The sequence below is a fragment of the Labeo rohita genome, chromosome 9 (assembly GCF_022985175.1).
Source record: "Labeo rohita strain BAU-BD-2019 chromosome 9, IGBB_LRoh.1.0, whole genome shotgun sequence".
In the NCBI taxonomy this organism is placed as follows: Eukaryota; Metazoa; Chordata; class Actinopteri; order Cypriniformes; family Cyprinidae; genus Labeo; species Labeo rohita.
Window position 1 is genome coordinate 36,902,638 of NC_066877.1, and position 134,918 is coordinate 37,037,555.

The 134,918-nt window shown below is 32.1% G+C and overlaps 1 protein-coding gene across 1 annotated transcript; it reads left to right on the top strand.

Moving 5' to 3' along the window:
- The first annotated feature begins 16,956 nt into the window (after nt 1-16,956).
- nlgn4xb (neuroligin 4 X-linked b) lies at nt 16,957-55,775 on the top strand. Its single transcript, XM_051119782.1, has 6 exons — nt 16,957-17,420; nt 29,841-30,491; nt 37,526-37,678; nt 48,706-48,891; nt 49,151-49,940; nt 51,333-55,775. Exons 2-6 carry the CDS (start codon nt 30,074-30,076, stop codon nt 52,186-52,188), a joined length of 2,403 nt encoding a protein of 800 aa, XP_050975739.1. The 5' UTR covers nt 16,957-17,420; nt 29,841-30,073; the 3' UTR covers nt 52,189-55,775.
- Nucleotides 55,776-134,918: the final 79,143 nt, after the last annotated feature.

Genomic DNA, 134,918 nt, shown 5'->3' on the forward strand with positions numbered 1-134,918 from the left:
AGAATAATAATAATTATTATTTTTGTTATTACTAAAGCTATAAATTCATAATAAAAATACTATTGTAATATGTAATTGTTAAATAAAGGAATATTTAGAAAAAATGCATAAAAATATAAACATTTCTAAATAAAAATAAGAAATATTACTAACATTTCACTGTAATATTATTATTTAATAGAGTATTTAATAGAGTAAGAAAAAATAGTATTTTAAATTACAACTCGAAAATTAAAATGCTAATATTTATCACACTTTAAACCATTAAACTTTTTGACAAACAGCTGCATATTTTTCCTTCCAGAAAGGACTGTTGCGCTGATGGAGACCGTGAGGTGTTTAAGATCGGTTTTTCTCTCTCTCTGCTGGGATCATTTGTGGTTTTACATCAGATTTGATGTAGAAAGTGTACACTTGGTGGACTACAGTTTGTCTGCAGAGGTTCAGCTGTAGATGTGATGTAAATCTTTATTTGTGGTTTTCCTATCAGTGTCCTTTCAGTGGTAATAACAGAGGTTTCTGTTGAAGTGTCGGTGGCGACAGCATGTGGGCGGCCGCTGTATTACCATCAGATTCTTCTGCTCACCAAGTCACATCAAACACGTCCCGTCCTGGTCGTTCTGATGAGGATGAACGCGGCGTCAATCATCGGCTCTGTGCGGGTTATTTAGAGGAAAAACAGCCTGTCGGTGTGTTTTACGCTGTGTGTTTTACTCTTGGTGTGTTGGTGTAGTGTTTTGTTGGGGTCTGTGCTGAAGGTGACATTGAGGTGACTATGAATGATTCATATGGCAGAGGATGCTTTATGAATGTCAAACACGTTTTCCTCAGGCTTTACAAGGCCAGAGCGGGCCGACGTCTAATTGATACACACAGTGTGTCCCACAGAGGCAGCAGAGCATGAACACACACACACACACACACACACAGTAACATAAACAGTAGGAAGAGGAATATTTATGTTTCCTGTAGTGACACACACACACACACACACACACACACACACATATATATATATATATATATATATATGAAGAGTTCAGATGCAAAACCAGCTAAAAGCCATCTCGGTCAAAAATGAGATAATGATAGTGAGTGAATGCTCCTGACACATATTATACATCCATAAAATACTTTTACTTCAAACTCACTAAATTCCAGCCTCAGCCCAGTCGGAAGTACCGTTACTTACATAGAAACCTATACAAAGTAGCCAGAAAGAAATGCTCATTTTAAAGAAAAACGTCAGATGGATTTAGCTGGTTTTGCATCTGAACTCTTCATATATATATATATATATATATATATATATATGTATGTTTGTGTGTACATATGTGTGTTGGTCAAGCTGGTTGATTAATTGCAATATTTGGATGGTTTGCGATCATCAGGATCAGCAGATCTACACTTTTGTCAATGGTTAATGACAGATTTTGCGTTTTCAAATATTTTTTTGTGAAAAAACTGTTTTCAGTCAGAAATTGCTAGTAAATTTCACAATTTATTCCAAAGAAATGGCAAACACATTTAATTAAACATGTATTTTTGAAGTAGAAAAGGCTGAAACAGTGTTTTCTAGTAAAACGAGCTCCAATATTTTTTGTTTTATTTGCAAATAAAAAAAAAAAAAAACATGTACACAGTGTGTGTGTGTATGTATATATATATATATATGCAGTGTAAATATTATGTGAAGAAAATGTTAATTTAAATTCAGAAAATTAAGTTACATTTAAAAATGTCTTGTTTGGTGTTATCTTGGTATTGTGTAGAATCAGAAAGAAATTTAGAAAAATTGAATATTTCAATACATGAAATGAAGCTAAAATAAAATCTAAATGTTAGATGAAAAAATGTAAAACTTCATCACAAATTAATACTAAAATTACTATAAAACTGAAATAAAAAATTATTAAAGCTATAGAAATTAATATAATTTAGATCTTTTTTTTTTTTTTTAATTAATTAAATTTTTTATTTTTTTTGCAATGTATTTTGTGGTGTTTAGATTAGTCTACCAGTCACATTTGATTTATTTTCTTCTTTTAAATGTATTTTTACTTATTTTTCTTTACTTAATGACTTGGCTACAATGGAACAATAAAATAAAATAAAATAAAATAAAATAAAAATATTCACTAAAAACTAGCAATTTTCAGTCAGAAGTTGCTAGTACATTTTATAATTCATTCGAAAAAACTGACAAGTAACACATTGAATTAAACATGAAAAGGCTGAAATAGTGTTTTCTTAGAAAACAAGCTCCAATAATCTTGTTTTATTTGCAAATAAAAAAAAAAAAAAATAAGTGTAATAATAAAAAAAAAGTGTAATACTGCTTTAAATTGTTGTTGTTTTTCAAAAAAAAAAAAAAAGTTTTCTGTTTAATTTAATTACATTTTTGTTTTTGTTTTTCTGAGCAAAAAATAAATACCATACATTCATAATAAAAAAATACCCTGATTTACAGAAGACACCCACTAAAATATAATTTAGTGTAACAATCTTGTCAGGCATATTTTACAACAAAAAACAATTTGTGACACATTAAAAGGCGAATTACTTTCACCCCAAATACTAATTAGTTGTAAAGAATGTAACATTATTTCAACCAAATTTTGACATTTTATTCTCCAAAAACTTTTTTGAAACCTTAAAAGTAGACACTTACATTTAACAGGCTTTCTATGGACGTAAAATCACTTTATTTTGTAAATTTATATTTATTTATTTACGTATTTCCACTGTGGCCAAATCATTATTTTTAGTCACACAAGAACATGGTATTTGTGTACATATGCCTTTGATCCTGAAAACAGCATTTTTTATTTTTCCCAATGTTTTGTATTTCCCCCTTGCATTTTTATTTTTTCGAAGTAATTCAGATGTTATATTGGGACACATTTGGGAAGCGTCCCATCTCTGCAGGTAACTAACTACCAGATTTGGTCGTTGAGTACATATTAGCAGGTCAGAGCATGAACTGCTTCTATTTCTGTGCTGGCAGTGACGCTGTGATTCGCGGGACTGATTCATCCTGCTGCTGGCACCTTCAAGTGCTCCATTATGACAACATATTCCTGGCCTTGCCATTTTTTCCCCATGCGGCGGCCAGTTGTGCCCCTTCTGCAGTCAGGAAAGGTCACTCATCCTCTTGAGCTGTTCTTGGCTAGTTTATCACTGTGAGACATCGATGCCAGCCCTTTTTCTGCTGTGTGTTTGTGCTCATTATGCACGCTTTATGCTTTGGTCAAAGACGAGCACCTGCTGAGAACATGCAATGTGATGCACATGGAAAATCTGGGATTATTTATTTATTTGTTTGTTTATTTTAAGACAAGACACTACAGGCAAAACCATGTGTTTGCATGCACTGCTCAGTTTTTAGATTCTGGGCTATTTGAGTTTTCATAACATGTTTTTCACAAGAGTGCTAAGAATACAAGTGCACATTAATGTGTTCATTTAATTGCACTTTATCTATTTAGGTCTGTAGATTTCTATTACAATACACATTTTTTCAAAATGACTTGTTTTTTCACTTAAGCAGTACTTCTTGTGTGCTTGATATTTTGCATCCATTATTTTTATTCTTTCAGACTAGTGGAAAGAAAACATTTAAAATACACATTAATTTGTTGATTTTATTGCACATTTTCTATTTGTGCCTGTAAATTTCAATTACAATACATATTTTACACACAATTTTCTCAAAATGAGTTTGTTTCTGCACTTCAGCAGCACTTATGTACACAAAATTTTACAGTTTTATTTTACAGTTTTACAGTATCTATGTTCTGAAGATTTTTAGTGAGGGGTTGCAAATATATAATTTGCATATTTAAATACAGCGTTTTCTATAAATATGGTGAAAATTTTGTGAAAATTAAATTTTGAGTGGTAAGAAAACAAGCAAAATACACATTTAAGTGTTTATTTTATTGTACTTTATCTACTTGTGTCTGCAAATTACAGTACATATCTTTAAAGGCTGTTTATTCCAAAATGAGTTTTTATCTCCACTTTAGCAGCACATAGATGCACCAAATTTTACAGTTTTACTTCTGTCTATATTCTAAATATTTTTACTGAGGGATTTGTTTATGTATCATTACGTCAGCCTATTTTTATACAGCATTTTATTGCAATAAATATGGTGAAAATTTAGTTTTTTGTAACTGTTAACAATGTTTTCTAATTTATAGAGTTATGTTTTGCTTCCATATTATGTCTTCTTTCAGACTAGTGGAAGGAAAACATGCAAAATACACATTTAAGTGTTTATTTTATTGCAACTTATCTACTTGTGTCTGTACATTTCAATTACAGTGCATTTCTTTAAAGGCTGTTTTTTTCAAAATGAGTTTTTATCTCCACTTCAGCAGCACTTGCATACACCTAGTTTTAGAGTTTTATTTCTATCTATATTCTGAAGATTTTTACTGAGGGGTTTGTTTATATATCATTTGCTTAATTTTATACAGCATTTTACTCCTATAAATATGGTGAAAATATAGTTTGTTTTTTTTCTGGCTGTTGACAGTATTTTTGGATTTATGGTGTGATATTTTATTTCCATTTTATTTTTTTTTTTGTCTTCTTTCAGACTTTTGGAATGGTGTGAAAACATCCAAACTTGTCACACATTTAACTGTTTATTTAATTGCAATTTATCTACGTGCATCTGTATATTTCAGTTGTAGTGTATATCTTTAAAGGCTTTTTTCACAAAAGTAGTTTGTTTCTCCACTTCAGCAGCACTTAAACCAAACTTAAGAGTTTTATTCCTATCTATATTCTGAAGGTTTTTTATTAAGGGGTTTGTTTATATATTATTCACACTGATTTTATTATTACATTTTATCTATTTGCATCTGTATTTCAATTACAATACATATACTTAAAGGCCAGTTTCTTAAAATGAGTTTTTTTCTCCACTTCAGTAGCACTTACATACACCCAATTTTACAGTCTTATTTCTATCGATATTCTGAAAAGTTTTACCAAGGGGTTTGTTTATATATCATTTGCTTATTTTATTTATTTTTAATTTTTTTTTTTTTACAGCATTTTACTCCTATAAATATGGTGAAAATATAGTTGTTTTTTTTGTTTTTTTTTTTTTTGTTTTTTTTTTTTTTCTGGCTGTTGAAAGTATTTTTGGAGTATTTTGGTGTGATATTTTGCTTCCATAACTTGTCTTCTTTCAGACTAGTGGAAAGAAAACATGCAAAACACACATTTAAGTGTTTATTTAATTGTACTTTATCTACTTGCGTCTGTAAATTTCAATTACAGTGCATTTTAGAGTTTTATTTCTATCGCTATTCTGAAGATTTTTACCAAGGGGTTTATGTATCATTTGCTTAATTTTATACAGCATTTTACTCCTATAAATATGGTGAAAATATAGTTTTGTTTTGTTTTTTCTGGCTGTTGACAGTATTTTTGGATTTATGGTGTGATATTTTGCTTCCATAACTTTATATTTATTATTCACACTGATTTTATTATTACATTTTATCTATTTGCATCTGTAGACTTCAATTACAATACATGTACCTAAAGGCCAGTTTCTTAAAATGAGTTTTTTCTCCACTTCAGCAGCCCTTCCATACACAAAATTTTACAGTTTTATTTCTATCGATATTTTGAAGATTTTTACTGAGGGGTTTGTTTCTATCAAGGGGTATTAGTGTTTATTCTATGAAATGTTGTCTATTTGTGTCTGTAGATTTCAATTACTGTACTTATTTATAAAGGCCATCTTTTTCAAAACAAGTTTTGAAACAGTTTTATTAATCTATATTTTGAAGGATTTTACTGAGGGGTTTCTTCCTTCTATCATTCACATTGATTTCTATAACATTTTATAAAAACATGGTGAAAATGTTTTGAAATGTTTTTTTTTTTTTTTTTTTTTTTTGTGGATGTTGACCGTATTTTCTTATTTATGGACTGATAAAATCCAAATCCAAGAAATCCAAAATCCCCTCTGTAAAAGCTTTTAACTCTAATTCAATTACAATACATATCTTTAAAGGCTGTTTTCTCAAAATGAGTTTTTATCTCCACTTCAGCTGCACTTAAATAACCTGAACTTAACAGTTTTATTTCTATGTATATTCTGAAGGTTTTTATTGAGGGGTTTGTTTCATTCACACTTTTGTTATTGCATTTTATCTATTTGCATCTGTATTTCAATTACGATACATATATTTAAAGGCCAGTTTCTTAAAATGAGTTTTTTCTCCACTTCAGCAGCACTTACATACACCAAATTTTACAGTTTTATTTCTGTCTATATTCTGAATATTTTTACTGAGGGATTTGTTTACATATCTTCATATCAGCCTATTTTTATACAACATGTTATTCCTATAAATTTGGTGAAAATTTAGTTGAGTTTTCTTTTTTTGCAATGTTTTCTGATTTATAGAGTTACATTTTGCTTCCATATTATGTCTTCTTTCAGACTCGTTGAAGGAAAACATTCAAAACACACATTTAAGTGTTTATTTGATTGCAATTTATCTACTTGTGTCTGTAAAATTTCCAAAATTTCAGTTACAATGCATTTTTTTTTTTTTTTTTTTCCAAAAATGAGTCAGTGGCACTTGCATACACCAAATGTTAAAGTTTTATTCCTATTAATATTCTGAATATTTTTACTGAGGGGTTTATGTATGTATCATTTGTCTAATTTTATACAGCATTTTACTCTTATAAATATGGTGAAAATATAGTTTTTTTCTGGCTGTTGACAGTATTTTCTGATTTATAGTATAAACTTTATACTAGTGGGGTGGGGGGAAAGCAAAATACACATTTAAGTGTTTATTTTATGAAACTTTGTCTATTTGAGTCTGTAGATTTCAATTACTGTACTAATTTTTAAAGGCAGTCTTTTTCAAAACAAGTTTTTTCTCTATTTCAGCAGCACTTATATACACCAGACTTAACAGTTGTATTCCTATCTATATTTTGAAGGATTTTACTGAGGGGTTTCTTCATATATCATTCACATTGATTTATATAACATTTTATTGATAAAAACATGGTGCAGATGCATTTTATTTTCTGGATGTTGACAGTATATTCTGATTTACGGACTAATAAAAAGAGAAATCCAAAATCCCCACTGTAAAAATCTTTAACTCTAATATTTCAACAAAATCAAACAAGAATTTTGAACCTGACTTTATCCAATGTTTTGTTCCGATTTAATTTAGAGAATGCTTCATTACCATATTTAAGCATAAAATTCATAAAAAAAAATGTAAATACTTGTAATATACTTTTAATACAAAAAATGTTTGCAATTCCTAATGTATAAAATCTGTTAGTAACATTATTTTATCTTATTCACCTGATTTTTCTCATCTTAGACTCGTATTATATTACTCTCCCTTTTGTCGATAAAATGCAACAAATCATTCACAGTAAGGACGACAGCATGTATAAAGTGCTATTTTAACTACAGCTGGATTCAGATAAATGAGAAGGCCTCGGCTGTGTGCTCGCAGTGAGAGAATGAACTGTCCCTGAGTCATTTTCATTCGTCCCTGAGGCGTTTTCTATTTAGGTCTTTTAATGAGCAATCGGCTGGATTCAAACACATGAAAGCATATCTGTAATCTGCTGGCATTTATTGGACGAGAACTGGGCTCATCAAAGAGGAAAATAAAGCCTTTTTCTTCAATGCGAACCGATCACGAACGAGAAAATTCTGTTTCAAGCAGCACGTCGTCTCCCTTCTGTCTGGAAATGCTTTAAAGGCTGAAACAGAGCGCTGATAGGATCAAGAACATTTAAAATTAGATTCCCCGTAAATGTGACATTATTCCTTTAATCCTCTAAATTCCACTGCTGATGAACATTTTCATGGAAGCGCTAGTTAAAGGCCAATTACTGTGCTAGGATAGTGCCAGTATAATGTAAACGAATGATTTCTTTCTCTTTTTTTCTCTAGGAAGAAGTATAATTAAAAAATGAATTAAAATCAGTGCTATTTACACTATATAAATGTTGCTGGACTTCCTGTGAATAATTCATCAGTGATGTTATTCTAAAGAAAAAAGAATGTTCATAATTAAAATGTAATTAATTATTTTTTGGTTGTTGTTGTTTTGTTTTTATAACCACCTGTCATAGCGAGACCATTTAATTTCACCATCCAATTAATTCTGCACTGATAAAATCAATGCTCTGAATAGGAAACGACTACAGCAGCATTTTCCAATTACCTGACTGAGATTTGTTAAAGTGTTTCTCAATAAGATTTAAATCAGATGAAGACTATTCTAGTTTTCATCACAAAAGACTTGCAGCAGTTAAACTGACTGTTCATCAGAAACTACAGCTGAAAATTCAGAAAGAGTTATTAAACCAGTTCAGTATTTTATCGGCATTGTAAAAAGGCTTTTACTTTGCCAAAGCATTGGTAACATTAATTTACAGATATACACAATTACACACATGCATAATGGAAAGCATGAAAACGTGTAGTGTATGCTTAAATATTTTAATATATATTTAATATAATATTAGAATATTATAATATATATAGCTTCTTAAAAATCCCTAAATTTTTTTAAAAAGTGAATAAATATTTCAGCATTTTTAATAATATTATATTATATTAAATATAAATTAAAACATTTAAGCATTTTAAAAAGCAATAAATATATAATAATAATAATAAATGCATTAATCATGATTAAATTAGTAAATCATATGCAACCAACTTAATTTGTATTTAATGTAATATCAGAATATTATAATATATATAGCTATATATATATATATATATATATATATAGCTTCTTAAAAATGCTTAAATATTTTTTTGTAAAAATGTGAATATATATTGTATATAATTTAAATATTTAGGCATTTTAAGAAGTTGTATATAATATTCTAATATTATATTAAATATAAATTAAAATATTTAAGCATTTTAAAAAACAGTAACTATATAATAACAATAATAAATGCATAAATCATGATTAAATTAGTAAATCATGCAATGAACTTAATTTGTTTAATATAATATCAGATTATATATATATATATATATATATATATATATATATATATATATATATATATATATATATATATATATATATATATATATAGCTTCTTAAAATGCTTAAATATAAAAAAGTGAATATATATATTTAAATATTTAAGCATTTTAAAAAGCAATAACTGTATAATAATAATAATAATAATAATAATAAATGCATAAATCATGATTGCAATAATAAATCATATGCAACCAACTTAATTTGTATTTAATATAATATCAGAATATTATAATATATATGGCTTCTTAAAAATGCTTAAATATAAAAAAGTGATCTATATTTAAGCATTTTTTTAAGAATCTATAAATAATATTGTAATATTATATTTATATTTAAGCATTTTAAAAAGTTATAACTATATAATAATAATAATAATAATAATAATAATAATAATAAATGCATAAGTCATGATTAAATTAGTAAATCATATGCAACCAATTTAATTTGTATTTAATATAATATCAGGAGAAACTATATATAATATTCTAATATTATATTAAATATAAATGAAAATATTTAAGTTTATATGTATTATTTAAATATTCTTTTTTATATATATAATAATAATAATAATAAATGCATGAATCATGATTAAATTAGTAAATCATATGTAACCAACTTAATTTGTTCAGGTTATTAATTTTTGTTGTAGGTTATTAATTAGTTTGTTTAGTATTGCTTTATTTATTTATTTATTTTTAAAGCTTAAGAGTGTGTGTGTGTGTGTGTGTGTGTGTGTGTGTGTGTGTGTGAAATATGTGTTTAAATATTTAAGTGTTTTAAAAAGTAATAACAATATTATATTATATTATATTATATTATATTATATTACATTTAATATTGTTATATTAATATCATAGTCCTCTAGTGATGGCTTAGTGCTTCTGAAAATATATTTTCTGGAAGAACATGTATTGCATTCTGATATCTTGTGTATTATTTACAGCTACGTTTGTATTTGATGTTGTGAAAATGCCCCAGAAAATCATTTCCTGGGGAAATATTGTTTCCTAATGAGACAGTTCATTCACAGTTCATATACACACTCTGTATATGAAAATAACTTGAACACGGTTCATAATAACTCACGGGCTTGTTGTGTCTTTAATGGCTTTATTTGCACATACGCTGGAAATGTAAAACAAATACTTTCCACCTGTGCTGTGATGTTGATCTGTTTGAGTTAATTTGAAGTGTGGGTGAGTGTTGATAAAGAAACAACCTCACGTCTCTGTGTGTGAATTTCTGCTGCTGCTGTAATGTGTGATTGTGAAATACATTTACAGGAAATATAATGTTTAATCTTTGAATAGCATACTATCCTAACAGCCTGAAGCGTCTGATGTTTAACCAGCGGTGTATTCTGCGTCTGTTCCAGTAGAGGTGAGGCCGTACGTGAGCAAAGGCACCTTGGACGCGTCGTGCGTTCAGACTACTGATCAGACACGCTCACAAGCATGGCGTCCGAAAGAACAGAGTCTGATGATGAAGAATTTAAAAAGTTGGTTTGTTGCACTTTATCAATAAGAGCTTTTGACTGTGTGCAGACGGCGTCGTCTTTGAAGACTGAACTCTCGGTTCGCAGCTTTGTTTGTCTGTGTTAAAGCAGACTTCTGAGGGAATACAAATGCATGTCAAAAATATGAGCAACATCTTTGAATTCGGTGCGTAACGCTTGGCTGTCAGTGATGCAAAGACGTGCAAAATAATCTAGATGTCAAGATAAAAAGAATCAAATCTGTGAGGAAAAAGATGCGCTTCAGATTAGTGAGTTGGATTTTTCCAAAAAGCATTTGAAATGTGTTTATATAAGTGTTTATATGCTGTATGCAACGCATATCATTTCAATGCAGCTTCACAGTAATAAACAGGGAAATAACAGTATTAATGCTGTAAAATTCATCAGTTAGGAAGTGAGTTCTAATTAATTACAAAAACTAGTATATTTTTTATTCATATTTTGAATTGGTTTGAATTGGAATATATTTTCTGTTTTCGTTTAAATTTTTGTTAAAATATGTTACATTTTGTTCCCTGTTTTTGTCATTTTTATAGCTGTATTAAATTTTAAGTTTTATTTTATTAGTAATTTTGTTACATGTTTTTATCATTTTTATTTGTGTTTGTGGGTTTTTATGGTCTATACTGTAGTTGTTTAGTTTGTAAATGTATCAGAATTTAGTGTTTTGTCTATTTATAATAGATGCATTTTATCTTTGTAAATTTGTCTTGTAAATTTTGTCAATTTTCTTTATTTTAGTTGTAATTTGGCTTTGAAAATGTATCATAAATATAGTAAATTCTAAAATGTATTGTGTAATTTATATTTGTACATTTGTCTTGTAAATGTTTTTATTATTTTATTTTAATTTATTCTATTTTAGTACCATTTCAGAAACCATTATATATATATTTTTTTATTAATATTTTGAAATGTTTTATATATTTTTTTTGTTTTTATTTAAATTTTAATTAAAACAATATTCACTGTCTATAGTTTTATACATTTTTATTTTAGTGTTAATTTTAGTTAGGTTTAGTTTGGAAATGTATAACATTTTGTATGTTATCTTTACTTATTATAGATGTATTTTATCTTTGTAAATTTATCTTGTAAATTTTGTCATTTATTTCAGCTGTAATTTGTCTTTGAAAATGTAGCTTGTAAATGTTGTAATTTATTTTTATTAATTATAGTTATAAGTTATCTTTGAAATGTATCTTGTAAATATGGTCAATTCTGAAATTTTGTTTTTATTTTACTTGTAATTTATCATTGTAATTGTATCTTGTAAATATTGTACATTTTTAAAGATTTAAAACTTTTTGTAACGATTTTTACCAATTTTGTAAGTTATATATATATATATATATATATTTATATATATATATATATATAGTTATAGTTATAGTTATATTGTTATATTAATATTATAATATTATAGTTCTCTACTGATGGTTGAGTGCTTCTGAAAATATATTTTCTAGAAGAACATGTATTGCATTCTGATGTTGTGAAAATGCCCCAGAAAATCATTTCCTGGGGAAATATTGTTTCTTAATGAGACAGTTCATTCACAGTTCATATACACACTCTGTATACGAAAATAACTTGAACACGGTTCATAATAACTCACAGGCTTGTTGTGTCTTTAATGGCTTTATTTGCACATATGCTGAAAATGTTTAAGTTTATCTTATTTTAATTTATGTTGTGAATTTTGTAATTTATCTTCAGTTGTTATTTATCTTTATTTATTATAGTTGTAATTTATCTTTGAAAATGTATCTTGTATCTAAATATAGTAAATTTGGAAATGAATCTTATAATTGTAAATCTCTCTTGTACATTTTTTCATTTATTTTTTATTTTGGTTGTAATTTATCTTGTGAATGTTGTCATTTATCTTTATTTATTATAGTTTGTAATTTATCTTTAAAAATGTATCTTGTAAATATAGTAATTTCCACAATGTACTTAACTTAAGTAATTTATAATTGTAAATTGGTCTTGTAAATTTTGTAATTTATTCGTATTAATTATAGTTGTAAGTTATCTTTAAAATGTATCTTGTAAATATTGTAAATTCTTATATTTGTCTTTATTTTAGTTGTAATTTATCATTGTAAATGTGTCGTGTTAATATTAAAAATGTTTGTAAAGATTTTTGCAAATTTTAAAGTATTATAAATATTGTGAAGTTTATTAGTTATATTTTTAATTTATCTTGTAAATGTTGTAATTTATCTTTATTTATTATAGTTGTAATTTATCTTTAAAAATATATCTTGTAAATAGTCATTTCCGAAATGTACTGAGTAATTTATATTTGTAAATTTGTCTTGTAAATTTTGTAATTTACTTGTATTGATTATAGTTGTAAGTTATCTTTAAAAATATTGTAAATTCTGAAATTTGTTGTTATTTTACTTGTGATGTGTCTTTGTAAATGTGTTTTGTAAATATTGTAACATTTTATAGATTTAAAAATGTAAAGATTTGTACAAATTTTAAAATATTGCAAATATGGTCAAGTGTATGTTATCTTTTTGAATTTATCTTGTTAATTGTGTAATTTCTCTTTAGTTGTTATTTATCTTGTAAATGTTTTCATTTATCTTTATTTATTATAGTTGTAATTTATCTTTAAATGTGTATCTTGTAAATATAGTAAATTCGGAAATGTATTGTGTAATTTATATTTGTAAATTTGCCTTGTTTTGTCATTTATTTTTAATAATCATAGTTGTAAGTTATCTTTAAAATGTATCTTGCAAATATTGTAAATTCTGAAATCTGTCTTTATTTTACTTGTGATGTATCATTGTAAATGTGTCTTGTAAATATTGTAAAATATATTACATATTACAAATATAATTTGAAAATTTTTTTTTTTTACCAATTTTAAAAAATGGTAAAGTTTATCTTTTTTAATTTATCTTGTAAATTTTGTAATTTATCTTTAGTTGTAATATGCTGTAAATGTTGTCATTTACCTTTATTTATTATAGTTGTAATGTATCTTTGAAAATGTGCTGTATCTTGTAAATACTATAAATTCTGAAATTTGTCTTTATTTTGGTTGTAATTTATCATTGTAAGTATGTCTTGTAAATATTGTACATTTTTAAAATATGTAAAAATATATATATGAAGTTATATTGTGAAGTTATCATTTTAATTTATCTAAATTTCGTAATTTATCTTTAGTTGTAATTTATCTTTATTATAGTTGTATCTATATTGTATCTTTGTTCTTATAGAGATCTTACAGTCTCTCCTACATGCTTATAAAACACAAGTGTTTCTCCACATTTAGGCACATTCATATTCCACATGGATTAAAATAATAATAATACGTCTAAGATCAAATGATTTCTCGCCAAACTCATGGCAAACCATATTCCTGTGCTGATGGGTTGGGTTTGATGTATCCGGACGCTCATCGGACGTGATGATTTATGCAATAATGTGTTTGCCTGGCCAGACTGTTAAACAGATGATATCGGCTGCAGCTGGTTCAATAACTAATTTAACCTCCTACCTAATGTCAGAGATGACAAATCCATCAGTTTCTGTCTTCATGTCCTGCTCGAGGGTCATCTGAAGTGCATCTCATCGCAGGGCCAGTAAGTTTATCCTTCTCTAGCCTTAGAAATGTGTGTATCAAATATGATACAGCAGGATGTACTTCGTAATATCTCTATGCAATAAATGCTGTGGTGTTCTTTTGTTTTAACAGCTCAATCTGTATCCAGCCTGGGAAACTCTTCCTGAATCTCCTGCATGCTTGTAGTTTTAGTGTATTGAGGACTAATAAACGTGTGAAGGATCCTGAATGACGCCGCTGGTTTGATGGAAGTGCAATACTGCTCAGCGCTCATAAACCGGCCCGATGACTCTTTGTTCCTTTGTGGTTGGCGTGTAAGTTTATTACTCTTGTGTTGTACAGTGAGATCAGATTGACTGTCAGAAACTCAAGGATGTCTGTGTTATAAGCAGCATTTGGCAAAATTCACAATTTGAGAATTGGCTTCCTTTAAAATTCACAATGGCAAGATGAATTTACATTCAGAACATAATTGCATTAATAATTTGGTTTAATTATGCCTAACTATTCTCTTCTAAGATTAGAAAAATATCCCTAAACAGCATGCAGTTCATCATAAACTATAATTTGTGAAATATAATGAAATATATGTATACATACACAAGTTGGCATTTCAGTTATTGATTAATGATGTCTAATGTTGCTTATATTAATAAAGATATACAGTATATTTATGGATATTATTTAATATTTAATTATATGATAATGTTAATGTTATGTTAATGATAACAGCCTTTAACATGCATGGAATCACTAAAGGTTCTTTATAGTGGAAAAACGTTTTTTAGAACCATGAAAAAAGGTTCTGTTAGATTTTTTTTTCAGTGAATGGTTCTTCAAGGAACTAAAAATGGGTCTCCTATGGCATCGCTGTGAAAACTCCTTTTGGAACCTTTATTTTTAAGAGTGTATTTGCAGAAAACTCACATTTTTCAAAATATCTTTATTTGTGTTCCACAGAAGAAAGTCCTGCAGGTTCAAACGACACAGTGGTGAGTAGACATGATGATTTTGGGGTGAACTATCTTTGGAAAACTCATAATGCAGTTGAGTCTGTTCTGACCCAAACAATATGCATAACCATATGTCTTGTTTAGAAATAAATAAATACAAAAAAAGCATAGTTTGTAGTAAGGAAACAAAACTTAACACATAACACATTTTAAGACACTCCAAATACACACCATTTATTTTGTTTTATTTTATTTATGTGTTTATTTATGCTTTTTCAATTTTATTTAGCAGATATTACTTAAAAAAAAAAAAAAAAAAAAAACATATAGCCATAAAAAAAAGTTTTATCTCTAGGTCATTTTGGACCTAAATATCATTAAGCATCATAAAAATGCTTTTTATACAAATTTTTATTAGTGCTTATTAGTGTAAAAATTTTATTAGCGTAAAAATGTTTTGGTAAATACTGTATATTTAGCCTTTTCCCAATTTCTCACATGGTTTTGTATAAACATGAATATTGTCCATCTATTAATGAACGACTGCTTCATGAAAAACTGATTTTTAGATGAAAGTGAACTTATATTAGGTAAAATTATTTTTTTTTTTTCTTCTAATTAATGTTTATGTTGTTTATATTTTTTTCTGATAAAAGTTAATTTGCATCAATTAATTTTTTTTTTTTTTCCAAATGAATGCTTGTTTATAAATTCTGTACAATTATATAATTAAATAAAACAAAATCACATGGAAGTTAATTTATATCAACTATTTTTTTTTCTAAAATTAATGGTTATGTTCTTCATTTAGAAAAAAAAAATTCAGATGAAAGCTAATTTATATAAAGTAATTTTTTTTAATTATCGTTTTTTTTCATATATAAATATGTACATTTTTGTCATTTTCCTTTTTTTTAAATGCAGTAATAACATTCAAAATGTACATTTTTTTGCACATTCACTCATTTTTTCGAATGAATGTTTGTTGTTTAGAAATTAAAATTTAAAAAAAATCAGATGAAAGTTGATTTATTTGAACTAAAATGTTCTGGGTTTTTTTTCTTTCGAATTAATGTTTGTGTTGTTTATAAATTCCATACAATGCTACTATTTACTATTTAAGTTTAGGTAAAAAAAAAAAAAAATAATAATAAATAAAACCAGATTTTTTTCAAATTAATGTTTGTTGTTTATTCTATACAATGATATATTTAAATACATTATTTCATATATAAATATATAGCATGTTTTTTTGTTTTTTTTGTTTTGTTTTGTTTTTTTTTGCACATTCACTCATTTTTTCGAATGAATGTTTGGTTATAAATTCCATACAATGTTTTATTTAAATAAATAAAAAATCAGAAAATCAGAAGAAAGTTTATTTATATCAATTTTGTCTCGAATTAATGTTAATGTTTTTATTTCATACAATGATATATTTAAATACATTTTCATGTATAAATATATAGCATTTTTTGTCATTTTTCTCTCTTTTTTTTTTTTTTTTTTTTAAACCGTGGTAAATACATAATAACATGGTAACATTCAAAACGTTAATTTTTTGCACCGTCACTCATTAATGAAGATCAGATATCAATGGTTTTAGTTAAAAAAATATTAAGTTACGGCTGTTTTATAAAATAACGACTTGGATTTTGACTGCATTATAAGGGTCAACAGCAGTTCTATGAATTTATTGTTATTCTAATTCCTTAAATTCAAAACCGAATTGGGTCCTGAATTCCAATTCAGTGATGCATTAACCATTGTCAGTCCAGTTCTGATGCTGCACAACCTGGTCATAGGTGTGTCTCACTATACCGTACCGTAATACGAGCATCACTTTTCTACATTGTCCATCTGACCCAGTGTCCTGCCATTTCTCAAGTTCCCCTTGTTTCTCGTGTAAATCTCTCGCTGAGCTTTAATGCAGTCAGTCCGTGATTCTCATTCGACACGAACCCGATAGAGCTGAAGTGAGCAAGACTGGAAGCTGAAGGAGAGAGAGAGAAAGAGAGAGAGACACACATCAAGATGCTGGAATTGATCAGAGGATCGAGATTATCGTGTGCGGGATTAAATGCGTGATTTCCACCCATGCAAGGACGTTTTTTCCATCCTTTTGGGAATCGGTGAATATTCGCTGTGTTTTGTGGAGGTTTTGCGCGCTGGCGTCAGTGTCCGCATCTTTTACTCATTCGGACCGTTTTTATTCCCGTTCCCTCGGATTTAACGTTTTTTCCACCTTTTTTGCTAATCTAAAGGTAAGCAGCTGTGTCTAATAATGCGTTTTCTTATATACCCGCAGGTTGCGTGTGTCCGTATGAACATGCTTTTTTTTCCTCTCAGATTTTGCTCGACTTTCTATTCATCATATATCCGCGTAACGATCCTTTGAGTCACGAAAACAGCCCAATCTAGCGATGCTGTCGAAAATATGCCCATGTTTCTGTCATTTCTTTGTTTTAGCGTATAAAGAAGTGTCAGGGCAGTGAAGGGGTTTATTCAGGCTGTTAGTCGCAGGACAGTAACGCAGTAACCGGGTGAAGCAGGTAAGATCTATGAGGGATTTAATAACCTACTTTACACATGCACATCGATTGCAATGTTTCAGAGAAACAAAACCTTACATATTAGGCTTTTGGACTCGTTTCATTCATTGAGATTTAGACGGTGCTCGAGAACCCCAATAATAGCTGGTGTCATTGGTGACTTATTAGGAACGGCCTGTGCTTTAATGCAAAGACCCACTTCTATCAACCCTCTGATGCATGAATGATCAAATCACATTTTGATGCATTACAATTCAAAATAAGAACAGAATGATTGCTATTTTGGCTTTAAAATGATGTTTTGGAGAGAGTTGCACATCTATCCTGCAAAAGACATTTATATTCCAGAGGTCCTTGGTGCATCACCACTTTTTTTCATCCATGTTTTAGCCATGCATTTATGCAAAAGAGTGGTTTAGATGATTATAGTTGCTTTTGAAGATAAGAATATAAATATTCCCATTTTTCCCTTTCAAAATGATGTTTTTGAGAAAGATGCACATCTATTACAACATGCAGCTGAAAATAATGTTAAATATTCCAGAGTTTTTTGGTGTATTACCACTTTTCACCCATGTTTTTATCATGCATAGCCATATGCAATTATGGGTTTAGGTGATTAAAATGGCTTTTGAAGACCTGACCATTGTAGTGGATTGTAGTGAACCTTTGCAACAAATATCTTAAGTATCTTAAAATTTTCCTTTTTGAAAAATTATGTTTTTGAGAGAATTACATTGCATTTGAAAATAATGTCACGTATTCCAGCGGTCTTTGGTGCATCACCACTTTTTTCATCCATGTTTTGGCCATGCATTAAAGAGTGGTTTAGATTATTATAATTGCTTTTGAATATTTGATCATTGCAGTAGACATTTGCATCATAGTTAGTTGAGTCTCAATATTCTGTTTTATCAAGATAAGAATATAATTCACATTTTTTCCTTTTAAAATAATGTTTTTGAGAGAGTTGCACATCTATTACAACATGGTTATTGGTGCATCACCACTTTTCAGCCATGCTTTTATATATAATTATGGGTATAGATTATTGAAATGGCTTTTGAAGACCTGAACATTGTAGTGGACCTTTGCAACAAAGGGTTAAAAGTAATAGTTGATCATATAAACAGGTTTTGGTTTGCTTTCATTGCTATGTATGTTAGTATCTTAATCTTTTTCCCTTTCAAAATGATGTTTTTGAGAGAATTACATCCTGCAATTGAAAATAATGTCACGTATTCCAGGGGTCTTTGGTGCATCACCACTTTTTTCATCCATGTTTTGGCCATGCATTTATGCAAAAGAGCAGTTTAGATGATTATAGTGGCTTTTGAAGATCTGACCTTTGTAGAAGACGTGCATCAAATTATCAAAATATATGGTTGATCATATACAGTGTGTTGGGTTGCTTGCATTGCTTGCGTGTTAGTATCTCAATGTTCTGTTTTATCAAGATAAGAATATAAATATTCCTCTTTTTCCCTTTCAAAATGATGTTTTTGAGAAAGTTGCACATCTATTACAACATGCAACTGAAAATAGTGTTAAATATTTCAGAGGTTGTTTGTGCATCACCACTTTTCAGCCATGCTTTTATAGTGCATAGCCATATGTAATTTTGGGTTTAGATTATTAAAATGGCTTTTGAAGACCTGACCATTGTAGTGGACCTTTGCAACAAAGGGTTAAAATAAATAGTTGATCGTATAAACAGGTTTTGGTTTGCTTGCATTGCTATTGATGTTAGTAGCATAATCTTTTTCCCTTTCAAAATGATGTTTTTGAGAGAATTACATACTGAATTTGAAAATAATGTCACATATTCTGGAGGTTCTTGGTGCATCACCACTTTTTCATCCATGTTTTGGCCATGCATTTATGCAAAAGAGTGGTTTAGGTGATTATAGTGGCTTTTGAAGATCTGACCTTTGTACAAGACACGTGCATCAAATGATCAAAATATATGGTTGATCATATACAGTGTGTTGGGTTGCTTGCATTGCCTATTAATATTAGTATCTCAATGTTTTGTTTTTTCAAGATAAGAATATAAATATTCCCCTTTTTCCCTTTCAAAATGATGTTTTTGAGAAAGTTGCATATCTATTACAACATGCAACTGAAATTAATGTTAAATATTTCAGAGGTTCTTTGACCACTTTTCAGCCATGGGTTATGGGTTTAGATGATTAAAATGGCTTTTGAAGACCTGACCATTGTAGTGGACCTTTGCAACAAAGGGTTAAAATAAATAGTTGATCATATAAACAGGTTTTGGTTTGCTTGCATTACTAGTGATGTTAGTATCTTACTCTTTTTCCCTGTCAAAATGATTTTTTTTGAGAGAATTACATCCTGTATTTGAAAATAATATCACATATTCTGGAGGTTCTTGGTGCATCACCACTTTTCATCCATGTTTTGGCCATGCATTTATGCAAAAGAGCAGTTTAGATGATTATAGTGGCTTTTGAAGATCTGACCTTTGTAATAGAGATTTGCATCTAATTATCAAAATATATGGTTGATCATATACAGTGTGTTGGGTTGCATTGCCATTAATCTTAGTATCTCAATTTTGTTTTATCAAGATAAGAATATAAATATTTCCATTTTTGCCTATCAATGTTTTTGAGAGAGTTGCACATCTATTACAACATGCAACTGAAAATAGTGTTAAATATTCCAGAGGTTCTTGGTGCATCACCATTTTTCACCCATGTTTTTATAAATAAAAACACACTATAAAGAGTATAGTCATATGTAATTATGGGTTTAGATGATTAAAAATGGCTTTTGAAGACCTGACCATTGTAGTGGACCTTTGCAACAAAGGGTTAAAATAAATAGTTGATCATATAAACAGGTTTTGCTTGCATTGCTATTGATAGTATCTTAATCTTTTTCCCTTTCAAAATGATGTTTTTGAGAGAATTACATCCTGAATTTAAAAAATAATGTCACACATTCTGGAGGTTCTTGGTGCATCTTGGTGGTTATCATTGATTAGATAAAGATAGATTAGATTCATTCTTTCTGTCTTTTGATGTTCTCACCATTAAATCTCTAAACCACCAGGTGGTACTACAGTATGCACATCTACATGGTGCATGAACGGAAATGCAATGTGAAAGAAGACTAAATCACCTTTAAAATAGGTGAGGCGCATTAGTTTGATTGCAAATCAACAGCGTTTGTCAGCGGCAAATGAGATCTGATGATTTGCATTGCAACGTGAGTTTGTGAATTACAGGTGCATCGTTATTAAGTGTGTCAAGAGGAACATGCGAGTCCAACATGGACAGAAAGCTTCAGCAGACAGGAGTAGAGTTGAAAGGCCACCCGCAGGGATAAGCAGCCACTTCAGATAGTTTCTAAAAGTGTCACAAAAGAACAGCCGCAAGCATCACCTCAGGTTTGAAAGGATTGTTCAACCAAAAAAAAGAGAATTTTGTCATTTTTGACATCACATCATCATGTCTCCACACAGTATTTTTCCATAGTGACCATGTACGTCTGGCAAACTTTAAATAAACGAAATAACCTTTAAATAAAATAGGTTTTATTTACCTGTTCAACCCTGAAAAAACATTTTTTTACAAAGATTATTAGAAAATGTTTTGCAAAAAAAAAAAAAAAAAAGTGTTCAGTCTTTCTACATCAGGATGTGTTACCTGCCGTTTCTTTGCATCTCATTTTTTTTATTATTTTTTTTAACTATCTTATTTTATGAGCAATTTTAAAGTGAAAGTTGTTTTAAAGCAGGGTTACGACGGGTAACTTAAGTGTATTTATTTATAATCCAAGTATTTGATACTTTAAATAAAATTAAATGTTAACCAAAATAAAATAAAAAGCTTTTTAAAAAATATATTTTTTATTTAAAAAATCAGATAGTTGTGAGAAACGCTTCTTATTTGAAGAAATTTTAATGCACTAAAATAGCTAAAACTGAAATTAATATATAGACAAATTAAAAAAAAATAAAAACCTAAAGAATGACAAAAATACAACAAAATTACTAAAAGTAGTTAAAGTTAAATAAAATTATATATATTATATAATAATATAATATATATTAATAAAAAATATAGCATCTAAATGAAACTACAATAACATTTTCTAAGTAAATCCTACACTATTTTTCAGTGTATGACAAAAAATACAAAACAAAACTCTAAAGTAGTCGATGTGAAGAATAGCAGCCTAATAAGAATGAGATTTGAGAGCTTTATTGTATGGATAATTTCTTTTTTTGTGCGCCACAGAAAAATATAACAATGTGAAATGACATGAGGGTGAGTACAAACTGACAGAACATTTGTTTCTGGATAAATAGTTCTATTCTTTCAAACACACATTGTATTCTAAGCTTCATAAAGCAGGTTTATAGCAGTTTTTTTTTTTCACTCCCATTTCCTGTGTATTTTCATTATATGATGTTTAAGCAAATGCATAATACTCCGTTGCATGCATTTCTCATAATATGATCTCATATGCACACAACCACTTATTGGAAACATGTAATAACATTCAAACCTCTCCAGACCTCTTAGACATTTCTGCAGGCAATATGATGTAGTTATGCTCATTTATTTCAAAGGGCTCAGGGTTTGGCTGGTTGTGTTCATTAGAGATCCCCTGCTGGTTGATGCTGTAACTACACCTGTGCTACATGGCATTTATGGCTCAGGTGATTGACTCTGTGCTCGTTGCACCTGTGAGAAAAGATGGCAGTTTGCAGGTTGTGCACCAGATTTGGATAGAAATAACTCATTGTGAGTGCAGAATGCATAGAGAAAATCCTTATCCCTAATTTGCTCAAAAATGAGAATTTGCTGCTGCATCCTCAGTTCATTCGGTATTAGGATGAGTTTGTTTCTTCATCAGATTTGTAGAAATGTGTCATTGCATCACTGTCTCACCAATGGATGTGAATGGGTGCCGTCAGAATGAGAGTCCAAACATCTGATAAAAACATCACAATAATCCACAAGTAATCCACACCACTCCTGTCCATCAGTTAACATCTTGAGAAAACAAAAGCTGAAACAAATCCATCGTTAAGACATTTTGAACTTCAAACCATGCTAAAATGCAGGTCCATAATCGATAGTATAAAATTCTTCATAGAGACTGTGAATGGAATTTTAACTTCAGGAAATGACTGTTTCCTAAAACCGTTTTCATTAATTAAAATAAAGCTTAAATAAAATAAAATATAAATATTATATGATGAACTTAAACTTAAAAAACTTGTATGAAAAATTAAAAATGCTGATTGAAATAATTATGTTTAATTTGAAGCACTAAAATGACTAAAACTAAAACTAGAACAAAAATCAATGAAATATTATGAAATAAAAAATATGAATAAAAAACAACAATATAAAACTAAAATTTCTAAAAACTATTTATCAAGTTTTTCATAATAAAAAAATAATATTTAAAATGTTGTAAATAAGTTTAAATTAAGTAAATTACCAAAACTAAAATGGAAATAAAAAATAAGATAAATAGAAATATTTAATAAAAAAAGCACATTAGAAAATTACTAAAATTGAAAATACAAAAATAAAGGCTAATTTAAAATGGTAATAATTCATGATAACACTTCCTCCAGTGAAAAAGTGGTCTGGTCTGAATCAGGAGAGAAATCTGCACAGATCAAGCACCGTTTACAAGCCAAAACAGCTCTAAACAAATATGTGGCTGGATTTTGATGTGAGAGACAACAGGAGATGAACTTTTTTACTGGAGGAAGTGTTATTATGGATTATGGACTCAATGTATTTTAGTTAAAAAGGTCTTAATGATGGTTTTGTTTCAGCTTTTGTCTTCTCAAGATGTGAACTGATGGACTGGAGTGGTGTGGATTATTGTGATGTGCTATTTGGACTCTCATTCTGACGGCACCCATTCACTGCAGATGATCTATTGGTGAGACAGTGATGGAATGACACATTTCTACAAATCTGATGAAGGAACAAACTCATCCTAATCTTGGATGAACTGAGGGTGAGCACATTGTCAGCACATTTTCATTTTTGGCTAAACTATTGCTTTAATCACAAATTACTGGGAAAAGTCATGAAAACTGATGCTATTCTTACATTCAAATCCCAAATTTATCTCTGCATCTCAACTGAAACAAATTTACATTTATGCATTTATCCAAAGTGACTTTCAAGCTATACATTCGCTGGGAATCAAACCCATGACCTTGGTGTTGCAAGCGCCATAATCGACAGGACTGCATGAACCAAACAACCTGATGGAATCTTTTCTAGTTAAAGCTGAACAGGTTTGTTTTAGCACAAGCGCTGGTTTTAATTGTGACTGTAAATAAGCAGCTTGTTGGTTTTGTAGGGATTGAGCCAGTTGAGAAAGAACGATGTGAAAACAGCGACACGTCCGAACCTGCCAAGAACAGTGTGGTTGTGATTGTCAAGGTTTTGTGTAAAAAACTAATTAAAAGTTTTGTGTTTGTTGTGCCTGAATCCTAGAATATTATATTCCTGAAAATTAAATTTCCACACAGCTTGATGCTTTCTGACACCAGCCAACAGAGACACGATTTATAGCACCTTTAATTCTGCCTTGATTTGATTCATGTAAGCTCAGTAGTAGTTTATGTAATGCTCTTGCTTACGTAATGCACAACTAACTCAAACTTAATTCAATTTATAACAAATTAAAAGTTAATGTTCTTATTTAGCTTGCTCTGCAAAAAAAACAAAAACAAAAAAAAACGTCCAACTTTAGTTTTTGGTCTGTACAAATGTCTAAACATTCTTAAAGCAAGAAGCTAATTTAATATTAAGGCTTGTTGTCAGAAAATCTATCTGAAATATAAGTGTGTTTTTTCTTAGCATTTTCATTTCACTTATTACTTATTTATGCTTAACATCTTTATAATCAAGATAGATTCTCTGAAAAAGCAGAATGTACAAATGCACAACTTAAACCTTGTGTAATTTATAACAAATTAATAGTTTTTGCTTCAGCTTGTTCACACTGCAAAATGTCACTATTTGTTTTTACTTCCATCTTCTTGTACTGTACAAATATTTAAACATACTTAAAGCAAGAAGCAAATTTGATATTTTTGGCTTGTTGTCAGAGAATCTGCAATATAAGTTTATTTTGTCTTTGCATTTTATTTTAATTCAGTTTTATTTCACTTGTTTTCTCTTGTTTATGCTTAATGTCTGTATATACAACATAGATTTACTGAAAAAATCAGCAATTCAAATGCACGACTCACACTTTATGTAATTTGTAAAAAGTAGAAGTTACTCATATTTTACTTCAGCTTGTTTACACTAAAAATATACAGTTTATTCATTTTTTTTTATAAATATTGCAACATCCTAAAGTAAGAAGCAAATGTAATATTTTGACTTTGCATTTTTTTTTAAATTAGGTTTATTTCAACTTGTTTATGCTTAATATCTGGAATATAAGTTTATTTTTCCTTTGCATTTTATTTTTATTTAGGTTTATTTCACATGTTTTCTCTTGTTTATGCTCAATGTCTTTATACACATAGATTTACTAAAAAAAAAATAAATAAATAAATGCAGAACTTACACTTTATGTAATTTGTCAAAAAAAAAATGAAATTATTCTTATTTTGCTTCAGCTTTACATGCAAAATTTAATAATTTAATATTTTGACTGCATTTTTTTTTCAGCTTGTTTATGCTTAATATCTGGAATATAAGTTTATTTTGCCTTAGCATTTTATTTTCATTTAGGTTTATTTTACATGCTTTCTCTTGTTTAAGCTTAATGTCTTTATATACAACATAGATTTACTAAAAAAACAAACAAAAAAAAACCTATTTCAATTCAGCAATTCAAATGCACAGCTTACACTTTATTTTATTTTTTATTTTTTTAAATAGAAGTTACTCATATTTCCTTTTAACTTGCTTACAGTGCAACATGGCAATTTATTCATATTTATTCTTATAAAAATATTGCAACATCCCAAAAGTATGAAGCAAATTTAATATTTAGACTTTGTATTTTTTTTTTTTAATTAGGTTTATTTCAGCTTGTTTATGCTTAATATCTGGAATATAAGTTTTTTTTTGTCTTTGCCTTTTATTTTCATTTAGTTTTATTTCACTTGTTTTCTCTTGTTGTTTTCTCAGCAATTCAGATTCACTACTCACACTTTATGTAATTTGTAAAAAATAAATAAATAATATTATTCATTTATTTTTTTACTATTTATTATTATTATTTATTATTATTTATTTTAATTTTATTTTGACTGCATTTTTTAAAATTAGGTTTATTTCAACTTGTTTATTCTTAATATCCGGAATATACGTTTATTTTGTCTTTGCATTTTATTTTCATTTATGTTTATTTCATGTGTTTTCTCATGTTTATGCTTAATGTCTTTATATACAACATAGGTTTACTGAAAAAAAAATTAAATGCGCAACTCACACTTTATGTAATTTAAAAAAAAAATATATATATATATATATAGAAATTATTCTTATTTTGCTTCAGCTTTACACTGCAAAAAGACACAGTTTATTCTTATTTATTCTTACAAATATTGCAATGTTTTTAAGCAGCAATGCAAATACACAAATCTGTAATTTATAACAAAAGTTACTCTTATTTTGCTTATTTACACTGCCAAAATCACTATTTATTTTGTCGTTTTGTCCTGTACAAATATTGAGATAATACAGCAAAATATTTATCAGAGATGCAAATTTGATATTAAGCCTTTTTGTCAGAGTCCATCTGGAATATATGTGTATTTTGTGTTTGCATTTTTTTGTATTTTTTATTTTTTTTGTAGAGTTTCTGAAAACAAGCTTTAATATTTCATTCTGTTTTGTTTATAGATAAATCTTTCATGCTATGTAAGGATGTTTAGACATTTAAAGTGTAAAACGAGACGAGGATCCTCATGAATAATATATTTTTGTGGTGAATGGCCGTGTTGCTCAACATTACGTAAGTGGACACCCACAGATGAGATGTGCTAAGCGCTGCAGATGTCTGGCTGACAGCTTTGTTAATGGCTTTGAGCGTTCAGATGACTGCTGAATGAATGTGCCAGATTTATACGGCCCGCGTTATTAGAGAGCCTGGACTTTTCTCCCTGCCAGCGAAGCCACTGAACATTTCATTCATTTTAATGGATGGAAAACACAAAGCTGAGTGTGTTTTTCACAGCCGCTCCGTCGGCACAAAAACGCCATTAGAATCTCAGTATTATGGTTTGGCTTTGCGGTTAGACATTGCGATGTTTTAGGAGTGACGAATGCATTGAAATGCAGGGGCGGATACGCTAAATGATGCTTTTGGGTCTCTCGTGAATGATGGTTGATGCGCTGATAAGGTGTTTGAGATTCTAAAGGAGACACATGACAAATTAGCAGGGGCTTTTTGAGATATTATAGCAACCGTATTTGTGTTTTCATTCAGACAGGATGCTAACAGTTTAACCTGGTTGGTGTTTTTAACTAAAAGAGATGATATTTATTAACCAGAGACAGCATTTTTAGTGAGTCTCTACAGTTTAAAGACGTTTTGATCAGACAAAGATGAGATGACAGTAAATAAGAGTAAATAAACTTAATCTTGTGTCTCTTCTGCTCACCAAGATTGCATTTATTTGTTCAAAAATACTGTAAAAAAATTGAAATAATATTATAACTTAAAATAACTGCTTTGTATGTGAATCTATGTTAAAATGTAATTTATTTTTGTGATGCGCAGCTGAATTTTCAGCATCATTACTCCAGTCTTCAGTGTCACATGATCCTTCAGAAATCATTCTAATATGCTGATTTGCTGCTCAACAAACATTTCTGATTATTACCAATGTTGAAAACAGTCAATATTTTTGTGGAAACTGTGGTACATTTTATTTTTTAGGATTCACAGATGAAGAGAAAGTTCAAAAGAACAGCATTTATTTTAAATATAAATACTTTGGAAACTTATAACTGATCAGTTTGATCATTTCAAAGCATCCTTCCTTAATAAAACTATTAGTTTCTTTCAAGAAGTGGTAGTGTATATCTGTGTATATTTGTGAATTTGCTCTGAACTTGAAAAGATTTTGTTTTTCAGTCATTTTATCATTTGAAGTTTAGTAGTCATTATACAAGGAAAGATAATGAAACTTAAAGGCGAAATAAAAACATTAAAATCATTACAATATTTACTTACTGATTCTGACTGGTCTAAGATCAGTGTGTTAATATTGCGGTGATTTTAATGTTTTATAGTTGTTGTAAAGCTTTAATGGTTTAGAGCACAGATTCAGTTTTATTTATTTATTTATTTATTTATTTATTTTTAAAGACAGATGCTACATTATTGTTGAAGTGAGAATTTATAGAAAATGAAATAGAAAGTAACTATCTCACAGTCTGGACTTTTTCTTGCAATTTCGCGATTATATTTCACAATTCAGACTTTTTTGAAAAGCAAAATTTTGAGACAAACTTTCAACTATGAGAAAAAAAATTGCAATTACGTTTTTGAATTTTTTTTTTTATTCAGGGGTGGAAAAAAATTCTGAATTGCAAGATGTAAACTTTTGAAAAAGACAGAATTCTAAGTTTATATCTCAGAGTTCAGTTTATTTTCTTTATGCTGCATATATTATATATACACTATGTATACAGGTGCATCTCAAAAAAATTGAATATCATGAAAAAGTAAATTTTTTGTTTGTAACTTTGTTAAAAAACTGAAACTATTTCAAGAGAAAGATGAGAAACAGTCGATCCAACAATATACAGATGATCTGAAGGTTCAATAGTGCCTCAGCAGTGCCACAGGCTGATCGCTCACATGCCACACTTCACTGATGCTGTCATTTGTGCTGCTCACCAAGTATTGAGTGCATAAATGAACATACATTAAAGAACTTGAACTTTTCTGTTTTTTTGCAAATCCATTTTTTGATTGATCTTAGGAAATATTCTAATGTTTTGAGATACTGGATTTTTGACTTTCATGAGCTATAAGCTCTAATCTTCAAAATTAAAACAAACACTTTAGAAATGTTTTACTTTACATGTAATGAATCTAGAATATATGAAAGTTTCAGTTTTTGAAATAAGTTACAAACAAAAATTATCAAAATTATACAAATCATGAATGATGAAATAAAGTCACAATTAACTTTTTTATTTATTTATTTTTTTATTCCATGGTGGAAGCAAACAAAAAATAGAATTGCAAGATATGAAGTCAAAATTCTGATTTATGTCTATTATTTATTTATGTATACTGCATATAAACATCGCTTTTTGGTGTCCACATCAAATTAAATTTACAAAAGTGATTTTATATACATAGAAAGCATATTAAATACAATAGTAAAAAAAATAGTAAAATTAAACACTTTACTGTTTGTAAAGAAATGAAAATAAAAAATAAAATGTCAAAATGTGGGTGAAATAATGTTCCATTTTCATTCAGCGTAAGATAAATAATTATCTAAAAATGAAAAAACATATTTATTCTGACCTGTACTTACTAACATACTGGGTTTTTTTTATTTATTTATTAAATAGTGCTGTCAAACGATTGCTGTCAAAAATATTATTTTTTGTTTACATAATATATGTGTGTGTACTGTGTATATTTATTACATATATATAAGAACACACACATGCATGTATTAATTTAAGAAAAATCTATGTTTATATATTAAAAATATTTATATGTAACATCAGTTATATAAATATAAATACATATACACAGAAAAAATGTACTTTATGTGTGTGTATTTATCTACACATATATTATATAAACTATTATATAAACTGAGTGCTGAAATGTGATCTTTAAATGTCTTTTAATGTCATCTAATGATTCTGGATGTAAATATTCTTGACAAGAGTTTTTCTTGCATGAACTGTTGTTACACTAAACAACATTTTCTCTATATCATGGTAAAAATGTATGATAGTCATTATTTTTGGCTCAGAAAACATTAAACGTTTATTGTTTTGATGCATGAAAACCCTTTTTGTCCTTAACCCATATTTACAGTGAATCTTGCCCAGCCATATTGAGTATATTTCTGGTATAAATAATAATTTCATTGTGCTCCTCTCTGTCCCACAGGTGGCTCAATCTGACTGGAATTAAATCAGGATATACTCGTGTTTCTAAAACATGGCAGGCACCGTCTCTGTCAACACGAGGGCCGACGCTCCGACAGACAAACCAGCCCAACATCAGCCACGGAAGGAGCTCGCCTGAAGAGGATCCGTGCCGCGTTTGCTCTCGCTTTGGATTAACAGATCTGCACTTGCACATTTGTGAGGATTACGCCTTTGCTTCCTACTGCTTTCACCATGTTTTGTCTCAGAATGATCCTTCAGATCGTGTCTGTGGTTTGGGGAGTTACGCTCGTCATTTGTCAGCAAGCACAATTCACCACCGTCACCACAAACTACGGGAAGCTGCGTGGATTGAGGGTGGCGCTGCCCAGTGAGATCTTGGGCCCCGTGGAGCAGTATCTGGGCGTCCCGTATGCGATGCCCCCTACCGGAGAGCGCCGCTTTCAGGCACCGGAGCCGCCCGCGTCCTGGCCCGGCATCAGGAACGCCACGCAGTTCGCTCCGGTGTGTCCGCAGTATCTGGAGGACCGGCTGCTGCTCACCGACATGTTACCGGTGTGGTTTACCGCAAACCTGGACACGGTCGCGACGTACGTGCACGAGCAGAGCGAAGATTGTCTGTACCTGAATGTCTACGTGCCCACAGAGGAAGGTACGGCGTAAAAATACACACACACACACACACCACTGTTCAAACGTTTGGGGTCAGTTTTTAAAACAAGCTTCTTTTGCTCACAAAGTCTGTATTTATTTCATAAATACAGTAAAATTTAGAAATATTTTCACAATTTAAAATAACCATTTTCTATTGAACATCTGTTAAACTGTAATTTATTTCTGTGATCAAAGCTGAATTTTCAGCATCATTACTCCAGTCTTAAGCGTCACATGATTCTGTAGAAATCATTCTAATATGCTGATTTGCTGCTCAAGAAGCTTTTCTGATTATTATCAATGTTGAAAACAGTTGTGCTGATGAATATTTTTGTGGAAACCATCATGCATTATATTTTTCAGATGAACAGAAAGTGTCTTTACTTCATTACTGACTGTAATGCTTCCTTGATGAATGATCGAAGTATTAATTGAAGTATTAATTTCTTTAAAAAAAAATAGTGACCCCAAACTTTTGAACATTATATATACATATACATACATACATATATATTTTTTCATTTGATGAATTTCATTTCAGATTTTATTTTATTTTAAGGTGTCCTTGTTACAGTGTAATTATACATTTAAGTAATATTAAGTAATATTAATTAACTACATGTACTTACTACATGCTTAGGGTTAGGATTAGGGTTTGGCTTGGGGTAATTTACGTGTTATTTTATTATTTTATTTTATTAAATAGCTAGCAACCTGCTAATCATGCTATGAACATGCTAGCAACACACCAGGAACTTGCTAATCAAGCTAGAAACATGCTAGTAAAAATTGCTAATCATGCTAGAAACATGCTAGCAACTTGCTAATTATGTTCAAACATGCTAGGAACTTGTTAATTATGTTAAAAACATGCTGGGAACTTTCTAATCATGCTAGCAACACTGTAACAACTTGTTAACCATGCTAAAAACATGTTAACAACCTGCTAATCATGCTAGAAACAGACTAGCAACATAACAACTTAATCATGCTAGCAACACACTAGGAACTTGCTAACCAAGCTAGAAACATGTTAACAATATGCTAATCATGCTAGATACAGACTAGCAACATGTTAACAACTTGCTAATAATGCTAGAATCATACTAACAACATGGGAATTATCTATTTATCTGAAAGACTGCATTCAAATTTTAATCTTTTTAAACTACTTTAAACGATCCTGGTCCAGCTTTCTCAAGCCAACTTGAAGTTTGTCTTGACAAACTTTTTTATCTAGTTTTATTATTTGATTTGATTTGATTTGATTATTTTATTTTATATTTAATTTTATTTATTTAATTTTATGTTTTAGTAGTTATCAAAGTTAAATTTTCATTTGGTTTAACTTGAAATAATAATTAAAACTAATAAATTAAAATGAATAAAACTGATATTGATATTTAAAAGGTTGTAACAAAAAATTACTAAAACTTTAACAAAAAAAAAATTAAAGTAAAAACAAGAAAACAAAAATAAAATCTTATCAAAAGTATTAACAAAAACCATAATAGTAACTAAATTACATTAAAATAACACTGACTTTGAAGACAATTAACAAATCCACATGTTAGTTGATGGACTTTTGAAAGAAAGTAAATAGAAAAGCATTTATTTATGGTTGTAGTGTTTTTTTTTTTTTTTTTTTTTTCAGTATTTGAGTGATATTTGAGTGTATTCATTTATGAAATATGCAATTTCTGTAGGGTTGCTAAGGGGTGGAAAATTTCCAGTAAATTTCCATAAACTTTCTAAAAGTTTATAAAAATTCACAAAATTTCCATAAACTTTCTAAAAGTTTATAAAAATTCACAAAATTTTCCAAAAGCTTCCAAAAAATCCTGGAAAGTCCAAAATTCTGGTAGTGTCCAGAAATGTTCTGCCCATTTTTCAATTATGTATAAAGGTCTTAAGCAAAACAAATCAGTGTATGCTTACGAAAAAAAGAAAGTTCAGAAAAATATATATAATATATAATTATGTTATTTTTATTTATACATGTTTCTTGGAATTGAATGACTTATATTTATGATCAGCAGTTTTCATCCTTTATCCTTGCACAGACTTTTTGCAATATGTGACCCTGGACTACAAAATAAGGGTAAATTTTTTTTTTGAAATTGATATTTGTACATCCTATAAAAGCTGAATAAATAAGCTTTCCATTGATGTGTGGTTTGAATGAGATACAACTATTTGAAAATCTGGAATCTGAGGGTGCAAAAAAATCCAAATATTGAGAAAATCACCTTTAAAGTTGTTCAGATGAAGTTCTTAGCAATGCATATTACTAATCAAAAATTAAGTTTTGATATATTTACAGTAGGAAATAAAAATATATACAAAATATCTTCATGGAAGATGATCTTTACTTAATATCCTAATGATTTTTGGCATAAAAGAAGAATTGATCATTTTGACCCATACAGTGTATTTTTGGCTGTTGCTACAGATAGACTCATGATACTTATGATTCACATAGGATTGACTCCTTGACAAAGGATGGATAAAATACTGCTTTAATATGTAAAACAGAAGCGTGTCTGTGACGCCTTAACATGCTGTCTACTTAGGCAGCTCACTAGCTGTTGGAACGGAGCCGTTTCATCATTATATGCATGCATTCATGGGATTGCCATGATCTTATTTGTGCGTGTCACTGCTTGTTTTTCATATAGACAGAAACTAAATACGCTGTTTGTTCCCTAAGGAGACGGATTTATGATTTTTGCAGTTGATGTCCAAAGTGTGACGCTCTAGTAGATTCATCAGTAACGCAACGCATCGCCTCGAGGAGCAGAACATAATGAAACGCGTGATGAACAGAGGCGGAAAACAAAACATTAGATGTAGGACTCAAAAGTGTCGGTCATGCAAGGTTTGTTCACTGTTCACGGTGTCTCAGGTTTTAGGTCCTTTCGGGTTATTATGGTTAACTAACATGAAAATAAAACTAAAGCCATAAAAAATAAATAAATAATTAAAGCTAAATACTTAATATAAAACCAGTGCTAATTGAAATAAAATGTATTTTATTTTATTTTATTATTTTTAGGTGTCTTTGTTACAGTTTAAGAATACATTTAAGTACTGAGTAATATTAATTAACTACCATACTTGTACTTACCATATGATTAGGGTTAGGTTTAGGTTTTGGCTTGAGGTTACTTAATTTTAATTTTAATTTTAATTTAATTATTTTATTTTATTTTATTTTATTTTATTTTATTTTATTTTATTTTATTTTATGTTTTATTTTATTTATTTTAGGGATCCTTTTTACAGTGTAATTGTACATTTAAGTACTGAGTAATATTAATTTGGCTTTACTATATGGTTAGGATTAGGTTTTGTCTTGGGGTTACTTGCATGTAATTTTAATTTAATTTAATTTAATTTAATTTAATTTAATTTAATTTAATTTAATTTAATTTAATTTAATTTTCAAGTAGTTACCAAAGCAAAATTTTCATTTGCTTTAACTGGAAATAACAACTAAAAATAATAAATTAAATTGAATAAAACCGATATTTAAAAGGTAATAAAATTTACAAATATGAAAAAAAAAAACCTTGAACTAAATTTAAAGTGAAAACAAAAAACATAAAAATAAAATCTAATGAAAAGTATTAACCAAAACCGTAATAGTACCTAAATGATATTAAAATAACACTGACTTTGAAGACAATTAACAAATTCACATGCTAGTTGATGGACTTGAAAGAAAGTAAATTAAAAAACTTTTTTTTTTTTTTGTTGTTTGTTTTGTTTTGTTTTTTCAATATTTATATTGATGTTTGTGTAAACTGAAGGATTTTGATATCTACAAAGCATTTGTAAAGTACTGTATTATATATAATTATTACAACTTAGTGATCACATTAAAGATGTTTTTTTATGCATGTTTCGAATTCACTAAAAATTAAAAACAGACATTGTTTATCATTACTGATAAAGCAACAGTTTATTTATTTATTATTATAGGGAACAGTTAAATAAGCTTTAGACAAAATCTGTGTCTAATATGTTTTGTTGTTTTCAGATTTGATCCATCAGTCTTTTATTGCTCATATGATCTGATCAAGTGAGAAAATGGAGGGAAAAAAATGGATCTAATTTTTATGCAGAGACTCAAACTGAGCAAAAATATCCAACTGGGTGCAGATGCTGATATTTATATGAAATTCTGATGCTTATAATATAAATCTACGTTTACTTGATAAAAAAATCGGTCAAGATTTGACAGCAAAAATGCACAAAGTACCAGCTGAAAGTGGATGTTTACGTGTACAATAAAAAAGCTTGATTAAAAAAACCTTTGATCATTTAGAGACCTTAGAAATGATGATTCAGTAGCTTTACAAGGTTAAAAATGATGAAGAGGAGACATTCACACCAGCTGTTATATAAACGTTTCCTTTAATGCTGTTTATGTGAAGATAATCTTTGCTTAAGTTGATTTTAATTAACATGAGAATGGTTTGATCAAACTGGGTTTTCATTGGAAGCTTTTATTAATGCTCAGGGGAAACACAGTAAATCACAACAGTAAACATCCTCTTTCTCATTAAATGCGGTTTCATATTTCATACTTAATGGAAACAACAGCAGTTTTTCATAATTGTCTGGGTTTTGTCCTGCCCTCAGTAGTGAATAAAAAAGCCCAGTTTTCCACAGCGTTCCAGTGTTTTCTGTTTTAAATCTTCTGCCTAATGGAGACCATAATGACTTAATGGACGTGATATAAAACACCAGCGGCTAAAAGCTCATGAGGAAACGCCCAGTAATGACCTCAGTCCACTCTATTAAGTACAAAAACTTGAATACATTTCCTCTAAATGCACACAGACGAGATGAATTAATGGAACCGTTCAGAAAAAAAACATTTTGGTAGTGTTCCTTCAAACCCGTATGCCGTCATTTTTTAATTGTTCATCACAGTAACACTATAAATAAACTAGATTAAAAGGTTTAAGACAAACTTAAAGTTGGCTTGAGAAAGCCGGACCAAAAAGTTTGAAAAATGTATACGTTTTATGCGTTTAAAAAGTTTAAGTTTGATGTTTTTCAGTCTGAAATAGTCTGAAGTTTAAAATAGTGTTGAAGCTTAAATCTTGAATGTTTTTAAGGCAATACAGTCTGTCAGATAGATAGCATGTTTCTAGCATGATTAGCATGTTGCTAACATGTTTTTAACCTGATTAGCATGTTGTTCGTATGATTATCATGTTACTAACATGTTGCTAGCATGGTTATGTCATATTAACATGTTGCTAGCATGTTTCTAACATGATTAGCAAGTTACTAGCATGTTGTTAGCATGTTTCTGTCACAATTAGCATATTACTAACATGTTGATAGCATGTTTCTAGCATGACTAGCAAGTTGTTAGCATGTTTCTAGCATGATTGGCAAGTTACTAGCATGTTGCTAGCATGATTCTAGTATGATTAGCATGTTTCTAACATAACTAGCATGTTACTAGCTTGTTGTTAACATTATTGTGGTGTTATTAAAATATTACTAGCACGTTGTTAGCATGATTTCCAAGTTACTAGCACGTTGCTAGCATGTTTCTATCATGATTAGCATGTTGCTAGCATGTTTCTAGCATGATTAGCAAGTTACTAGCATGTTGTTAGCATGTTTCTGTCACAATCAGTATATTACTAACATGTTGCTAGCATGTTTCTAGCATGACTAGCAAGTTGTTAGCATGTTTCTAACATGATTAGCATGTTTCTAGCATGTTTTAACATGATTAACAAGTTACTAGCATGTTGATAGCATGTTTCTATCATGGTTAGCATGTTGCTAGCCTGTTTCTAGCATGATTAGCAAGTTGCTAGCATGTTTCTAACATGATTAGCAAGTTACTAGCATGTTGTTAGCATGTTTCTGTCACAATTAGCATATTACTAACATGTTGCTAGCATGTTTCTAGCATGACTAGCAAGTTGTTAGCATGTTTCTAACATGTTTTAACATGATTAACAAGTTACTAGCATGTTGCTAGCATGTTTCTATCATGATTAGCATGTTGCTAGCATGTTTCTAGCATGATTGGCAAGTTGCTAGCATGATTCTAGTATGATTAACATGTTTATAACATAATTAGCATGTTACTAGCTTGTTGTTAACATTATTGTGGGGTTATTAACATGTTACCAGCATGTTGTTAGCATGATTCTAGCATGATTAGCAAGTTACTAACATTTTTCTAACATGATTAGCATTTTACTAACATGTTGTTAGCATGATTATCAAGTTAATAGCACATTGCTAACATGGTTTAGCATGATTGGCACGTTTCTAGCATGATTAGCAAGTTACTGGCATGTTGTTAACATGATTTCCAAGTTACTAGCACATTGCTAGCATGATTCTAACATGATTACCAAGTTTCTAGCCATTTTCTAACATGATTAGCGTGTTACTAGCTTGTTGTTAACATTATTGTGGTGTTATTAGCATGTTACTAGCTTTGTTAGCACGATTAGCAAGTTAATAGCACATTGCTAGCGTGATTTAGCATGACTGGCATTTTTCTAGCATGATCACCATGTTGTTAGCATGATAAGCAAGTTATTAGCAGGTTGTTAACATGATCCTAGCATGATTAGCAAGTTAGTTTGAATGCGTATGAATGGATTATAAATACAGTACATAGAAGGGAAGTTTGATTGAGTCTCAAGGGATTCTGGGAGTTTTGTCAGTTGTAGTTTGAAGAGTGTTGCTCATTTGAACATTCCGTCAATGTAAGTCTATGGGATTTTTCCCAGTTTTTCGTCAGTTTTAAGAAAATCGTCAGATCAGTCTGAAGATCTGGGCTGAGTTTGGAGTTTGTAGAGTTAAAGCTCTAAAAGAGAGAGTCCGAAATTTTAGTCTCAGAATAATAATAATAATAACAATAATAATAACTGTAAGTTTAAGTCGGATTGCAGTAAGTTGGTTTTCTCAAGCCAACTTAATAACAGAGTTTTTATTTCTGCCTGTTCTCTTAACAGACTGTGTTTGTTGGTTGTTTTTCAGATGCGCATGATGACACGGGCTTGAAGCCGGTCATGGTTTACATTCACGGCGGCTCGTACGTCGAGGGAACGGGGAACATGATCGACGGCAGCATCCTCGCCAGCTACGGCAATGTGATCGTCGTCACCGTTAACTACCGGTTAGGAGTGTTAGGTGAGTCACTCGAAACGTATTAATGCGTGAGGATCTTATTTACGCCACTGGTGAAAGAAAATTGAAAACCTCTATTCATCAAGGACGCACTGAATTGATGAAAAGTGACAGTAAAGACGTTTATAATGTTCTAAAAGATTTCTGTTTCAAATAAATGCTGTTCTTTTCTATTCATCTGTGAATCATGAAAAATAAAATGTATGACAGTTTCCACAAAAGTTAGAAGCACAACTGTTTTCAACACTGATAATAATCAGAACAGTTTCTTGAGCAGCAAACCTAAAACCTAAAATTAAAAATGTTACTTAAAATAAATAAATGATAACTGAAATAAAATGCATTATTTTATTTTATTTTATTTTTAAGTAGTTGCCAAAGAAAAAAAAATCATTTGGTTTGGTTTTAAATAATCGATACACAAAAAATTACTAAAACTTTAACTAAATTTAAAGTGAAAACAAGAAAACATAAAATAAAATTTGAGCAGCAAACCAACATATTAAAATCAGTGTTATTTTAGTATATATAGTTTTTATTAATATTTTTATATTCATTATATATATATATATATACACTACTGTTCAAAAGTTTGGGGTCAGTGCATTTTTTTTTTTTTTTTAAGAAATTAATACTTTTATTCACCAAGGATGTATTAAGTTAATAATTAAAAGTTTATTAAAAGTTAATAATAAATAATTTACATTGTTATAAAATATTTATATTTTGAATAAACACTGTACTTTTTAAACTTGTTATTCATGAAAGAATCCTGAAAAAAAAATTACAGGTTCCAAAAAATATTTGGCCGCACAACTGTTGATATTATCCAACATTGATAATTCTAATAATAAATCCGCATATTAGAACGATTTCTGAAGGATCATGTGACACTTAAGACTGGAGTAACAGCTGATAAAAATTCAGCTTTTCATCACAGGAATAAATTCTATTTTAAAGTATGTTAAAATAAAAAACATTATTTTATACTGTAAAAACATTTTGCAATATTACTGTTTTTTTTTTTGTATATTTTTAATCAAATAAATGCAGCCTTGATGAGCATAAGAGACTTCTTTAAAGACTATTACAAGTCTTACTGACCCCAAACTTTTGAACGGTAGTGTATATATATATATATATATGTGTGTGTGTGTGTGTGTGTGTGTATATATATATATATATATATGTATATGTATATATATATATATATATATATATATTTTTTTTTTTTAATTATAGCATATTTATAATATTTTATATAATAGTTAAATTTTAGTTTTAATTTTTGTATTAGTTCTTTTATTTATTTTGGTTTATTTATTTCAAGTAACAAAAACATATTTCATGTTTTAGTTTGACTATGAAATATATTTTGTATTTTATTGTCATTATTATGTTATTTTAAAGTAACAAAAATTAATTTCATGTTAAAATATTTTATATATATATATATATATATATATAGTTTATTTTTTATATTTCATTTTACATTTTAGTTAATGGTTATTTTATTTCAAGTAACATTTTTCTTAGGTTTTTGAAAAAAAGCAGTACATATTTCACGTTTTTAGTTTGACTGTGAAATATATTTTATATTTTATTTTAGTTAATATTTTAATTTAAAATAAAACAAATCAGTTTCATGTTTTTAAAATATTAATTTATTTTTTGTAATTAATTATATATATATTTCAATATATATATATATCCTTTTCCCGTTTCTAAACTTGATGTATTAAAATAACTAAAAGAAAAATTAATAAAACCATATAGATATATTTAAATAAAAATGTAATAAAACTGACAAAAACACAGAAAATTTACTACAATTGTTACTAAAATTAAAATGAAAACAAATAATACAAACTCAAATTCAAAATATTAATATTAATACTTTCACCTTCTGCTCACCAAGGCTGCATTTATTCAATCAAAAATACAGTAAAAAAGTAAAAAATATAAAATAATATTAAAGTTTAAAATAGCCATTCTCTATGTGAATATGTGTTAAAATGTAATTGATTTCTGTGATCAAAGCTGAATTTTCAGCATCATTACTCCAGTCTTCAGTGTCACATGATCCTTCAGAAATCATTGTAATATGCTGATTTGCTGATTATAAACATTTCTGATTATTATTAATCTTAATTATTATAAACTTTTAACTGGTAGTGTATTTTCAGACAATATTTGGCAATGCAAAATAATTGAGTATTTGAGACGTCTTTTCCATCCAGCTCGTTCTGATAATAATGAGGACTCTAAGGAAAAGGAGAAGCCTTGTTCAGAACATCACACCATTTTGTACAAAAGATCTGATCATAATAACCAAAAGTGCATTGGGTCTGAATCTGAAGGCCATTGGGATGCGTTTGGATTCAGTGTTTGGATCTAATTCCCCACCGAGAAAAGAAACTGCTCTCTTCTTCTCCTTCTTCTTAAAAGAAAGATGTTGTTGAAAGTGGCCTTTTTCATCTCTAATTCAGTGCCAAGAACCTCAGAACCTTCAGAACAAATTGCTTCAATATCTTGATGAGAAAGAAAGCCGTAACAGCCTGACGATTTGCTGAATTCACCAAGGTCACCCCATTCAAAACTCACTAACGGCAGAAAAATAGACTCAAAAACAGAAATAAATTGCTGTGCACCAAACATACTGTGTAAATAATATAAACTGGATGCGTGGATTCAAAATGAATGAATAAATCTGCACATTTAGACGGCAAATTAAAACACGTTTGAGTCCGAGAGCTGCTTTGTGTTTGTGTTTATGAGTTTTCTTTGTGTTTTAATAAGCTTTCAAATCCTCACCGTGTTCTTCTGTTCAAAGAAAGAGAATTATGAAACTTGTAATTGCCAGTAACCTTCATTATGAAAGTGAATGAAGGACCCTTTAATGAACATGTGAATGCTTTCTAACGTCGTCCCTTATGTAATGTGAATAAAAGAAAAGCTTTTACAGCTTTCATTACATTTTGAGATTTAATGAGCTTATATGCAAAAATACTGGTCATTTTCAATTTTAATGTCTTTTAAAGTGGATTTATTTGACCAAAAATATTGTAAAAATTGTGAAATATTAAATTATTTAATAGCTATTTAAAATTAAATATAAAATATATTTCATAATCAAACTAAAAACATAAAATATGTACTGTGAGTAAAAGAAAAGCTTTTTTTTTTTTTCAAAAACATAAGAGAAAATGTTATTTGAAATAAAATAACCATTAACTAAAATAAAATAAAATATGTACATATATTTTTTATATTTTAAAAACATAAAATGGATTTTTGTTACTTTAAATTAAAATAATAATTACAATAAAATATAAAATATATTTCATAGTCAAACAAAAATATGTAACAATTGTGAAATATTATTAGTATTTTTAAAATAGCTGTTTTCTATGTGAATATATGTTCAAATATGATTTATTGCTGTGATCAAAGCTGATTTAAAAAAAAAAAATACATAAGAAAAAATGTTACTTGAAATAATAACCATTAACTATAATATAAAATAAAGTTTAACAGATATTCACATAGAAAACAGCTGTTTTAAATGCTAATAATATTTCACAGTTTTTACTGTATTTTTGATCAACTAAATGCAGCCTTCATGAGCAGAAGAACTTTTAAACTGTATTTTAGTTAAATTCAGGATCAGTTCAATTCAGTTATGCTACATTCGGTTTTGCTCCAAAGCAGCATTTGTAGATAATATAACATAGGAAAGATGAAAAGAAAGGGATGAAAAACAGTCTCTTACAATGACCTGAGGATGTAATGAACTTTCAGCCTTCAAATGGGCTCTGTTATCTGCAATCGCCAACATCTTCTGAGCAGATCATTCTCTTAAGTCTGTCTTTATGACAGAAATATTTAGCCTTGAGATTACATAAAATGTCAGCTGAATTTCTATCTGAAAGGATCAGACGCTGCAGCAGGGATACGAGAGCTCGTTCAAACAGACGCTTCAGACGCTGCCGGCAGAAGACGAGAAGTCTTTATGTCGCTTTGTCTGGTGTCGTTTCTCCTCAGACCTCCAGCCTTGATCTGCTGCAGCGTCCCTGCTGGATCGTTTTGCCCATAAAAATGCTCTGAATCTGTGGATATCTCTGAACTACTGAAGCTTAAAACATGAGACAAGGTTCTTTAAGGCTTTGGAAGAGATATATCCTGCAGCCATATCCATCTGACCAGTCTAAAATTTGAGTTTGTGCATGCAACGATTTAGGAAAGAAGTCTCTTCTGCTCAGCAAGGCTGCATTTATATGATCAAAAATACTGTAAAAATTGTGAAACATTATTGCAATTTAAAATAACTGTTTCTATGTGAATATGTGTTAAAATGTAATTTATTTCAGTGATCAAAGCTGAATTTTCAGCATCGTTACTCCAGTCTTCAAAGTCACATGATCATTCAGAAATCATTCTAATGTGTTGATTTGCTGCTCAAGAAATTTTTGCTTCTTGAAATTGAACATTAAAACTTATATATATACAGGTGCATTTAAAAAATTGAATATTGTGAAAAATTTTTTGTTCGTGACTTATTTAAAAAAACTGAAACTTTCATATATTCTAGATTTATTACACATAAAGTGAAACATTTCTAAAGTTTCTTTGTTTTAATTTTGATGATTAGAGCTTACAGCTCATTAAAAAAATCCTGTATCTCAAAATATTACAACATTTACATTTGAGTTTCATTAAATGTCCATCCCTACAGTATAAATTGCGGGTATCTCTTGTTCTTTGAAACCGCAATAATGGGGAAGACTGCTGACATGGCAATGGTCCAGAAGACAATCACTGACACCCTCCACAAAGAGGATAAGTCACAGAAGGTCATTACAAAAAGAGGTGGCTGTTTACAAAGTGCTGTATCAAAGCATATTAAATGCAAAGTTGACTGTAGGGAAGAAATTGGGTAGGAAAAGGTGCACAAGCAACAGGGATGACCGCAAGCTTGAGAAAACTGTCAAGCAAAGCCGGAATAAGTTTTGAAATAAGTTACAAACAAAAAATGAACTTTTTCACAATATTCTAATTTTTTGAGATGCACCTGTATATTAAAGTAATTTTTTTTGGCTAGCTGTCAAGGCATCATTTCTCAACTTGATGTATTAAAATATCTAAAACTAAAATAAAAATTAATAAAACTATGTAGATATATTTAAAAAAAAATAATAATAAAACAGACAAAAACACACAACAAAATTAATATAATTTAAAATAAAATTAAATTAAATAATATTAATATTCAAAATACTATTCAAAATATTAATATTAATTCTAGTATCTCACCTTCTGCTCACTAAGACTGCATCTATCCTATCAAAAATAGTTAAAAATAAAAGTAAAAATTGCAAAATAATATTAAAGTTTAAAATAACCATTTTCTATATGAATACATGTTAAAATGTAATTTATTTCTGTGATCAAAGCTGAATTTTTAGCATCATTACTTGTCTTCAGTGTCACATGATCCTTCAGAAATCATTCTAATATGCTGATTTGTTGCTCAGTAAAGTTTTGCTTTTTAAAATAGAATAAAACTTAACAAAAAAAAATGAAACTTTTTTTTAGCTAGCTGTTAAGGTGTCATTTCTCATTTCTCAACTTGATGTATTAAAATAACAAAAACTAAAATAAACAATTTATAAAACCATATAGATATATTTTAACAATATTAATAAATCTGACAAAAACAACAAAAATTAATATAAGTTTAACTAAAATTGAATACTCTTAAAAATACTAAAATATTAAATAAAAAATATTAAAAATAAACAATTCAAAATACTATTCAAAATACTAATATTAATGCTAGTAGCTCACCTTCTGCTCACCACGGCTGCATTTATCTGATTAATAATAGTTTTAAAAAAGTTAGAAATTGCAAAATAATATTAAAGTTTAAAATAACCATTTTCTATGTGAATATGTGTTAAACTGTAATTTATTTCCGTGATGCGCAGCTGAATTTTCAGCATCATTACTCCAGTCTTCAGTGTCACATGATCTTTCAGAAATCATTCTAATATAATGATTTGCTGCTCAACAAAACACTTCTGATTATTATCAATGTTGAAAACAGTTGTGCTGCACAATATTTTTGTGGAAACCGTCAAAGATTTTATTTTTCAGGATTCACAAATGAATAGCAAGTGCAAAAGAACAGCATTTATTTTAGTCTTTTGCAACATCAGAAATGTCTTTACTGCCACTTTTGATTGATTTAATGCATCCTTGATGCATAAAAGTATTCATTTAATTTTATAAAGTTCTATAGTGTATATAATATCTTGGACAAATTCAGTAAGGTTCTGTTTGTTGACATTAGTTAATTATATTATTACATTAATTGTTTAATAATCTAATAGCTTATGTTTTGTTTCATGTCTTGGATTAAAATAGTTTGTTTTTTTGGAATATCATTATTAAATAAACTTCACTCAGCTTCTCTGTTCATCCTCGTCTACATTACAGAAATGATTAGCCGTCATTATATAGTCCTTTTATTCAATGAGAAAATCCTGAGAGATTGTTGTATTCAGAGAGAAGAAGAATCATTAATCTTCACACGATTCTCTCAAGTGTCTTTATTTCAATTAGTGATTCATAAACACACAAAATCCACAGACATCAGCATATTTGATCACATGATGATTGTTTGATGGAGATGTTGGTCCATTACGATCATAATTAGGAATACACAAAATGCTCTTAGCCAGAAAAACTGTATAATCAGGCTGGTTTTAGGATCAGCGTTTAATGAAGATTTTTCATGCATAGTTGTAACAATATCCAGATTACAAATTTAGGTTAGAAATACGTGAAAACCTTGTTTGAACTGTTTCTAAAACATTAAAATGTCCATTTTGTTTGTTTGTTTTGGTTGTTGTTGTTTTTGTCATGATTATAAGCAGGGTTGCCATGTTTTCACAACAAAATCCACCCAATTGCTTCTCAAAACGAGCTCAAAACTAGCCCAATCGTGTTTCGAAGGGTGTAAAATACACGTTCTTTGGTAAATTCACATTCCAGGGGCTAAATGACATTTTTGGGGTCGTTTAAATCCACGGACATGAAAAACAACCCGCGCCAACAGTGTTAAAGTAGCTCAATTCTGCTGAAAAAATGCAGACCTGGCAACACTGATTACACTGTTATTTAAAGGTTACAAAAATGTTTCAGGGTTACATTTACTTTTTCACCAAAATATAACATTATTTGAAATTTTTAAATATATGTAATATTCTAAGAATGCAAAAATGATAATTATTCTTGATAATAATCATAACATTAAAGGTTACAAAAACATTTCTTTGAATGATCGAGTCAAAAAAAAAAACATAATTATGTTCCCGAGAATGTGTGTGTGTGTGTGTGTATAGTGTGTATATATATATATATATATATATATATGTTTATATGTTTATATAACAAAATACAACATATCTAAAATATAATAAAATATATTGTTATATTTAAAAAAACAAAAAACAGAACATTCCTTGTTAGCTGCTTTATTTTTGTTGTTTTATTTATTTATTTTATTTTATTAACAATCTACCAGACAAATCTATCACTGGATTAATGAACTTCATATTTTCATTTATTTCTATCAACAAGTTGTTCAGTTTAGTCCTGCTAATAATTAACTTTAAACTGTTTTATAGGTAACTTTTACTGTAGTACAGAATTACAGCTGATAATGTAACGTCACATGTCTTGTTTCCTGTAGGTGTTTGTTGTTGTTGTCAGTGTATAAATACGTTAATTGGTTAATTATATCCTGTCAACCTTGATTACAGTTTAGCGTGTCTGTCCATAGTTAGAAATTAACAATAGACAGCAAAACAATAAACGACAAAACAACTCTTTGTCTCAGTATATAGAAATGCTTAACACATTCATTCAAAGCACTACAGATTACGTGTAGGGTCTGCAACATTTTTTTCTTTTCTTTTTGTTGTAAATGTAGAGTTATATTTCAGTTTTTATTGTTTGAAACTAAATCAACTGTGAAAAAGTGAAGTGAAAAAAATAATATATTTAAAAAATGTAAATGTATTTTATCATAGGTAGTTTGTAATTGTAGTTTAGTTCAACTTAAACTTAACTTTGGTTTAGTTTGTGTAGATAAACCATAAAATTAGTAAATAAAAACTACATTTTTTTATTTTGTTAAAAATAAATTACTTTAATTAAGAAACATTCAATTTAATAAATTATTATATATAATAAATATTATTTGTATTTTATTTATTTATTATTAGTTTTATTTTTTTTTTTAGTTTTAGTTGTTTTTATATTTCAAGTTTTGTTTTTTTAATTTTAGTAAACATTTTATGAATTTAGTTGTTTTTGTCATTTATAAAGTTTTTTTTATTTTATTTTATTATTATTATTATTATTATTATTATTATTATTATTATTATTATTATTATTTATTTTTGTCTATATAAAAACTAATTGTTTAATTGTTGGTAAATTAAACAAAAAATATTGAACTCACTGAAATAAAATGAGAGATTTTTTATTATTTTAAGTTTATGAAAAATGTGTTGTTATGTTTATTCTTATATTGTTGTTGTTATATATATATATAAACAAAACAACACATTTTTCATAATGTATATGTATAATATATATAGTTTTTAATAATTTAAATTTCTTTTTTTTTGCAAAACAACTTTAGGACACATAATTATAATTATTTTCATTTAGCTTTTTTATATTTTCTTTTTTTATTTCAGTAAAAAATTTATAAATTTTGTTGTTTTTTGTCATTTGTACAGTTTTTTTATTTTATTTTATTTATTTATTTATTTATTATTGTTATTATTATTATTATTATTATTATTATTTAATTTTCTTTTAGATTTTTGTCTATATAGTTTATTATATATTTTGTTTTATTTCCATTCACACTTTTGTACGGTTGTAGTTTCATTTCATAATGTTTATCAAATAACACTGACACTGAACCATTTTAGTATCATCATCTTTGGAAATTATATTGTTCAAAATATTTTTTACCATTTTATTTGTATTTTTTTAATTTTGTTTAATAAATTAATATAATTAATAAATATTTCTACAATTATATTTATTAGTTTTAGTTTTTGCTATTTGCAAGTTAAACTAAACGAAAATACTAAAATGCTGAGATGAAATAAAATAAGGTTACTTTTTAATATGTTATTCCTTTTAATGTTTCTTTTTTATGGTGAATATGCAGAATATTTAATATTTTTTTTATAGTGTAAATAATCAATCTTCTCATCTGAGCTTCTCACCGCTCTCATGCCTCTTTGGAAAAAACATCTGATAGCTTCAGCGTTGGGAAAACAAGCAACACGAGGTGCGTTTAGCGCGTGATGAATGCTGCTTCCCTCACGGCATTTTGCCACAAAATAAACAGATGACATCAGAATCCATCTCATTAGACATCAGATGTTAAAGAGCTCGTTTAGCTGCTTCGCCGTCATAGATAAGCAAGTGCTTTTGGAGGTGTAGAACAGCCGAACCTTTGTGGTAATGGCTGCACGGCTCATTGAAGGACGCTAGTGTGTTTATTGCTCGGGAATAAATTGCCCAGTTGAAAGTCCTACATCACCGACGAGGACTTCAATTAACCTTTATCAAACGCTGGCCTGGAGTCGGGAGATATATGCATCACAGGTGAAGGTCAGCCAAAGCGTTTTTTATTTGAGCACGGCACTGGAATTAATAATGCAGCATCTTCAGAGATGCACAAGCATGATGGATGAAGCTCATCAATAAATAACATACAAAAAATCAAGCTCTTGCGTATCTATCGCAGCACTTTTTTTTTTTTTCCAGGTGAAAGTACTGGAGCTAAAGGAAGTCTAAACGCGTTGACAGTTGTTTAGTGACACGCTAATCCACCCGCACGTCTTCTTGCATCAGCACGCGTGTGACAGATGATAGTGTTGATCCTTAAGGGCAGATTGAAGGGAAATTGAGTTTGCCGTTTCATATCTTGAGCTGCTCCTGATACTTACATTGAGAACGAGTGAAGATGATTAAAAGGTGCCTCAGAAAAGCAAATAAATAAACAAATAAATAAATATATATATATATGTGTGTATGTATATATGCATATTTTTACTGTAGGACATATAATTATAATATAATTACATTTTATATATATATAGATATATATATATATATATATATATATATATATATATATATATATATATATATATATATATATATATATAATTATTATTGATTTGGTATTTGTTTTTATATTTTATTTTTTAATTTAAGCAAACAATTAAACTACTATTACTTTTATGAATTTTGTTGTGTTTTTGTCATTTCTGCAGTTTTTTTATTTATTTTTTTGTTTTTGTTTTGTTTTTTAGATTTTTGTCTACATAATTTTTATTCAGTCTTATTTTTAGTACAAGAAATGAAATTAAATTAAATTAAAAATTAAAATTAAAATAAGAAATGTTGCTTTGACAACTAACAAAAAAACATGTATATTAATATGTACTATAAATAACTCTTATATATATTGATTTATTTATTTCTGGTCACATTTTTTACAGTTGTAGTTTAGTGCCATACTGTATATCAAATAACACTGAGACCTAGCCAGCGATATTGTAGTATCATTATATATATATATATATATATATATATATATATATATATGAAAAATGGTTGTTTTTTCTTTTTTATATATGTAAATTTCATATTAAATTTATTTTAATTTTTAGTTTCAATTACTTTAATATTAAAAAAAAAAGTTTATATTATATTCAGATTTTTTTTTTTTATTATTTAGGTTAACAAAAATATTTTTTTATTGTTTTAGTTTTAGTTAATGTAATTTTGATTCAGAAGCAAAACCTGCGTCATCCAAAATTAATCTCTTACAGATGTCAGTATGTGTTCAGCAGCTTAAACCCTGATAAATATCCAAACACATGTACACTGCAGCGTTTCCTGATCTTTCAGCTGTTGCTGTGTTTCAGGTTTCCTCAGCACTGGTGATCAAGCAGCCAAAGGGAATTACGGTCTGCTGGATCAGATCCAGGCTCTGCGTTGGGTGAAGGAGAACATTCAGGCTTTTAACGGCGATCCGGAGCGAGTGACCATCTTCGGCTCCGGAGCAGGAGCTTCCTGCGTCAGTCTGCTGACCCTCTCACACTACTCTGAAGGTCTGCTGGAGATCTTAAGATGAAGTGCATGAATATACAGGGCCGCACGATTAATCAAAATACTGAAATCTCGCTTTATGATGTGCATAATAAAATTACAGTAAATGCTGCTCCACACAAACTTGTCAAAAGTCTTTGGGGATTTTCTTTAAATTGCCAATGTGATTTTTGTCAGAATAGATTTTTTTCTCAGTCCTAATGAATAATCATGATAATTAAATGTTTAAATGTTGTATTACAGCAAGTCTTTGTATCTCAGATCTATTTCAGAAGGCGATCATTCAAAGCGGGACGGCCCTCTCCAGCTGGGCCGTCAACTACCAGCCGGCCAAATACACGCGCATGCTGGCCGAGAAGGTGGGCTGCAATGAAGACGACACAGTTGAGCTGATTGAGTGCCTCCAAAATAAAAACTACAAGGAGCTGATCGAGCAGAACATCACCCCCGCCAAATACCACATCGCCTTCGGACCCGTGATCGACGGAGACGTCATTCCGGATGACCCGCAGATCCTCATGGAGCAGGGCGAGTTCCTGAACTACGATATAATGCTGGGAGTCAACCAGGGCGAAGGGTACAAGTTTGTGGACGGGATCCTGGACAGCGAGGACAGAGTAACGAGCAACGACTTCGAGTTTGCCATATCAGAATTCGTCGACCACTTGTACGGCTACCCGGAAGGAAAAGACACCCTGCGGGAAACCATAAAGTTCATGTACACCGACTGGGCGGACAGGGAAAACCCGGAGATGCGGCGGAAAACGCTGGTCGCTCTTTTCACAGATCACCAGTGGGTGGCGCCGGCCGTGGCCACAGCGGACCTGCACGCACAGTACGGATCGCCCACGTACTTTTATGCCTTTTATCACCACTGCCAGAGCGACATGAAGCCCGCCTGGGCCGATTCGGCACACGGAGACGAGCTTCCGTACGTTTTTGGCATTCCCATGATCGGCCCTACGGATCTCTTCAACTGCAACTTCTCCAAGAATGACATTATGTTGAGCGCTGTGGTCATGACGTACTGGACCAACTTTGCCAAAACTGGGTTAGTAAGACGCATACGTTTACATCAACTGCTAATAAAAGCGGTCAAAATGCAGGTTAACATTGTTTTTTTCAAGTAGAATAGCAATTCTATTTGAACTTCAAAATTCAAATAGAATAGCAATTCTATGTTTTTGTTGCTAGGGTGTTGCTAAGCAGTTGCTATAGTTTTCTGGGTGGTTGCTAGAGTGTTGCCAGGTAGTTGCCGGGCAATCAAACATAACATCGCTAACTGACAGTCGAAAGTAAAATTACTAAATGTCTTTTTAGTTCCTGCTTTTAACTATGTTTCTGTTGCTAGGGCATTGCTAAGCCATTGCTAGGGTATTCTGGGTGGTTGCCAGAGTGTGGCTAATTAGTTGCTAATGCATTGCTAGGCAGTTAAAAGTAACCTTTAATTGCTACTTTCAACTATTTTCATTGCTAGGGTGTTGCTAGACAGTTCCTAGTATGCAGTTGCTATGGTGTTGCTAGGCAATTAAACATAAAATTGCTAATTGTCCTTTTAATTGCTGCTTTCAACTATTTTTGTTGCTTGGATGTTGCTATGCAGTTGCTAGAGTGTTGCTAGGCACTTAAACATAACATCGCTAATTGACCTTTTAATTGCTGATTTTTGTTTTTTTGTTTCTAGAGTGTTGCAAAAGTAAAATTTGTTAATTGCAGTGACTAGCAGGTATTTTGGTAACATCACTAATTGACCTTTTAATTGCTGATTTTTGTTTCTAGAGTGTGTTGTTAGGTAGTCAAAAGTCAAAAGTAAAATTTGTTAATTGTCCATTTAATTGCTGCATTCAACTATTTTTGCTGCTATGCAGTTGCTAGGGCATTGCTAAACAGTCAAAAGTAACATCACTAATTGACCTTTTAATTGCTGATTTTTGTTTCTAGAGTGTTGCTATGTAGTGACTAGGGTATTTTGGGTGATTGCTAGAGTGTTGTTAGGTAGTCGAAAGTAAATCATTATTTGTCCATTTAATTGCTGCTTTCAACTATTTTTGTTGCTATGCAATTGCTAGGGCATTGCTAAACAGTCAAAAGTAACATCACTATTTGACCTTTTAATTGCTGCTTTCAGCTATCTATTTTTGTTGCTAGGGTGTTGCTAGGCTATTCTGGGTGGTTGCTAGAGTGTTGCTATACAGTTGCTAGGCAGTCAGATGTAACATTACTTAATATCATTTTAATTGCCGCTTTCAGCTATTTTTGTTGCTAGGGTGTTGCTAAGCAGTCGAAAGTAACATCACTCATTGACCTTTTAATTGCTGATTTCAGCATTTTGTTTGCTGAAGTGTTGTTAGGCAGTTGCTAGGGTGTTGCTAGGCAGTGCAAATTAATGCATCAAATATTGTACAAATGTTACTAATGTAACATGTTTTGTTTTGCTTCACAGAGACCCAAATCAGCCGGTTCCTCAAGACACAAAGTTCATCCACACTAAACCGAATCGCTTTGAGGAGGTGGCCTGGTCTAAGTACAACCCTAAAGACCAGCTGTACCTGCACATCGGCCTGAAGCCTCGTGTCCGCGACCACTACAGAGCCACCAAAATCGCCTTCTGGTTAGAATTAGTGCCGCACCTACACAACATCAACGAACTCTTCCAATACGTTTCATCAACGACCAAAATCCCACCGCAAGACACTACGCCGTTCTCCTACACCAAACGCCTGTCCAACAAACTCTGGCCGTCGACCACCCGCCATCCACCTGCTCCTCCGGCCAACACCAAACAGATGTCGGATCAGCAGAAGACGTCCGAGCACGGTGATGGGACGGTGATCATCGAAGCGCGAGATTATTCAACCGAGCTAAGCGTGACGATCGCCGTTGGCGCGTCTCTGCTCTTCTTAAACATCCTGGCATTTGCGGCGCTCTACTACAAGAAGGACAAACACCGGCTGGAGTCGAGTCGCAGGCACAGTCCACCAAGAAATCTTGCAAATGACGTTCCCCGTGTGCCAAGCGAGGACCTGATGTCCCTGCAGATGAAGCAGCTCGACCACGATCACGACTGCGATTCGCTGCAGGGCCACGACATGATTCGGCTGACCTGTCCTCCGGATTACGCGCTCACGTTGCGCCGCTCGCCCGACGACGTCCCGCTGATGACGCCAAACACCATCACCATGATTTCCAGCTCTTACGCTGGCATGCAGCCGTCCTATCACAACCCGTTCAACGCGTTTGGGAACAGCACTCCGAGCAGCACGGGCCTCCCGCACGGACACTCCACGACACGAGTATAACTCGTCGTAAGTCGACAGACTATTTAGATGTGCACCCGGGTGCTCGAACACAAATACTGAGGGTGTTATTTTGTTACGGACTCTTTTATGAAATAAGTAACGTTACACTTATTAACCTGTATAATGTGATCAGTGAATGTAATCATTTTTCTCATTCATGGTACAGCGACTGAAGCTTTCAAAAAAAATATGATTACGTACAGTAAACGAAGAAATATTATTTGCATCCTGATTTTCTGGTTAATATGTGAGATAGTTTATCACTAAACACTTACAGCACAAAGATCTGCAAATGTACGGTAAACACATGTTGGGCGTGGAGGTGGGGGGTGGTTTTGCTGATAGATAGATAGATAGATAGATAGATAGATAGATCTAGATGGTTGCTAGATTGTTGCAAGGCAGTCGAAAGTAACATCACTAATTGACCCTTTATTTGCTGCTGTCAGCTATTTTTTGTTCCTAGAGTGTTGCAAGGCGGTTGCTAGGGTATTCTGGGTGGTTGCTAGGATGTTGCTATGCAGTTTCTAGGGTAATCCTGGGTGGTTGTTAGACTATTTCTACGCGGTTACTAGAGCGTTGCAGGGGGATTCTAGGTGATCGCTAGAGTATTGGTAGGGCACTGCTAGGGTTTTTTTAGTCGGTTGCTAGGCAGCTAGGCAGTCTGTTGCTGTGCAGTTGCTAGGCAGTCACTAGGATGTTCTAGGTTCTTGCTATGCAGTTGCTAGGGTATTCGAGGTGGTTGCTAGAGTGTTGCAAGGCAGTCGAACGTAACATCACTAATTGACACCTTTAATTGCTGCTGTCAGCTATTTTTTGTTCCTAGGGTGTTGCTAGGCAGTTTCTAGGGCATTCTGTGTGGTTGCTAGGGTGTTGCTAGGCAGTTGGAGTTCATTTCTAATTGTCCCTCTAGTAGCTAGGGTGTTTTAGGTGTTTGGTAGAGTGTTGCTAAGCAGTTACTAGGGTATTTCTGGGTGGTTGTTAGAGTGTTGCTATAGCATTACTAGGGCTTTGCTGGGGTGTTCTGAGTGGCCACTAGATTGTTGGGAGAGCATTGCTAGGGTTTTTCTAGGCAGTAGCTAGGCTATTTTAGGTGGTTGATAAAGTGTTGCTATGCAGTTACTAGACAGTCGCTAGGATATTTTAGGTTGTTGCTATGCAGTTGCTAGGGTATTCTGGGTGGTTGCTAGAGTGTTGCAAGGTAGTTGAAAGTAATATCACTAATTGACCCTTTATTTGCTGCTGTCAGCTATTTTTTGTTTCTAGGGTGCTGCAAGGCGCAGTTGCTAGGGAATTCTGGGTGGTTGCCAGGATGTTGCTAGGTTGTTACCAGGCAGTCAAGGGTCATCACTAATTGACCCTTTCATTGCTGCTTTGCATTGATAAGGTTTTTCTAGGCAGTAGCTAGGTTGTTTTAAGTGGTTTATAGGGTGTTGCTATGCAGTTGCTAGGCAGTTGGTAGGGTATTTCTGAATAGTTAGAGTGTTGCTATAGAGATACTAGGGTGTTGCTGGGGTATTCTGGGTGGTCGCTAGAGTGTTGGTAGGGCACCGCTAGGGTTTTTCGAGGCAGTTGATAGGCAGCTAGGGAGTCTGTTGCTAAGCAGTTGCTAGGCAGTCCCTAGGATATTCTCGGTTCTTGCAATGCAATTGCTAGGGTATTCTAGGTGGTTGCTAGAGTGATGGAAGGCGGTTGGAAGTAACATCACTAATTGACCCTTTATTTGCTGCTGTCAGCTAATTTTTGTTTCTAGGGTGTTGCAAGGCAGTTGCTAGGGAATTCTAGGCGGTTACTAGGGTGTTGCTATGCAGTTGCTAGGGTGTTGGCAGGCAGTTGAGGGTCATCAGTAATTGACCCTTTAATTGCTACTTTGCATTGCTAAGGTTTTTCTAGGCAGTAGCTAGGGTATTTTAGGTGGTTTATAGAATGTTGCTATGCAGTTGCTAGGATGTTGCTAGGCAGTTGCAAGGGTATTCGGGGTGGTCGCTAGAGTGTTGCCAGATCCATCTATCTATCTATTTATATAGAGTGGGTTATATGAATCATGTACAGTACAACAGTGCTTTATGGCAGTTTTTGTGTCTATTCCGCAGCCATAACCAGCAGTAGCATTGATCACTGTGGCTGATTTAAGAGGGTTTATGAAGACATTTAATCTCTGTGCCAAACTAAAATTTAATTAACTATATCACCAGTGTCTTTCTAAGTGTCAGAATTAAAAAATTCTCAAATGCTTTGTAATCTCAAGAATTCAAGAATAAACTTGTGCCACAGAAGCATCACTTCTTACATTTTAAACACGAGATCAGGTTGCAATGTGAAACTCTTGTGCCATCTGAGAGGATCTGCTGTCAGATCTTAAAGGTGCTGGAAGTGATTCCAGCCATTCTGCACATTTGTTTAAGTCTTTAAACCCCACCCTCCAAAGATATGGTTGACAGGTGAAGAGTGTTTCTGACTGGCTAAAATATGTTTTATTTTTGTTATTTTTGGCAGTTCTGTGATGTCTCACAGCACGTGTTTCACTGATATCTGCCAGGTTGTAGTGAGATTTGTATTATTCTGTTAAAATTATTGCTTGCAGCACCTTTTTGAGCTTGACAGCCTTTATCTGACAGTAATCTTCCTCTCAGCCTGAATAGTGTTATTTTAGTGTATATAGCATATAGAATAAATTGTAAAAAGATCATCTGCAGCTTGTAGTATTGCTTTCAATTAAACTGTCTTTTTGGGACATTTTTCATTTGCTTGTGTACAGTTCTGAATGTACGTTTGCCATCTTCATTCCTCATGTTTGACCATTTCAAAACAATCATTTATGTGACAGTGGATTGTCTAGTCCTCATTTCAGTCAGTTATTCCAAAACATGAAACAAATCTGATAAATATTTAGATCCATATATAGTTTCCTTCTGCTTTAAACCTCATTAAATGATCCCATTGGTCAGTCATACAGATAGTCCCGCCCCCAAAGTCATGTCATTGGCTCAGCCAAAGGTTGACAAATGACACACAACTTTGAAGTTATTTTGTTGTTTTCCAGAAATATGAGATGAGATAAAATTTTAACTTCCTGTGATTGTAAACTGTCAACAGGAAGTTTGCATACCGTTTCTTATTTCTATATAATAATGTTTCTCTAACTATAGCTCAGTTCCTGTAAGTACGCTCCATTTGCATAATGATTTATAAATATTGATAAAGATTTATTTTTTCATTGCTTATATGTGGTCTATTTTTTTTTTTCCTTTTTGTTAAGAACAGCATTACGTCATGTACACAGACATTATTTTTATTTTTACTGTAACAAAAGCTCCACAAAGGATCCACAGCGCCGTAATAATGAAATATCATTGGTCAATAAATGTATTATTCAGTCGTCTGCCTAACAGGGTACTGATGGACATGTACATGTTTCAGTCTTGCTCTGAATCATGTTGCTTCTTCAAATCTTTCCTCATACTGTACTTTATGCTGTATGAAACACCTGAATATGATTTGGTTTTGCCTCATTGAAAGGCTTGTTGATGGATACTGTATATGTAAGAGACTTTTTGCTGCTTTTTCTAAAATTAAATAAACTTAGATTTTACTCATTTGCTCACTCACTTGTTTTTATATTTCAGCATCTTTAATGTGTGTGTTAAAGATGTAGATAAGTTTGTTTGTTTATCAGATTTGGAGAAATGTGTCACTGTCACTGTCACCAGTGGATGCTCTGCAGTGAATGGGTGCCGTCAAAATGAGAGCTGATAAAAAAAAATCACAATAATTCACACCACTCCAGTCCATCAGTTAACATCTTGAGAAGACAAAAGCTGAAACAAATCCATCATTAAAATGTTTTTAACTAAAATACAAATCCATAATCCATTAAAAAGTTTATTTCCTGTTGTCTCTCACATCAAAATCCAGCTACATATTTGTTTAGAGATGTTTTGGCTTGTAAACAGTGCTTGATCTGTGCAGATTTCTCTCCTGATTCAGACCAGACCACTTTTTCACTGGAGGAAGCATTATTATTGATTATGGACTTTTTTAGTTTTACACTGACCAAAATTATAAACGTAACTTTTGTTTTGCCCCCATTTTTCATGAGCTGAACTCATCACACAGCACAATGCCACAGATGTCGCAATTTTTGAGAGCGCTTGCAATTGGGATGCTGACTGCAGGAATGTCCACCAGAGCTGTTGCCCATGAATTGAATGTTCATTTCTCAACCGTAAGCCATCTCCAAAGGCGTTTCAGAGAATTTGGCACTACATCCAACCGGCCTCACAACCGCAGACCACGTGTAACCACACCAGCCTAGGACCTCCACATCCAGCATCTTCACCTCCGAGATCATCTGAGACCAGCCACCCGGACAGCTGCTGCAACAATCGGTTTGCATAACCAAAGAATTTCTGCACAAACTGTCAGAAACCCTCTCAGGGAAGCTCATCTGCATGCTCGTTGTCCTCATCAAGGTCTCAACCTGACTGCAGTTTGTCGTCGTAACCCACTTGTGTGGGCAAATGCTTACATTCAATGACTTCTGGCACTTTGGAGAGGTGTTCTCTTCACGGATAAATCCCGGTTTTCACTGTACAGGGCAGATGGCAGACAGCATGTATGGCGTCGTGTGGGTGAGCGGTTTGCTGATGTCAACATTGTGGATCGAGAGGCCCATGGTAATGGTATGGGCAGGCGTATGTTATGAACAATGAACACAGGTGCATTTTATTGATGGCATTTTAAATGCACAGAGATACTGTGACGATATCCTGAGGCCCATTGTTGTGCCATTCATTCACGACCATCACCTCATGTTGCAAGGATCTGTACATAATTCCTGGAAGCTGAAAACATCCCAGTTCTTGCATGGCCAGCATACTCACCGCATGTTTGGGATGCTCTGGATCGGCGTGTACGACAGCATGTTCCAATTCCTGCCAATATCCAGCAACTTTGCACAGCCATTGAAGAGGAGTGGACCAACACTCCACAAGCCACAATCAACAACCTGATCAACTCTATGCGAAGGAGATGTGTTGCACTGCGTGAGGCAAATGGTGGTCACACCAGATACTGACCCCCCCTCCCCCGCCCAATACAGTAAAATTGCACATTTTAGAGTGGCCTTTTATTGTGGCCAGCCTTAGGCACACCTCTGCAATAATCATGCTGTCTAATCATGAAAAATGGGGGCAAAAACAAAAGTGTTGTGTGTTTATAATTATGGTCAGTTTAAAAACATCTTATTGATGGATTTGTGCAACTGCGGCAGAACGTTAGCAGATTGTATTCATTGTCTGTTTTTCAGTTAAAGGTTCAAGAAGATGAATGCATTGTAATGATGTGTTTGTGCAGGTGAGTGTTGGTCTCATCACATGCGCTGCTGTAGAGACTCTGGAGCTCCTGACTGTCATCTGAGAGACAGATGGTGGAAATACAGTTCTCCAGTGACATGAACAGTAACTGCGCTCGCTCAGTCTGTGGCACCACAACCATCTGTGGTCACTCATGGACCACAGACACATAAACACCTCTGAAGGTTTGCAATTGGAGCATGAAAACATACAGAGGAAATGTACAGTATATATGGAGGTTCCAGGATGTGATTTTGTCCTGCACTGTAAAAACAACAACAACAACAACAACAAAGTAAAAATAGGCCATGTACTTTATGAATATAAAGGAATTTCCATTTATTTATTTATTTATTGGACCTGTGTTTTGAATTTTGCACTTCATTGCATTGTGTTTTATGGTTAATGAAAAGGTCTGTAGAATGATGTCCTAGGTAAAAATTACAGGTTACTTTTTCTGTTTCTTTTTATTTTTTATGCTATTCAGTGTATTTACATGTTCATATGGTAATATAAATAGGAAAAATATTAAACTCAGTTTTCAGAGAAGTAAATCATGCAGCAGTTTCTTAACAAAATAATAATAAAGTGGACATTGGGTGATTTTTAAATCTAGATGTTCATTTTTGTCATTGATATGCTATTATAGTTTTTTGTTTTTTGTTTGTTTGTTTTTTATTAGATTGTTTTCTGTTTTTATTTTCATTTTTAAGTATTAGACATTTTGTTGAGTACCACTGATATGCTATTATAGTTTTTTGTTTGTTGTTTTATAAATATTTTGAATTTGATTTTTTCTGTTTTCTGTTTTCATTTTAATTTTTAAGTATTAGACATTTTGTTGAGTGTATTTTTATGTATCTTTTTCAATATGTCTATATATATATACATAATTTTAGGTTTTTAGTACATAAAGTTAAACTGAATGAAAATGAGATTTTTTTTTATAATGATTGCTCTAACATCTACAATGACAAACTGATGACTGTTTTTTCTTTTTTGTTTTCTAATCCAGATGTCTCAAACAAAACATTTTTTAAAACAATTAAAATGTTTTACATGTCGACATCACTTCACTCTGTAAGTCTTTTGTAAAACTTTTGTTGAATTGAACTTCCTGGATGACATCATCCCACAGGAAGTGACATTGAAGCACAAACACCAGTGAATATCATCAACAGGTCTGATGAATTCATAAATGTATGATCAAATGGCACAAAATCAGTTTGATAATAGATCAGCATTTCAAGAGATGGTTAAAATATGAAAATGAGTTTCAAACTGATTAGTAAATAATCAAGCTAATATTGTATTTATGTCTGATAACCCTTAAAATATACAGTAGAATAAAATGTAGAAATACTTCATTAAACTCAAGCAGATTCATTTGGTTGTTCAGAACAGACTGAGATGAGCACAGATGGTAAATCTATATTGCTGGTTGATTATGATGTGCTGCTGGTGACTGATTTGGTGTTTGTGATTGAGGTTGGTCTGATCTTCAGCTCATTTGTTTTTCCTGTCAGATGCTGATACGAGTTTCAGTGTGTTTGACACGCTCAAATCTCATTCATCAGAACAGTAATGCTGCTGCTTCCACAACAATGAGGTCAGTGCGAGTTTAAACATGCACAAATTAATTCATGAAAATAATCATAAATTCAGTGTGTTAACTTCTGCTACATTCACTTCACATGCAAATATCTTTATGCATCATAGTCAAGAAAAAAATTTGCTTTCTCAGAATTTGTCTTGTTTTCCTGCACAAATTCTAAAAAAAAACATTCTTAAATCAAGATTTACTTGAAAAATAAAATTAAGCTTTGTTTTTTGAAAAATGTAGCAAAATGAAAGGAGTTTTTGCATAAACAAGAACAAATATCTGCTAATGGGGTCAGAAAAATCAGCTTGTTTTGCCTTTGATTTTATTTTTCTTGTTTTAAGCAGAAACTCACTTATTTGACACATTGTTCAGAAAACAAAACTAATGAGTCATTTTACTTCTAAGTAAATGTGTTTTGACTTAACAATGGTCGACATTTGTGAAAAAGATGTTCTTCCTCTGTATTTTTGTCTTGTTCCCTGTACAAATATCTAAACATTAAATGACTCTAAAAGATATGAAGTTTCTTCTCAACAATTATGTGAGTTTCTGCTTAAAACATGAGAAAATATCTGCCAATCAGGTCTAAAAGTAACATTGTCTTCCCTCTGAATTAAGTTTTTCTGACCCGCATTTGCTTTTCAAATCTTGACGAACATTTAGATATTTGTGAACGACACTTTGCATGGATGCTTTGCTTTTAGACACTAGCTTTTAGAAATGCTTTTTTAGAAATTCATTAAATCGTATTTTTCACTGAATACATTATGTATGGTTTTGTTAAAATACCAATAAAATTAATTTAAAATACTACACGGATAAATAAATAAATATAATTTAATTTAGATAAATGTTACATCTAACAGTACAGCATTACAGAGTAGAAAATTGGCAATACTGTATTATAATAAACTAAGTTTCACAAATATTTATAATATTAATTATTCACAGTATGAATTGGACGTTTATACATGAACTATATAGCAGGATGGAGGGTTCATTGCACAAGATGATTGTTTTTGGGTATCTGGGCATTTAATAACTTTGACTTCAAGGAATAAATCACTCAGAATTACAATTCTGTCATTATTTACTGCTTTTTGAATCTTGATTTACAAACATTTAGATATTTGTGACACTTTTATGGAGTGAATTTTGTGCCAATATTCATCAAACAAATCCAGCGTTTTGCAAATAAACACAATCTGTTTAAATTTGCAAAGAAAAACTCGACTTTCAAACAAACGCAAAGTGGTTTGCAAATACAAAACTCTATCTGAGAGAAAATGTAGTGGTATGGAGAAATATATGTATTGTGTGTTACAACTGTGAGACTCTTTTGCCTTTTTATGAGAAAACTTGGCTCGATTTTCTTACAAATGCATGCAGGCAGATTTTCTCATAAATGCAACTCAGCAACTTCCTCAACCAACATGAGATATAGTAAGACAGAAATTCACCTGTTCCTCACTCATGTTGGTTTGCTGTATTCCCTGAAAAGGTAAACAGGTTTTTTGGGTCTCAGGAGACTAGTGTAAATGGTCTGACAGTGCCATCTGTTGTTTTTGGAAAAGGAAGTGGCTCAGTTGCATTTGTGAGAAAATCAAGCCAAGTTTCCTCATAAAAAGGCAAACGAGTCTCACAGTTGTAACACACAATACATATATTTGTCCGTATCGCTGCATTTTCTCTCAGATAGAGTTTTGTATTTGTAAATCACTTTCTCGAGTTTTTCTTTGCGAAGAAGATTGTGTTTATTTGCAAAACGCTGGATTTGTTTGATGAATACTGGCACAAAATTCACTCCATACTACACTTTGTATGGATGCTTTGCATCTCACTTTTAAAAAATGATAACCTTGTGACAGGCCTGACTTTAGAACATTAGTACCAGCATTTTCTAATCTACACCCAAATCAAACACCAGAAACGCTGTTAAATGAAGAGATGTGGTTACATGATGTTCTCATGATGAAGATCTGTGCATCAGTTTCTGTCTGATTCAGAGAAAGGCCACGGCGCTTTTCTTAGAAAAGGCAAATGCAGAGAATGTTTCTGTTTTAGTCGAGTCTTATGTAAGCCTCGAAATCCAGCAAAGCAAGAATTGTAATGTGGGACGCTGAACTCAGTGCAGGTTTTAAAATAGTGACCGTTTTCCCTCTGGCCAATTTACAGCAGCAGCTGCAGCTCCTGTGAGGGTCATGGAGACACACGCCACTTATTACTGCGGGTTATTATTGGGTGACACAACAGTGAATGTACTATAGTTCCCCATACAGGAAAAAAAAAAAAAAAAAAAAAAAAAAAAAATATATATATATATATATATATATAAAAAATATTTAAAAAAATGGCAAAATTAGGTTTATAAAATGTATTTATGCAAATATTTTTTTGTCCGTTTAAAAAAAAAAAAAGAAAATTAAAAATAAACCTATTAGGGCTGTCAAGCGATTAATCGTGATTAATCGCATACAAAATAAAAGTTTGAGTTTGCTTAATATATGTGTGTGTGCTGTGTGTAATCATTATGTATAATGTATAAATGTATAAATACACACAAATTAATGTACATTAATGTACAACAAACATTTTGCTGCATTAAGTTGATTTTTCAGTACAAATTTTGACTATTTCAGTGCTTATAGTGAAATTTCTTTGCTTTGGAGAATCAAAGACGTTCATTTGTAAGACGAATGCATCAGTGAGTTTTGATAACGACCTTGGAGAGCGAATCTCTTCTGTCGTTCTTTGCGTTCGGACACTTCGGATGTATTGAAGTCATCAGTGCTTGAATCATTAGCATGAGGAATCTTGCTGCTGCTCTTGTTTTGGCAGATGCAGTTTTTCTCATTCCGGTCATGATTAGGCCGTCCCTGATGAAATATGTATGAACAGTTTCTGTGGACTCTGGCAAAAGCAATTTAATTTGTTTTCTGTGAAGAGCTTAACAAAGTATTTGGACTTTGAGAGAAGATGACGCAGCACAGTTTGGATGCTGCAAACACAATATGAGAAAATACACTCTACATGTGTGTCTGTACTCAACTCAGTGCATCAGTATCCAACACAAGCTCCTGATACTTATAATCCGCCAGGAAAAATAAACTTAAGCCATTAGAAGAGAAGTCATCTAACGTGCAACGAAGTTTGGTTTCCTTAAAAAACCCTTCAATACACAATAAAACAGGGGTTTTGGGGTCCAGGGTCTCTTAAGGGTCTGCAAAGGAGTGAGTCCATGGGGGGGAAAATGCAATAAAATAAATAGGGAAAAAAAATAAAAATTAAGTAACTAAACAATTTAAATAAATAAATATTTAAAAAGTTTTTTATTTTAAATTTATTTTAGTAGTATTAAAAAGTAAATAAATGAATAAACAAAAACATTTCATTAAAATTATTTAATTAATAAAATGAATATACATTAATAAAATAAAATTTGATTTAAATAAGCACATTTATAAATAAGTAAACAAAAACATTCAATTAAAAGTTGATTTATTAAATAAATATAATAAAATAAATAATACATTGATAACACTAAACAAACATTTGATTAAAAATAAAATATTAAATATAAATTAATTAAATGTATAATAAATAAAATTTGATTGAAATAAATTCATTGATAGTAGAATAAATAGACAAAATATAAATGTCTATTTAAAAAATAGAAAAATATAAATAAAAATATGAATATAAATGAATAAAAATACATTTAATTTAAAATACTACACAGATAAATAAATACATAAATAAATACAATTTAATTTAGATAAATATTACATCTAACAGTACAGCACTACAGAGTAGAAAATTGGCAATACTGTATTGTAATAAAAAAAACTAAATTTCACAAATAATATTTATAATATTAATTATTCACAGTATGAATTGGATGTTTATACATGAAAATTTATAGCAGCCTTTTAAATGATATGATGGAGGGTTCCTCGCAGGAGGATGATTGTTTTTAGGTATCTGGGCATGTAAAATATTAAAAACTTTGACTTCAACGAATAAATCACTCAGAATTACAATTCCGTCATTATTTACTCATGCTGTCCCAAACCATGTATGGACCAGTTTCAGAATCTGTTCTTGCGTTTTTGGTATGTATTTATTTTAGTAATTTATTTTTAATCAAATGCTTTTATCTATTTATCCTATTATTAATGCATTTGTGTAAATCAATTTTTATTTCTTTTATTAATTTATATTTATTTTAGTATTTTTGTTTTAATCAAGTTATATTAATCAAATGTTTATTCTATTATCAATGTATTTATTTATTTAAATAAAATTTTGTTGGATTATATTTTTTTATTAATCTATTTTAAATAAAATATTCTGTTTTATTTACTAGTTATCAATGTATTTATTTAAATCAAATGTTTATTTATTTTATTAATTTAATTTTAATGAAATGTTCTTGTTATTATTAATTATTAGTTATTAGTTAGTCTTTTTTGGATGTGCTGTTCCTTTAATTTCTTCATGATTTTCTCTCATGAGGGTGCTTGTGAGGTTTAATGCATCATGCAGTGTGTCTCCTCACGGTGAATCCTGAACAGAAGCAATCAGCACTTTGTCATTGATTATGTGTCAGAGCAGCAGTCAGAGTTCACAGGGTTGAATCCTGTCAGACGCCGATCATTTGTCATCCATCCGCCGTTAACACATCCCTGCACCGGCAGCTGCTCAAAACTGTGTGAGTCACTTCTTTAGACATTAATTTGCATGTTACAATACAAAATAAACAGTAAAATTTGAGGAATTGATGACGCTAAAAAGGTAATTTTACTGGCGGAGCACAGAGTCTACTATAAAGTGCTTCTGCTCACCAAGGCTGTATTTATTTGATCAAAAATGCAGTAGAAATTAGGGAAACTATTACAATTTAAAACTAGATAAAAACGTTCCCCAAGACAAACTTTAAGTTGGCTTGAGAAAGCCGGACCAGAATGTTTGAAAAAGTTTCAAAAGTTTCAAACGTTTTAAGTTTGGATGGTTTTCAGTCTGAATTAGTTTGAAGTTCAAAGTAATTTTAAAAGGTTAAAGTTTGAATGCAGTATGATAGATAGATAGATAGATAGACAGATAGATAGATGGATAATTAACATGTTAGTATGATTCTGACATTATTAGCAAGTTACTAGCATGTTGCTAGTCTGTTTCTAGCATAATTAGGAGGTTCCTAGTATGTTTCTAGCATGATTCTAGTACGATTAACAAGTTGTTAGCATGTTGCTAGCATGTTTTTAGCATGATTAGCAAGTTGATAGCATGATTAGCAAGCTGCTAGCATGTTTCTAGTATGATCAACATGTTTCTAGTATGATTAACAAGTTGTTAGCATGGTGCTAGCATGTTTCTAGCATGATTAGCAATTTGCTAGCATGATTAGCAATTTGCTAGCATGTTTCTAGTACAATCAACATGTTTCTAGCATGTTTCTAGCATGATTAGCAAGTTGCTAGCATGATTAGCAAGCTGCTAACATGTTTCTAGCATGATTCTAGTATGATTAGCAAGTTGTTACCATGTTGCTAGCATGTTTCTAGCATGATTAACAAGTTGTTAGCAGGTTTCTAGCATGGTTAGCAAATTGCTAGCATGATTAGCAAGCTGCTAGCATGTTTCTAACATGATTAGCAGGTTGCTAGTATCTTTCTAGCATGATTCTAGTATGATCAACATGTTTCTAACATGATTCTAGTATGATTAACATGTTGCTAACATGTTTCTGGCATGATTAACAAGTTGTTAGCATGTTGCTAGCATGTTTCTAGCATGATTAGCAAGTTGCTAGCATGATTAGCAAGCTGCTAACGTGTTTCTAACATTATTCTAGTATGATTAGCAAGTTGTTACCATGTTGCTAGCATGATTAGCAAGTTGCTAGCATGTTTCTAGCATGATTAGCAAGTTGCTAGCATGTTTCTAGCATGATTAGCAAGTTGCTAGCATGTTTTTAGCATAATTAGCATGTTGTTAGTATGATATTAGCATGATTAGCTAGTTACTAGCATGTTACTAGCATGATTAGCAAGTTACTAGCATGTTGCTAGTCTGTTTCTAACATGTTGGTAGCATGTTATTAGTATGATTAGCCAATTAATAGCATGTTACTAGCATGATTAGCAAGCTACTAACATGACTCCAGTTGCTAGGCTTGGCTAGTGATAGATAGATATTTTCTGAAGGATCATGTGACACTGAAGACTGGAGTAATGATGCTGAAAATTCAGCTTTGTTCACAGAAATAAATTAAATTTGAACAGATGTTCACATAGAAAACAGCTGTTTTAAATAGCAAAAATATTTCACATTTTACATTTTTTTTGATCAAATAAGTGCAGCCTTGATGAGCAGAAGAAACTTCTTTCAAACTTCGAACTTTTGACCAGTAGTGCATCATGTTTCATGCGTCCGAATTCAGTTGTCAGGTTCTCCGGTCAGGACTTTAACACCCAACAGCTGTTTCTTCATGCTGTAGATGTGATGCGTGTCTCTGCATCCTCCCTCTTGAGCCCACAGCAGACGAACACTCATTAGTGAACACTAAAATGACAGACGAGGGGTTCTATAATTAACACACATCCGCTGCAGTGCTGTTATTAGAGTGTGTGTGTTAGAGAAGCATAGAGAGGTAGACGTGGCTGTTTTCTATCCTAACCTCTAACTTTCATCTCACCGACACAAACAAGAGCCGAGAGCGTCTGAATGCATGTCCAGCGCTCCTATTTTAGGATTGGAACTGTCTGGAAGGAAAACACTCCTCCACATCCCCTGTTTTCTGCACAACTACTGAACCCATTCAGAAGAATTAAACAAACAGATCAATGCACTCACATGTGAATCACTGCAGTGGGCAGAAAAACACAACGTCACTGTAACGGCTGTTAAGTCTGGAGATCCAGAGCAAAAAATACAAAACATTTGATAAGAGAATAAATCTAGATGCCACTTGTTTCATTACAGTCTCACGGCATTAACATTCAGAGAGGTGCGAGCGACTGACCTCTGAAGAGAGTGTTGTTCTTCTCATTCAAATACCTGCCAGAGTCATTTAGTCTGAGAAATTACTGTGTCTTTGCTGGAAATATCCTTGACATTTTCCCATATGGAACAGAGCGTTCGGAGACGCTTCTGCTCGCCCAAATGTGTGCTAAAGCGAGACTGAAGAAGCCGCCTTTTAACTTCCAGTAGATTTATGTGCTGTTAACTAAAGCTCTGATCTCATTTGATTCCTGTAAGTGTTATGATGCAAATTCATAATGTTCACTGACTTTTAAAGAGGTCTCGTCTGCTCACACAGGCTGTGATTATTTGATCCAAAATACAGTAAAAAATATGAAATATTTTTCTAATTTAAAATACCTGTTTTCCACGTAAATATGTGTTAAAATGTAATTTATTCCTGTGATGCGCAGCTGAATTTTCAGCATCATTACTCCAGTCTTAAAAGTCACATGATCATTCAGAAATCATTCTAATATGCTGATTTGCTGTTCAACAAACATTTCTGGCTATTATCAATGTTGAAAACAGTTGTGCCACCCAGTGTTTTAGTGGAAACCGTCATATAGTTTATTTTTTAGGATTAACTGATGAAAAGAAAGTTTAAAAGAACAGCATTTATTTGAAATGGAAATCTTCTTTATGTCTTTACTGTCACTTTTGAACAATTTAATGTGGCTTTGACAATTAAAAGTATTAATTTCTTTTAAGGTGAGACACTGCAGACAAAAACACAGTTTTTTTCATGCACCTGTCAGGTTTGAGATTTTGGGCTTTTTTCAGACTAATGGAACGAAAACATCCAAAAGACACAGTTGAGTGTTTCTTTTATAGCACTTTATCTATTTGTGTCAATAGATTTCAATTACAATTCATATTTTTAAAGACCATTTTTCTACAATTTTTTAGCTTTTTTTTCCCTACACTGAGCCATAAATCTCCACTTCAGTACCACATGTTAAATGATAAAATTATAATATTAATTATTTTATAATGTATTAAATATAATTATAATATTATAAAATATAACTTATTAATTATTAAATATAATAAATATATATATTAATTTGTATAATTTCTGTTGGGGGCTTATTATCTAATGTTTCTGTCGTGGAATAAAACATCTTTTATTTCTGTCTACATCCTGAAGGTTTTTACCGAGGGATTTGTTCATATATAATTTGCTTGATTATATACAACATTTTATTCCCCCAAAAATTGTGAAAAATGTATTGTTTTCTGTCTGTTCTAAGTATTTTCTGAATTATTGAGGGACAAAAATGAGATACCCCAAATTCCCTGTCAAAAAAAAAAAAATAAAACAAGAATTTGAAATTGACTTCATCCAGTGTTTAGATTTGTGTCCTAGAAATGTATGCAAGTTAGCGCATATTTTATTAAATAATGCATCATTTGCATATTTAACCTAACAATTTAGAAAACTTACAAAAAAATGTTTGCAATTATCAGTGTAATCAATCAACTGGGTAAGGCATTAACTATTAGTTAATTTTTGTACCCTATTCACCTGCAGTGAAATTTCTTTCTTTAACTTAAAAAAAAAAAAAATACTCCTGACTCCAAACTTTTAGAAGATACAAACAGTAGTGTGTTAAATCAATACATCATTCATTTACTTGTTTCAAATATTTTTCCGTTCATGGATTCACACTCTTCATCTGGTCGGGACATATTGAAGTCTTGTTAAAATGCTTGAACATGAAGCTGTTTGAGAACAACTGATCTTCATTCTTGCTTTCAGCCGCCACCGTTGTCTCCTCTGTGCTGTTGAAACTCTAGTCAGAGATTTCAGACGACACAGACAAGAGACGCACGGCCTGCATCTCATACTAATACTAAACGTACACCAGACGCTCAAAGAATGTGTTTGTGTTTCTGCATTAATAGAGTGATTCATTATTAATGGCTGAGCTGATGCATTTAACATTACATCTGACTTCACTGATCTGTTTAGAAGTCAGAACACTCTTGCAATATTCTAGCAAAGCCATAGCAACCACTCAGAACATCCTAGCAACAACCTAGAACACCCTTGCAACACTGTAACAAAACCACAACAACCAGTCAGAACAACCTAGAAACCATCTAGAACACCCTTGCAACATTCTAACAAAGTTGTAACAACCAGACAAAACAGCCTAGCAACCGTTTACTGTAGCAAGACCCTATCAACCCTCTAAAACATCCTTGCAGCACTCTAACAAAGCCATAGCAACCAGTCAGAACAACCTAGAAACCACTTACAGTAGCAAGACCCTAGCAACGCTCTAAAAAATCCTTGCACAATTCTAGCAAAGCCATAGCAACCACCTAGAACACCCTTGCAACATCCTAACAAACTTGTAACAACCAGTCCTAGCAAGATAAGCTAGTTGTAACAACCAGACAAAACACCCTAGCAACCACTTACTGTAGCAAGACCCTAGCAACCCTCTAAAATATCCTTGCAACATTCTAGTAAAGCCATAGCAACCACTCAGAACATCCTAGCAACAACCTAGAACACCCTTGCAACACTGTAACAAAACCACAGCAACCAGTCAGATCACCCTGGCAACCACTTATTGTGGCAAGGCCCTAGCAACCCTCTAAAACATCCTTGCAACTTTCTAACAAAGCCGTAACAACCAGTCTGAACAACCTAGAAACCATCTAGAATACCCTTGCAATATTCTAACAAAGTCGTAACAACCAGTCAGAACAGCCTAGCAACCGTTTACTGTAGCAAGACAGTAGCCGTTTCTCAATATGCGTTCTTGTCTGTACTTGTGTTCTTGCGGACTTGTGAAACGTCATCAGTCGTCGCCCAAGTACTGTTCCAATTTAAAGTTCACATCTAGCCAAGTACAGTTCAAATCCCCGGATGTGTTCTTGCTCCGCCCCTTTTATCAAGGATGCATCAAGAGTAGACTTGTGCGAACTTGAGGCAGCCATGTATCCCAGAATGCATTTCGCACCAATCAGCGAGCGTTAATGGCGGAGGCGAAAACCCGCATAATTTTCAAAATATTACTGTTATTGTGTCATGAAATGAAGTTTTAAGAGTATTTCAGGCGAGAATGTCGTTGTTTAAAACTCAAATCTGCGGTTTATTTACAAAGACCGCGCCTTTTTGAAAATTTGTTTCGCCGATCTCGGAGATGTGAGTTCCAGGCGAACACCGGGTGCTCAGTGCTCATGTATCCCGCAGAGAGAGCCTCACCACGGCTAGTCCTTCTGACGTTTGCCGCTGGTCCTCACGTCGCTGTAGTGGTTAATCAAGAGGTACAATTCGTTTTGGGTAAATCTAACAGCTAATTTTCGGTCTCGTGAATCTATTATATATTCCAGGGCATATCGTTTTGCCTGAGGACAAAGTTATGCTTCATAAATTATTTATCAATCGTAATTCAACGCTGACTTTTTAGCATGCATTTGACTGAACTGTTTGTTTTTGTCTTCATTTCCGATTACATACGTCTCTTATACTTCATACTTATACTTTTATAATGGCTAATATTGTTCATTAAAACTGACATTTAACAAAAAAGGCAGCTGTGCTTGTCATGTTTAATTTTATTATACATAAAGATGTATTATACACAGTGAACATATTGTCTAAATCACATATTAATATGTTTTTTTTTTTTTTTTTAAATGAGTACGAAAAGAGGGTTGTTGTTTATATTTTGAAGAAAACAAAGAGGCAGTGGTGTTTGATATCACTTCGTTTTATTGTAATGCGTGTAAGCGTTGCGTTTAGATACAGAAACAGAAAAGAGGCAGTGCTGTTTGATATAACATTTCGTTTCACTGTAATGTTGTACATTCCCTGAACTACATTTTTGGAGCTATTAATATGGTTAAATGAAAACGAAAAGAGGCAGTGGTGGTTGATATCATATTTCGTCTTATTGTAAATACATACAGTGAAGATAACTGGAGTAGAAAAGGCCAGTTGACAGATGTTATCAAGTACGCTGTTGTTCCATTTGCAGAATTACACGACTTGCGTCCTCCCGTCCTCGGGAGTTCGTACTCCCAAGTCAAACTACCAAGTCCGAACTACAAAGGACGCAAGTCCGAACTTTGCGTACTTGGTATTGAGAAACGGCCCCTATCAACCCTCTAAAACATCCCTGCAACATGCTAACAAAAAACTACTCAGAACACCATAGCAACCACCTAGAACACCCTTGCAACATTCTAACAAAGCCACAGCAACCAGTCAGTACAGCCTAGCAACCACTTATAATAGAAAGACCTTAGCAACCCTATAAAAACATCCTTGCAACATTCTAGTAAAGCCGTAACAACCACTCAGAACACCCTAGCAACCACCTACAACACCCTTGCAACATTCTAACAAAGCTGTAACAACCAGTCTGAACACCCTAGCAACCACTTACTGTAGCAAGACCCTAGCAACCCTCTAAAACATCCTTGCACCATTCTAAAGCCATAGCAACCAGAAAGTACACCTTCCCTAACAACCGCTAGAGAGTCTGTGTTTTTGAGCCGCACGGCCTCCAGCACAGACTAAAATCCTCCACCGCATCAGTCGTGCTTGAAATAAGGTCATTTTTATGTGTTTTACTTGCTTCACACATCGAGCCGTCCATCTCTTACGCTCAGGGCACAAGTGCTTTCTTTTAATGAAATGTTCTTACTGAAATGTTTCTGGGAGTAAATGATGTGATATTTCCATTTGTCTGAATATTTCACCATCCACGACTTAGTAGTTGCAGGCTAATTGGACTTTCCCGTCAATAATGTTCTAGATAAGTGGGTAAGTGCAAGAAATACATAAGTGTGTAATCTTGTGCACAATAAAACAAGAAGAAAAATGCTTTTACTTGGAATATGACACAAAATAGCCAGCAGAACAAAAAAAAAAAAAAAAAGTTAATTTGTAACAAATAATATGTGCTGTTTCAGTGTTAATGTTGTAAAATGTATCAGTTATGAGACAAATTTAATTTCTAAGCTCAACAGGAGACAATAGCGACATTATTCAGCTCTGTTCAGTTCAGATGTTGTGAAGTAAGAATATTCCAGTTGTTGCTGGTAAAACTGTTTGTCTAAGTCTGTTGAATGTAAATGTGATTTGTGTCACATGATGATGAGCGACAGGACGCTTTGTCAGTTGCTTGTTGCAGAAGCTGCCCTTTCACTCGTCTTCATCTCACAGATATCTGCCTCATTTTTCAGTGTCTGTCTTTGTGCGTTTCGTCGAGCAGCGGCGCGTGATCTAATTATGAGTGAGACGACACCTGAATGATTTACGTCGTCATTCTTCCCGACGGGGAAACATGCAAATCAGGGTAATAGAGGTTAGTTGGCGTATCTGAGTGCGTCTTAGCTGTAATTTATTTCCTAATGGCTCTGCTGCAGATTAGCAGAATCGCTCAGAGCTTCATATGTTTGTCTCAGAAGACGACAGACAGACCGAATCATTCAGCGCTCACTGACTGAACCTGAGTTTAGACGGGGTCATTTCTAAAGCATCTCTATTTGAGATTGATGATTGGATTCTCTAGCCCAATCACATAGAGATACAGACCATAATTTATTACACAAGTGCATGTTGTCTTCTCTGCATTTGTGCTACAGAAGATGAAACTGTCTGGATTAAACAGAATCATAAATAACAAGTTAAACTGCCGGCATGTTTGTATCGCTACCTGAATTATACATTGTGTTTGCTGTAAATGAATTTAAGCAAGATTAAAAGAGTTCACTTCCAGAACAAAAATGTACAGATAATTTACTCACCTCCTTGTCATCTAAGATGTTCATGTCTTTCTTTCTTCAGTTGTAAAGAAATTGTTTTTGAGGAAAACAGTTCAGGATTTTTCTCCATATTCTATTGTGAACTTCTCACGAGAAAGAAGGTCTTATCTGGTGAAACGATTGGTTATTTTCTAAACAAAAATGACAATTTGTATACGTTTTAACCTTTAAATGCTTACCTTGTCTAGCTCTTTGTGAAACCTGTGTATTACGGTTCATGACAGTTAGTGTTTTTTTCATTTTCTCCTCCAACTCCTTACCTTTTTTTGTAAAGGGCATTTGATCTTTTTTGCACGTTCACTTTGTAAACACTGTGTCGGTACTTTTGCAGTGATGTAGGACGATTTTGAAGTTGAAGGAGAAAATGAGATGGTAGTTTTTTGACAACTGTATTGCATTGGATTACACAGTGTTCAGGCAGACCTACTGTAGACAAGACGAGCATTTCAGGTTAAAGAAGAAGTCCAAAACAAAGATTCACATATAATGTACTCACCCACTTGTCATCCAAGCTGTTCATGTCTTTCTTTCTTCAGTCGTAAAGAAATTATGTTTTTTGAGGGGAAAAAATCAGGATTCTTCTCCATATAATGGACTGACATGGTGCCCCGATTTTGAACTTTCAAAATGCAGTTTAAATGCAGCTTCAAACGATCCCAAATGCGGTTGTAAACGATCCCAGTCGAGGAAGTCAGTTATTTTTATTTAAAAAAATAAAATACAATTGAAATACTTTTTAATCTCAAATGCTTGTCTTGTCTTACTCTTCCTGAACTCTGTGTATTGTGTCTACCGTCAAAAAGTCCAAGCAGAGTAAGACAAGACAAGTGTTTGGTTGTTTCACTATAAGACCCTTCTTCCTCAGCTGGGATCATTTACAACTACATTTGGGATCATTTGAAGCCGCATTTAAACTGCATTTTGGACTGTATCAACTGGTTTGCATAACCAAAGAATTTCTGCAAAACTGTTTCAGGGAAGCTCATCTGCATGCTCGTCGTCTTCATTGGGGTCTTGACCTGACTGCAGTTTGTTGTCGTAACTGACTTGAGTAGGCAAAGGCTCACATTCAATGGCATCTGGCAGTTTGGAGAGGTGTTCTCTTCATGGATGAATGCTGGTTTTGACTGTACAGGGCAGCTGGCAGACAGCGTGTATGGCGTTGTGTGGGTGAGCGGTTTGCTAATGTCAACATTGTGGATCGAGTGGCCCATGGTGGCGGTGGAGTTATGGTATGGGTAGGCGTATGTTATGGACAACGAACACCTATGCATTTTATTGATGGCATTTTGAATGCACAGAGATACCATGACAAGATCCTAAAGCCCACTGTTGTGCCATTCATCCACGACCATCACCTCATGTTGCAGCATGATAATGCACAGCCCCATGTTGCAAGGATCCATACACAATTCCTGGAAGCTGAAAACATCCCAGTTCTTGCATGGCCAGCATACTAACTGGACATGTCACCCACTGAGCATGTTTGGGATGCTCTGGATTGGCGTATACAACAGTGCGTTCCAGTTCCAATATCCAGCAACTTCGCACAGCCATTGAAGATATATTTAAAAAATATTTAAAAATATAAAAATATTTTGAAAAAAGAATAAGAAAATTCAACTAGGAACACACTTGTTCCAACAAAAGTTCAACACACGCACAGTATATATAGGCTATTTTTTCTTTTTTGCGTATGGTACAGAACAGTATTAGCATTAACAACCAACACTGTGTGCATGTGTATGAATTATAGCTTCATATTTTCCATTATCAGCTTGCAAAGACTTCAGACTTTTTAAAAGTAATTTTTAATGGCTGGTTTTAGGAATATTTCAGATATATTAACATACCCAGAAACACCTAATTAATGTTAAATATGCTGATTAATTTCAGACTGAAATCAGAGAAACTAAAGGGAATTGCTAAATCTTGGCTGTTATTAATAAAACATGTTCATAAATGTTAGACTAGTGAACAGCCCTCAGGATCGTCAGTGATGTTCATGAGGACAGATAGAAGGATTTACTCTATAAGAACAGTCCTGCGATCAGTTTTACGTTGTGATCCAGCAGTAAAGAAGCATTGACAAAGATTATATGTATTTCTGTCACTGCTGGACTGTCTCTGAGCCACATGCTGTGTGAAACAACGTTAGTTTGTGTTGAAAATTTCAGGAGACACATCTACACATTGACACAAATGCATCCGTCATACTGAAAGAAAGCTTTGATTCTGTCTTTCATGACTGCTGGGCCGTGACAGATGAATTAGACTCATGATAACTGTGTCACAATAGAGACGCAGATGACGAAACAGGCTTACAGTCAGAGACAATAACTAATGCATGAGAATAATTCATCAGAAACATACAAGCAAGGACAGACAAGATTTGTAACTCTTTCAGACGTACAGTACTTTTTTTTTTTCATGAATTGAAGTCTTGGTAAAGATTTACTGTAATACAGCAGGATTTAACCAATCAAATTTACTGTTAATACGCTGCTAATTTCTTTGGAGATGTTTAGTTTTTAATACTTTTAATTTCTCTAAAAGCTTCTGATGATCTAAAAAAAAATGTAGTCATAATTTAAACGTTAACTAGAGATGGAAAGTTTGTGAAGTGAAAGCTTATAGCTTATAGACACGGTCAACACACTGCGTTTACTGAAATATGACACTGTCAGTTGCCATTGGTTGTGATTTGTCAATATGCAGATGTCCTGTGAGCCGGTCTGTGAGTCCTGAAGCAGATGGAGCACAATTACGAGCGTCTGTGGGGTTGACTCTTTCACTCGTAATCAGTGTTGATTCACCTAATTAAAACCTGGCTAATTACTTGCGTCACCACAAAGAATTGAGAAAATATTTTTTTAGAATGTCATTCTTCCATCTTCCATTTCTGCACTATATTTTATGCATATATTGCATAGAATGGAAATTATTCACTAAATTTAAACTAAAATCTGTAGTATAAAGGACAATGCACATAATACAGTATCCCACAATGCAGTGTAAATTTTTCTTTTTTTAATGCAAAATTAATCAAAACGCAAAACAACAGTGTTTCAGAGATTACTGGACACTAAATTGACTGACTGCATTTCTAGTGTAATAAATGAACTACAAGTTTCTATCTTGATCATTTTTATGCAAAATTAATCAAAATGCAAAACAACTGATGATTGGAGAAACAGCTGATGAAAATTCAGCTTTGCATCACAGAAATAAATTACATTTTAAAGTGTATTAAAATAAAAAACATTATTTTACATTGTAATAACATTTTGCAATATTACTGTTTTTTTCTGTATTCTTGATCAAATAAATGCAGCCTTGATGAGCATAAGAGACTCCTTTAAAAAACATTACAAGTCTTACTGATCCCAAAGTTTTGATATGTATATATATACACACACATATATATATATATATATATATATATATATATATATATATATATATATATATACATATATATATATATATATATACATATATATATATATATATATATGTATGTATGTATATATATACATATATATATATATATATATATATATATATATATTACACTATATATATTATTACACTCATAAGCTCTTTTTGCACAATATTTTTTATTTGTATATATATATGTATGTATAATTGTATTTATTTACATTTCTTATTCTACCTTGTATTTAATGTTACGTGTATACACCTAGGGTCTGAGAGTAACGAAATTTCAATTCTCTGTATGTCCGTCACATATGGCAGATTTGACAATAAAGTTGACTTTGACTTTGACTTAGATATATATATATATATATATATATATATATATACGCACACACACACATACACACACACACACACATATAGCTTTATATAAATGAATAAAACTAAATAAATTAAATTAAATGCATTAAATATTTTAAAATATTACATTAAAATATTAATTTAAATTAAAAAAGAAAGAAGGAAGGAAAAAAAGAGCAACTAGGGGTTTTCTGGAAGTTTAAGTTCCTCTATTAAATTACATAGCTTCAAGGCATTATTTTTAATTAATTTCAGTCATGAGAGATAATAACACACTTCATGTATGTTCATTATGATTGCATAATATGTACTGTTTCATTTCCTAAATAGTATGCAGCATTCACTGCGCAGTATACTGAATACTGTCCACTGTACAGACCTAGTGTTTTTAAAAATAGCATGTGAAACCGTAGACATCATCCCACAGGCAATATCTGACTTTCTAACTTCATCTTCTCAACACAAAACTGAGGAGGCAAATGACGTCAGTGTAGGAATAAATATAAGCGATGTGTGTTCCAAGCCCACTGAGATGAGCTGATGTTCAACACTCAGCAGATGTGAGAGGGTTTTTCATTAGTGTTCATGTGGCTGCGTGTGGATGTGCGTGTCAGTTTCCCCATCATCCGTCCGGCCATCAATCAATCAGTCAGTCAGTCAGTCCGTCAGTCCGTCAATCTCCTGATGTGGTTGCGTTTGCATGTTTATTGGAGGTGATCGTGTGCAGAAATCTTACTGCGGTAAAACTACAGCGTGCTGGAAGAGCCACATCTCCCCCTGCTGACATTCGCTTTGTCAGTTCAAAAGATCAGAAACACAATGAGTATTAAAAAATGGAGGGTTTTGCATCTTATCTCACAATTCTGACTTTTATTCTCAGAATTGTGAAATGTAGAGTTATAAAGTTGCAATTCTGGGAACTTATCTGTCTTTTTTTCTCCTCAGAACTGGACTTTATAACTCGCAATTGTGCGTTTATATCTTACAGTTCTGAGGGAAAAAGGCAGAGGCTGTGACGGTCGCAATAACAACTGCGCCACCGCGGTGGTAGGTTGCCACCGGCAGTACTGCACGTGACGTCACACAATCTATAACAAGCATAAAATACAGTGTTTGTGCAACAATTATTCTGCCGTGACCGTGTTTAGTGTCCCCGCCGGCAGCAGCAGCGAGCGCAAGTGCCTTCGCAGCTGCTCGAAGAGATCCGCGTTCATACGCGCACAATAGGCTAAAGCTTGCAAAGCTTCGGGCAAAGTAATTACCATGAATGTGTCGGAAATAAGGACATACTTGAATGAATTATTAATAAACTAGTATTTTCTGAGCCAGTGTCGCAAAGATGATGATCCTGACTCGCCATCTGCTCATTGGACGCGCCTTTAGAGAGAAATGCATCTCTACTAAAGAGTTTTTGTTTTCAGTTTTTTAGTTTTAAAGTAGTGAAGTTATAATTGAAAACTTTCTATAATATATTTATCGTGACTGTAAGGCAAGTATTCACTGAGTTTCGTTTCATTTTTGTGCAGCGCTCCTGTTCAACACCGAGACATCTGAAAATATATCTTGTTTGTTTTCTTTATTTTTACAAAAGCACAACATTTTGTTGATATTGTGAGTACATGCAAATAAAATTAGACCCTTTACAGTTCTGGATGATATATTGCGCTTACCTTTTTGAGCAAATATTACGGCGTATTTTAATTTTTTTGCAAGTGATTGCGCTGGCGCCTCCATGTCCTGCAAAGCGCATTTAGCTTCCACTCTCCAACAAATGATTGTATACGCATAATAGCGTGCATTTCTCTAAGTTAAACGTTTAAGTAACATTGTGATATGCTTGAAGATTTGCGAAGGCAAAATTGATCAAATATAGGCTGTGATCAACTCACTGCCTGCCTCTAACAGCTTGGTCGTTACGTTAAAAAGCAAAAAAACTTTTTTTAAAAAAAGAAACAAAAAGAAATATAACCACATTCCTATTAAAAACAAACTGGGGTATTTTAATGGATGCAACAGTGTAATGGGAAAGAGAGAGAAAAGACTCGGGCTCTAGTCGGACTCGGGCCGGTAATTTTGATGAGTCGTCGGACAAGGGTTGGGCGAAGTTGTTACGAATTTTTACAGCAAATGTTTGTTTAATATTTACCGTTCTTATTTTGGCTACTTTCTTATTTAACTGTATAATTTCTTTGATATTTACTTGAATGTTTTGTAGGCTTAAGTAAACACGCACGTTTGTTATGTTAAAATTAATATATACGCCTATAAAAAATCTCAACACCGCACCACCGACGGTAGTTGGTCCATTACCACCGCGGTGTAAAAAATCTGCCACCATCACAGCCCTATGCGTCATATAAACTCGCAATTCTGAGAAATAAAGTTGCAATTGCATGATATAAACTCGCAATTGCAAGTTATGAAGTCAGAATTCCGAGTCGCAAAAGTCGCAATTCTGAGAAAAAAAATCAGAATTGTGAGATAAAAAGTCGCAATTACCTTTTTTATTTTTATTCAGTTGCGGAAACGGGCTTCAATACAATACACACATTTATAATGTTGCAAAAAGATTTCTATTTAAAATAAAAGCTGTTCATTTGAATCCTGAAAAAAAAGCATCACAGTTTTCTGTTTTCAACATGGATAATAATCAGAAATGTTTCTTGAGCAGCAAATATTAGCATGATTTCTGAAGAATCATGTGACACTGAAGACTGGAGTAATGATGCTGAAAATTCAGCTTTGATCACAAAAATAAATAACAATTCAACAGATATTCACATAGAAAACAGCTGTTTTAAAATTAAAATATTTTACCATTTTTACTGTTTTTACTGCATTTTTAATCAAATATTGTTGCTCCTTTGATTGGACACATGACATTTGACCTCTAATTATTTTACTGTGCATGATTAATATTACGGTTGTATTTTATTGTTTGCATTCAGCATTGTTTCTTCTCACTTTCTGCAACTTCCCATCATCCCAGAAAGATGACATTTTTAACATTGTGGTGACATTTTTGGTCCACATGAGAAAAACAGCTTATAAATGCACAGATAGTTTGCAGAATATAAAAATCACTATAGAAAATGACCATAAAATCACCATAAAACATGGAAAGCTGAATGTTTGTGTGAGTTGGGATGGGAATCATATACATACAGATACACAGAAACACAGACACATACAGTTTGTCTCTAATTAATATTTTTCTCTTTATGTCTGACTATAGGCGTGTTAATTAGACGTCTGCTTAAAGATGTTCACTTCATTCTTCAGATTGGATCTGAGCAGCGGTCATGATGTCTTTCACCAGTTTCTGTTTAATTGCTCTCAGGAGGATCATAATGGACTCTTGCGTTGTATTACAGTCTGACACGTTATAACAAATAATACTTCTCCCTTTAAATATTCATGGGCAAATGTTACCCAATGTCTCTCTCGGCAGAAGCGTCTCTTTAATAATGACTTGGGAGGATGAATTTTCAATTTAAAGCACGGCTGCTCATCCTAATGATACCTTACTTTGTTCTGCGGCAAATTTTAATTGTGCGCTGTAAACCTCACTAATAAGTGATTCTTCTTTCTCGCCCGTATTTATGTATTAAAGGGCTCAGGAATCATTTCACTTGATCTTTTAGGTAAAATACTTACTGCAACTTTCTGAAATTAAACTTTCTAAAAGAGCATTTAACGAAACTAAACTGCAAAACAACTCATGTATGTTTAAAATTAACATGCACTCTCGCATGCACAATTTTTGTATTTTTATTTTGTTTTCCAGTGCAAACATTTAAATATTCTTAAATCTAGACACATTTACCTGAGATGCAAAATGAATTGAAACATATATCAAAATTAAGTGAGTTTATGTTGTGTTCAGGTCATTTTGACCCAGAGAGAACTTTCTTTTCCTAGAAAATGCTAGTTAAAACTTGCTGACTTTGCTTACACAGGGCAAAACAGCTTCCCCAAAACTTTAATATATACTTATATACTTTAATATAACTTTAATATATAAATATTTTGATTTATTTCAGCTCTGCATACCCATAAATACACATGAACTAGACAAAATGACCAGCAACATGGGCACTGTCTTCTCTAATACATTAGAAGCTTGGAAGTTTTTAGAATTGCGTGGAAAAACAGTATGTCTAGATATAGACAGGCTCTAAAAGCTGCCAGGGCCGAGCATATCCGCAAACTCATAGAAAATAACCAAAACAATCCAAAGTTTTTTATTCAGCACCGTGGCTAGATTAACAAATAATCAGACCTCACCCAATATAAATATTCCCTTACAGTTTAATAGTAATGACTTTATGAATTTCTTCACTGATAAAATAGATAACATCAGAAATACAACAACAAATGTAGATTCTACAGCGTCTAATATGTCAGCTTCTTTCGCCACACCCAAAGAAAAACTGCAGTGCTTTACAACTATAGGACAGGAAGAGCTAAATAAACTTATTACTGCGTCTAAACCAACAACATGACTATTAGATCCCGTACCCACTAAATTACTGAAAGAGTTGTTACTTGTAGCAGAAGAACCACTTCTCAATATTATTAACTCATCGTTATCTTTAGGTCACGTCCCAAAACCATTCAAGCTGGCGGTTATTAAGCCTCTTATTAAAAAAACACAACTAGACCCTAGTGAACTGGCAAATTACAGACTCATTTCTAATCTTCCGTTTATGTCTAAAATTTTTAGAAAAAGTTGTCTGCTCAACTGTGCTCATTCTTGCAAAAAAATTATCTTTATGAAGAATTTGAGTCAGGTTTCAGGCCCCATCACAGCACAGAAACCGCACTAATGACTTGCTTCTTGCGTCAGACCAAGGCTGCATCTCAGTGCTAGTTTTACTTGATCTTAGTGCTGCGTTCGACACTATAGATCATGACATGCTAATAGATCGACTACAAAGTTATGTGGGTATCCAAGGGCAGGCATTATGATGGTTTAGATCCTACCTGTCCAATCGCTATCACTTTGTTTATTTAAATGGGTCGTCATCTCAGTTATCACCAGTAAAGTATGGAGTGCCACAAGGATCTGTCCTAGATCCTCTGCTATTTTCAATATACATGCTGCTCTTTGGTAATATTATTAGAAAATACGGGATTAGTTCCCATTGTTTTGCTGATGATACTCAACTATATATCTCAACAAGACCAGATGAAACTTCTAAATTATCGAAGTTAACAGAGTGTGTTAAAAATGTAAAAGATTGGATGACCAATAATTTTCTCCTATTAAATTCAGATAAGACAGAGATTTTACTTATTGGCCCAAAAAGACCCTACACAGAATCTCTTGGATTACAATTTGCAATTAGATGGATGTACAGTTACTTCCTCTAGTAAAAAATCTGGGTGTTATATTAGACAGCAACTTGTCTTTTGAAAATCTTATTTCTCATGTTACAGAAACAGCATTCTTCCATCTTAGAAACATTGCCAAGCTGCGAAATATGTTACCTGTTTCTGACGCAGAAAAGCTAGTTCACGCATTCATGACCTCTAGACTGGACTATTGTAATGCACTACTAGGGGGTTGTCCTGCATCTTCAATTAACAAGCAACAGATAGTCCAAAATGCAGCTGCTAGAGTCGTTACCAGGTCAAGAAAATATGATCATATTACCCCAATATTACAGTCCCTGCACTAGCTACCTATAACTTAACATAGTCACCACTAGTAAGCTACTACTAACTATATTGTAAAAACTTAAATTTTCTGTAAAGCTGCTTTGCAATGTTTTGTATCGTGAAAAGCGCTATACAAATAAACTTGAATTGATTTTTTCCCCACCTTGTTTTAAAAAAAAAAGGCTTGGTGTTCCTGTTCACAAATGACCAGTCTACAAATAATTGCTTTTTAATTTCTTTTTATGCTACATTATCCCCGATTATTGCATTCAGTCTTTTATCAAGCACAAAATATGTGCTAATTGAAAGAAAACAAGTTGATCAAATGATAGAATCCAATATTTGCTGATAAAATAGCATGATTTAAAAGGCCAGTCATCTTTTTAAAGAATTTTTAGCACAAGGTCAAAACAAGACAAAAATGTGCTAATGGGGTTAGAAAAATAAATGTGATTCTAAAGGAACTGGCAGATATTTTTTTCTTGCTTTAAGCAAAAACTCCAACTCCAAAAACTTAATTTTGAAAAAAAAACAAAACTTAAGTCATTTTGTACCTTAAGTAAATGCATCCTCATATCTTCATTTAAGAATGTCTATTGAACATCAGTGTGCAATACTGAAAACTTAGAAGAGTTATGCTTGTTAGCATTTTTTTTTTTTACTTTTGCATGACAACATTGACAGTGACAGTCTGACAGATAATATAATCACACACATTGAAAAGCAGGGTGTAGTTTGAGACTTCTGCATCACGACATGTAATTGTTGTTCCTTCATTATCTTGCAGCATGAGCTGCTTCACATTTAAAAATGCAGATTGCGTAACCTCAATTAGACCATGATGGCATTCAGTCAAATTAATGTCTCCTCACACTTTAAAAATGGGAATGATTCCTTTATGTACTGAAACATTTCATGCTGTTTTTCATCCAAATTAATGTTCCTTTAAAGCTTGGTCAGGTTCCTCTCTGGCCTGTTTCTGGTTTAATCTATAAGAAGTGTTGAAAGAGCAGATCCTGCATCAATTTATCAGCAGGCTGCTTCTGTCCTGTTTTTGTTCACTGGAAGCCAAAAATCCATTCGGCTTTATGATGATACAGGGAATCTGCAATGCATCCCTTATTAGCTTGCAAATGAACTTCATAGTCCTATAAGCGCCTGTGTTTGCTCTAGAAATGCTTATTAAGCGCTAAACGTGATCGAGAGATTTACTTGCATCAAGTATTTAGTGAGTAAAAGAAGTGAAAAGTACTTTAAACGTACGTGATCCAAGATTAGGACGAGTTTGTTTCTTCATCAGATTTGGAGAAATGTGTCTCTCCTTCACTTGCTCACCAATGTATGTGAATGGGTGCCATCAGAATGAGAGTTCACAAGCAATCCACACCACTCCAGTCCATCAGTTAGCATCTTTAGAAGACAAAAGCTGAAAAAAAAAATCCATCATTAAGACATTTTAAACTAAAATACGACTCCATAATCCATAATAACGCTTCCTCCAGTGAAAAAGTGGTCTTGCCTGAATCAGGAGAGAAATCTGCACAGACAGTGCAAACTGTCCAAAACAGCTCTAAACAAATATGTGGCTGGATTTTGATGTGAGAGACAATTAGAGGTGGACTTTTGCACTGGAAGCGTTATTATGGATTATGGACTTGTAGTTTTACTTTGAGTAAAAAACGTCTCATCTTTTGTCTTCTCAAGATGTTAACTGATGGACTGGAGTAGTGTGGATTACTTGTGGATTATTGTGATGTTTTTATCAGCTGTTTGGACTCTCATTCTGACGGCACCCATTCACTGAATAGGATCCATTGGTGAGACCTTAACAGTTTTTTTTAGATGTTTTGTTATCGACAAAGAGAAGATGCATAAAATTTGCTGTCTCCAGCTGACGGTTGTTAAGCTATTAGTAATCGTTAACAGACAAGATTATGTTAAATTACAGTTAAATTACGTGGCTGTGATGCATTAAAATACCTACATTTGTTTTCCAGGGATTAATTTTATGCACGCAAAGAGCAGTGAGGATTCACACGGTCACATCAAGCACCTGCAGCGCTTCTGCAAATGTGAAAAACATAATAAAGCTATATCTAAAATAAATAAATAAATAGGCTTATATGCGAAATATATTTTTGTTGAAATAATTAATAAATTAACAAAATAAAAGAAAAAAACTGTGCATGTGTCATCCAGAATTTTGTTTAATTTTTGTGATGTGCTCTTGAGAAAGCGACATTCTGTTTTTTTCCTTTATTTTACAAAAGCACAATGTTTTGTTTTTAATGTGTATGTACACAAATAAAAGACATATTTAATATTTTTCACAAAAAATCCTTGGATGGAAACCTGGCTAGTGATGGAATGAAACATTACTATAATTCTGATGAAGAAACAAACTCGTCCTAATCTTGGATGGCCTCTCTTGGATGAGCACATTTGCAGCTAATTTTCTTTTGCTTTATAAACTAGATTTTTAGGGTTTAAATACTACATTTATTTCTTGTACAATAAAGACAGTCACTCTTAATTTCATTCACGCTTTGTTAGAGACGTTTGGCCGTTGCAGTCAGTGAAAAGCACTGACCTGTTTCACCTGAAATAACAACAGCATGTTGACAATGAAAGTGCTGCTCTGTTGGAGGTCAAACACCCATTTGTCCAGTTGCGTTTTCTGTTCTTTCATTTTTTTTAAATGCCTTTTTTCTTTGCTTTTCCCCTGAGAACTACTAACATTCAGCTGCTGCATTTTCCACTTTATAGCCTATATTGTGAAGCTACAATAGTATTGCTTAAATCAGTGAATCTCAGTTAACAGTCTAAAAAATGGGTTACCATTCTCCTCACAGACAACAGGGAAAAATATGTAATTTATCATTTTGATTTAAATTACAAATGAATATGGTTATACAGAATTATTAGCGTTAACTAAAACAAAGTAAAACCATAAAAGAAAAAACTTTTATTACTTATTACTTTTCTTAAAAAAATATATATATATATATATTACTTGATATAAAATAAACATGAAATAAAATTAAATATTAAAAAAATATTTTTTTAACAAGTTGCAACAGCAACATTTCTCATCTTCATTTAAAGTACTAAAATAACTAAAAGTTATTAAACTAAAACTAATAAAATTATATAGACAATAAAAACAAAGACATTTTATGAAAAATAATAAAAATGACAAAAATACAAAATAACATAAATTAAACTAAAAGTGAAAACAGAAAATATAAAATCATTTTTTAATAATAACTTTAATAGCCAAAGGCTTTAATTTTCAGCCAAAGAATGGAAGATTTGACTACACTGTAAAAAACAATTTAAGTCAACTTAAAATAATTGGTTTTCTTCGCTGCCTTAAAATTTTAAGTTCAGTCAACTCAAAAAAAAATTAAGTTTTACTAAGTGACAACTTAGATATATGAGTTGATTCAACTTACAATTTTAAGGCAGCCGGGTAACAAACACAGCTTTTAACTTTAACGAACCAACTCAAATATCTAAATTGTCACTTAGAACAACTTAACATTTCAAGTTGACTAAACTTATCTGAGTTGACGGAATGTAAAATTTTAAGGCAGCAGGGTTACAAATTATTTTAAGTTGACTCAACAAATTGTGTGTTTTTGTTTTTACAACTTTGTTTTTAAGTTTTAACAACTTTTTTTATATATCACATTTTTCAAAATCCAGTCATTATTTCTTTATTTCTAGTCATAAAGCATACAAATCCCATATTTCCATAGTGTTCTCATATTTTTTTGGACTCTACGTCACTAATTACCATATAAAGACAAACTTAATTGGCCAGAAACACTCATATCTCTCTGACCATAAAAATAACTCTGTTTCTCTGCATTTATATTTTGAGATCCGTGGAGGGGTTTGGGACACTAGAAAGCTTCTGTCGAGAGCAAATCGACTCTGCACTCCATGTACGCGCTTTTAATGAAGCCTCTGGAGACCCTACAAACGCGAGGAGCCACGGGGGGTCGAGACGACGCCAGACAGAGGGGCGTAAAGAGACAGAGCCCACTCGTCTGAGGGCCGCTGGACACACGCTGCTTTATGCCGCGTTCGGCCTTTATAACCCCTCATGCATCTGAGCTTATAGTTCTGTGACGCAGGAATACAGAAAGCCAACAGAACTGGGTCATTATGACTATTGCAGCACATCTGAACATCCCCATCAAGACAGGCCTGTTGAGAAAACAGCTCCTCCTTTCCTTCAGATTGATTGATTTAATAATCATTAAGCTGCAGCTGCATCAATACATTTGCATTTACGCATGCTTTCATCCGAAAGAGGAACAAAGGCAATTCGTCAAGGAGCCAACAATGTTTGTAATATGAAATGCCAGGTTTAGACGTTGATGTTTGACGTTAAGTCAACAGTGGAAAGCATCATTTTTGAGTTATTTTGATGTTAATTCTGGTCTAATGCATAAAGAGCAGGATTGATTTGTGTGTTTGTGTAGGTCTTAGTGATGCAGATCACGCACTCTTGGTTTGCTAATCTTTGACATATTTTTCTTTCAGTTCAGTCTAACAAAAAAGTCAGTATTTGATTTACATGCTGCTCACAGTTTATCACAATAACAAATGACTAAAATGTCCAAACTATTGTCGTCCTTATATAGCCTTCAGTAGCAGATTGTTTTGCTGAATGGATGATTGAGGTATTTATGTAGAACAAAACATAAGTTTCAAATTAAAGCACTGGGCTCACCGCCACCTGGTGACTTTAGGAAAACAGTGAACAATGAGCAATATCCATTTAAAGTGGTAAATATAGAAGGAATATGTCAAAGTCATTTATATGTGCCAAACTTCCTGCTGCCAGCTGGTGGCGCTATGACTATAACTGGATTTTGGCATGTAGATGTCTTCAGGCCAGCACTTTTATCAAACATATGATGTTTGGTACAGATTGGACATTGCATGTTTAACTTAGTGTAAAACAAGGCATATTGTTATGTAGATGTCTTCGGGCTTGGACTCTTATCAAACGTGAAGTTTGGAGCAGATCGGACATTGCATATTTAAGGTAGTGTAAAACAAGGCATTTCCTGTTGCCAACAGGAGATGTCTTTTGTGCTGAAACATCAAAATTTGTCAGGCCGCCACAGACACACCCTTCAACAAAAACTCAAGATCTTTGCAAATTAACGTCACAAAGGGCTTTAGATTAGACTGACCAAATTGGGTATTGATCTGAATAAATCTCTAGGAGGAGTTCGTTTAAAAAAACGCCGTGAAATGGCAAAAACGGCACAAAATTTGCCGGGAAAATGAAAAATAACTGACTTCCTGTTGAGATTTGGAATTTGTCCCAGGAGACGTTTTTGTACGTATTGGTGTGTTACATGTGTGTACCTATTTTCGTACACGTACGTGAAATGTAGTGGGAGGGGAACTTCTTTGAAAGTGAGTAGGTGGCGCTGTTGAGTCATTTTGCCACACCCACTAAGCCTATATCAGAGGAAAGTTTTCACCACTTCTGGCGTGTGTGCAGTTTCATGAGTTTTCAAGCATGTTTACGCCCTCAAAAATGCTATTCATTATGGAGAAGAATCAGAGGAATAATAATAAACGGAGCAATTCCAATAGGGTCCTTGCACCACCAGTGCTCAGGCCCTAATTAAAGCACCCGGGCTCACCGCCACCCGGTGGCTTTAGGAAAACAGTGAACGATGAGCAATATGCATTTAAAGTGGTAAATATAGGAGGAATATGTCAGTGTCATTTATATGTGCCAAACTTCCTGCTGCCAGCTGGTGGCGCTATGACTATAACTGGATATTGGCATGTAGATGTGTTCAGGCCAGGACTCTTATTGAAAGTGTGAAGGGGCAGATTGGACATTTTATGGCTGAGTTACAAAAACTTGTATTCCCATAGCCAAGCATCAAAGTTTGTCATGATGCCACGGACATGCCCTTTAACGAAAACTAAAGATCTTCGCAATTTAACATCGCAAAGGCCTTTAAATTGGACTGACCACATATAATGTTAATGTCATTAAATCTCTAGGAGGAGTTTGTAACAGTTTAAAACATGACACTTCCTGTTGCCAGCACGTGGCGCTATAACTATAACTGAACATGGTCATGTAGATGTCTTCAGGTTAGGAGTGTTATCACACATGCAAAGTTTGGGACAGATCGGACATTGTATGGCTGAGTTCTTCCTGTTTCATGGCGAAACATCAAAATTTGACAGGCCGCCACGGACACGCCCTCCAACGAAAACTCAAGATCTTTGTATTTTAACATCACAAAGGGCTTTAGATTACACTGACCAAATTTGGTGTTGATCTGAATAAATCTCTAGGAGGAATTTGTTCAAATACGCTTGAAAATGGCAAAAACGGCACAAAATTTGCAGAGATCATTCAAAATAACTGACTTCCTGTTGGGTTTCGGACTTTGCTCCAAAAGACTTTTTTGTAGGTATTGGTGTGTTACATGCGTGTACTAATTTTCGTACATGTACGTGAAATGTAGCAGGAGAAGCACTTTACTGAAAGTGTATAGGTGGTGCTATCAAGCCATTTTGCCACACCCACTTCTGAAACCCATATCAAATGTAAATTTCAACCACTTTTGGCCTGTTTGCAAAGTTTCATGAGTTTTTGAGCATGTTTAGGCCGTCAAAAATGTGATTCAATTTGCCAATTTCCAGTAGGGTCCTCGCACCATCATTACCTACTACATTACCTAAAACTGAGACTATTAAAATTATTTTGTTAATTGAAATAGCTGAAATAAAACAAATGTTTTTTAAAAAATAAATGAAAACGTAAAAATGTTATGTGAAATAAGTTGAAGTATTAAAATTGTAATTGAAAACTAAAAACTGAAATAAAAATGTAAACTGTGTAGGCCTAGAAATATGGCAAATAACAAAATACTTAACAAAACATTAACTAAAATTAAAGTAAAAATACCACAATAACCCTTAATTCGAGTATGCTTTTTGGAGTTCAACCACTCACACTTAAAGTTCAACAAGAGACGCCATATTGAATTTAACGCAGATGAAAATGCGCAAATTTTCTTAACTTATGACAACTTTTTAAATGGACGTTTTGTCTACTTTAAGTTATTTTTTAATTTTCATCATCTGAGCAATCAGTATGTTGTTAAACTATAGTTCAATACCGAACGCGATGTACTTCAATCCCTCACAGCCTCGTTTTCATTCCTTTCAAAAATTAAATATGGCGCTAGACGTTGCCGCGCATGCGCAGATCTGCGGTTTCACGTAACGGCGCCAACAGGTGTTGTTACCTGAGGACGCCAAATATCTACATCATCGTCGCTTTTTGTTTTATCACTTTATTATTTTAATCGGAATCCAAACATAATTTTAAAACAATTCTTTCTGGTAGTCCGACATAACGGAGGCTAGTTTGATACAAAACCAGCACATTCTGGCCTATCATCACAACACAATCAATACCTGAGGACAATCAATATACGAGGACAGTTAATTCTTCAAGACGATCAATGACTGGCGACAATCAGCACCTGAGGATAATCAATACTTGATGAGCAACAATCATCTACGAGCAACCCCTGTAAGTAAACAAACATTTGTGACTCGGCTGGATGTGATTTGATATAAATGTGAAGCTTTTTTGTGTTGTTCCGCTGGTGACCAGCAGAGGTCAGCGTCACACAGAAAGTGTGATCAATAACTAGTGGAGGAGACCGGGGCATGTTGTCACAGTGGGAACGTACTGTAACATTAAACTGCATATTGTTGGCTTTTCATCAACTTGTAAGAAATATAACAATTATGATGCACAAAATAATATGCATTGTACAGATTCAAACCATGTGACAACTTCCCCGATCTGCGTTTGTTTTATAGTGCAAGCCTTGGGAATTATCATTATGCTTTTGATTTATAGATTTTGCATGACAGACTCGTTTGATTTTCTGAATGCATATTCATTTGGGCCTCTACACAGTTTTTTTAAATTGCCTCTCTGTCCCTTTTGTTTTGATTTCTCATTATGAGACTCTAGTGTTAATTGGTTTGGGACTGAGTTGCTTGTTCAGGAAAACATTACAGCACGATGTGTGTGAAATTAGCTTTGTTCCTAGAATATTTAATTAGAACTGCATTCTGAACCACAATGGTTTTGTTATGATGGTACTTTTCAGTGAGTTTTACTAAGAGACTGATATATGTGGGTTTTTATTGTTAAAATATTTATTGTTTGTTGATGTTTAATAAAATGACAGTGAAAAGTTTTAGTTAAACATACATTCACATTCATTGTTATCTGCTCCTCTTTTCCATTGAAGGCTGTTGTGTTTTTATTGGCCGGTGGTCTTTTCTTGGCAGCACTGGGAAGAAGGAAGGAAGTTGAGCTTTCCACCGTTTACTCTTTCCTGTGAGCAAACGCAGTGACAGTTTAGGAATCGTCTCCTGATTTTCCTCTCTTATCTCTGTCAGTCTCACACAAGTTAAAGTGCATTCATGTGGAGCAGACCGGGGCTAGTTGTCACACACTTTACTCCAGAAATGAATTTCTCTTTAATCATAAACCTTAAAATCTTAACCTCAGGAATAAAATGTTTGAACACTGTTTTTAACCAGTAAAAATGTACAAAAGTTACAACTAAAAGGTGCAGTTTAGTACATTAAAGATATTAGTACTTTTTTTGTTAGACTTAAGTAAAAGACCTGGAAAACACTTGAAAATAGTATTATTCCTGAAGAGGTACTTGAAAAGTGCTTGAATTATTGAAAGACAGTGTATCTATGAAATAAGTGTTTATTTTTTTTCAGTAAGCACATATCTTTTTAAAGATATTTTTGAGCTGCACTCCATTAATCGCCCGCTTATCGTGAATCATTTGATTCCGATTCCGATTCCGGAGCGGGTTCGCGAATCATTCCTAGAATGACCTGACCGCGAGTCGCGAATCACTTGATTCAGATCGGGATTTTAATTCGCGGATCGCGAATCATTTGATTCAGATCGGGATTTTAATTTGCGGATCGCGAATCATTTGATTTAGATCGGGATTTTAATTCGCGGATCGCGAATCATTTGATTTAGATCGGAACTTTGCGAATCGCGAGTCATTTGATTCAGATCGGGATTTTAATTCGCGGATCGCGAATCATTTGATTTCGATCGCAACTTTGCAGATGGCAAATCATTTAATTTAGATGAAGACTTCGCGGATCGCAAATCATTTGATTCAGATTGGGATTTTAATTCGCGGTTCGTGAATCATTTGATTTAGATCGGAATTTTGCGAATCGTGAATCATTTAATTCAGATGGGGACTTTTAGCGGGTTCGCGAATCATTCGTAGTGATGACCTGACCGCGAGTCGCGAATCACTTGATTCAGAGATCGCGGATCGAATCATTTGATTTAGATCGGAACTTTGCGAATCGCGAATCATTTGATTCAGATCGGGATCGGATCGCGAATCATTTGATTTAGATCAGAACTTTGCGAATCGCGAGTCATTTGATTCAGATCGGGATTTTAATTCGCGGATCGCGAATCATTTGATTTAGATCAGAACTTTGCGAATCGCGAGTCATTTGATTCAGATCGGGATTTTAATTCGCGGTTCGTGAATCATTTGATTTAGATCGGAATTTTGCGAATCGTGAATCATTTAATTCAGATGGGGACTTTTAGCGGGTTCGCGAATCATTCGTAGTGATGACCTGACCGCGAGTCGCGAATCACTTGATTCAGATCGGGATTTTAATTCGCGGATCGCGAATCATTTGATTTAGATCGGAACTTTGCGAATCGCGAGTCATTTTATTCAGATCGGGATTTTAATTCGCGGTTCGTGAATCATTTGATTTAGATCGGAATTTTGCGAATCGCGAATCATTTGATTCAGATCGGGATTTTAATTCGCGGATCGCGAATCATTTGATTTAGATCGGAACTTTGCGAATCGCGAGTCATTTGATTCAGATCGGGATTTTAATTCGCGGTTCGTGAATCATTTGATTTAGATCGGAATTTTGCGAATCGTGAATCATTTAATTCAGATGGGGACTTTTAGCGGGTTCGCGAATCATTCGTAGTGATGACCTGACCGCGAGTCGCGAATCACTTGATTCAGATCGGGATTTTAATTCGCGGATCGCGAATCATTTGATTTAGATCGGAACTTTGCGAATCGCGAATCATTTGATTCAGATCGGGATTTTAATTCGCGGTTCGTGAATCATTTGATTTAGATCGGAATTTTGCGAATCGTGAATCATTTAATTCAGATCGGCACTTTTAGCGGGTTCGCGAATCATTTACAAAATGAATGAATCGCCACACGCGCTCCGAGAGCTAAAATGATTGTTCTCGAATCATTATTTGAGTCGGGACTTTAGAGCACGGATCGCGAATCATTTGATTCATATCAGGACTTTGGAGCGGGTTACATAACAAAAACCATTAAGGCAGTACAGTTATAAAAACAATTTAAAGGAACAATAAAGAAAGAAAGCACACACAAATACAAACCCCTTAAGAAAATAATTGTGATTTTTACTATAGTAAAAGTATAGTAACCATGTTTTTTTATTTGTTATATCCACAGTTTTGCTACAAATAACATGGTTAAACTGTGGTTAGTGTAGCAAAACCTTGGTCAATTTGTAGTTACCATGTTTTAACTATAGTAACAATGTTTTTTTTTTTTTTAAATGTAGGCTACATGTGTGAAATTTAGCTAACAGGAAGCACAAATTAATTGTTATGTTTACCTCTTTTGAGTAGTCAAAAATCCAAAGAAAACATTTTTAAAACAGAAAGAAAATCTACGCTTGAAATCTACACTCAAAAATATTTGGGTCTGAATTTAAGATTTATAATGTAAAATGCATTTACACAGCTTTAACATAAACTAATAAACTTAATGCATCTTTGTCAGTCATATATAAATGAAAAGGTCAGATATCTGTACTAATAAACTGAATGTGTTTTAAATACAATAACCATGATTATATGGTAATCATTAGTAAATTCAATTTGTTTTAATCTCATGCATTTCATTATTTATTTATAATTGAATATTGTTTGTTTCACAGCTAGCCATATTTTAAGCATGTTCATTTTTTTAGCTGAATAAATTTGATTGCTTTGACAGATAACAGATTTATTGCTAATTTAAAACTATTTGAATAAATGGATTTTGAAAATATGATTATTTAAATACATTTTAAAGACATTTACCTGTTTATTTTTTTTATTGTTCTGACTGACAGATATGTGCCACAAAGTTCAAGTGGGTGGATAACTCAAGTGTATATTTTTTGATTGTAGCTGAGATTTTTTTTTCTCGCTATGTGATAACTAGCCCCGGTCTCTTCTATGTATAGTCATTTGATGACGGATTCCCTTCAGGTGTGTTTAAGTGCTTTATTGCCCTTCACTTTGAAAGGTCAGGCTTCACAAACTTTCTTTCCCGTAGATAAGTGTAGTTAGAGGTTACTAACCTCCTCCTTCAGTTGGAGAAATACAATCTGCTGTTTCTCAGGCGCCATAAATTAGGCCACGCTTTGAAGTCACGAGTCCGTATCCTTTGGCCTTTGCTGGTCATTCTGGAGATTCCCTCATAAGCCAAGACAAATGCTCTCTGGGTTTGGAGAGGTTTAAAGTGGCTCTCCTCCTGCACGCTTGTTTTGTCGCAGAGTTCATGGATTTAAGATGATCCGTCTGAGAGTAAATGGTTTAGATGCTGCTACATGATATCTGAAGCTCCTCTGCTGTTCACACAGAGGTGTTAAATGGCATAAAAGCATGCTTTACATAGGTTTTGTTCATGCACTAGAGCTTGTGAGCATTGCATGCATACATGACAATTGACAAAAGTATTGCATGCATACTTGTTCTTGTTCTTATTGTTGGGTAATTTATGCATAAAATGTCAACATTTAATTTCCTTCTGTAGTGTTGACTAACTCAACTTTCAAACTGCTCAAAATACTGCTTAGATAGTGTATTTATTCTTGAGATTTGGTGAGTTTTTCTCATTTTGGGTCATGAATGTGCATGTAAGGTTTTGACCCATTAGTGTGTCTGGAAAGGCCGTACACACTGATTGAGTTCAAACCGATCTCTATTGGTTTCCAAACAGTTCACCAAAAATCAACACTTTAAAAAGCAGAAAAGTGTCAGATAAAAAAAACAGAAAATCTCTGTTGTAGCTTGGCAAAGAATTAATTAAATACAAGAGAACTTGAATGAGAACTTGATTTTCTCCAATCATCCAAGGTAAATTTGCTGTTTCTTCATCTATGTGTGTGTGAAATTATGTTTTTGGTTTTTTTTTTATATATATATATATATTTTTTTTTTATTATTATTATTTTTTTAAATATATGTATGTGTATGTAATATTTTGTTGTTGTTGTTATTATTTAAATATTTAAATACTTATTAAATTTTTTTTTTTTTAAAATATTTATTTATTTATTTATTTTATGTATTTATTGTTTTTATTTTGTGTCTGTGCAGCTAATTTTGAATTATACAACTATAAATTATGAACTACAAATATATTTGGATCAAACTGCCCCTTGACACAAAGGGAGAAAGTGATTTTATTTTAGTTTAGTTTAGTTTAGTTATTTAAAACCAAATATAAAAATGTAGAGGCTACATTTACACCAAGTACAAATAGCTATTAATTTAAAACAAAGCAATACATAAGCAATAAATTAATTGTTTATTTGCACCTTTTATTTACAAGTAGTCATAATAAGGAAAAAATATATATATTTTTTTTTTTCTTCTTTGTCTGTGCAGCTAATTTAGAATTGTAGAACTAAATTATGAACAATAAATATATTTGGATCTAATTAACCCATGACACAAAGGGAGAAAGCTATTTTATTTTTTACAAAATAGAAGTTCATAATTTCCTGTATTTTATTATTATTTCTTTTGAGACAGACAAGCAACAAAAGACATTTTATGTTTTTACATGACAGTATGGTCTTTTTCATATTGGTGATTTTTGGTGAATTGCACGGAAACCAATGAAAGTCAGATTGAGATTTTCCCAGATTTGCAACTTAAAAAGCTAGTTTCAACCATGTAAGCAGAAGCTTTAGAGCTGTATTTTAACGTAAGCTGACATGTGTCTGAGTGTTTGACATATATCTAGTTGTCAAACAGACCAGTTACGCCAGTGTTTTCATCATTTGGAGTGAATGGAGACTGACATATGCTGCACAACCTTTGACTTTTCCCACTCACACCCTTTGCACTTTTCCAGTTTAGGTCATTTGTGCCATTCGTCAGTCACCCATCAGCCCCAGCATTAGATTAGGAGAGTCTCGGGGAAATTCAGGCTCAGCGAGAGGCTTCTTGACATAAGCCAGGCGGGTCAGTGGGGCGTCTGTTTTCAATAGAGAAAAGCTGACATACTGACACACATTTGGTCTTGATGCTGTGAGGATCAGACGGAAAGGGTGGATCAGTGTTAAAAGCTGTTTAAAGTGCTTTTTATCAGCGTCTTTTCTGTGAAGTACATGTTAATTTCTACATCATATATGTTGGATAAAATATTGAACATGTCAAAAAGTTTGTTTTTGAATCTCTTCTGCTCACCAAGGCTGCATTTATTTGATCAAAAATAAGTAAATAGTGTGAAATGTTATTGCAATTTGGTTTCTGTGTGAATATCTGTTAATTATGTAATGTATTTCTTTGATCAAAGCTGAATTTTCAGCATCATTACTCCAGTCTTCAGTGTCACATGATCCTTCAGAAATCATTTTAATATGCTGATTTGCTGCTCAGGAAACGTTTCTGATTATTAGCAATGAAAACAGATGAGCTGCTTCATGATTTGGTGGAAACCAAAGAAATAAAAGAAAATAAATCAATACTTTTATTTAAGATGATCTTTATGTAAGATCATTTGAAGTAAATGCTGTTCTTTGAACTTTCAATTCGACACAGAATCCTAAAAAAGTAACCAGGTTAAACTAGATTAAAAAAAAAATTGTCAAGACAAACTTGAGGTTTAGCAGGTTGCTAGCATGTTTCTACCATGATAAGCAAGTTGTTAGCATGTTGCTATCATGTCTCTATCATGATTATCAAGCTGTTAGTATGTTTCTAGTATGATTAGCAAGTTGTTAGCATGTTTCTAGCACGTTATTAGCCTAATTAGCAAGATGCTAGCATGTTTTTAGCCTAATTACCAAGATGTTAGCATGTTTCTAGCATGTTTCTAGCATGATTAGCTAGTTGTTAACATGTTTCTTGCATAATTAGCAAGTTGTTAGCATGTTTCTAGCACAATTTTAGTATGCTTAGCAAGTTGTTAGCATGTTTCTAGCACGTTTTTAGCCTAATTAGCAAGATGTTAGCATGTTGATAGCATGTTTCTAGTATGATTACCAAGTTGTTATCATGTTTCTATCACGATTAACAGGTGCTAGCATGTTTCTAGCATGATTAGCAAGTTATTAACATGTTTTTAGCCTAATTACCAAGATGTTAGCATGTTTTTAGCGTGATTAGCAAGTTGTTAGCATGTTTCTATCACGATTAGCCGGTGCTAGCATGTTTCTAGCATGATTATAGTATGATTAGCAAGTTGCTAGGATGTTTCTAGCATGATTAGCAGGTGCTAGCATGTTACTAGCATGATTCTAGCACGATTAGCAATTTATTAACATGTTGTTAGCATGTTTCTAGCATGATTAGCTAGTTGTTAGCATGTTTCTTGCATAATTAGCAAGTTGTTAGCGTGTTTCTAGCACAATTTTAGCCTAATTAACAAGATGCTAGCATGTTGATAGCATGTTTCTAGTATGATTAGCAAGTTGTTAGCATGTTTCTTTCACGATTAACAGGTGCTAGCATGTTGCTAGCATGATTATAGTTTGATTACCAAGTTGCTAGCATGTTTCTAGCATGATTAGCAGGTGCTAGCATGTTACTAGCATGATTCTAGCACAATTAGCAATTTATTAACATGTTGCTAGCATGTTTCTAGTATGATTAGCAAGATGCTAACATGTTTTTAGCCTAGTTACCAAGATGTTAGCATGTTGTTAGCATGATTAGCTAGTTGTTAGCATGTTTATTGTATGATTAGCAAGTTGCTAGCATGTTTCTACCAAGATTAGTAGGTTCCTAGCATGACTAGTAAGTTAACATGTTTCTAGCAAGATTATAGCATGATTAGCAAGTTACTAGCATGATTGTAGTTGTTAGGTTAGGCTAGGTAGATAAATAGGTTAGAAATATTAGATAGAATGGAAGTTTGAATTGATCAGATGAGTTTTCTCAAGCCAACCTAATTAAATTGTATCCAACCATTGAATTGTAAAACCATTTTGCAGTATTTCTGTTTTTACTGTGTTGCTGTGTAGGCAGAAGAGGCTGCTTTCAAAAACACTGAAAAATCTTAATTATGTAAATCATAGCAGTTTGTTTCATTTTTCACAGAATAAGTGAGTAGTTGCAGACAATGAGGATGCTTAATTCAGTCTAACATTGCAGATCAGGATAAAATGTGCATTTATTTGATCAAAAATAAGTAAATAGTGTGAAATATTATTGCAATTTGGTTTCTGTGTGAATATCTGTTAATTATGTAATGTATTTCTTTGATCAAAGCTGAATTTTCAGCATCATTACTCCAGTCTTCAGTGTCACATGATCCTTCAGAAATCATTTTAATATGCTGATTTGCTGCTCAGGAAACGTTTCTGATTATTAGCAATGAAAACAGATGAGCTGCTTCATGATTTGGTGGAAACCAAAGAAATAAAAGAAAATAAATCAATACTTTTATTTAAGATGATCTTTATGTAAGATCATTTGAAGTAAATGCTGTTCTTTGAACTTTCAATTCGACACAGAATCCTAAAAAAGTAACCAGGTTAAACTAGATTAAAAAAAAAATTGTCAAGACAAACTTGAGGTTTAGCAGGTTGCTAGCATGTTTCTACCATGATAAGCAAGTTGTTAGCATGTTGCTATCATGTCTCTATCATGATTATCAAGCTGTTAGTATGTTTCTAGTATGATTAGCAAGTTGTTAGCATGTTTCTAGCACGTTATTAGCCTAATTAGCAAGATGCTAGCATGTTTTTAGCCTAATTACCAAGATGTTAGCATGTTTCTAGCATGTTTCTAGCATGATTAGCTAGTTGTTAACATGTTTCTTGCATAATTAGCAAGTTGTTAGCATGTTTCTAGCACAATTTTAGTATGCTTAGCAAGTTGTTAGCATGTTTCTAGCACGTTTTTAGCCTAATTAGCAAGATGTTAGCATGTTGATAGCATGTTTCTAGTATGATTACCAAGTTGTTATCATGTTTCTATCACGATTAACAGGTGCTAGCATGTTTCTAGCATGATTAGCAAGTTATTAACATGTTTTTAGCCTAATTACCAAGATGTTAGCATGTTTTTAGCGTGATTAGCAAGTTGTTAGCATGTTTCTATCACGATTAGCCGGTGCTAGCATGTTTCTAGCATGATTATAGTATGATTAGCAAGTTGCTAGGATGTTTCTAGCATGATTAGCAGGTGCTAGCATGTTACTAGCATGATTCTAGCACGATTAGCAATTTATTAACATGTTGTTAGCATGTTTCTAGCATGATTAGCTAGTTGTTAGCATGTTTCTTGCATAATTAGCAAGTTGTTAGCGTGTTTCTAGCACAATTTTAGCCTGATTAACAAGATGCTAGCATGTTGATAGCATGTTTCTAGTATGATTAGCAAGTTGTTAGCATGTTTCTTTCACGATTAACAGGTGCTAGCATGTTGCTAGCATGATTATAGTTTGATTACCAAGTTGCTAGCATGTTTCTAGCATGATTAGCAGGTGCTAGCATGTTACTAGCATGATTCTAGCACAATTAGCAATTTATTAACATTTTGCTAGCATGTTTCTAGTATGATTAGCAAGATGCTAACATGTTTTTAGCCTAGTTACCAAGATGTTAGCATGTTGTTAGCATGATTAGCTAGTTGTTAGCATGTTTATTGTATGATTAGCAAGTTGCTAGCATGTTTCTACCAAGATTAGTAGGTTCCTAGCATGACTAGTAAGTTAACATGTTTCTAGCAAGATTATAGCATGATTAGCAAGTTACTAGCATGATTGTAGTTGCTAGGTTAGGCTAGGTAGATAAATAGATTAGAAATATTAGATAGAATGGAAGTTTGAATTGATCAGATGAGTTTTCTCAAGCCAACCTAATTAAATTGTATCCAACCATTGAATTGTAAAACCATTTTGCAGTATTTCTGTTTTTACTGTGTTGCTGTGTAGGCAGAAGAGGCTGCTTTCAAAAACACTGAAAAATCTTAATTATGTAAATCATAGCAGTTTGTTTCATTTTTCACAGAATAAGTGAGTAGTTGCAGACAATGAGGATGCTTAATTCAGTCTAACATTGCAGATCAGGATAAAATGTGCATTTATGTACAATGTACAGCCGCTGAAAATGCAGTTGATCCAGTCAGAATGAAGAGTCTTAAGAAAAGGGCGTTTGGAGCGTCAGAGATTTGATCATTGAGCTCATGCTGAACAATGACGTGATTCTGCGTTGATTTCACTCTGGCTGTGGTCCTGTATGATCTCACTTGCTGTATGTGATTGCATTAAAGCTGAAAGTTTCCACATGCTCTATGTATATGAATCTAATTTAGTTGAAAAATGTGTGTGTCTGTGTTTGCAAAAAAATACAGCAAAGTTGATGCTCTGTGACACATGCTGTTGGGCAAGAAAGCGACCAGTTGTCATTGCGAAAATAAAAGCTTTTTTATTCATTTTTAATTGTGTAAAAATGTCTTAACACTTGGCAGTCTGTTCAAATGAGTCAAGAAAAAGAGAATTCTGCAATATTTTTTGTCTATTTTCTACACAGGCTTTTTATTGTTAATATTTATTTTAATGTTTAAGATTTTGTTTTTTAATGAAGTGTCTTCAGTTCACCAAGCCTGCGTTTATTTGATCCAAAATACAGCAAAAGCAGTAATATTGTAAAATATTTTTACTGTTTAAAATAACTGCTTTCTATTTATATATATTTTAAAGTGTAATTTATTTCTGTGATCAAAGCTGAATTTTTAGCATCATTACTCCAGTCTTTAGTGTCACATGATCCTTCAGAAATCATTCTAATATGCTAATTTGCTGCTCAAAAAAACATTTTTTATTTTTAATATCATTATTATAAATATTTAAAACCGTTGAGTACATTTTATTAGGACTCTTTGATGAATAGAATTATTATTTAGAATTTTTTTTTTTTTTTTGCCTTTTGTTTTAGGGGTGAAAGAAATTATTGAAATTAATACTTTTATTTAGCAAGGATGCTTGATCAAAAGTGATGATAAAGACATTTATAATGTTACAAAAGATTTCTATTTCAGATAAATGCTGTTCTTCTGAACTTTATATTTATCACAGAAACCTGTTTTATAATAGTTTTATAATTTGATTAAAAATTGTGGTAATTTTGTTGTGTTTGTTTGTTGTGTTTTTGTCAGTTTTAACAATATTTTGTAATATATCTATGTGGTTTTATTCATTTTTATTTTAGGTTAAGTTATTTTAATACATCAAGTTGAGAAATGATGCCTTGACAGCTAGCTAAAAAATATTTAAACTTATTTTTTTTTTAATTACATTTCAGTTAAAGTTTATTATATTCCAAGTAGCAAAAATTTCTTAAGCAGCAAATCAGCATATTAGAATGATTTCTGAAGGATCATGTGACACTGAAGACTGGAGTAATGATACTGAAAATGCATCTTTGATCACTGAAATAAATTACAGTTTAACACATATTCACATAGAAAACATCCGTTTTAAATTGCAATAATATTTCACAATTTTACAGTATTTTTGATCAAATAAATGCAGCCTTGGTGAGCAAAAGAGCATGAAATAGCATCAAGTAATCTTACGTGTATATAAAAGTTTGGGATCAGTGCAATTATTTAATTTTTTATTTATTTTTTTTTAATAAAGTAGTCTCTATATATGTACAGAATTTGTGTAGTGCGAGTAAATAATGACAGAATTTCTGCAGAAAACATCAAACATTGGTGGCAAGTAAATAAGTCAGTGACTGTCTGTCCCCCCCGTGGGCCAGTAATGACATGTTGTTTCCTGTAAGTGAGCAGATAAGTGTGCTGGAGCTGACGTGGGCTTTCTGCTGGATTTATGAGGTGGGACGCGTCTCTGCGTGTCCGCATGCAGTCTCTGATCTGCTGCGCCGTGCACCTTAATGAGATCTGGCAACGCTGAGGTCAAGGCCATTTAACCTGCTGTTGCCATAGCGATGGAATATGATGCTGAGCAGCAGTGGAATGTTACAAGTGTTTTGTAGGGCCTCCCTGAAGCCCCACAGCGGGATATGATGACCGGTCAGGCCACAAGAGATGATCGCTGCCATCCCGCATCAAAGTTCCTCTCCTTGTCTTTCTTTCCGGCTTTGATGTTCATAAACCGCAGCCTTAACCTGCATGTTTGTTATCCTCAGATCTTACCACAGTCTCAATTACTTGGATTTTTATTTTTTTTTTTTTTTATTCAGTAATTTTGGAAGTTTTTAATTCAGAAATTTTGGAAACTTCCCTGGTTTAAATATTAAATAGTGACGAAAGACAAAATATACCTTGCAATGCATGTATATTTACTGAGTAATGCACTGTTTTGTAGAGGACGGTCAAAATGACAGTTTTTACCTGACATTTGGAGGCAAATTACAGGAGGGTAAAAATGACTTTAGAAAGAAGGCAGTCATGAAGTTATTTTCATACAGAGTTTGGTTTGTCTGTTAGTAAAATCTGTTGACTTTAGCAATCTTTGTTGCATTATATGCCAATAGTGATGGTTCAGAAATGGGAAAAAAGCACTTTTTATGTTGTTTTCTCCCAAGTTTGCATGCTTATAACTCAAGAAGCAATAATGATAGCTCAATATTTAATTAGATACTGATTTGTAATAAACTTTTATTCTGGTATTTTAATTTTTAAGGCCCAATATGTTTCAGACCCAGAGATATGAGGATCTCAATGTGGATCCAGGAGTAAATTGTTAAATTGTGCACAATTTCAGTGGTTGAAAATACAAATGTTTCATTACGCAAATGGCTGATACCGTTTTTATTTTTAAAAGCAATGTTTGAAGAACAAATCATATTGAAACTAGACGTATATCTTGTCTCCTTCTATCAAAACAATTGCACCGAACTTGCCTGTCAGTGCATCTTTTTGCAAAGTTTGCGTATCTGTAACTCAAGAAGTATTAATGGTTTCTAAATATCGCTTTAGATACTAGTTTGTAATAAACTATTCTTCTGGTAACTTAATTTTTAAAGCCCAATATGGTTTAGACCCAGAGATATGAGGATCTCAATATGGCTTCAAGAGTAAGTTATTAAATTGTACTCATTTTCAGTGGTCAAAAAAAAAAAAAAAAACGTATTTCGTTTTGCAAAAAGCTGATAACTTTTTTTATTTTTAATAGAAATGTCTGAAGAACAAATAATGTTGAAACTAAACATATATCTTGTCTCCCTCCATTAAAGCAAATGCATAGAACATACCTGTCTGAGTGATAAAAATGATCTTTTTTCCAAAGTTTGTGTATCTGTAATTTAAGGAGTATTAAAGATATCTCAATGTCCTATTAGATTCTGGTTCTTAATAATCTTTTCTTATTTTATCTTAATTTTTAAAGCCCAGTATGGATCAGTTCCAGAGATATGAGGGTCTTAATGTGGCTTCAGGAGTAAATTGTTAAATTGTACACGTTTTCAGTGGTCAAAAAACCAATGTGTTTCATTTTGCAAAAAGCTGATACCTTTTTTATTTTAAAAAGAAATGTCTGAAGAACAACTAATGTTTAAACTAGACGTATATTTCGTTTTCCACTATCAAAACAATTGCATAGAACATACCTATCAGAGTACAAAAATGATCTTTTTCCAAAGTTTGTGTGTCTGTGACTCAAGAAGTCTTAAAGATATCCTAATATCCTATTAGATTATGATTCTTAACAAACTTTTCTTTTGGCATCTTCATTTTTAAAGCCCAGTATGGATCAATTCCAGAGATATGAGGATCTCAATGTGGCTCCAGGAATAAATTGTAGTACATTGTACTAATTTTTAGTGGTTGAAAAACAAATTTTTCATTTTGCAAACAGCTGATACCTTTTTTTATTTTAAAAGGAAATGTCTAAAGAACAAATAATATTGAAACTACACATATATCTTGTTTCCCTCTATTAGCACAAATGCATAAAACATACCTGTCCAAGTGCAAAAAATAATCTTTTTCCAAAGTTTGTGTATCTGTAACTCAAGAAGTATTTGTGATATATCAATATCCTATTAGATTCAGATTCTTAACAAACTTTTCTTTTGGTATCATTCTTTTTAAAGCCCAGTATGATTTAGTCCCAGAGATATGGGGATCTCAGTATGGCTCCAGGAGTAAATTGTTAAATTGTACTTATTTTCAGTGGTCAAAAAAACAATGCGTTTCATTTTGCAAAAAGCTGATACCTTTTTTATTTTAAAAAGAAATGTTTCCCTCTATAAAAACAACTGCATAGAACATACCTGTCTGAATGCACAAATTATCGTCTTCCAAAGTTCGCAAATCTGTAACTCTAGAAGTCTTAAAGATATTTTAATATCCTGTTAGATTCTGGTTCTTAACAAACTTTTCTTCTGGCATCTTCATTTTTAAAGACCTTGATGATTTTAGTCCCAGAGATATGAGGGTCTCAATATGGCTCCAGGAGTAAATTGTAGTAAATTGCACTCGTGTTCAGTGCTCAAAAAAACAAATGCTTCATTTCGTATACAGCCGACACCCTTTTTATTGTAAAAAGAAATGTCTAAAGAACAAATAATGTTAAAACTAGACATATGTCTTGTTTCTCTCTATCAGAACAAATGCATAAAACATACCTGAGTGCAAAAAAATGATCTTTTTCCAAAGTTTGTGCATCTGTAACTCAAGAAGTATTAAAGATACTCTCAATACAGACAATCTCAATATCCTATTAGATTCTGGTTCTTAATAAACTTTTCTTTTGGTATCTTAATGTTTAAAGCCCAGTATGGATCAGTTCCAGAGATATGAGGATCTCACTATGGCTCCAGGAGTAAACTGTTAAATTGTACACATTTTCAGTGGTCGAAAAACATTTCATTTTGCAAAAAGCTGATACCTTTTTTATTTTAAAAAGAAATGTCTGAAGAACAAATAATGTTGAAGCTAGACATCTTTTGTTTTCCTCTATCAAAACAATTGCATAGAACATACCTGTTCGAGTGCAAAAAATGATCTTTTTGCAAAGTTTGTGTATCTGTAACTCAAGAAGTCTTAAAGATATCCTAATATCCTATTAGATTCTGGTTCTTAATAAACATTTCTTTTGGCATCTTAATTTTTAAAGCCCAGTATGATTCAGTCCCAGAGATATGAGGATCTCATTGCTGCTTCAGGAGTAAATTGTAGTACATTGTACTAATTTTTAGTGGTTGAAAAACAAATATTTCATTTTGCAAACAGCTGATACCTTTTTTTTATTGTAAAAAGAAATGTCTAAAGAACAAATAATATTGAAACTACACATATGTCTTGTTTCCCTCTATTAGAACAAATGCATAAAACATACCTATCCAAGTGCAAAAAATTATATTTTTCCAAAGTTTGTGTATCTGTAACTCAAGAAGTATTTGTGATTATGTCAATATCTTATTAGATTCAGATTCTTAACAAACTTTTCTTTTGGTATCTTTATTTTTAAAGCCCAGTATGATTTAGTCCCAGAGATATGGGGATCTCAATATGGCTCTAAGAGTAAATTGTTAAATTGTACTTATTTTCAGTGGTCAAAAAAACAATGGGTTTCATTTTGCAAAAAGCTGATACCTTTTTTATTTTAAAAATAAATGTCTAAAGAACAAATCATGTTAAACCTAGAGATATATATTTTGTTTCCCTCTATAAAAACAACTGCATAGAACATACCTGTCTGAATGCACAAATTATCTTTTTCCAAAGTTTGCAAATCTGTAACTCAAGAAGTCTTAAAGATATCTTACTATCATGTTAGATTCTGGTTCTTAACAAACTTTGCTTTTGGCATCTTCATTTTTAAAGCCCAGTATGATTCAGTCCCAGAGATATGAGGATCTCAGTGTGGCTCCAGGAGTAAATTTGTAGTAAATTGTCATTTTCAGTGGTCGAACGTTTTTCACTTTGCAAACAACTGATACCTTTTTTTTTTTTTTTTTTTTTTTTTTTTTTTTTTTTTTGATTTTAAAACGAAATGTCTAAAGAACAAATAATGTTAAAACTAGACATATATCTTGTTTTCCTCTTTCAAAACAATTGCATAGAACATACTTGTCCAAGTGCAAAAAAATTGTCTTTTTCCAAAGTTTGTGTATCTGTAACTAAAGAAGTATTAGAGATATGTTAATATTCTGTTAGATTCTGGTTCTTAACAAACTTTTCTTTTGGCATCTCCATTTTTAAAGCCCAATATGGTTTAGTTCCAGAGATATGAGGATCTCAGTATGGCTCCATGTGAAAATTGACAGTGAGTCACTGCACATAACTAATACTAACACTAAACTATGTTGTAAAACAGAGACTGGATTTTGACGCTAAACCCTTAGACCCTTTAAAAGATGCATAATTTGTTAACTTCAATTTGTTAACATATATTTATGTATAAAATCTATACAGAAATCTCTCAAACCATCAGGACTGTAAATGCATTCTTGAAAGAATATAAATGATGTATAAACCTTAAACAAACCAAAATTAGGTGCGATTTGTAACTGCTGAAAACACTTAAAACGCCGTGGTCATGCCAAACGCCTCTGCAATTGCAGGTTGTTAATTCTACAATGGAGAAGCATTGAGAGCCGCTTCTGTCAGCATTTGTTTTTCGTTAGCGGGTCACTTTCACGGCGCTCACTTGCACCCCGGAGAGATTCCTTCCTGGAAAGTTTGTTTTGTGCAAGCGATTCGGCCATTAACCCTCACCCTTCCTGCGTTTGACGTGAAATCCAGAGCAATTTGAAACCGGCGTGTTTTAAATGAGACATCTTGATGGTTTATGGTGGTCATAAATGGCTTAGCTTCAGTAAGCGGCTGCGGTTTGGTGCTGTTGTAATATGTGGTTATACACTATGTAGATTGGCAGGACTGTGAGGTAATGAGTGTAATTTGACATTCAGCTTCTGTTTCCTCTTCTGCATTGACGGCAGCAACGTTGAGAGCAGATCAAGCGAGCTTTTGTTTCACAGCAAGACGATTCACTGACTGCGTGTTTTATTCTCATTTGTAGGTCAGTTTGAATTTAAGCATCTGCTAAATTAATAAATGTGAATATAGGCCAAGACCTCCAGAATCCAGAGCAGATGTGCACTTCTGTGGTTTAATGTGAACATACTCTATTATAATTAACAAATGTTCCAGCAAACCATTTATGACTTTTTTTTTTTTTTTTTGAATAAAAAATTAATTTATTTTACTTTGTTGTTGTTGTAAAATAGAATAATTTAAATTAAATAAAACAAGAAAAATTGAAAAAGTAAAATTTTGTTGTTTTACTAATTGTTATTTTATTTTTTTTTATTATTTTTAATTTTGTATTATTATGTCAGGAAGTCATATATAATCATATGAATTTATGTCAGTGATGTAATTTCTTTATTTTTCATTTATGTTATTTCAGAATTATTTTTTCAGGAAATTCTATTGAATTAATGAATTAATTTCACAATTTCACAAAGCAGTTCATTTGTGCATATACTAATATTAAACTGTATTGTGGCTGTGTTTTTGGTTGTTTTTTTTATTTTATTTTATATTTTTATTTTACTTTATTTTTAGAAAATCATTTGTAATTAGTAAAATAAGTTTAGTGATTAATTAGATAAGAGAATAGAAAAGTCAAACCAAATAGTAGTTTAAATAAATAAAATGCTAGTAACTTGCTACTCATACTAGTAACAGGCTAGTAACTGGCTAATCATGCTAATATCATGCTAACAACATGCCAATTATGCTAAAGACATGCTAGCAACTTGCTAATCATGTTAGAAACATGCTAACAACATGCTAATCATGTTAGAAACAGACTAGCAACATGCTAGTAACTTACTAATCATGCTAGTGACAAGCTAGTAATTGGCTAATCATGCTAATATCATGCTAACAACATGCTAATTATGCTACAACATGTTAGTTACATGCTAGTAACTAGCTAATTATGCTAATAACGTGTTAATATGCTAAAACATGCTAGCAACTTGTTAACTATGCTAGAATCATGCCAGAAACATGTTAACAGCATGTTAATCATGTTAGAAACAGACTAGCAACATGCTAGTAACTTACTAATCATGCTAGTGACAAGCTAGTAATTGGTTAATCATGCTAATATCATGCTAACAACATGTTAATTATGCTACAACATGTTAGTTACATGCTAGTAACTGGCTAATCATGCTAATGCAATGCTAACAACATGCTAATAATGCTAAAACATGCTAGCAACTTTGTAACTATGCTAAAATCATGCTAGAAGCTTGTTAGCAGCTTGCTAATCATGTTAGAAACAGACTATCAACATGCTAGTAACTTACTAATCATGCTAGTAGCAAGCTAGTAACTGGCTAATCATGCTAGTATCATGCTAACAACATACTAATTATGCTAAAACATGCTAATAACATGCTAGTAACTGGCTAATCATGTTAAAATCATGCTAGCAACATGCTAATTATGCTACAACATGCTAGTAACATGCTAGTAACTGGCTAATCATGCTAATATCGTACTAACAACATGCTAATTACGTTAAAACATGCAAGCAACTTGTTAACTATGTTAAAATCATGCTAGAAACATGTTAGCAACTTGCTAATCATGTTAGAAACAGACTAGCAACATGCTAGTAACTTGCTAATCATGCTAGTAATATGCTAGTAACTTGCTAATCATGGTAACAACATGCTAGTAATATGCTGACCATGTTAAAAACATGCTAGTAATATGTTAATCATGCTAGAAACATGGTAGTAACTTGCTAATCATGCTAACAACATTATCTATCTATCTAATCTTTAAAACTACTTCAAACTGAAAACCTTCTAACTTTTAAAACTTTTTAAACTTCCTGCTTAGCTTTCTCAAACCAACTTCAAAGTTTGTCTTGACAAACTTTTTTATCTAGTTTTAATTATTGGCGTTTATGAGCACAAAATGTTCATGCACATGCTTCTCCGTTGGCGTATAAATAGCCTCTTCAGTTTCTGCCTTTATAAATTGTTTTTCACTTTTGACACAGGATGAAATCCATGAAATTCAGTATTAAATCTGATCTTGCATTTTATAAATGAGGCCCCTTTTGCACGTTTATCAACACATTGTTTGCCAAACACCAAATCACACTGAAGTCCCACATAGATGCAGATTTAATTTAATTTATCACACGGCGGAAGTTCGACTTGACCTGAACTGCTCCACCATCTGTGTTTGTCGAGTTTCTCTGTCGGTTTAATCGTGTCTCTGTCTTGAATTTTCCTGAGTGGGCAGTCTAATGCTTTTCAAAGACGCTGATTTCAGTCTCTCTCTCTCTCTCTCTCTCTCTCTCTCTCTCTCTCTCTCTCTGTGTGTGTGTGCGTGCGTGTGTGCGTGTGTGTGTGTGAGAGCAGCTGTGTTGACACAGATCTCTGTGGAAAATGATGGTGGGTCAGCAGTGACATGTTGTGTTCCAGCAGACTGTTGAGGTGTTTGCAGCTCCACAAAAGATTTTCCAGCGTCTACATTGAGTCACCAGGTGTTTGCTGAAAACTACTTGTACTGTTCTAGAACTTGATGTAAATACAGTGAGGCGACGCAGCTTGTATTGTGTTTAAATCGCTGTGTATGAAAGCATCTGCTAAATGAATGCATGTCAGGGACTTTCTACTTTCTATTTCTTCTCAGTCTCTTTTGAACAGTTAGTGGTTCGGTTGTGAGTGACTGTTTGTATAAGAATCTTTGGGGAAATGTCATCAGTCCAATGTCATCATTATTGAAATACTTGTATTATCCTGCCCTCAAAGACTCACTATAACATGAGCAAATAGTATGCTGCCTGACCAACTGAATATGTTCATCATTGAATCAGTGCTGGGAAACCCTTTTTTTCATTTACTTTATTTTCATTTTAAATTTATATTAATTAATTATTAAAATAATAATAATAATAATGTAAAATAAATAATTAAAAATAATTAAAATAAGAAAAATAAAGAAATAAAATAAAAATAGAAAAATTAAACCAAATAAATAATTTAAATAAGTAAAATAATGATAAATTATAATCATTTAAAATAAATGTTTAATTAATTAAATGAATAATTAGAAAAAAAACAAAACACTAAAATAATAAATTAAAAATTAAAATAATTTAATTAATTTTCATTACTTAATTGACTTTTTTTACTTTTTTTATTTTAATTAATTTAATTGCATAAGGATGATGATGATGATGATGATGATGATGATTTTATTGTTATAGAATAGAAACACAGAAAAATAAAATAAAAACAAAAAATAAACCAAATAAATATTTTAAATAAATAAAATATAATAATTTAAAATAAATGTTTATTTAATTAAATGATTAATTAGAAAAATGAAACACAAAAATAATACATTTAAAATTCAAAGTTAATTAATTTGCATTATTTTTTTGATTAATTTAATCATGATGATGGTGACTATTATTATTATTATTATTATTATTATTATTATAAAATAGATCATTTAAATTAAAGAAATTGAGAAAAATAGAAAAATAAAATAAAAACAGACAAATTAAACCAAATAAATAATTTAAATAAATATAATAATATAATCATTTAAAATAAATGTTTACTTAATTAATTAAATGATTAATGAGAAAAATAGAACACTAAAATAATGAATTAAAAACATTAAATAATTTAATTTAATACATTTTCATTATTTTAACTGACTTAAACTTTTACTTAATTTTTAAATGAAATTTAATTTAATTAAATATTAGTATAATGATTATAATGATGATATGATATTATTATAAAATTGATCATTTGTATTAAATAAAATGAGAAAAATAGAAAACATACATTTCATTGTTTATTATTTATTCCAATTGACTTATTTAAATTCTTATTTATTTTTAGATATTTATTAATTTTTAGTGATTTATTTAATTAATTTCCCCTGCTGTTCTTTTCTGTTGTTGCTTGTGTCAGATTGAGAGGTTTAATATTGACGAAGCAGGAGAGGAGAACATGCTTTTACATGAATTAGACACTTTTACTTCTGATTCTGTGACCTACAAAAACCTTAATAGAGGGATTTACCGTGTTTACCTTCTACTGTCTAGTTTCTTAGAGATCTGAAAAACAAACTTTGCCTTTTAATAGATGTTCTGGTTCTAGTAAGCAGGTTTTGACAGCCTTGAAGGATTCTTCAGAATAGCATTGAATGTTGTGGAATCTGGTTAATCGACATGTTGTCATGTACACTGCAGTATATTCCTAATGGAAAATGGCTGTGAGTTTGATAAATAGGCCTAATGTTGGATTTAGTGTGTCGTAATTGCCTAAAATATGTCTTGATGTACTGTTTTATTTTACAGATGTTTTTTCTCACAATGTAGAAATGATGCAGTTCAGAGTTAAAGTCAGATACTGTCACTGGAAAACTTGTAGAGTCTGATCAGAGCAGATAAAACACAGTCGGACTGAAGATCTGTGCCAAGTTGAGTGAATGCAGCTTCTGCTCCAGGAGTCAGAAAGAGTTTACAGATTCACAGTAGCTGCGTGTTTGCCAACTTAAATATACAACAGTTTCATCTGAACTCAAATAAAAATGCTTTAATGTTCTGTAGACAGACACCTGAAGGTCAAGGTCAAGAGGTCATCAGTCACATGACCGTGAGGTGGACATAAGGTTAACATTAAACCTCTGGGCCTCTTCATTTTTGGGTCACACTTGGTAACTTTGTAGTTAAAAATGATTGAAACCTTAAAAAAATGTTTCTTCAGGAAAATCAAGGTATTATTATTTGGAACTTTGAGGGGATTTTATGATACAAAATGATACATTTTTTTAAATTGCAGCTTAATATTACTGATATACTGTTATAGTCTTGGTTAACATTTGGAATTATAAATTATTTTTTTATTAAAATTATATTTTATATTTAAAATTTAATTTTTAAATTTTAGTTAGTGTTATTTGAAAATTTGAGGTGATTTTATGATACAAAATGAAACTTTTTTTTTTTTTTTTTTTAATTACAGCTTAATATTAATGATACACTGTTATAGTCTTGGATAATATTTTGAATTATATATATATATATTTTTTTTTAAAAATATATATTTTATATTTTAACATTTCATTTTAATTTTAGTTAAAGTGTTATATGAAACTTTGAGGGGATTTTATGATACAAAATGATACATTTTTTTTTTTTTAATTACAGCTTAATATTACTGATATACTATTGTAGTCTTGGTTAATAATTTGAATTATATATATATATATTTTAATTATTTTATATTTTAAAATTTTAGTTTATTTTAATTAATTAAATTAATTCAATTAAATTACAGCTTAATATTACTGATATACTTTTATAGTTTTTGTTAATATTTGAATAATAAATTATTTTTTTATTTAAAAAGTATATTTTATATTTTAAAATTGTATTTTATTTTAATTTTAGTTAGTGTTATTTGAAACCTTGTGGGGATTTTATGATACTAAATGATATATCTTTTTTAAATTACAGCTTAATATTACTGATACACTGTTATAGTTTTTGTTAATATTTTTAATTATGTATTTTTTTATAATTAAAAAAAAAGAATTTTATATTTTAAAATTGTATTTTAATTTTAGTTAAAGTGTTAATTTTAATGTGTTTTTATTTTTTATTTATTTATTTTTATTGGTTTTATCAAAATATTTCTTTATAGTTTATTAAGTTTTGGTTTTCAGGTTATTTTTAGTTGTTTAGTACTTTTTAGGAATTTTGCACTGGCAGCTAGCTATAATAAAATGTTTAAGATTTTTTTTTTTTTAAATATTTATTTTATTTTTTATTTTATTTAAAAAATGTTTTAGTTTCAGTTATTGATGATAATGAGATGATAATGAAGCTTCAAAATTAGTCAAAATTCAAAACCAAAGCCAAAATTAACAGTAAAATGTTAACTTTTTGCAGATTAATAGCATAAATCCACTTGTTCAATTTCAAAAAGCAGCTTGAAAAAGCAAATTCTGAGCAATAACATTTTCTTCAGTGTGCATCCACTGTAGATATATGTGTGCGGGCAGAAGCGTACACCATAGAGAATGCATTTTACACATTTGAGGCGAATCAAAATGCACAAAATGAAATGAAGCGAGATGTTTTTGGTTTGTAATTGGAGGTCAGAGCAGCAACGCCGCGGAGAATGTGTTCGGTAATGTGCTTCATGTGAGCTGTAATGGAACGCACATTAAACACCTGGTCTGTGTCTCTTGAAGCTCTTATAACACTTCCTTAGCCGAACGCATGTAAACATGCAATTAGGACGGTGGAAACGATTTTTGAAAGTGCATCACGATTATCAGGGCCTCACAGAAGAGCTGGAGGGCAGAGGAACTGAAACGAACAAAACTCCTCTAAGAGCTTCCTGAAGAGCAGCCTGTGTGATATTCACTTTACTGTACTTAAATAATGCAAAGAGAGTCTTTCATTACTCCTCTGATGTATAGGAGTACGTTAACTGCATTTTAGATGCACTTCATGCATTTATGAATAGTCAAGCCACATTTATTTCTATAGTGCTTTATATAATACAGATTGTTTCAAAGCAGCTTCACAGTAATAAACAGCAAAATAACTGTTAATGTTGCAAAGTTCATCAATTATGAAACTCAATTCTGGCTGTAAATCAGCTCTAACAGAACACAGAGTCATTATTCAGCTTTGTTCAAGGTTTGTTCTCATCTGATCGTGTCTGAATGTTGTCGTTTAAGAAATGTATTCATTGTATTATATTATATGAAGTTGATCCAGTTTTTTATTAATAAAAAATAATTAGAAAAGTATAAAAATAAGAAAATGGGTAGAAAAAAACAAAACAAAAAATTACATAAACTACATAATTTAAATAAATAAAAAATTAGACAAAATTAAAAATAAATAGAAAATTAATTTCTAAATTAAAAATTAATTATCTAAAAGTGTCGGATTAAATTGATAATATTTCTGAATGTTAATTGTCGTTTAAGGAATGTATTCATTATATTATATTATATTATATTATATTATATTATATGAAGATGATCGAGTTATAAACAATCTGTATTTTTTTTAAATGAATATATTAAATTAATTAATAAAAAATAATTAGAAAAGTATAAAAATAAGAAAATGGGTAGAAAAAAAACAAAAAGAAATTACATAAACTACATAATTTAAATAAATAAAAAATTAGACAAAATTAGAAATAAATAGAAAATTAATTTCTAAATTAAAAATTAATCATCTAAAAGTGTCGGATTAAATTGATAATATTTCTTAATGTTAATTGTCGTTTAAGGAATGTATTCATTATATTATATTATATTATATTATATTATATTATATTATATTATATGAAGATGATCGAGTTATAAACAAACTCTGTATTTTTTTTAAATGAATATATTAAATTAATTTAATACAAATTAATTTAAAGTATAAAAATAAGAAAATGTGTAGGAAAAAATAGAAAAAAAGTATAACATAAAAACTACTTAATTTAAATAAATAAAAAAATAGACAAAATTAAAAATAAATTAATTAATTTCTAAATTAAAAATTAATCATCTAATAGTGTCGGTTTTATTAAATTGATACCATTTCTGAATGTTAATTGTTTAAGGAATACATCATTATATTATATTATTTTATATGAAGACGATCCAGTTATAAACTTTTTTTTAATTAATATATTAAATTAATTCATAAAAATTAATTAGAAAAGTATACAAATAAATAAATAATGAATTGATATTTCTCAATGTTAATTGTTGTTTAAGGAATGTATCCATTTTATTATATTGTGTTATGTTATGTTATATTATATTATATTATATTATGTTATATTATATTATATTATATGAAGGCAATCCAGTTATAAACAAAATATGTATTTTTAATAAATGAATATTTTAAAAATAATTACGAAAATTTAATATAGAAAAAAATGAAAAATGTACTACATAAACTGCATAATTTACATAAATAAAAAATAGACAAAATAAAAAATAAATAGAAAATAAATTAATTTCTAAATTAAAAATTAAGCATCAAATCATGTCAGTTTAATTAAATTGACAATATTTCTGAATGTTAATTGTCTTTTAAGGAATGTATTCATAACAAGTTTTATAAAGTGAAACTTGAAAAAATGAAATCATTGGATATATTTTGAAAACACAAATGACCAGACTTTATCTATAAGATGTAGAATAGTTTACACAAGATTTAGACGCGTGTTCATGTTAATGAAAAGGAGAAGAATTGCATTATGTAAGTTTTTGTAGTGTCTTCCATGATTGTAAAACAGATTTTATTACAGTGACCTGCCTTAAATGATACTAGAAAATATTTTTACTCAAAGTACATTAATAGACATTTTAAAAAGTAAAATATTATTTTTTTTTTAAATCAAATATCAAATTGAAAGATTGTATATAATTTTATTTATTTAGTATTTAAAGATTATATTCTTAAATTATTGTATTCGGTGAAGTATTGTTATTAAGATTTTTTTTTATTATTATTATAAATTTTTGTCATTTTAAATTATATTATTCTTGAGTTTGCCATTATTATAGCCTTTGACGTTGAGATGGCATAACATGATAAATAAATAAATAAATAAATAAATAAATAAATAAATAAATAAATAAATAAATAGTCTTTTAAGCCACAGATATTCGATTGATTCAGCTCTTCAGTTCTCATCAGAGGAATGAGACACTGGATCTCTGCCATGTTCTCCAGGTAAATCAGCTCAATTATCAGTAACAGAGCTCAGTAGTTTGGCTTCAGGGGAGCAGATGCAAAGAGTGTTTGGAGTCGATTGCCAAATACTCCAGAAACTCTTTGGGCTTTTTTTTTTTTTTTTTTTTTTTTTTTTTTTAACAAAAAAACAAAGACACTGATTTTATTGAAACTGATTTCATAACTGTTTTTAATGCCGATGGTTTGATATTGTTTTCTGTACTGCTGCTCTGTGATTTTGTTGAAGTCTGGTAGTAGTTTCTTTACTATTTTTCTTTTTTATCTGGCAAATGCTTTCTGAACCAAATACAATAAGCAAACAAAATTGCATATAAAATGTCATACAAGAATTTCATGTAACAACTGCATTGTAAGAATTATATCATAAGAACTGAAAAGATTTGATTTGTTGAAATATACAAAGCTGGTTACTGTGTATTTAAAACACATCCAGGTCATTCCGTGTCAAAACGACCAAATTTCAAAAACTTCCCCGACTCAGATTTTTGATTTTGCAAATATTTTTCCTGAAGAAAGATAGACATGTATAGTGATGAAAGCTAAAATATTAAATATCATTGATGAATATTTACTGATTAATCCATTATTTTGTAGAGGGGGGTCAAAATGGCAATTTTCACCTGAGATTTGGAGCCAAATTGCAGGGGTGTGAAACTGATTTCAGAAAGATGGCAACATTATAATGTTATGTTTACATAGAGATTGGTAGCTCTATTAGTAAAATCTGTTGACTTTATCAATCTTAGGTGCATTATACGCCAGTGATGATATGGGAAAAAGCACTTTTTGTGTGCTTTTCCCCAAAGTTTGTGCCTGTAATTTTTAAGGCCCAATATGGAAATTGTAATTTGGTTCCATGAGTAAATTGTTAAAAAATGGGAAAAGGCTATTTTTGTTTTTCACCAAAGTTTAGATGCTTGTAACTCAAGAATTATTAAAGATATTTTAAAATCCTTTTAGATTCTGGTTCTTACCAAACTTTTCTTTTGTTATTTTAGTTTTTAAGGTTGTATATAATTTAGCTCCAGAGATATTGGGATCTCAATGCGGTTTCATATGGGTTATTTCGTGCCAGCCAGAGGTCCTTAGCTAAAAATGGATTTGATCTTTTTTTCTGGTGAATGAAATACATAAATAAAGATGCAAGCCAAAATATTAAATGCCATAGATGAATATTTACTGAGTAATCTACTATTTTGTAGAGGAGGGTCAAAATGGCATTTTCATCTGAGATTTAGAACCAAATTACAGGAGGGTAAAAATAACTTCAGGAAGATGGCAGCATCATAATGTTATTTGTACACAGAGATTGGTAGCTCTTTTAGTAAAATCTGTTGACTTTATCAATCTTTGTTGCATTATGTGCCAATGGTGACCATTCAAAAATGGGGAAACAGCACTTTTCATGTGTTTTCCCCCAAAGTTTGAATGCCTGTAACTCAAAACGTATTAAAGATATCTTAATGACCTTTTAGATATTGGGTCTTAACAAACTTGCCTTTCGGTATCTTCGTTTTTAAGGCCCTATGAGATTCAGTTCCAGAGATATTGGAATTTCAATATGGCTCCAGGAGTAAATTGTTAATGTACACACCTTCAGTGGTCAAAAAACAAATGTGTCCATTTGCAAAAATATGATACTACTTTTCTTTTAAAGAAGTATGTGTGAAGTACAAATAATGTTGAAACTAAATATGTATCTCATTTCCCTCTGTCAAGACAACTGCATTGAACAAACCAGTCTGAGTGCCATAAATATTATTTTTCCTGTTTGCCTTTAACTCAAGAAGTATTAAAGATATCACTATATGATTTTAGCTTCTGGTTATCTCTGGGACTGAACAATGCAGGGCCTTAAAAATTAAGATTCCAAAAGAAAAGTAGACTAGAATTTAAACTAGAATTTAAAATCATATTGCAACATCTTTAATACTTCTTGAGTTAAAAGAGAAGTCCACTTCCAGAACAACAATTTACAAATAATGTGCTCACCCCCTTGTCATCAAGATGTTCATGTCTTTCTGTCTTCAGTCGTGAAGAAATTATGGTTTTTAAAGGAAAAAATTCAGGATTTATAATGGACTTCATTGGTGCTCAGATTTTGAACTTCCAAAATGTAGGCTCTAAACGATCCCAGCTGAGGAAGAAGGGTCTTATCTAGCGAAACAATCACTCATTTTTTTCAGAAAATAAAAATTTGTTTACTTTTTAAGCACAAAAGCTGGTGTAGCACAGTCTCTCGGATGCGCGACCACGATGCTACGTACTATTGAATCACATCGAAATGTCACACATAGGCGGAACTACAGACCCAGTGTTTACAAAGCGAACGCGCAAAAACTAAGAATGTGCAAGTAAGTCAAAAGCTGTTTACAAATAAAAAGGTACAACGATGTCGGACGATTCTGAAGTTTGAGCCGGAGTACACAGACGATGAACTTGTGATTCTACTTGTGATGGACTACGTGATTTGTAGTAGTGATGGGAAGTTCGGATCATTTTACCGACTCTGACTTTTGAGTCTCATTCAGCAAAAAACTAATCTTTTTTTGAGTCCTAACACAAACCCGAAGACTCCAAACAGGTGAACTAATTCCAGTACAGAACCTAATATGATGCTGCGCATGCGCGACTGAATGAATCACTCCCCGAGATGACTCGTTCTTCCTGAGTCACATTAAAGATTCGTTCAAAATGAAAGAATCGTTCAAGAACGACCCATAAATAATTCGTAGCGTCGTGGACGCACATCCCAGAGCCTGTGCTACACCAGCTTTTGTGCTTAAAAAAGATACAGATTTTTATTTTTCTAAAAAAATGAGTTATTGTTTCGCTAGATAAGACCCTTCTTCCTCGTCTGGGATCGTTTAGAGCTTTTGAAGCTCCATTTAAACTACATTTTGGAAGTCCAAAATCGGGGCACCATATCAGTCCATTATATGGAGAAAAATCCTGAAATGTTTTCCTCAAAAACCATAATTTCTTCACGACTGAAGACAGAAAGACATGAACATCTCGGATGACAAGGGGTGAGTAAATTATTTGTAAATTGTTGTTCTGGAAGTGGAGTTCTCTTTTAAAGGCACACAAACCTTAGAGAAGAAAACAAAATAAAAAGTGCTGTGTCCTCATTTTTGAATGATCACCATTTGCACATAATGCAACAATGATAAAGTCAACCAATTTTACTATTAAAACCACCAATCTCTGTCTAAAAATAACACAATGATGCTGCCATCTTTCTTAAGTTATTTTTACATACCTCTAACTTGACTTTGAATCTCAGGTGAAAATTGCCATTTTCCCTCTACAAAACAGTGGATTACTCAGTAAATATTCATCCGTGACTTTTCATATTTTGCCTTTCATCACTATACATGTCTATCTTTCTTTAAAATAAAAAAATGTTAGCAAAATCAAAAATTTAAGCCGGGGACCTCTGGTTGAGTTGACACGGAATGACCCAATTGGTTTATTAGTAATATTACAATAATCTGACCTGTTTTGTTTATGCATGACTGACAAATATGCATCACATTAAGTTCAATCCAAATGCATGGAAATTTTATGTGCAATTCAAACATAAATCATACATTTAGGCCTGAATATTTTTTAGCTTGTTTATATAAAGATGCATGTGGTTTGATTCTCATTGATGAATATCCGATGAGCTTTAATTGAAGAGTTTTTGTACAAGTTAGAGTAGAGTGAATGTTCTCCGGCCGTTTTATTTGTGTCTTCTGTTCGTGTGCCTAAGCAGAGACGTCTTTTGTGTATGATTAATTCTAAATGACAGCTAATGTTGTTTATGTGAAGAGGATGTTTTGCCCATCAAATCGCTCTGGCGCTTTAATCGAGGACCCGTCCTGTGAGTTTTCCAGGTGAAGTTTGTCCAGGACCTCCAGGTTTATGCTCTTAATATCTGTAGCAGATCAGATGCTCAGCCAAAGCATTTCATGTCTGTCTGTTTGATTTGCTCTCTGCATGATGTTTATTGTCTGTAGATTCACCTGAAATTTATAACAAAATAACTGGGATTGAAGACGTTCAGATTTGGTCTGTCTGTCTTGAGTTTGCAGTGAATATGTTTGATATCATCTGATGTGCATTGAAGCAGGCCTTTGAAGAACATATAGTTATTGCTCTGATTTGCTGTTTTTCTCTGATGGTCTTTGTATTGCTCTCACATAGATCTCAGCTTTAAACGAGAACAAATGTGGGTGCAAAACAAATGGATGCACAGATCAACAGCAGATTTTCCATCTGCATTATTCTGTAGTTCAGGACTCGACTATTGTTTCTGATTATCATAAAACATTCAAGATTGAATTCCACAGTAGATTAATGTACAAAAGGAGTGATCTGTTGTGTTAGGAGTGTGCTGTATCTGTTCTCCAGAATATATTGCATTTGTAAGGATTTGTGATTGATGCTACAGGGATAGTTCACCAGAAATTGTTGTTCTGTCATCATTTACTCAACATGCCTTTGCATTGGACATTTGAAACTTGACTATTTTTTTTTTTACTTTTTGGTTCACTTTTTGTTTCTTCATCATTGGTAGAAATGTCATTCCATCACTTGCTTACCAATGGATCTATTGAAGTGAATGGGTGCCGTCAGAATATGAGAGTCCAATCGGCTGATTAAAAACATCACAATAATCCACAAGTACTCCACACCACTCCTGTTTTAGCTGGTTTAAACATGCTAATCATGCTAGAAACATGTTAATCATGTTAGCACCATGCTAATAACATGTTAATTATGCTAGAAACACGATAACAATATGCTAGTAACTTGATAATCATGCTAATAACTGCTAGTAACTTGTTAATCATGCTAATAACATGTTAGTAACTTGCATATATTGTTATCAATATGCTAGTAACTTACTTGTCATGCTAACTGGCTAACAACATGCTAATCATGGTAACAACATACTAGTAATATGCTAATCATACTAGACACATGATAGCAACATGTTAGTAACTTGCCAATCATGTTAGTAACATGCTATTAACATGCTAATCATGTTAGCAACATGCTAATAACATGTTAATTATGCTTGAAATACGCTAACAACATGTTAGTAACTTGCTAGTCATGTTAACTGGCTAGCAACATGCTAATCATGTTAACAACCTGCTAGTAATATGTTAATCATGGTAGAAACATGCTAGCGAAATGTTAGTCAAGTTAACAAAATGTTAGTAATATGTTAATCATACTAGCAACATGCTAATAACATGCTAATCATGCTAGAAACGCTAGCAACATGTTAATCATGTTAGAAACGTTAACATGCTAGCAACATGCTAATCATGCTAGAAACGCTAACAACATGCTAGCAACAAGCTAGTAACGCTAATCATGTTACAAACATGCTAGTAACATGTTAATCATGTAAAAACATATTAGTAACATGCTAATCATGTTAACAACATGTTAAATTATGTAAGCAATGTGCTAAATCATGCTAGGAACATCAACTTTCATACTTTTGCAACATACAACTGCTTCAGACTTTCAGGCTAGGCTTTCTCAAGCCAACTCACAAGTTTGTTCTCATACTTTACTCAGTTTTTTCACTTTTTGGTTCCACATAAGAAAGCTCAAAAGCTGACAGAATTATCTTCTCTTTTCATTTTTGGACAAGTTATTCTTTTATTCTTTTTAATTGGTTAGTGTCAAACAGCAGAGCTTGTCTTCACTCTTTAATCTTATCTGTGGGCTTAAAGTCTGGGACGCATCCGTCCCCCAGTTTTGATGGTTTTTCAGGGTTTTTGTTAGTGTGCCAAGACCTGGTCATGGTCAATGTGTCATGAAAACGAGCCAAACCAACTCTGCTTTCACAGTTCAGACGTTGTGTCATTGGGGAGCGATGCAGAGCACAGAGACACCTGAGTTCCCATAGAACCAGTGCCTGACACTTACCTAACAGGAATAAGATTAGGATGAGTTTGTTTCTTCATCAGAAATGTGTCATTCCGTCACTGTCTCACCAGTAGATCCTCTGTAGTGAATGGGTGCCGTCAGAATGAGGGTCCAAACCGCTGATAAAACATCACAATAATCCACACCACTCCAGTTTTAGCTGGTTTAAACATGCTAATCATGCTAGCAACATGCTATTAACATGTTAATTATGCTAGAAACACGCTTGCAAAATGCTAGTAACTTGCTAATCATGCTAGTAACATGCTACTAACTTGTTAACAATGTTAGAAACATGCTTGCAACATGCTAGTAACATGTTAATCATGCTAGAAACATGATAGCAACATGTTAGTAACTTGTTAATCATGCTAACAGCATGTTAGTAACATGCTAATCATGCTAGCAGTATGCTAGTAACGTCTTAATCATGCTAACAACATGCTAATAATGTTAATCATATTAAAAACGTTAGCAACATGCTAATCATGCTAGTAACTTGCTATTCATGCTAACAAGCTAGTAACATGCTAATCATGCTAGCAACATGCTAATAACTTGCTAATCATGTTAACAACATGTTAGTTTCATGTTAATCGTGCCAGTAACATGCTAATCATGTTAGCAACATGCTAGTAATATGCTAATCATGTTAAAAACATGCTAGTAACATGTTAATCTTGTTAGAAACATGTTAGTAACTTGCTAATCATGCTAGAATCGTGTCATTACCTTGTTAATCATGCTAGTAACATTCTAACAATATGCTAATCATGCTAACAACATTGTAATCAGCCTATAAAAATGCAAGCAACAAGCTAATCATGTTAAAACATGGTAACAGCTTGTTAAATCATGTAAGCAATGTGCTAAATCATGCTAGCAACATTGACTTTCATACTTTTAGAACTGCTTTAAACTTTCAGGCTAGGCTTTCTCAAGCCAACTCAAAGTTTGTTCTCAAACTTTACTCATCTAGTTATTATTATTCTTCCAAGCTAATTATTATTCTGCCAAGAGGCAACGTGGATTATGGACTCGTATTTTGTTAAAAACATCTTGATGTATTTGTTTCAGCTTTTGCCATTCTGACGGCACCCATTCACTGCAGAGGATCCATTGGTGACACAGTGATGCAATGACACATTTCTACAAATCTGATGAAGAAACAAACTCATCCTAATCTTGGATGGCCTGAGGGTGAGCACATTTTCAGTAAAGAGAGGGCATAGAGAAGGTTCTCTATGGATCCATATCAGACATCTTTTCTTCTGGAATTCATTGTGTTTCTTTTGAGTTGAGGTCATGTTTGTTTGTTCAGTCATCTTGAGATCATATGTGTGCAATTTGTCATGTAACTCATGACATCATGACTCATGGTGTATATGACACACTTCTGCCTGGTTTTTCTCATGCAGCTTTCATGAGATGGACAAAGAAAAATTTCTCCTCTCCATCTTAAGTAAAGCTCTTTCAAAAACACAGATAGATAGTTCTAGTTCTAGTTTGACATGCACATTCACACACTCAAACCAATAAATGTTGAATGCCTATGATCGTATTTCATTGACGGAAGAGTCTCTGGTTTCATTACTTCATGCAGCAACACTTTGATGTGGTAACTGATCCAGGCTGATAAAGCGTGAAAAAAAGTAAAAGTGCATTGTTTCTTGTCAGTGTGAGTATTTTCTTTGTAATGAGACTTCTCATCCAAGGGTCTGTGGATTCTGTCAGTGATTATTAGTGCAGACGGGGCTCGTTTCTCCTCATAACCGCACCCACACACCGCTATTCATTTCACTGCCTGTGAAAATAATACAGACACTCTTGCGTCCGTTTGTGTGTTAATTTCTGCTCTTTAAGTCTCTGTCAGATCCTGACTGTAACCCGGGGCTGCACAGCACAACACAAACGAGCAAAGCAAACACGAGCTGAAGACACAGAATTATGGGTGTGTGACGAACAGACATTTTCCTTCCTGGTAACACAAATACTGACATTTATAATAACAGATAAACGTCTTACAACTTATAATCTGCAGACATTTCTGATTTTCTCTTGTCTATAAATCTGTGGGATGAAGTTAAACATGGTAGAATCTGTTTAAAGGGATAGTTCACCCAAAAATTTAAATTGTGTCATTACTTACTCCCCCTCAAATTGATTCAAACCTGTAAGAGTTTTTTCTTCTGTTTAACACAGAAGATATATATTTTTGCTTACCGACTTCTGCAGTGAATGGGTGCCATCAGAATGAGAGTCCAAACAGCTGATAAAAACATCACAATAATCCACAAGTAATCCACAGCACTCCAGTCCATCAGTTAACATCTTGAGAAGACAAAAGATGAAACAAATCCATCACTAAGATGTTTTTAACTAAAATACATAGAGTCCATAATCCATAGTAACACTAACTACTGTGAAAAAGTCCATCTTCTGTTGTCTCTCACATCAAAATCCAGCCACATATTTGTTTAGATCTGTTTTGGCTTGTAAACACTGCTTGATCTTTGCAGATTTCTCTCCTGATTCAGACCAGACCACTTTTTCACTGGAGGAAGTGTTATTATAGATTATGGACTCATATTTTAGTTCTTGATGGATTTGTTTCAGCTTTTGTCTTCTCAAGATGTTAACTGATGGACTGGAGTGGTGTGGATTATTGTGATGTTTTTATCAGTTGTTTGGACTCTCATTCTGACGGCACCCATTCACATCCATTGGTGAGCAAATGAGGGAATGACACATTTCTACAAATCTGATGAAGAAACAAACTCATCCTAATCTTGAATGGCCTGAGGATGAGCACATTCACAGTAAATTTTCATTTTGGTCTGTACTATTCCTGAAATATTAGTTACTATTGCATGAGCTAACATTAAGTAATAGTGGTAGAAACATGCTAGCAACATACTAGTAACTTGCTAATCATACTAGCATCATGCTAGTAACTTTCTAATCATGCTAACAACATGTTAGTCACATGCTAAGCATACTAGCAACATGCTACTAATATGCTAATAATACCTACAGCATGTTAATAATTTGTGACCCTGGACCACAAAACCAGTCTTAAGTCGCTGGGGTTTATTAGTAGCAATAGCCAAAAATACATTGTATGGGTCAAAATTATTGATTTTTCTTTTATGGCAAAAATCATTAGGAAATTAAGTAAAGATCATGTTCCATGAAGATATTTTGTAAAATTCCTACTGTACATGTATGAAAACCTAATTTTTGATTAGTAATATACATTGTTAAGAACATTATTTGAAGAATTTTAAAGGCAATTTTCTCAATATTTTGATTTTTTTGCACCCTCAGATTCCTGATTTTAAACAGTGCTATCTCTGCCAAATATTGTTGTATCCTAACAAACTATACATAAATGAAAAGCTTATTTATTCAGCTTTCGTATGATGTATAAATCTCAATTTTGAAAAAATGACCCTTATGACTGGTTTTGTGATCCAGGGTCACATTTGTTGTTCTTGCTAACATGCTAGTATCATGTTAATCATGCTAGAAACATGCTAACAACATGGTAGCCACAAGCTGGTAACATGCTAATGTTAAAAACATGCTAGCAACAGGTTAGTAACATGTTAATCATCTTGAAAACATGCTAGCAACAAGCTAATCATGTTAACAACATGTTAGTAATATGTTAATCATGTTAGAAGCATGTTAGCAACAAGCTAGTAACATGCTAACCATGCGAGCAGCATTCTAGTAACTTGCTAATCATGTTAACATGTAATTAACATGCTAATCCTGCTAGTAACTTGGTAACCATGCTAGCAACATGCTAATCATGTTAACAACATGCTAGTAATATATTTCTACAAATCAGATGAAGAAACAAACTAATCCTAATCTTGAATGGCCTGAGGGTGAGCACATTCACAGTAAATTTAATTTTGGTGTGTACTATTCCTTTAATGTTAGTTAATGTATTAACTAATAGGACTTTATTGTAAAACGTTACCTTTAAACTTTTTATATATGGTCTGTTTCATTTAAAAAAATGCATTTGAGGTTGTCTCTGTCACCTTAATAGTCTATCTGGGCAGAAGCACAAGCACATTTTTCCCTTTGCAAATGTTTGTACTTACTGCACTACTTGCTTCTGTTTCAGTCTGCGCGTGTGGTGCATGTAATAAGATCATAAATCATCTGCACACTTACTTGTAAAGCACATACTGGGAATTTATTCTAGCATTTGTCACTAGAGGCGTGTCTAATCGTGTGTTGCGCATTGACGTTTCCTCTAGTTTTGCTGTACTGCAGATAGTAATGTGTCTCTGGTCATTTGCTGCAGATGTTCTCATGGTCTTGAGGGACTTGGGCTTCACTCAGCAGCAGTGGCAGGGCTTTACTGAGACCGCTGGTGTCCTCAGCATGTGGAGTCAGTTATGCCATATTTTGACCTCGTGAAGGTCGTCAAATCCCCTTCTGATGCAAGCGTTCATTGCTTTCAGGCTTTGGTTCCCCTGTGCTCATCCTGATGGCATCATCAACCTTGTGAAATGAAGTACATTAACTGAATGTTTTCAAAGACTTAACTACATGTTATTTACAATTAAATGAAAATGCATTATAGTTAATTTATATTAAATGCACTTAGTTGAAATTAAGCATGCTTTTTTGACCTACTTAAGTGCATTTTTATATATAGTTTCATAATTACTTTGGTAACACTTTATTTTAAGGTGTCCTTGTTAAATGTGCTGTGATTCAATTGTATAATACAACAGCGTTTTATTGCCACATAAAAAAAAAAAAAAAAAACTAAGATTACGAGAAAAGTCGTAAATAAAGTCAAAATACTACGAGAATAAAGTCAAAATACTTCTCGAACAAAGTCAGAATACCTTGAGAATGAGGTCGGAACACTTCAGAGAATGAGGTTGGAATGCTTTGAGAATAAAGTCGGAATGCTTTGAGAATAAAGTCAGAATGCTTTGGAAATGAGGTCGGAATTCTTCGAGAATAAAGTCGGAATGCTTTGAGAATAAAGTCAGAATGCTTTGAGAATAAAGTCGGAATGCTTTGAGAATGAGGTCGGAATGCTTTGAGAATAAAGTCGGAATGCTTTGAGAATGAGGTCGGAATGCTTTGAGAATAAAGTCGGAATGCCTCGACAAATGAAGTCGGAATACTTCGACAAATGAAGTCGGAATACTTCGACAAATGAAGTCGGAATACTTCGAGAATGAGGTCGGAATACTTTGAGAATGAGGTCGGAATACTTCTGGAACAAAGTCAGAATACTTTGAGAATAAAAAGTCGGAATACTTTGAGAATAAAAAGTCGGAATACTTTGAGAATAAAAAGTCGGAATACTGCGAGAATAAAGTCCAAATGTTTTTAAAAAATTTTGAGTTTAAATCATAGAAATTAAAGTTATAATATTTAGAGTATAGCCTATATCAGGGGTCTCCAAACTTGTTCCTGGAGGGCCGGTGTCCTGCACAGTTTACCTCCAACTTTCCTCAACACACCTGCCTGGAAGTTTCAAGTATACCTAGTAAGACCTTGATTAGCTGGTTCAGGTGTGTTTGATTGGGGTTGGAGCTAAACTCTGCAGGGACACTGGCCCTCCAGGACCAGGTCTGGTGACCCCTGGCCTATATTGTGCATGCAAATGGCCCGGATTGAGAGCACTTTATTCTCAAATTATTTAGACTTTATTCTCATAATTTTTATTTTATTCTCATAGTATTTCAACTTGATTCTCATAATTTCAACTTTATTCTTGAAGTGTTTCAACATTAATGTCGTAATCTTAGATTTTTATGTTTTATTTTTCAATGTGGCACTAAAATGCAGTCATAGTATAAAGAGAGTATAAAGAGTGTCTGTGTCGAGCTGAGCTGATAAAGCCCAGCACTCCATCAGCCTCATTATTACCAACACATCTCGGTTTCCGCTCAGTGAGTTTGAAGTTCAAGGTCTGATGATTAATGATAATAATCACCTCGGCACTGATAGTTAATTAACACCATGTGTTCATTATCTGTCAGACCTCACATCCTGATACTATTTTGCAATTTTCTGTTGTCAAAGGTATGAAAGGTTTGAGATTCCATTGAATTCTAGCAGCTGCTTTCCATTTAGTCCCAATTAAACTCACTGGACTTGTGTTCCTGTCAGAAGAAGGAAGCCTTTTTGTTTTCTGTTGCCAACTAGGTCATCGTAGCAAAATATCCACATACATTAAACGTTTACAGACTTTTTATGTTTAGCTGCAACATTTATTTTAACAAACTTTTTTCTTTAATCAGAATTATTTTGAACATTCCCACTATTAAATTCTACTCTTAATATAACAAAAAAAAAAAAAACAGTGATGATAGTTGAAGAAAAACAGACCTTCAGAAATCCAGCAGTGGATAATTAGTTTGTGTGAACTCTTGAGTATAATAAAGCGTTGTATTGCTGATGATTGTTTTGTGTGATAATTGCTGCCGTGTTTTCTGTCAGAGTGTCTCTTATGTCTCTGTATTTGGCAGGAGCGCGATTCAGACATTCCTGTCGACTCAGACTCATCTACTGCAGAACCGAGTGTAAATATTTATCTGTCATTTCAGAGTCTGTCCTCGCTGCCAGCATTTTAAAAATCCCCCTCATTCAGTCTGCAAGCTTTATGAATGTTTGTCCGTTTAACGTTTATTTGTCACCTGCTCAACACAGATGGCAGTAAAAGGTTTTTAAATCAAATCTGTTTTGATTTCTGTTGGTGATGAGAGATTCCATCAATTCCTGAATTTAGCTTTCAGGATGAGAATTTAGGCCTGTGTGTGCTTGCAGTTCACAGCAGCTTATACCATCTAAACGACAGGAAAATAGAACAGACGTAGTTCAGTTTGATTTTAAAGTGATGAAATTAATATTGTAATAACAGACCAGGGTGAAAAAAAAGTCAAACTCTCACAAAATGTCTGCAGACTTCATTTACATTTGTGCGTTTTGTCCAATAGTTTTTGTCCAGTTTGACTTAGAATAAAGCAATTCATCACAGAGCCAATGATTTTCATATACAATGCCATGTTTAGAGCCCTATGAGTTCTGTGATGTAAAAAAAAAAAAAAAACTTTAATTATTATAAATTGAGTTGTTTTTGTGAATTCAGTTTATTAGACTTTTTTTTGCTTGTTAATTTAATTGCTTAGTTCAGTAATTAAAATGTTTAGGGGTTCAAGTGTGTAGCTGTTAGAATGAAAGATGTTGTAATTGTTAGAATTGTCACGGATGAGCGAAAAACAAAAAACTGATCGTGCAGACCATAAGTCGTAGAGAGTTGAAACTTGGAGGGATGGTAGTACTCACACCGCCTACAATGTCACCAATGCTCACCCCAGTCGGCCTGACGGGGGCGCAACAGCGATCAAAAGAATGAAATTGCCTGTCATTAACTGTCATTTGCAGGCTTAAGTGTCTTATGTTGGAATCCTTGGCTCATGCCGGACAAAACACACACTCAGATATGATCGTGACCTTGGTGAAATTTTCAGGTATTTTGGATTTTTTGAAAAACCTACTTGTGCAAATAGTCCTAGGTTTTTCATCCGATCGGAACCAATCAGTGCAGAAAGATTCTCTGGCGAGTGAATATCAATAATTATCAAAAAAAAAGTTGAACTTTCGACTCACCATTGCAAAGGGCCGCCTAAACATTCAAAAGGGGCTGTGCCACTTTTAGTAAAATGCCTAACTCCAGAACGGAATGCAATATTTTTGCCAAACTCTGAAGCTCTCAAAGTCACTGTGCATGGTCTTGGTCCAAAGTGCCACAAGTGTCTATAAGGACATTTGTGAATCTCAAAAAACAAGGCCAAAGTTTGAGCACCTATTAGACGAGGTTAACGGAGGCCGATTGGAACAAAACTTGGTGGGACTGTTTGACTCACGGCCCCAAGGGTCTGTGAGAAATTTTAAAGATATCGGCCACTGGGGGGGGTGATATCGCATTTTTCAATGGCGTAAACAATTGTACATTGCACGTTTTTTGCTCATACACACAATATTCGTATCATCATTCCGGACAACTTTGTCTCTAGAGCCACTGCTGGGAGTCAAACTGTTTGTTAAATTCGCTCAATCTGTGCGAAAAAAAAAAAAAAAAAAAAAAAAAAAAAAAAAAAAAAAAAAAAACACTGCAGTACAATGCTCTGGACTCTCTAGCAGGGGCGTGTTTGCGTTATGGGGGGCCCTTAGCAAATCTTTAGGAGGGGGCCCCAAGCAATTGCATGCTTTGCATGGTGGGTCAACACGCTACTGCTCTTTAGGTCAATAATTATCAAAAAAATGTTAAAATTTACCCTTTGGGAAGCTATAACAGGGTCATTTAGAAAAGGGCCCTGTCCAAATTTACCCAAAATCCTATAAAGCCTAAAGGAAAACTCAAAATGTCATGAAAGCTGCTGAGCGTGAGACAGGTGATTCTAAACGAGCATGTAAAGTTTTAAGGAGATCAGACCACAGCTGCCGCTATAACAATCATAAATATATATAAAAAAAAAAAAAAAAATCATATTTCAATCATATTTCAAATTACCTGTATTTGCCAAAAATGCTTTTTTTCAATCATTTAAAATGCTTAAATTCCTTAAAATGTTGTTAAATTGTATGTTTTATTATTTTAATTCATTATATGATTTTTTTAGTACTAAAATTTATTTAACCATTAAAACAGAGAACAGAAGAATTAAACGGAAGAGTACTCCAGAAAAGATTGCAAACTAGAGTGGAGGAGAAATTCATTGCTTTTGTTGCATGTGCGTTGGTTTAAGGTTGTTGAGTAGATAAATACTGGAGGAAAAGTTGTGTCTTCAGCTGTTTCTTAAACTTTGTGATGGTTTCAGGCTGCAGTTTGAAGGTTTGCAACTCAGTTCACCAGAAAAAGAGCAGAGAGGGTGAAGGGTCTAGAAAGTGACTTTGTGCCTATTTATGAACAATAAGGTGCCGTATGATCAGAAGTAATAAATATTAGCTATTTCTGAGACACAACTAGTGGGCACCTACTTTAGTAGCTGATAAAACTCTGAATATATGGTCTGTATAGTCTTTAAGGATTGCATTTGTATGCATGATTTCACATCGTCTTTGATTCCCGAATTCATGCTTTTGCTGCATTATGAGAGAATCCATATATATATTGACAGACATAATGGGATCATATTATGCGTTTTTCCTCCCCTCCTATTATTAACACTGCAAAAAATGCTGTTCTTGCTTAGTATTTTTGTCTTGTTTGCCAGTACAAATATCAAAACATTCTTAAATCAAGATACATTTACTGGAGAAGCAAACTGACTTTAGATATTAAGAGGAGACACTGCAGGCAAAAACAGTGTTTTTTTTTTTTTTTTTTTTTTTTTTTTTTTTTTTTAACACACCTTTCAAGTTTGAAATTTTGGTTTTTTGTTTTTTTTATAAAGTGTTTTGTTTTTTGGTTTTTTTTGTTGTTGTTTTTTTTTTTGTTTTTTTTTACTAGTGGAAAGAAAACATCCAAAATACACTGTTGAGTGTTTCTTTTATAGCGCTTTATATATTTGTGTCAATAGATTTTAATTACAGTATGTATTTTTAAAGGCCGTTTTCCCAAAATGAGTTTTTTCTCCTACGCTGAGCCATAAATCTCCACTTCAGCAGCACTTACGCACACCAAACTTTACATTTTTATTCCTGTCTGTATCCTAAATGTTTTTACTGAGGGATTTATTCATATATAATTTGCTTGATTATATAACATTTTATTCCCCCAAAAAGTTGTAATAAAAGTAATAAAAATAAGATACAAAAAAAATCCCTTTGTGAAAACATTTCAGTCTAATATGTCAAAAAAAATAAAACAAGAATTTTGAAACTGACTTCATCCAGTGTTTAGATTTTTGTACTAGAATTTTATGCAAATGAGCACATATTTTATTAACTAATGCATCATTTACATATTTAAATCTAACATTTTAGAAAACTTGTAATACAAAAAAATGTTTGCAATTATCAATGTAAAGCCATAACTATTAGTTGTTTTTTTTTTTTTTTTTTTGTTTTTTTTTTACCAGCAGTGTCTTGCCTTAAGTCTTGTGTATATATATTTTTTATTTATTTATTTATTTTTTTATTTTAAGCATAAACTCACTTAACTTTATATTTATATATATATATATATATATATATATATATATATATATATATATATATATATATATATAAATATTAAATCTTGATTTAAGAATGTTTAGATATTTGTACTGAGAAAAAAAAAACAAGACGAAAAATAGACATTGGTAACACTTGAAGCCTTTATAATGTCTGTTGCAATGCATTACATCTTTTCATAAACAACCATAAATAACCAAAGTTAAAATTCATTCCTTGTTGCATCTAAAATTGGTTGTTTGTCATGTTTTAATGACTTTTACTTTCTACACTGCAAAAAAAAAAGTTGTTTCAACTTAAAAAAGTAAGTGTTCGTGCTACCTTAATTTTAAGTTTACTCAACTCAAATATCCACGTTTTTCTGTAGTACAACTTAACATTTAGGCAGCAAGAACACTTTAGGTTGAAACAACTTTTTTTTACAGTGTAAAAGTGTAACAGATAATATAACTATATACAGTTATTCATGAGATCATATCATGCATTATAATGTGCATTACAAGGCATAATAAATGCATTAAAAATAATGCTTACCAAATTATTTTATGCACCAAAAAGAGTGATATTTTAATTTTCCTGTGCATGACCTTTACTCTTCCCACAGTGTGTTTTGATTCTGAAAGTTACAGTATATTTTCATCAGAACTCATTTCAACTAAACAGATCAGGTCTGTTTGATTCCTTTACAGTTTGATTATTGCTTGAACCTGCTGAACTTCTCCAGGCTCCTCAGAAGGGACATTTTCGTCGAGGGGAGCGGCAGCGCTCAAAACTAGGCCAGCCAGCACTGAGCGGCTGACGACACAAGATGATGTTCATGACTCGCACCATCTGCATGAGTCTGGAGGGCCGCTCCGTCAAACTGCAAGGTCAGCTGTGCCGCACGCCCATCTCAACGAACACGCAATCTCCCAGAGCTGTAAACTCAATTACACCCCAAACGCACACCCACCGCACACATCATCTGACCTCTAAAACACACACGCTCAGTGCTTAAAGGGATAGTTCACACCAAAATGAAAATGCAGTCTGGACTGACTCACCCTCATTCCAAATCAGTGGTTTTCTGGGCACAGATGTTCACAAAGTTTAATTTGGAAATTGTATGTTTTAGCGTGCAGAATCAGACAATATTGTGACAGTGTTTGTCAGCATTGATACGGCTGATACAAACTGGTACAGATGTACCATGGGACTTCATATCACAATACAGACCAGCTGTATAAAAAAGCAACGGGTGGAGTGTTTTTATTTAAAGAGACAAAAAAAAAACATAGTAAAACAATACAAACGTTATTTTGCATTTTCAATTTCTTTTAAACAGTCCAATCCCTTGTCTGACCCACAACGAATCAATAAAAATAAACAACATTAGTGTTCAAACATTTGAACTGATTAAGATTTGTTTTCAAATTTTTTAAAGTCTCTTCTCTCACCAACGATGCATTTATTTGATTTAAAATATTGTAAAAATTGTGAAATATTATTAAAATTTAAAATAAAATTTGTATGTGAATGTGTTTTAAAATTACATTTATTTAGAGCATTTTAGGAACAATTTCTGAAGGGTCTTGTGACACTTAAAACTGGAGTAATGATGCTGAAAATTCAGATTTTATCAAGAATAAATTAGGTTTTAACAGATATTCACATAGAAAACAGCTATTTTAAATTGTAATAAGATTTCACAATTTTTATACTTTTTTTTAATTAAATAAATGCAGCCTTGGTGAGCAGAAGAGACTTCATTCAAATAAATAAATAAATACACAAATAAAGGGATTACTTTGATCCTAGCTTATTTATTTATTTATTTCAGTGAAGTCTCTTCTGCTCACCAAGGCTGCATTTATTTGATTAAAAATTTGTAAAAATTGTGAAATATTATTACAATTTAAATAAGCTTTCTAGCTTTCTATGTAAATAAATAAATAAATAAATGATAAATTACTTTAATAAATAAATAAGTTACTTTTCCCAGCACATTTATTTATTTATTTATTTATTTATTTATTTATTTTAAATGTCTCCCAATCCTTATAAACACGTTTTAGACCACACATTCTGAAGGTCTGATCCAAATAAAAGCTAAGACTGGATTCCATGATCTAATCCAACTTCATAATTCTTCAAATATTTACTTCTGAGCCCATTTTTATGATTTGATCCAATCTGATAACAGAAATTGGATTAAATTTCTTTTGAACAACTGGGCTGTGATGTTTTGCATTTTTGAGGATCTGTTTTCCATACAAAAAAAGTGGATGATGTGTACTGCTTTTTTCCCCCTTCAATCTTAAATGAACTTAATGTCAGTCTGTTCCTTATACAACATCATATGACTTCAGAAAATTATTTTTCAAAGTTAAGTGTTGGCATATGTTTTACAAGAAAATACTGTGTCAGTCTTCCTACGTCAGAACACTAAATCCAACACTGTTTTCCTGAGTGTAGTTCATAAATCATGCATGATCTAATTTTTTGTAGTGCTTTGTCATTTTTGTAAAAGCTTGATCAGTGTAAATCTCCACCCACATTTGTTGCATGGAGCAAAAATCTCAGACGTTCCGCCTAAAACCGGATGATTTGAGTAAATTCGGTAAGTTTGAAGTCTGTAAGCCATGTGTCTAGTATGTTGGTCAATGAGTTTCAGATGCTATTGACTCTTGGGTGCTTTTATCTTTTGCAGAACGTATGGTTTATGTGCACCAACATGCTCTCATAAACCCTGTCTTTAGGCTTGGCTTTAGGGTTTGGACTGGAGTTTGAGGTCAAATTAAAATACAAATGCATTATATGGCACATTCCTGACATGCAATTTACTTCTTTTTCATGCACAAAGACATGCAATCCATATTTAATCATTTCATCATTTATTTAATGCATAGTTGTTTTTGAATAGATGTTTTATCAGCTGATTCTGACAGCACCCATTCACTGCAGAGGATCCAATGGTGAGCAAGTGATGCTACATTTCTACAAATCTGATGATAAAACAAACTCATCTGTATCTCTGATGGCCTGAGGGTGAGCACATTTTCAGCTAATGTTTATTTTTAGGTGATCTACGCGTCTTAAACTGAGTATTATATCCGGATCACAGCAATTGACCTCTGAACAATCGGTGGTCTGCTGTCGTGCTTCTGTGGTTGATCTAACAGCTTGAATATTTCACTGCTGATTATAAAATCTTCTGCCACTGTTGGACATATGAGCAGAGTTTTATGCTCCACAGATGCAGCTGTTTTGGAGACGCTCATCAGCAGGTGTCTGGGATCCCAAGACGACTTACAGTGTGAACTCTTGTTGGCCTTTGACTGATTTGATTCTCGTGATCCCAGATTTTTAATTACACAAACTTGAAACTGGCACATAATAATGTGTTGATATGAAGTGCCAGTCTTGAATTATTGAATTATTATTATATGCTGCAGTTTAAGAGCAATTATCAGTGATTAATGATTATTTGTGTCTGTTTCTCATGCAGAGCAAACTGTATCTTTAAGCTTAATGCGATGCATTTCTCCCTTGAGAGTGTGTTTTTTTTTTTTTTTTTATTATTATTATTTATTAATTTTTTTGTTATTATTTTTTCCCTCTTTTTTCTTTACAATCTATTTATCTACTTAATTATATTGTTATTTGAATTATTTTTGTTTTTCTGCCTCTTCTTCCCTATTTCTTTCAGAAAAAAGATGATAAACGGTAAAACAATTTTGAAATATTATTATTATTATTATTATTATTATTATTTAAAATAACATCTAATTTATTTAGAGCAAAAAAAAATATTAATTTAGAGCAAGTTAGGAACAATTTCTGAAGGATCATGTGACACTGTAGACTGGAGTAATGATGCTGAAAATTCAGATTTGATCAGAAGAATAAATTACGTTTTAAAATATATTCACTTACAAATCGGCTAATTTAAATTGTAATAATATTTAACCATTTTTACAATATTTTTAATCAAATAAATGCAGCCTTGATGAGCAGAAGAGACTTAATTCAAATAAATAAATAATTAAACGGATTACTTTGATCATTTATTTAGTTCATTTATTTATTTATTTATTTGAATTAGCACTCTTAGCACTCTAAGTGAATATTTTTAAAACGTAATTTATTCTTCTGATCAAATCTGAATTTTCAGCATCATTACTCCAGTCTTCAGTGTCACATGACCCTTCAGAAATTGTTCCTAATTTGCTCTAAATAAATCAGATGTTATTT

What these genes read in the sequence shown, in the direction of transcription:
- nlgn4xb (XM_051119782.1), top strand. Translation starts at nt 30,074, where the DNA reads ATGTTTTGTCTCAGAATGATCCTTCAGATCGTGTCTGTGGTTTGGGGA. An exon ending in CTACGTGCCCACAGAGGAAG is followed by an intron (nt 30,492 to 37,525) that starts GTACGGCGTAAA and finishes GTTGTTTTTCAG; the next exon opens with ATGCGCATGATGACACGGGC. An exon ending in ACCAACTTTGCCAAAACTGG is followed by an intron (nt 49,941 to 51,332) that starts GTTAGTAAGACG and finishes TTTGCTTCACAG; the next exon opens with AGACCCAAATCAGCCGGTTC.